Here is a 120520-nt window from a genome sequence, read left to right as displayed (position 1 = left end):
CAGTGGAACCGCTTGCCTTCAGAAATCGTGGGCGCTCCATCACTGGAGGTTTTTAAGAAGAGACTGGACAGTCACTTGTCTGGGATGGTGTAATAGGTTCTCTCACTTTGGCAGGGGGTGGGGGCTAGAAGACCTCCAAGGTCCCTTCCAGCTCTATTCTATTCTAGAATTCTTGATAGCAATGTGGAACTCCACCGATCATTTTGCAATTTTCCAGTCTAATCAACACCCTCAAAGCCCTTCATGTAGCCCAGCACTTAACCCAGGGGTCTTCAAACTTGGCCCTTTTATGACTTGTGGACTTCAACTCCCAGAATTCCTCAGCCAGTGTGCATGGCTGAGGAATTCTGGGAGTTGAAGTCCACAAGTCATAAAAGGGCCAAGTTTGAAGACCCCTGACTTAACCCATGTTTTTTAATGTTCTGTTTGTCTTTGTTTTTGAGTATTTATTGATTTTTGCCAGGAGGAGGAAGAAGAAGAAAAAATTAACGCTGGGCAAGGTGGAAAGAAAAAAGGACAATCAACAGCAAAGTGGATGGACCTAGTTATAGTGGTACAAGTAGTCCTCGACTTACAAGCATTTGAAAATAAAAAGGCACTGAAAAAGTGACTTAACACACTTATGACCACTGCAGCATCCTCGCGGTCACAGGTTCAAATTCTGGCACCTGGCAAGTATTATGACTGTTGCCGTGTCCCATGATCATGTGATTACCTTTTGCGACCTTCTGAAAGCAAAGTCAATGGGGAAGCAGATTCACTTTACAACTTAGTTACACAGTTGTAAAAGTAACAAGTGCAGTGATTCACTTAACTGTGGAAGAAATGAGGCAAAATTCACTTAACAGCTGTCTTGCTTAGCAATGGAAATTTTGGGCTCAACCCTGATCATAAGTCAACTACCTACAATGAGTGGACCATTAGAAGATCTGAAGGATCAAGTTGGGGATAGATTGTCCAGGAAGGCATTCTATATGGTCACTAAGAGTCCATCTGACGTGACACATAATATATATTACTATAGATTTTCTTCAGTGAAGTTTTTGTCTTTCCAAAATTATCAGTAGACCACTCATGGGAGTTAGTTCAAATAAATACATATGAGATCAAGCTCCTTGTATATTGATTTTCTGACTCATTGCCTTCTTGGATCTATGCCATGAAATCTATGTTCAGACCTTTAAAATTATGCAATATTGAAGTCTGGTACGTATTGCAAAAGAAACAAGTTCATTGCCTTCTAAAGAGCAAACATGACATTTCTCTGAAATTTCGTTTTACAGCCTGACAGAATAAAAGTTCTCTAAGGGTAAAAGCTACCTAAACCATTCCTTTTTACAGTATCAGAACTTTTCTGCCCAAATTGTATAATTAGATCTAAGCAGATGAAAGAAGTGGTAAAGAAATATGTTCCATGAAAAATGCCAATAATAGAATAAAGAATAATAAGGCTGATTTGTCTTGGAATCAATATTTTGCAGCCTCAAACTTAGCCCTAAGACACTTACGGTAGTTAAAAGACCATTTTAGATCAAATAAAAGCAACAGTTACATTCAAGAGAGCTGTTCCACAAGAATCAAAGGGAGAGTCAGGGCAATCTGATCACCTCACAAATCAAGTGCTTTCAACCAATTAGAATACCAAGCTTCACAGATATATTTGCTCAGATTATGTGACAACTTTGATAATTATGACAAGAGGATAAGGAACAGATATATGGGGAAAGAGGAACAAACAGCCACATGCTTCTCCCAGAAGAAGGAAGCTGAAGCCACCAGCCTGATGATGACGGATGGGATTCCATCGAAACGTTGCTCCTACACCTTTAGTTCTACGCGGGGAAAAACCCGAATGACCAAAGATCCACATACAAACATCCGCGAAAACCTCAGAAAATTATTTATATATATATATATAAATGTTAAGTATTTGTCAAGGCTTTTGAATGCACCTTCGTCCTGTGCACTCCCACAGGGAGGGCCTTCTCAGGGTGCCGCCGGTAAAAGAATGGCGGCGGATAACACCCAGGGGGAGGGCCTTCTCTGTGGGGGCGCCTGCCCTTTGGAACCAGCTACCCGTGGAGCTTAGGATTGCCCCTGACCTTCGATCATTTCGCCGAGACCTGAAGACCTGGCTCTTCGAGCTTTCCGGCCCAGGCTGAGTTTTAATTGGGGTTTTAACTGGGGTTTTATATTTTTTTCAGGGATTTTGTTTAATCTTTTTTAATTGCTCTTAATTTTTGTATTGATGTTTTATATACCCTGTAAACCGCCCTGAGTCCTACGGGAAAGGGTGGTATATAAATTCAATCAAATTCAAATTCAAACTCTTTCTTTCCTGCTTGGCCTAACCCAAGGCTATCCACAGGATATAGTCAACTTATGACAGCTCATTATTGGTGTAAATTATTCAAATTGCTAATAAAGAATTTGGGAGGCTGAGATGATCATTTCGAACTTCTTATGTTCTCATCAGTCAGTCATACCCTTTATCTGAGATTCGAACCTGGGCTGATTATATATTAGGCAGTTGTTTTAACTTCCTGAGCCACAGGTTCTTTCTCTCTTTTATTAGCTAGAACGCAAGGGAAATATGTGTTAAGTATTTGTCAAGGCTTATATAGTTGCAAAGTATCACTACTAATATCAATATTACTAATATCAACCTTAAGCATAATAAAATCCCTTCAGTGTAATCCAATGAAGCATTCTATCTAGACAGGTATCCATTGTTTGACCCACATTCTCTATCATCATTATTCCTAATTATGCATTTGTAAATATGAAATGTACCTGATAGCACAATCATAACCTCTTCACAAAACAAGACCTGGTTGGCTACTGTTGAATGCTGGGATTCTTCAACCATAATTAAACAAGATCTCTTTTATATGTTTCATTATTTCCTTGAGGCTATTTTCACTTGATGGTCAAGCTAGATCTTGCCAATGTTCATATCCAGAGACTAATTCTAAATCAGCAGTTTTGTACAATGTACAAAGAAAGGCGAGGTTGGTATTACACACAAATATCAATGTAAAAAAACAAAATATGTGTTGTTTAACCAAAAAGTAATATCTGGATCTAAACATAGGCTTTTTTTCAAGTAATCTAAGTACATGGCTGAAAATTGTAAGAGAGGCAATCACAGCAAACTGGTGACTGGGATTTTGGGAAGTCTTAAATTCATGCTGGTCAGAAATTCCAGAAGTGGAAACCCAAACACAGTTAAAGGTCAACAAGTCAAACGGAACTGAATTAGATAATTTTATATGAATTCTGAGTCCCTTGGACTGCAAGGTGATAAAACCGGTCATCCTAGAGGAGATCAACCCTGACTGCTCTTTAGAAGGCCAGATCCTGAAGTTGAAACTCAAATACTTTGGCCACCTAAAGAGAAGGAAGGACTCACTGGAGAAGAGCCTAATGCTGGGGAAAATTGAGGGCAAGAGAAGAAGGGGACGAGAGAGAATGAGGTGGCTGGATGGAGTCACTGAAGCAGTAGGTGTGAGCTTAAATGGACTCCAGAAGATGGTAGAGGACAGGAAGGCCTGGAGGAACATTGTCCATGGGGTCGCGATGGGTCGGACATGACTTCACAACTAATAACAACAACATATCAACTTATCAAATAGCATTAATTTATTACATATATTACAACAAGTATTACAACTGCAGTAATTTATTATGTATACAGTAATTACTAGTATTACAATAGAAACATACATGTAGATACAATAATATATATTTTGTTATCTACTTCTATAATGATTTATTTTAAGGCATAATACATTAAAATAGCCTAAGAGGAGTTACATGTGTATGTGTGTCTCTTCCATGGTATCTCAGTTGTTGCACAAGTGTGTTCCTCAAGTGAGAAAATTATCCTTTCCTAATTGTATCTAACTGTATATGCTCTATATAGCATCTTCTCTTCTCGGTGAGGTAATTTGGGAAGAATGCCTTCTGCCCCTATAGACCCATTTGGAGGTGCACATAAATGTATCCCACAAACGACCCTTTGAAATATGGACGAGTCAGCTTCCTAGGGCTCTAACTACAGTTTTAAGCAAGCGCTTCGGACGATCGCCGTTCCAGAAAAGCAGCGGCCGCAGCTCTCGGGGTCCCCTTCCAGAAAGAAAGGAGGTCTCGGACAGCCTTTTTGGACCCCCAGATGGAGCGACGGAGGACAAAGTCCCATCTTCGCGGGAAGACCTGCTGTTTCTCCAACCGGTTCCGGGATTGGAGGTGGTGAAAAGCGCCCTTCTTTCCTGCAAGGATTTTAAAAAACGCGTTGCTTCCCTTTGGTTTGGTGCAGGTTTTTCTTCTCCTCAGTTCGGAGTTTCTCTTCCCTCTTCCCAGAGCCTGCGAGCGCTCAGCGCGGGAGGAAGCCCGAAAGCGAGGCTTTCCACCGTCCCAGAAGAACCCAGCCCGCCCGGCCAACCCCCGCGCTGCCCTGCCCGGGAATGGCCGGTCCCAAAGAAGGAAATCGCCGCCCACTTTCACTTTCCTCGCTGACGCGACAGAGCCGAGCCCGAACTTGGCTCGGCAAGCGTCCAAGTTCGGGGAGCGAAAGCGCAACGCAGCGCCCGCCCCGTTTTTCCCGCGTCGACTCCCGCTATCTCCGCGCTTCAGCTGCCGCTCCAGCCTCTTTCCCTGCCGCAAGTGTCCGAAGTCTGGGTGGGGAACTGCCTGCTGCCGCCGCCGCCGTTACATCTGTAGTGCGAAGGGGAACCACATGGCTACCGCCACCGCCTCGCTGAGAAGAGCCGCTCGGGAGCTTTTGACCACCCTGGTGGTGACTCGAAGCAGCCAACGGGGCGCCCAGCGACTCAGGTACAGGGCGAGGGGAAGAGGGGTCGCCGGGCCGAGAGCTCTTTGGAAGCCCCAAGTTGAGGGGCAAAGAGAGGAGGCGGCGGCAGGTAGAAAGAGGGCAAAGGAGATGGAAGTGGGGTGGGGGGTGGGGAGAGAAATTTGAGGAAAGTGTTACTGGAATGTTTTGAGCGGAATATTTGGGGTGGAGGGGCAAGAAAATCAGACTGTGCAAGACGAGTAGCCTTGTTGTTGTTGTTAGTTGCGAAGTCGTGTCCGACCCATCGCGACCCTATGGACAACGTTCCTCCAGGCCTTCCTGTCCTCTACCATCTTCTGGAGTCCATTTAAGCTCACGCCTACAGCTTCAGTGACTCCATCCAGCCACCTCATTCTCTGTCGTCCCCTTCTTCTGTTGCCCTCAACCTTTCCCAGCATTAGGCTCTTCTCCAGTGAATCCTTCCTTCTCATTAGGTGAGTAGCCTAATAGGATAGAATTGCCAGAAAAGTTGGGTGAAAGAAACAGCCTTGAGGAGCAGGAAGCAAACTAGGGTGTTGAGGAGCTGTCTTTCCAGGAAAGGGAAAAATGCCTTGACCTATTTAGACAGCATTGGCAATCTCTGGCAGCTGCCAAGAAGCTATTTAATTCAGTGGCAGGTTAGGAAAGGCATGGTGTATAGAAAGAACAGTAAATAAAGTGCAGGTGTTTGAACTCAGTGCACTACCCTTTATCCACAATTACAGAAAATTGCCTTTGTCCCTTTTATAGCCTTCTATCAGTTGGTCATAGGTACGCTTCTAGTTGGACTCAGGTGCTGGTGACTTCAGTGACACATCCAGGCAGTTCTCTTGGCAGCAGTACAAAAGTATCTTATCATCTCTTCTGGGAGTTTTTTTTTGTTTGTTTCATCTTCCCAATCTAGCCTGCAATTTTGGGATGCCGTGGGGGGGGGGAGGTCTTCTTTTCAAGGACTGCAATTCTATTTAAACTTTTTGATCAGCCAACTTTAGGTAAGTGCTGCACCTAACTGGGCTGACTCATATTTATCCAAACTGGTGTTTAACATTGAGTCCCCCCAGATATATAACCCCAAGATATATAATGTCCCTGTTCATTCCTGCATAACGAAAGGTTTACCTCCATTTTATCCACATCCCACAGCTGGTAGTGATTAGAACTATCTATAACTGAATTCCTAATATATTATGGATTATAATATTGAAAGGCTAGCGGTTCTAAATTTGACAGTGAAGAGAGAACAAAAAATAGTTTAATTGGAGAAATAAGCTGAAAGGTAGAGAGAAAAGTCCATGTAAGAATTTACCTCGCCTCCCATGACTGCAAATCTCCCCCTCTCCCCATCTCTCCCCTCCACTTTTTTATACTTTTACTTATTTCATTTCTGAGTAATGGATGTGGCTTTAAAATTCCCATGTATATTAGCAACCAGACAATTCTTTTATAGCTGCAGGAGGGCAACTTGAAACAGCCAATTCTTCGTGACCTTGAATTCTGCTTTCTTGTACATGTTAAACATTTTAACAGGTTGCTGCTGATTTCTCAAAGTGCTATTTGAAATTACAGGGTCATGAAGTGACCAAATCTTATTACTGTGGAATGCAAGATAATTGCTTGTGTTGGCTTTGTGCTTCAGGCTAAGATTTACTGCTGGTAAAAAGCCACTTGACATCTGGCCCAAAGAGCCAAGGGCATTTATTTATTTATTTATTTATTTATTTATTTATTTATTTATTTATTTATTTATTTATTTATTTATTTGATTTTTATACCACCCTTCTCCCAAAGGACTCAGGGCGGTGTACAGGGCAATAAATATTAAAATACAAAGTACAAAATTTAAAAAGCAATTAAATAATTATGCCCAATATATACAATAGTTAAAACTATATTAAAACACCACCCCCAAACCCATCAGACCAGGCCGGCTTGCTCAAATAAATAGGTTTTTAGATCACGCTGGAAGGAGCGAAGGTCGGGGGCCATCCGGAGCTCAACCGGCAAGCGGTTCCACACGTCTGGCGCACCCACAGAGAACGCCCTCCCCCTGGGGGCCACCAGTCGACATTCTCTGATCGGAGGCACCCTGAGGAGGCCCTCTCTGTGGGAGCGCACTGGACGGAGGGAAGTTGACGCCGGCCGCAGGTGCTGCCATAGGTAATCCGGACCCATGCCATGTAGGGCTTTGTAGGTCATTACCAGCACCTTGAATCTCACCCGGAGGGTGAATTCAGTGCAGGATGCTTATTTAACAGATATCAAGATGTAGTCAAGATCAGCCAAGATATTATGTGTATCAGAGATTCCTAAACTTTATCAGCTCATGGTCCCCTGACTAATTTTTCCCACCACACCCTTACGTTTGCAGTTCATATGATGTCTGACAGATACCAGCCCTCACTGTGTTATCACCTGACACCCCTCTAAATTGGCTGAAGTGCTCTGGGATGTCACAGTGCATACTTTGGGAACCACAGCTTTATTATCTAATTAATATACTTAATCCACTTCCTCTTCATCTCAATTTGAATCACCACAAAAGTACAGTAACCAAATTTTAGGGGTTACACAAACAAAAAAAGTGCAACTTTAGTATTTGCCTCTGTGAAGAAAATGGTGCATAGGTATCACACTAAGTCTAATGAAATATTTGAACGATAGATCGTAAACAAAAGATGATACTTGGTTTACTCATAGAGAACCTTCAAGGGAGGGACTATAACTGTAAAGAGTTAGTGTGTGACAAGATGGATGGCCAATAACTTTTATAAATAAATAGGTAAAGGTAAAGACAGACGTTCCCCGACTCTCGGGCACGGTGCTCATCTCCGTTTCTTAGCCGAGGGAGCCAGCCTTTCTGTGGTCATGTGGCCAGCATGACTATACGTTGAGGCTGTTATCTTACCACCAAAGAGGTACCTAGTTATCTACTTGCATTTGCGTGCTTTCGAACTGCTAGGTGGGCAGGAGCTGGGGCAAGTAATGAGAACTCTCCAGTGGTGGGATTCAAATATGTGAACAACTGGTTCTCTGTGCGGACGCCACTTCCGGAAATCCATTCTGGGCCTGGGCAACAAAAAAATTAGCTACCGGTTCTGCCGAAGTGGTGTGAACCGGCTGAATCCCACCACTGGAACTCTCCCCATTGTGCAACCCTCAGATCTTGAACACTGGCTGTCAGCTTTCCAGTTGACAAGCTCAGTTTCTTTAACTGCTGAGTCATTGTGCCCCCAAATAAATAAAGGGATTATAATCCTATTATAATTCTCAATCCCAATCTGTTAAACAGAATTTGGAAGCATTAAAATTTTGCTGCTGAAGATGGACAACTCATCCAAACATAGTTTGACTAGTAGATAGCTAATGGAATTTACACTGATATATATTCTATTATGTGAGCTTAGTGGTATAATAATTTTTAACATATATAGTGGTTTGCTATTATTGTAATATATTTCTTCAAAAAAGCAGGGAAAATATTTTTGTTGTTAGTTGCGAAGTCGTGTCCGACCCATCGCGACCCCACGGACAACGTTCCTCCAGGCCTTCCTGTCATCTACCATCTTATTTTAGCGCTGTTTAAAAGCAAATAGCAATAACACTTAGACTTATATACTGCTTCATAATTCTTTACAACCCTCTCTAAGCAGTTTACAGAGTCAGCAAATTGTCCCCAACAATCTGGGGCCTCATTTTACCAACCTCAGAAAGATGGAAGGCTAAGTCAACCTTGAGCCGGTTAGGATCAAACCACTGACAGACAGCAGAGTTAGCCTGCAATACTACATTCTAATCACTGCACCACCATGGCTGGAAGTAATAAATGATAGAGAAGTAATACATGAGTAACAAAAACCCACTACAAAGTTTATGTAATGTTTTATCAAAGCCACCCTCAGGTAGTTTTGTTACAAGTTGCTGTTCCATTTCCAAAGAGTTTAATTTCCCCATATAATAAACACCCTATTGCAAATTACACATAGAGCTATTTGAATGTACGTATATACTATCTAGAAAACATCACATGCAAGTTATGGCAATTTACTCAATAAATTATTATCTGGAAGCAGCTCTATTGCAAAAGAAGGATGTTATACTGTACCTTTAGGAAACAATACCAGTCAGTCCAGCTTTTTGCATCTATTAAAAATCTTTTTTCAGCACATCTTTAAAACTGCAGCTTTTACTTTCTCTTGAAAATACCTGTTGATTTCCATGCAGTTGAGAAATTAAGAATAATAGGAGAACATTTAGTGAAATGCACATTTCTTTAGAAAGAACAGTTTCCTTTTTCATCCATGTTTTCATCATCTCCCACATGCAAATTTCCTTGGGTCTCCTCAGTTTAAAAATTCTGTCTCCGTGCCAAGTCAAAGTACTGCCAGTTCCTAGTTGCTCCTTGCAATCAAGGTCCCTTTGAAAACTGGGGAAAAAAGTAAGTATCAACTTTCCAGTATCTGCTTTGGGCCTAATATTGAAGGGATACTAAATGTCTTTTTACATATGGCAACCTTTGAAAATTGCCTAGTTGGCATCTTAATCAGGAAGAGCTGGTTCTGTGAAATGGAAAGAAACTATGCTACTGTATATGTCCCTTCAGTGGGGTAAGAGTACTCATCAATTTATTTTATGAGCTTGTTGTTTCGTGAGTCTGCCCTGAAATTAGAAAGCAGAAGAATCTACTGTATTTAACAACAAATTTCGTTATTCAGGAAGGGTCAAGAATGCCATGGGTGGACCGAACAGAACAGAATCAATATCTAATAGACCAGGAGACAAAACTATACACACTACCTAGTCTAGTGGATCAGAGAGGAAGCAATAATTGAACTGGCTTTTTGAAATTTCAGGCACAATAGACATTTCAAGATTTGTAAATGAATGTTTCCAGATTTTCTTTTTATAGGTGGTCCTTAACTTTCAAACATTCATTTGCCAAGGGTTTGAAGTTACAACAGCACTTTAAAAAGCGACTTACAACCAGTCCTTGCCCTTATCACCATCGCAGTATCCCCACGATTATCTGATAAAAATTTGGGCACTTGGCACTGACACTGATTACAATGGTTGCAGTCTTCCACGATCATGTGATTGCCTTTTGTGACCTACCTAGCTGCACAGGGGAAGCTGCATTTGTGTAACGACTGCATAATTCACTCAACAACTGCACTGATTTACTCAAAAATGTCGTAAAATGGGGCATGGCTCCCTCAGCAAGCCTCTTGCTTAGCAACAGAAATTCTGGTCCCAATTGTAGTTGTAAGCTGAGGACTATACATCTGAAAGCTAACTATATATATTTTAGACCCTGTGTCTAAAAATGTATTTTACTTTCCAGGGTGTTATTTACAAACAGATCAAAGGGACACCAATGGGTTCTCCCATTTCGAGTGTCATTGCGGAGGCGGTCCTGCAACAGTTAGAAATTGTAGTTATGACCAAGTATCGCCCAAAGCTCTGGGTTAGATACGTGAATGACACGTTTGTGGTTATTAAAAAACAGGATAGTGCCAATTTTATGGACGAGCTGAACTCACTCTATCCGGACATCCGTTTCACCGCTGAGGAGGAAGCCAATGGCTCTCTTGGCTTTTTGGATGTACTAGTCAGCCATCAATCTAATGGCACTCTCCATACGACCATTTACCGCAAACCAACCCACATGGACAGAAACCTGCATTATAGGAGCAACCATCCTGTGGCATACAAAATCAGTTGCATTCGGACATTGTTTGGACGGGTCAGCTCGCACTGGTATACGGTTAGGGCCAAAGTTGAGGAGAGGAAATATCTATACCATATATGCAGGCTTAATGGCTACCCTGCTGAGTTTGTTAGGAGATACAGCAGGACACACAAATCTCAAAGTAGCCGACCAGATAACATATCAGCAATGCTGACTACATGGACGACACTTTCGTATATTAATGGAGTGTCCGAGGCTACTGAGTGGTTGTTAGCCCCTTACAATATCAATGTCACCTATAGACCAGACCAAACCCTGCGTGCCAGGTTAATGCATATGTTTGATTTTGCCAATGCTGAGGCCATAGCTCGGGATAACACCAAGGGTGTCTGGTTGCTCAAGGAGGCCTGGCTATCCGACGAAAACTCCATTAACCGTCATATTGGCCTTTTACCTGCTTACCAGATGCTCAGGTGATGGAAGGAACAATGCTATGACTTACGACGGGCACAACGAACCTGCTCTTTGCAGGACCTGAACAACGCTGCTACAGGCAGAACAACAGCAATCCCCGGGAAGGATGAATCTTCAATGTGCCCTGTGTCAGACTTTGGGACATGCCCTGTATTAGATCCCAATTTGGAGGGCGTGGCCACAACAATGATCCCCAGGAAGGACGAATCCACAACATGCCCGGTTTTAGGTCTTGAGACGGAGGCTCAGGTTCGACTAAAGAAGAGGGGGGTGAGCTACAAAACAACTGCAGCTGGGCAATCAGCTCCCTGATGTGTATACGCTCACCAGGGGAGCGACCATGAATAAGAAAACAACTTTTGATCCTGCAAGCACGCGAAGAAATGCGGGACATTTAGAAACGCTGTGGCCGTTTGAAGTCAATAGACCGGTGAGCTGCTCAATGAGCAAGGTGCAAAAGCAGCTGGCTATATAGGCAAACTCCCAGATCTCCTATTCTTGCTCTGACGATGTCGGCAGTTTGGCCGATGAAAGCTAAGTGTTTTGCATATTAAACAGTTTGTTTATTTTTCTATCCTGGTGCTCGATTCTTCTAACATGCACACACCCAGGATTTGTATTTTTAGTCTTATTAAGGATATATATATTTTCAACAGCGCATTAGGGATACCTGATTCTTTTAATATTATAGGCACCACAAAATAGAATTTACAAATTTCATAAAATGAATCCTTAATAGAAGTTTATATCCTATGGAAGATGTTTCTGAAAGTTTTATTTAGACCAGGGGTCTGCAACCTTGACCACTTTAAGACTTGTGGACTTCAGCTCCCAGAATTCCTCAGCCAGCATAGCTTGTTGAGGAATTCTGGGAGCTGAAGTCCACAAGTCTTAAAGTGGTCAAGGTTGCAGATCCCTGATTTAGACCAAAGAATTCAGCTAAATTCCCAAGTTTATAGTGGCACTTTTTCCCAACAAGTAGATTAATTTATTATAATAATCTAAAAGTCAAGTATTCAAAATATTATTACATCTAGCAAAAAGAAATAAGTATAATATTTTTAAGCAGAATCTAGAAAGCTTCATTGTACATTTCCTCTCTTCACTGAGGTTGATCGAACCAGGCAGGTTCATTCTCTTCAGTGCAAATGCAGTAGATTGTTCTGCCACTAGGGGGAGATTTCTGATTTCATAGGGAGAGAAGAGGGGTGGGAAGTCTGACTGGCAAGATCTTCAATAAGATTAGATCATTGTATAGATGATCCCAGCAACCAATTAAAATAAACAATGCTGCTTAATATTTTATTTACCTCTTTAATTTTTGACCACAGTTAATTGATCGATAGATGGGCAATTTCTCACTAGATGAATACTTCAATTATTTAAGTAGTATTCAGCCATTTACATCTTAACCCACTAATCACTTTTTCAAAGGATGTGAGTTTCACCAAGACAGAAATTGAGAAGCCCCTTTTTTCCAAGAAGGATTATATACTGAACCTGCCAAAGTTATGCTACGATATTACATTTGTTGTTTGTGCCAAGTTTTAAGGACATAAAATCTTCCGTCATGTTGTTGAGTCTTAAGTGGAGAGTGCAGTAAAGCAGCCTTCTTCACTGCCTGAGCTGTTTTCAGTCATCGCAAACCAAAAATCTAAACCAATAGACAGGGAGGGAGCAAAATAAGCCAGGCAAAATTTTATATTACTTTCTTTGGGCTTCTGAGCCCAGGCTGGTCCAGGTCTCTGAGAAATGCTTTGCTAAAATATTTAATTCTTTTGCTGTGCTATAATCTACTGGAGGGAGTGGCATTGCCTTTCCTTGCTGCATTCTTTCCCAATTCAGTAGGGGTGTCATGTTCCATCTTAATTTCTTGTTCTATCATGTTTTGCGGGATTGCAAAACATTGTATTAGTTGTCCCATCCTGGGAGCTGTTCACAGTTTTGTATTAGATGAATAGGTATATAAATGTTTTAAATAAATAAATGGTTAACAAGCATCACACTTATATAGAGACAGGCACAAAATGCTTTTTTCCTTACGTTTCTTCTGTTTTCCAACATACAAAATTGAGGGGGGAGGGAGAGGTGGAATGTACAGACACTCCAGAAGATTATGTAACATAGTTGTAGCAGGTATACAATGTCTATTAATCCAAGGAAATATGTATGTATGTGTTTTTTAATTTCTTTTTATTTTATTTGTTAAGTACATTTTAAAAAATTATATGGTGCTGAAAAAAAGTAATTTTGAAGTGTCCATAATTTTTTGTACAATGGAATAGAATAGAATAGAATAGAATAGAATAGAATAGAATAGAATAGAATAGAATAGAATAGAATAGAATAGAATAGAAGCTGGAAGGGACCTTGGTGGCCTCCTAGTCCAGCCCCCTGCTCAAGCAGGAGAACCTATACCGTCTTAGACAGGTGAATGTCTAGTAGTCTCTTCTTGAAAATCTCCAGTGATGGAACGCCCACAATTTCTGGAGGGTAAGCTGTTCCACTGGTTGATTGTCCTCACTGTCAGGAAGTTTCTCCTTAATTCCAGGTTGCTTCTCTCTTTGATCAGTTTCCAACCATTGTTTCTCATCCTTCCCTCTGCTGCTTTGATGAACAACCTGGCCCCTCTGCCTTGTAGCAGCCCCTCAGATACTGGAATACTGCTATCATGTCTCCCCTATTTCTTCTTTTCTTTAGACTAGCCAAATCTAAATCCCATAGCCGTTCTTAGTCTCCAGGCCTTTGATCATCTTAGTTGCTCTTCTCTGATTTTTTTCCAAACTCTTAAACATCCTTTTTGTGATATGGTGACCAAAATTGGCTGCAGCATTTCAGATGTGGTCTTACTAGGGTTTTATAAAGCGGTACTAATACTTCACACGATCTTGATTCTATGCCTCTGTTTATACAGCCCAGGATTGTATTAGCTTTTTTGGTTGCTGCTGCACACTGCTGGCTCATAGTCAAGTGATCGTCCACTAGGACTCCAAGGTCCCTCTCTTTTTAAGCCAGATCTCACCCAATCTGTATTTGTACCTTTAGTTTTTCCTGCCTAAGTGTAAGACTTTGCTTTTTTCCACATTGAAACTCACTTTGTTGGATAGAGCCCATTCTTCAAGTTTGTCAAGATCTTTTTGGATCCTGAGTTTGTCTTCTAGGGTGTTGGCTACTCCTGTCAGTTTGGTGTCATCTACAAATTTGATGAGTTCCCTTTCAATTCCCTCATCTAAGTCATTTATGAAGATATTGAAGAGTACTGGGCCCAAGACAGAACCTTGTGGTACCCTGCTGCTTATTTCTCTCCATGTGGATGTAGTGCCATTGAGGAATACTCGTTGAGTATGGTTTGTTAGCCAGTTACAGATTCTGGGATATTTTATTACCCATTCCTAATACCTCTATTCTCTAATTTTGGTATTTAGTGAATATACAATGTGCATTTTGTTTAGTACTGTTATTTGATCCTTTTCTGAACTAATACTTTGTGTAGTGTCCCACACACAAAGAATGTGAGATAATTGTTGTGTCACATGAGACAGAGGCAGAGAAGAAATGTTTTTATGATATTCTACTAGCAGATTTCTATGTCACAATAGTGTATTGAACTAGTATAATTTTAGGCCCCACAGGCATGCCATAATTAAAGGCTTTCACTTACATAACTTGTAAAAACCTTACCTTCATTTGCTGTTGATGCTTACAGCAGTATCCATTCATTTTAGTTACTTCACAGATTCCCCTTTAGCACATTTAAATTGAGCATATTTCATGAGACTCAAGTAGGAGAACAATTACTGTCACCTGCTGCACCTACAGTCTGATGAGAGTTTTATTATGCAATTGTCATGTTTCACTGATGGAGTTTTCCATATTTGCTTTCCCACTGTCTTATACTTTTCTTCTTATCACAAACACCTATTAGAATGGATTTTTTCACTGGTAACTTCTAAGCAAGTGTATATCAACCTTGGAAGGTGTGTAAACTTCAACTCCCCAAATTCTTCAGCTAGCCTTTCTTGCTGAGGTATTCTGGGAATTGAAGTCATAGATTTTAGAATTCCCAAGGTTGAGAAACACTGGTTTAAGCTATCTCTTTTGAATGGTCTTGCTTGTAAACTATGTACTGTAAGAATACATAGTAGGTCAAAATCAAGAACCTTTTTTCTCTAGTATTGCTACCGTGACTTGCTGGAATTGTGGTAAGCTCTCCTGGCTGGCTAACAAATCACATTATCCCCTTTGGTGGGAGAATATTTTCAGGATCCTAAATAGCTGATGAAAATTCAGTGGCATATATTTTATATGAATCTAGAAACAACTCATCAACTTGCAATGCTTCACCAAAAGGAAAAAGGAAATGTGATAAAATTTATACCTATAGTTCTGTGTCAATTTAAACAGGAAAAACCTTGACTTGATTTTTCCTGATTGGAATAAAGCTGTTTAAATAACAAGCTAAGGATAAAGTAAGACTGGAGGAATCACAGTATTCTAGTACCAATGTTAACTGCCAGAACTTTACCAGAGTAAAACCTAGTGATGCAGTGTTCTCATTTATCAACATTGTTATATGATTCATTTTTTCCTCCAAATAATTTGGGTTGCCAGTTTGTTTAAGAATTTAGCAAGCAAACAAATAAATAAGGTATTAGATGGGAAACCATGCATGATGTTCTGTTTTTGAGAAAGATAAACTGGAAGTTTGCCCCAGGGGTAGGCAACCTTGGCTCTTTTATGACTCGTGGACTTCAACTCCCAGAATTCCTGAGCCAGCCTGGCTTAGGAATTCTGGAAGTCCACGAGTCATAAAAGAGCCAAGGTTGCCTACCCCTGCCTTATACGGTTGTCTTTAGGATAAATGTGGTTTCCTAACATTGGATTAAATTTTGCCTCCCTAGTTTTCACCTGACTATATTGTGGCTGAACTATGATTTATATTTAACATTGCAAATAAAAAGTTCTTTGAATACATCAGGTGAGAAACCATGGGGCCCATAAGTCAAATGGGGCCATGTCCCCATTTTGCCAAACTAAAGCATCTCCAATATTTGCTGCTAAAATTCAGCAGTGCAATTTCCTACCTTTTTTTTTCTTTTACAATTAGAACAATTAGCCTCACACTTTGAAAAATCTTTAGCCATCCTGCTGTCACTGTGTCCCCATAAATAGACCTTTGGCTCTCTTACAAAAGCAACAAAAACTTAACACTTACTAAGAAATGAAACGCCTTAGAATTGCTTATAACTAAATAAATTAATTCCTAAAGGAAATCAATGCAGACTATTCTTTGGAAGGTCAGTTACTGAAGTTCAAGTACTTTGGCCACCAAATGAGAAGAGAGGACTCATTGGAAAAAAATCCTGATGCTGGGAAGGATTGAAGACAAAAGGAGAAGGGGAGGGCAGAGGATGAGATGGCTAGATAGTGTCATGGACCCAGTGGGCCTGAATTTGGCAAACTCCTGGAGACAGTGGAGGACAGAAGGCCCTGGGATACCATAGTCCATGGGGTTGCCAAGAGTCAGACACCACCCAACAACTGAACAACAACAAACAATGTCAATCAGAACAAACAGCTGCTCATAGACATTTAATTGTGAGATATATCCATTTACAAATGATCTTGCTGATGGAGACAAAGATGTCAAATGGAAAATCAGATATAGGATCACAGTTAAAATTATTAATGGCATGTTATATCTTTATATAATTTTTCTTATTTTTATTGATTAGTTTGCAATAGTTCTATTGATCTCTTGCAATAATTTTTTGATATTTTCTCAGTGTGAATGATTTTGCTGCTTGTAACTTCTAGTTCTTTCTTGCTGCTTTTACAGTGCTCTACCACTTGATATGCCCCCTGCCACACCTGTAACCAAAAAAAGCTATGTGAATGGGCCTTCAGATATCCCACTTATTTCCAAAACTGTGGATCAGTGCCTAGAGGAAACCACCGACCGATATCCAGAAAGAGAAGCCTTGGTATTCTTAACTGAAGGGATCCGAAAAACTTTTTCTCAATTTAAGCAAGATGTAGGTAACTGTTACAGATTCTGTACTGCCAGTGTTGGTAATTTGTTATTCAGTAAATATTGTATGTAAATAAAATAATTAAAAAGAATAAAAGGTAAAGGTAAATGTTCCCCTGCACATGCGTGCTAGTCGTTTCCGACTCTAGGGGCCGGTGCTCATCTCTGTTTCAAAGCCGAAGAGCCAGCGCTTGTCCGAGGACGTCTCCGTGGTCATGTGGCCGGCATGACTAGATGCCATAGGTGCATGGAATGCTGTTACCATCCCACCGTAGTGGTCCCTATTTTCTACTTGCATTTTTACGTGCTTTCGAAGTGCTAGGTTGGCAGAAGCTGGGATGAGTAACAGGCGCTCACTCTATTACGTGGCGCTCGGAATTTAACCTGCCAAACTGCCGACCATCTGATCGACAAGCTCAGTGTCCTAACCCACTGAGCCACCGCATCCCTTAAAAAGGATAGAAGGGGGTAAATAAAGTTAACAGGTTGAACTGGCTACATTTTAAAGTTGAATGAAAAAATAAAAATAAAAGAATAAAACGATTAGAAAAGCTGTCCCCACTGTTAGAGAAACACATTTTAAAATGTTACAGAGGTTCTGGCCTTTCTGCCCCCCACCCCCAGTGCGATCCAGCAGAATGGACATACAGCAGGTCCCTTTAGTCAAAGAATGTCATGTGTCAGGACCGAAACACTCACCTTTTCTATTGTGGCACCTGCCCTCTGGAATAGCATCCTCCCAGAGATCTCTATGATCCCCACCTACAGCTGTAGTAGAAGATGTTAAAAACATGGCTCTGCCCCCAGCCCTGGGGTTAGAGTGGATGCTGAGCAAACTGTAGTTTTGCTGGTATGGAGCATGTTTGGTTATTTCACTCTTCCAGACATGCATGCTTTTTGATTGCTTAATTTTATTTTCCCTTGTATATACTGTAAACCACTTAGAGTCTTTGGGGAAAACAAACAGTAGCTAAAGTGAAAGATAAATAAATCCATAAATTTCTAGGTTGCTCAAGAATACCAAGGTTTAGAACTGAAAACAGAAGGTGGAAGTAAACCTTGATGAGACCTTGGTTAAAATAAAGTTCTTACTGTATCTATTAAATGCCCAAATTAATATCTCAGTTCTTAATTCTTAATTCTACCAGAAATCTAAACACTGTGGTAAAAGCCCGGGTGTGACCTCAAGTCACATCTGTCTTCCTTGGGTTGCATGTTTTCTAACCAAAGGTGGAACCGAGAACATTTTCTGGATTCAGGAATGTAAGAATGCTGGAGATTTCCATTCAGTGATATTTTCAAATTTGGAGTATGAATGCAAGATAAACTGCCAATTTCTCTTCTTTAAAGAGAATGGCTACTTCAGTGTCTTTCTTGCGTAAAACAGAGTATTCATTTCATATATTCTGTTATTCCTTACCTCGAATTTAATTTGCTGAGACTCCTGTTCTTTTGAAAATTGCAGGTGGAGCAAGCTGCCACTGGGCTTCTGGCCCTTGGATTGAAAAAGGGTGACCGGTTAGGAATGTGGGGTCCTAACAATTATGAATGGGTCCTAATGCAATTCGCTACAGCCCAGACAGGGATCATTCTGGTAAGTTCATCTCTTTTGTAAGCAGATGAGTAGGGTGGGAGGTTAAGGGAGGACTCCGCATAAGGCTGTCATACTAGAGAAGGGACCAGATGGATCTAAATAATGTTCATCATGCACCAGGTATAATTTTGCATAAAATTTAGAGATCAATGCACTTGCTACAGAGCTGAAAATAGTCTAGCTTCCTGGTGTAGAATTCTATCAGCTGAAGAGATGTTTTTTGACCAATGTACACTGCTTCCAAAAAAGGGCAATTGGCCATGATCATTTCTCAAGGGTAGGACACACAATGGAAATCTATTCACCTCCAGCCCAGCAGGAAAGCAATCCCCACCCATCTTTATTCTATGCAATAAAAGTCAGCATTTTGTGACTTTTGATAGCTTGTCGATGCCAATGCTGTCCAGGTGGCTTGATGCACCAGTTCATTCCAGGCAAATCCCTTCACTCTTGCTGCTTATTGTGCCCTTTGGCAAGGAACCCCCTTTCCTCTGGTTATTGCTTATTGCCCTCTACGGCCATGATTTATTTACTTTTGCAGCTTACTGATACAGCCATAGAATAATTTCTCCACCCCCACCTCCCCTTAAGGTTAAAATGATTTCCTACTTCTAGCTTTTCCACCGTGGCGTCATGAACAAGAAGTCAGATGCAACTGACAGTCAAAGTCCTGTTTCTGTTTTTACAGGACTTGTGTGCTTGCAACTCAAAAAGAAGAGGGAGAGTTCTAATTACATGGCCATGGATACCATCTTGAATTTTTTGACAACCTCCCCTCCCCATTCCTTGTGGATGCCCATCTCCCAACCCAAGTGATAAGAAATATAGTAAAACTGCAATGTTTTCTTCTGCTTATTTTTTAAGCCAATCCAGAAAGGATAAAACAGCAATGTACTCTACCAATTGTGGGCAATGGTAAATGAGGTCCCGGTAGAACAGCAGGCTAAAGAAAAGGAAGGAATTGAAGTCTGGAAAAAGATTCCTTAAGCTGCTTTGTTTCTAACCATTCATACCTTGGTGACTAGCAGCTGAAGGCCCCAGTGTGAAAAAATCCTAAAACAAATTTCATGTATTGTGTTTTTGAACCTCTTTCTTGCTATTAACATTGTGAAAAAAAACAAAAACAGAATTTTAATATGCTTGTGGCAGATTGCTTTACATCAGTAAATGGTCAAGCAGAAAAGTGTATAACTAATTGCATTGAAAAAAACATGATTTTGTGTTACTTGTGTACTTCAGTAACATAAGTACACAGATTTTATTTTAAAAAATGTGTTATATCTTTCACCAACCTTGGGGTAAAATTGGCAAGAATGTTTGCTTTGTAGAAGACAATTGCTTTAAGCTGAAAAGGATAGAGATTCTGAAAATAAATACGTTGGCAAGAAGACCACACATTTGAATATAGTACATTCTATTTGCACAATATTGCTGGCCACATGACAACAGATACTACAGAGGATTTACTTTAGAGGATCATAGAATGTAAGGGTTGGAAAGAACCTCAGATATCATTAAGTGCAATAATCTGCCCAGTGCGGGATCATCTCGTCCTCCTCCTCCATCTCCTGGTTGGTATATTAAGGGGACATTTCCAGTACGGAAAGCAGAAATAGAGCAATAATAATAATAATAATACACATAGATAAAAGCAAAAGATTCCCAAATGAGAAGAAAAATACTTTAAAATGCACAGAATATATGTTGCTAATTTACCTTCATGATTCTCCAAAGCCAATATTACCATAAGATGTCTGACCTTTTGCCTTTGTTAATACTGGGCTGCATAAAGACCTACACTTCGGGGAGCTCTGCTTGCTCTGGATTAGGGCAGAGGAAACCAATTTATTCTAAATTCCCCCTGCAATCTCCTCTTCTTCCTAGCGACTGTTTGGGGAACTGCCCAGGGTGGTACTGTACAAGAAATGAACTGTAGGGATAAGCTGGACTTGGGAAAGTTCTTTTCCCCATGTACAGCATTTCCTCCAGCAGAGAGCTTTTGCTGGATCCTGATCTGTTTCACATATGAACAGAAGGGGGTCCTTTCATTTGCTGAACTGGCAATTTGGATCTTACTTATAAGTCTTCACAGCAGACTGATTTTACTATTGCTGCCTTTCCAGGTATGTGTGAACCCAGCATATCAGTCCCAGGAGGTGGAGTTCGTCCTGAAGAAGGTATGAAAGATCTGTTACATCATCTCTACTTAATTTCACCCCTAGGATTTTTGATAGAATTTTCTGTTCTGGAAATAGAATGTTTGAGATAAAGATGAAGTATGGGGGAAAGGACAGGGAAATAACTAAGTATGGGAAGAAATGGAAGTATCTGAAACTTTTTAGTTAGGTGGTGGGAAAGACGTCTCTCTACCTCCTATAGCATTGGCACTCACCGTGAATGATTGTAGAGTTGGCAATAGTTAATCAGGATACTTAAATTTTATATATTTATACATCCATTTTATAACTAGAGCAGTTGTGAATGTCAGGTGCCAGGAGTACTCAACAGAGAGCAGTGCTACACTCATTTTGCTCATGAATGTCTGGCTAGCAACACCTGATTTAACACTTCTCTGCTCAGATCCAACTAAGAGGTTATTTTATTCTTAATTTTGTTGTGCCAGTTAACTATAAGCAAAGAATGATCTTCTCTTTTCCTATGCTAGTGTTCTGATGCCAGTCCACAGAGAGAGTTTAATGACTTTCCGTGGAATATCACTGTTAGTGTTGATGTAGATCAATAAGGAGCATCAAACAATAAAAGTGTAGCATGGAAATGTAAAGCAATCTCTATTGTATGAAGCGTTAATGTTTGCTGCTCAGTGTGCAATCAGCTAGTGCCTAAGGATATTTCAGGGAGCCAAAGTAAACTCTGGTGTTTAACATAGGAGTCAGGTGCTTTTCAGAATTTCCTAATAATATACTTCATAGCTGGGCAACCCATGACCCTTGATCACAAAGGAATAGCTGATGGAGCCAGGTGACATGGCACCCGCTTTCCCCATTAGTCAGCTCATCTGGACTGCTTGTTTCCTGTTTCAGTTAGACTACCACTGTGCAGGGAGGCCAGTCCAAACTATGCCATTCAACTTTCTTATCCTTAATAATGGGGGATTAAAACTGTTAAATGGTTTATAAATAAAATTAATCCTATTAGGATTAAGAGGCCTCCATATCTCACTCAATAATTCAAAATAGTGTTTTAATGCCTGGGCATCTCTGATTTCCCCCCAGTGTCCACAGTATTGTCCCTAACCCAATATGCTGGGGGGGGAGGTTTGTTGCAGAGTTGCTGTTTCAGCTTCATGATTCCATTCATTTTTTTGTTTAGAGTCTCTTCCTATTTCTAGTTCCTCTTCCTAGTTCCTATTTCTTGTGGTTTATTTGGTAGCAATTCCAGTGGCTATCTGCCAATCCCACTTTCTGAGTGTTGAAAAATAAGAAGCATAAATCATGTAAGACCTGGAATATGTATTAGATTTGACAGATTCTATGATTGTTTCTATTTCTGTGGTGCTCGAGGAAAGCAATAGAATTACCCACATATTCCAGTGGTGCTAAGCACAGTACGAAAATTGCTGTTATTTACGTAGTCCAAAAACTACTTTTATAGTCTAATCTCTTTTTCAGAGAGATAACCTGCTGACTAATTTAACTGTGGGAGGTGCCAATCCTCTGACCTTTCACTATAAGCTTACATAGCAGTTAATTTCACTGAATTCATTGGGGCATATTTCAAAGGAACCATGAGCTATTTAGGGCAAAATCTGTACATACACATTGGATAGTGAGTTCCATTCAAGACTGGCCCTGCCCCAGAGGCAAACAAGATCATTCTTGACCATGCCAAATCTCTGAGAATACTTCAGACTTACATTTAGAGTGGGGAAAGAACAACCAGCATTTGGGATGGAACAGAAATAGTATACAGGCACTGGATTCATATAATTTGCATTTAAGGCGAGTTGTTTATAACACAACCCATCCAATGCACTGGAATCGAAAATGTCCTCTTGGTAAGCTATACATACATGAGAATAATCTTATTAGTCTGAATAAGACTTACTTCTGAGTAAATTTCCATAGGGCTCCTTTCTAGAAATAAAATTTTACTGGATGATAAGAAAGAATTCAGAAAATGGAAGTTCTTCTTTTAATACATATAACATTAAGACTTTCTTCTGGCTAATGTTTTCCTTGTCTCATGAACTAAATACTTTGTACGCTGTAGTGTGTAGCATATACCATGATTGCTTTTCGTATGGATCAATCTTTTTGAATTTAGTGGTGGAGAAATTCCTCCTGCATTTCAGGGGATTTCATTCCATGAACTAAGTGATCCTTCCAGATCAAGGACCTTCTAATTAACATTATAACTAATATTTGGAGAAAGTGATCTTACCCTGTACATCAAACCTTTAGTCTATCCAAGATAGCAGTCTCCACTAACAAGCAGCTGCTGTCCGCTATTCCAGAAAATGGCACTACTGAAAGATGCCACAAACTGAACTTTACTGCTCCCTGAACAATGGCCTACAAGTGGCAAATCCAGGGAGACACTGATGAGTGTGGAATGTTAAGGTTCTGTGTGACTTTCCCACAATATATGCATGAACACTTTATTCCAGTGAATTTTGACAGGGAATTTTCTTCACTGTTTTCTATGCATTGTGACTTTGTTATATAGGCTGGTTTGCAACCTATTTTCTTTCTTCTTATGTGTATCTCTGTAGGTTGGCTGCAAAGCACTTGTGTTCCCTGCCCAATTTAAAACTCAGAAATACTATGAGATCTTGAAAAATGTATGCCCAGAATTGGAACATTCTAATCCAGGAGCACTGAAGAACAAGAAGTAAGTTTATATATTGTGCCTTTGAGTGTTGTTTCATTCCAGCATTTAGCAGTCTGAGGGAAATTAATGTTGTTGGAGCATGTTCACTAACAAGCTACAAAGAGTTCTGCCTCTGGTTTCTATCATGTACCATGTTTTCTTTCTTGTTTGTGAGGCATTAGTTCAGAACATAAAAGTTTTGATTGGATTCACACATGGTGCGAATAAACTATAATGTATACTTGTGTCATAGTAGGTTTAGCTTTAATGGCATAGTCTGTTGTGTGATCCTAGTCTATAACTTTGCATTTAACTATGGATCTCCACAGGAACAGTTTCAGTATTTATGTGAATGTACATATGTTTTTCTCTTTTCAATGTAATTATGATCTAAATTTAATTCAATTTAATTATGATTGAAAATAAATGTTAAATACTTCAAAAGGCTTAATGTGAATAATAAGCAAGATAATGTTCATTTTATCCAAAAACATTTCTTGAACACTTTGTGTTGATATGTTGTTGTTGTTAGCTGCGAAGTTGTGTCCGACTCATTGCGACCCTATGGACAACGTTCCTCCAGGCCTTCCTGTCCTCTACCATCTTTTGGAGTCTTTGTCTTGATATAATAATGGGCAAAGTTCATAAACATGCAATCCTGGTTCAGTTGGTCCCTCTCATATACATTTATAATGGATCGGTGTATTCATTAACTGGTTCAGCACTGACAGATGTTGATACAGCCACTCCTTTGACCTGGGGAATATTCTTTTTCTCCTGGAATGAGTGAAAGAGGATAAAGTCTATGATCACAGTTACTTCCCAGCCTCTTATGGGTTCATTCGACATATATTTTTATAAAGCCAAACAGACAGGTCTGATGTAGAATTTTGTATAGCCAAATATTCCTTAGATCTTCATGGTCATGTGAACCTGTATAATGCCCTCATTCCTCCAGTAGGAAATGCAAATTTCTATGTATGGACAACTGGTTAGCTCTGCCAAGGAAGGTTAAAAGAGCATTCTCTTTGTGTATTCTACATGACATTGAGCATGCACAAATATTGCAATACTAACCACATTTCTTTTAGTTCTCAGTGTTCAGATATACAGAGATAAATGAAACTGACAAAACTTTCTGGTTTATTCCAGTCTCTTTTCTGATAATCTAAACTGCTTCCCACTCCATTTTGAAGTATCTTACATTTCTTTTTAAGGAAAATGTATTTAATGAGAAAGTATTACAATAGTATATGGGTATTATTAAAAAATATTGATTTTTTTTAAAAAAATAAAGCATGATTGTCATTTTAGATTCCAACAATGGAATTTTACAAAAAAAAAAAAACAAAAACAAACCCAGATCGCTTCAGCTTTCTGAAGAACTGGCTTATGGCTATGAATTCCTAATCTTTTCTCCAAATCTATTTATTTTCTCTTAATCTATTCTTCAAAGCACCTGAAGGGAGGACAAGAAGCAATGGATGGAAATTAATCAAGAAGAGAAGCAACCTAGAACTAAGGGGGAATTTCCTGACAGTTAGAACAATTAATCTGTGGAATGACTCCAGAACGTGTGGGTGCTCCAACACTGGAAGTTTTATAAGAAGAGATTGGACAACCAGAGGGTTGGACAAGCAGAGGGTTGGACTAGAAGACCTCCAAAGTCCCTTCCAAATCTGTTATTCTGTTATTCTTTCAATTGGCATACAAATAATGGAAATCTTGTTTTCTCCATAAGGGGAAATCATAATCTTGTTATAAATCATCATAAGAAAAAAATCCAAATTGTATATAGGAAGTCCTTGACTTACAACTATTCATTTAATGACCATTCAAAGTCACAGTGGTTGTCAAACTTACAATGAGCCTGGCTGCAGCCATCTTTTTCTTTATTCTAGGTTGCCACATAGAACGGAGGGAGGGGGGCTTGGCCAAGTGCTTCACTAGTCAAAGTAATCTTCTGTCCCGTGGGAACCAAGGTCATCTACTGCTCCCACAATCAGGGACTGGGCATTGTATAAGAAAGCCCGCCAAACGAATGTGTTGGGGAATGTAGCGATGACATAGTTTTGTGGGTGGGACATTATACTTTGTAATTGGGAAATTTTTAGTGGGAATTTCAGACTTGGTTTCACTTTTGATTATGCCAATACTTTGTAACTAATAAACATGTTCTTTGAAGAATTTTCAAACCTCTGAATTCTGCTTTATTTGTCTCTGTCTATCGGAAGCATGACAATTGTACTGAGAAAAGTGACTTATGATCATTTTTCACACTTACAACCATTGCAGAATTTTCATGGTCACATGATAAAAATTTGAATGCTTGACAACTGGTTCATATTTGTGACAGCTGCAGCATCCTGAGGCAAAGTGATCAATTTTTGCAACCTTCTGACAAGCAAAGTCAATGGGGAAGCTAGACTCACTAACAACCGTGTTAGTAACTTAGCACTTAACAAATGTGGCAAAAAGGTCATAAAATGAGATAAAACTCACTTAACAAATGTCTTGCTTAGTAACATAAATTTTGGGCTCAATTGTGGTTGTAATTGAAGGACTACCTATATTTGATTTGACCTATAGTTTGAGGATTTTATTCCTTGAGCTTTTTGAGAGATTGAACTCTCCCTTTTGTCATAGAAGTGACTGGATGTTTCTTTGTATCAGATTACCAGAGCTTTCTGTTATAATCTGTGCGGATGGCAAGCTACCTGGCACATTCTCAATGCAGGAAGTGATGCAAGCTGGAGAGAGCAGCCACAAGAAGGAGCTACAGGAGATTCGGAAGATGTTGACCAACAAAGAACCTATTAATATTCAGTTTACTTCAGTAAGTACTATATCAACTTCTTTATATCTTTTCCAGTATGAAAAAAAATGCAGCCCATGGTGGTCAGAGATAGGAAACGTTTTTTTGGTCAAGTAGAATAAATTGGTACTAAGAATTTAATGCCAAGAATTATTAATAGTGATTTTGTTTTTGGCTATAGGGCTCTTTATAAAAACATAGTTGTATGTTAAGAATATGCAAACCTTCTGAAAGGGGTATTTTGGAACATGTGTATATGTACATGTACAGGTAGTCCTTGATATACGATTGAAATGGAGACTGCTTTTATGGTCACATGTCGTGGCAGTCATTAGGTGAAATGTTTCACCTAATGACCTCCATCCCTGCTCTCCCCAATGAAATTCTCCAAAGCACCTGAAGGCAGGACAAGAAGCAATGGATGGAAACTAATCAAAGAGAGAAACACCTTAGAACTAAGACGAAATTTCCTGAAAGTTAGAACAATTAATCAGTGGAATAACTTGTCTCCAGAAGTTGTGAATGCTCCAACACTGGAAGTTTTAAAGAAGAGATTGGACAACCATTTGTCTGAAATGGTATAGGGCTTCCTGCCTGAGCAGGGGGTTGGACTAGAAGACCTCCAAGGTTCCTTACAACTCTGTTATTCTATTCTATTCTATTCTATTCTATTCTATTCTATTCTATTCTATTCTATTCTATTCTATTCTATTCTATTCTATTCTATTCTATTCTATTCTATTCTATTCTATTCTATTCTTTAAACAAACAGGCCTATCATTAAGTGGAGTGTGTGGGGGCTTCCTGGGCCAGTAAGGGGGGAAGCCGTTGGAGGCCTAATACAGGACCTGGCCCACCCAAGGCCTCCCCCACCCTGAAGATGTCCCATGCTCCACTTCCTGCGCCTTGAGCCCCAACAGGTCTTTACCCACTTCCACTGGGTCCTCCGAGGCCTAATTCCCATCCTCCCAGGCCAAATACCCTTCTCCTCAATTATCTTTTGAAGAACTCCAAGGTCTTCCAGACCACTGAATGACTTGCTTCTTTGCATGGCTGGATGGCATGATTCTGAAAGGAGCTGCCATTTTATCTCACCCCGAAAATGGTGGCTGCATTTGGGTTTCTACTGTGTGTCTTGCGGACAAACCACTTCATTTTGCTGCCCTAACAAGGTCTGCACATTGCTGCAGAAATGCTTCTGAATGCTTCATTCTGCTGCCTTAGAAAGGTTTCTGCAGCACTGCGGAAGCTGTTTGTGGGAGGGACAAAATGGTGGCTGCATTCAGGTTATTGCTGTGTGGCCTGGAGAAAACTGCTTTGTTTTGCTACTTTAACAAGGTCGACCTCTCTAAGGCAGAAAAAGAAGCAGTTTGTCTGTTGGCTGCCATTTTGGCCTGCCCTCCTTCCACAACATGAGGTCCTAGAGCTTCTACAGGTAAGTGTGGTGCATGATGGGCATTTGGGAAGGAGGCCCAAATGCTGCATAGTGGGGGAGAGAGGCAGGGGGTGCTGCAGTAACCCTGTGGTGGGTTGTGCGGGTAAATGGCCGCAGAGCTGCTGCAGCCGTCATAACTTTAAAATAGGGTTGTACGTAGCTTGGGGGAGGAATCTTCAGTAACTATGAATGTTCGTTAAATGGCCTATCGTACCTCGAGGACGACCCGTATCTCATTTTTCAGACTCTGAAATATTATGACTTTTGAATTAATGGCTCTGAACATGTGGCTGTATAATATTAACTTCAAAATATTTGTCAATATGGGGAAGAAAAAGTGCTATATAAAAGTATACACAAACTTAAAATATCTTAATCCATGAATGTTTCAGTGCCTATTTGGGTTTTTTGGGGGGAGGAGGTTTATCCTTACATCTTTTTGGTCATATCTTACTTTAGATCTAGGAGCATTGGACCGCATGGTTCAGTGTTGTTAACAGAATAACAGCAGTTGTCCAGACTTGTAGGCGGTTGGGAATGGAACTTCTCTAAGCACAACATGTGCAATGTCAGCTAGGAATTTCTTTTTTGAAATTTAGACACATTTTCCCAAAGCCTCTAACCCTGAAGTCCAAAAGTAATCAGGTTAGGAATCATTCCATATATTTCACCCGCCTTATGCAACATCTTTCCCACAGACACACACATACGCACAAGTTACTTGACTCCCTCCCTTTTGATATTCCAAAACGCTCTCAGATTTGGTTAAATGATCAGGTCAGTGCCTTCCCCAGAACAGTTTCATTGTTGAGGGGGCCATTTTTAATTCTCCCTTCACCTATGCTTGTATTTGGGGTTTTTAGGACATTTACTACTTTTTACATTTGCATTTTGCTGTTTTTATATGTTTTTTGTTTTGTCTATTGCTGTGCACCACCAGAGTCATCTTCAGTGAGATGGGCAGCTATATAAATTTAATTGCTTATTTATTTATTTATTTCATAATAGTGTCCTAGTATTTGAAAAGAATGTAGGCAATTTCTGGAAACCACTAACTCCTATGTGAGAGAGGTATACTTGGTTTCACATATCCATGCCTCTTTTCTGCCTGTTTGAGGATTAAAACTGTAACCCTCTTTTCATTCTTTTTTGAAACCAGAACCAATTGTCCTCTGTTCCTTCATTTTTTTCCACTTCCAGTCCTCTTTAGATGGTCTCTTACACGTTTTCTTTGTAATACAGTAGTTGTTTGAGCTATGTGTAACTCTTCCTATCTTTCTGAAACGTGGTTGGGACATCACTATAGCATTCCATTTTAAAGCAATTGATCTCTTATAACTTTTATAGTGTGCTAGGATCATCCTAATTAGTAAATAAATTCTCTCTTTCCTTCAGGGAACAACAGGAAGTCCCAAAGGAGCAACACTTTCTCACTGTAATATTTTGAATAATGCAAATTTTATTGGTATAAGACTGGGACTACATGAGTTGGTAAGTCTTCTCTGCCTGCTGTATTCTTTATGTACAGAATGGAAACTCTTCAAATGCTGTCTCTACAGATAATATATTACAGATTTCAAGATACAATTTGAAGATTGGTAACCTTGGTGTTTTTCAAAGAACTACTGTATATAAGTAACAATCATGTGTTTTTGCCATCAGATTTTAGAAGGCTTGGTCTTACACACCACCAATGTGAATTTTTTATAGGATATTCTTGTCCTGTAAATGTTTCTGACTTTTAAATTCTAGGGAACATTTTACATGGAAATTCCTATTTAAAAATGAAACTTATATTCTATGGAAGACTAAGAACTGAAGAGGTCCAGCCTGCTCTTTCCTCCTCCAGTCACTATCCCATTTGTGTAACACCAACTCTCCCTTTGTAAATCTCCAGGAGGGATTCTTCTTATTTAGGGGATAAAAAATTATAAACATGATGAAGACTTATATTGGAAGATGACTCACTCCTATCTTGTTTGTTTTGACCATAGGAAGCTCGTTGCTGTGTCCCCGTCCCTCTCTACCACTGCCTAGGATCTGTAGGAGGCTGTATGGTGATGGCTGTTCATGGTGTCTCCCTTATCTTCCCATGTCTCAGCTTTAATTCCAAAGCCAGTCTGAAAGCTATAGAACATGAAAAGTAAGAATTTGGCTGAAGTTGTGTTCTGGAAAGAGTATTAATATTAGAATTATTTGTATTAATAACTGGTTAATACTAATTACAGTTACCCTTAATTTAGACCTTTGCTACCCTTCCTCCACCTTGTCTCCATTTTACATCCTTTTCTCTTCTTTTGAAACAGAGCTGGAATGTTTTGGTCTCTTCTTTGTGTGGACAACCATATAACATGCACAGGCAGTTATTGGATACCTTTTTCCATCTTCCCTTCCTTTCTTCCCTGAAATATGAATATTGATTTGAAATATTGATTTGATATTGGAATCCTGGTGAACAATCACTTAAATAAGAGCTAGGTTTGTGCTGCAGCCACCAAAAAAGCCAGTGCAGTCCTAGGCTGCATTGAAGAGGGATAGAATCAAGATCACTTGAAATGTTAGTACCACTTTATAAGGCCTTGGTCAGGCCACTTGGAATACTACATCCAGTTTTGGTCACCACAATATAAAAAAGTTGTTGAGACTCTGGAAAGAGTACAGAGAAGAGCAACAAAGATGATTAGGGGGGGGCAGAAACAAAACCATATGAAGAATGGTTGCAGGAACTGGGTATGGCTAGTCTAGTGAAAAGAAGAACTAGAGGCAACATGATAGCAGTGTTTCAATATTTGAGGGTCTACTACAAAGATGAGAAGGGTCTACCTATTTTCCAAAGCACCAGGAAGCAAGACAATAAACAATGGTTGGAAACTAATCAAGGAGAGAAGCAGCCTAGAACCAAGAAGGAGAAAGTGAGAACAATAAACCAGTTGAAAGGCTTGCCTTCAGAAGTTGTGGGTGCTCCATCACTGGAAACTTTTAAAAAGAGACTGGACAGCCACTTGTCTGAAATAATATAGGGTTTCCTGGTTGAGCAGGTGGTTGGACTGGAAGACTTCTAATTTTGTTATTCTGTTCTATTCTGAAAGTCATGCCAATTACACGATATCAGGTTTTTAAATTGAAATGTAGGACTTAAAATGCATGCTTTATTTGAAAACTCATTTTTTTTCTATGGGAAAACAGTTTCCTACAACTACAGAGGAAGAACACTTAGCCCTGTAGCTAAGTTTGATTGAAAAAATCAGTTGTGTTGATTTCATCAGCCTGTAATTATTTGTCTGCAGATGCACCCATCTGCTTGGCACTCCAACAATGTACATAGATATGTTAGGCCAGCCTGACTTTGCCAGCTATGATCTCTCAAGTCTTCGAGGAGGTGAGTAAAAGAACCCGGATGTTGCAAAGCAAATAATTAATCCTTTTTAATTCATTAATTTTAAATAAATATATTTGCATATTTTACCCCCTTTGTTTAAACTCCTCAGATATGAATGGCATTTTATGAACTAAACTCTTTACTAGTTAGCCTTTGCTATCACTGAAAGAAATACATTTGTAATATACTCTCCCCAAATGTGATTTGATTTAATATGCATCTTACTGACTGCATATTTCCAGCAACGTTTTCTAAACAAGCCTACTACACGTGCTTAGCTGAGCCTGACCAGAAATGAACTCTCAGGCAGAGGTGCATAAAGCATTTTCAAAGCAAAGCATTCTGGTTTCTGTTCTTGTCTGGAAGTATTCAAGCATCATAATGAGTCATTCTGAAGTAACCAGAAGCATTTTAATCTTAAAACTGATCATTCCTATTGGAAAATCAAATATCAAAACATTGCTGCTGGAATGTAGAGAGGTCAGAGTTGGAAGGTCTGACTTTGAAACTTTTGCACACTTGTATTCCAGGGGTTTTTAAAAGCCCAAATCATGCTGTTTCTTCACAAGCCCACATGCAAGATGAGACATTGGAAAAATGCAGCCAGCCAGATGAACAGATATGTGGATTGGACCCAACAGAGTAGCCCTAGGGAGCCCAGTTGGCATTTTCCTTGGAAGGTTTACCTTATTTTGTGTTTCTGTTTTACTTATTTTGCTATTTCTGTTACTGAAACACAAGGAGGGTCACATACTGGTTTAGTGAACTATATTTATTTCTGCATTCACCAGTGTGTGGCAGTAGATGCTAGGCATTGGTTGCACTTACATTCTATATCCATAGGAATTGAAATGCACGGAAGCATCTTAAAACAAATCTTTGCAAATACAAATCTTACATGGGAGTCTAACTAGTTCCCTTCAGATAAGCTGAGTCTACCTACTTTGTATTGTATATGTAATTTGGCTGTGCTAAAATTTCAACTCTAATAGGAAATATTGTATTAGGGATACTACGGAGACTATAAAGAATGTTTGTATTTTAAAATCTGCAATAATTTTAGAATATTCTTTGAAGGCGTTTCTACCTTTTTTTCCAGGGGCTATTGGGGGTTCAACTGTGCCTCCTGAAATCATGAAGAAGATTATCCAGAAAATGAATATACGAGACATAGTAGTGAGTCATTTTTTCTATTCCTGAATTGTGTAGTTTCCTTCTGTGAATATTGTAGATAAGCACGGGATGTTGGGCTTGATCTCACAAAAAGCGTTGCACTGTGGATGCTGCATGTCAAGATGAAGAGATAACATGGTTTGCTTTGACAAAGTCACATTCCCTGCCTCTAGGGATAACTGCAAAAGTCAGAAAAAGCTCCCACGTCTGTGCTCATACAGTGTATGTAGAGAACACCTTGAAGTTTTCCAAATTGAGACAGATGACTTCTTTGCTTTGTTCTTGAACGCCAGGGGGCAGCATTGCTTCATAAAGCATTTTGGGAAGAAGGGACATATTTTGCTGGTGCTTTCATTGAAGCAAACCATCCCTTTAAAAATCTCCCACCATCTTTATTATCTTTCCGTATAAATGTTTTTCATTAGCTTTTTAAACTATTAAATATAACCAGCGGTACAGCTAAATTGGAAACAGAAAGTGTAGCAGGGTTCTAGAGGAAAGAAGACATCTGTATAAATAGCTACAGGGACCTACTGTAGATCACCGGATGAGCAAGCACCACGAGAAGGGTTCCTTTGCATTAACACATGTTGAGATTGGAATGATTTGACGCTTACTTGGAGCACTGTGAGTTTGCTTCCACTTTCTCTCAACTAAGGCTAGGACTATTCATACCGTAATTTGGTAAGTGCTGATTATAACCCCAATCAACGTGCTTCCTTTGGATTTTTCATTTCTTTGTTAATGATCATAGGAGTGAAGGCTTTTTAGAATGTATGGGCTTATGGGATGGCATGGGGCTACATTAGGAAAAGTCCTCTAATGTCTGTCTGCCTCTCTTTTTGGCAAGAAAGAGTTGCTCCTACTTTCTCCAAATGGCTAGAAACTTTACTATTGTATTGAAAGTAGAGGGACCGAGCCTTGAGAAAAAATGGGAAGTGATGAGATGCTTTCTTTCTCAGGGTAATTGTCTAAGGAAGAAAGGGGACTTTGGTAGGATCTTTGGTTAAACTGGTATGTAACCAGCTAATGTATTGGCATTTATCTTTTCTTGCTTGTATATATTAACCCTTCACTCTTTGTCACTAAAGTCATGGATTGTAATATAATGTATACATATTTTTTCTCAGATGAACAATAAAGAGGATTTGTTTAAAATCCATGTTGACTCGCATTTCAGTACAATTAATAATGTGAAATTTTGATTAAGGATTAAGGTCTGGAATATGATTTGGCAATATAAATGCAAGTGAGTCTTTTTCGACTAGATAACCATTAGAGACTCTAAATTTCACTTATCTGATGACCAGATATTTTCCTCTGTCTACTAAATATGAGAGACAAATGTATATAGATTTTGCTTGATAGTATTTATACTTCTCTGCCAGAATACCTTTATAAAATTGGGAAATACTATAAATACAGAGATCAGGAATATAGTAATCTTTGTTGTCAGAATTAGCAGATAATTTATCTTGCAGAAGAAAAATACACTGCATGGAAACTTGATCACTTTGTCTTTGCAGCAAAAGCTTTATACAGAAATTGTACATAAGAAAATATATAATTTGCTTTCTACATAGGAGTAAGAGGATAAAAATCCCCTTGTGTCATTTACATTCAGTAATGAATAAATATATATTTTTATGAAACTTTAGGATTACAAATGCAATTAACTGAAATGGTAGTATTGTAAAATGCTTAATGATAAATCACAGTCATCTTGCCAACTATAACAATATTTGTGAAGGTATCATTTTTTGGCATGTCTCTGTTCTCTTCCATCCCATGTTTCAAATTTCCTACTTTAAAGGAAAAGTCTTTTCTGCATCAGCCTGTTAAAATACCCTTTATAAATGGGCTGAAAACCCTATGTGGGTGCAGAAAGGGCGCTGGCTAATCTATCAGATTTTGCATTGGCCCAGCTATCTTCTAAATCTGTAGCTAACTAAATAATACAGGAAGAGTGAGCGAAGGTCAAGTTGTCTTGAAAGACAGCCTGTTATATCATTTGTAATGGTTTTTAAATTAAAGAGACCTTATTCATCCTCATGCAGTCAGTTTTCTATATATACTGGAATTAAATTGAAATTAAATCTCATTTCACTTAATAGGCCTTTCTGATCATAAGCACCAGTAGCATTACACATCTAATTCCATTTTTAGGTTTTTGATTCTATAAGATATCCTGATTCTCTTTTATTCAGTTTGGTTCTTCTATTGTAAATCACCAACTTCCTCTTTTTTATGAACAGATCATACATCTTTTCTCTTTAAAAAATACAGGGCCATCATTTAACTTCCTCAAGTGGAGAAATATTCAATGAGCTGAACCTTAAGAATAATACAGAATATGTTACTTAAGTTTATTAGGTCAAAAACGTGTCATATATCTATTTTTATTTCTTATAACATAGAGGATGGATTTGAAATACAAATCTAATTTTGTTAGCCAATCTGTAACATATAACTATTTTGCTACATACACCACCAATCAAAACATGTAAGGCAGTACCTAGTATTGCTAATTAAAATTCATTTATTCTTACTTTCCCTATGAGTTTTTTAATAACTAGAAGAATTAAATAATTATCCCTATTATCCTAGGACTGTTCTCTTAATTTGCTTCCAGACAAATGGCTCCTAGTAGTAAGGCACTGTTGCTCCGTATATTTCTTCATTTAAAGGTTTAGGTTGCAAAAATATAGAAGACATAATGAGAAAACACAGAAGGGTTACAAATGGAAGACAAAAAAAAATAAGGATATCATCTTTTAGATTAACTAAGAATTAGATAAATAATTCATCCGGTATCCAAATACCCTAGAAATGAAGCAAGCTGTGAAATTGTTGAAGACCAGATCACTGCAAAGACCAGAGCCACTGTGCAGGTCCTCATGGTTTCAGGCAAATTCTGTTTAAAACTGATCTGTGGGAAGGAAAAAAGCTATGCTTTTAAAGCCTGAGTTTTAGCTTCTGTAATTTGCTAAGCAAATTGAGAATTCCCTAGTGTTCTTTTTTTCTCACCCTTTCACCTCAAAATACAATTTCTAGGCTTTCCTGAGCTCAGAGATGTAACTTTTGAATTATATATTCTACATAAGATGCTTCTGTAAATAATTTATACACCATTTATCTCATCTAGCACACTCTCATCGCTTTTTCCATGTTGACAATCTCCATGAATAAAGTAAAATTAACTAATGCAATTCTTTCAGTTAGAATACTAACGTGTTCTAACATGCAGAGAACCTTTTTATGCTTTCTGTTCATTTCTTGGTTGCTGGAAGGCAAATCCTGGAGATCAAATGGCTGGCTGAATGACAGCAAGAAAGATGACTGTATTATACAAGCAAGATCTCATTTTGTTTGTTGTAGCTTTGTCATGCATAGGTTTATGTTTCTAAAAGTATCATTTAAATATTTATAATATGGGGGGGGAACTGTGTGGTAGATTCCATCTGAAATCTGCCTGTAGCAGGATATAGATATGTTTCAGATTTGTTGTTTCTGATAGAAAGGAGTTGTTTAGGATGAAAGACTTGGAAGGCATCAGTATTTTTCTGGTTGGTTGGTTGAAGTGAATTGTTACCTAGACTTACTTTTCTGGATCCTGTTCATGGGAAAAAGAGATCTTCTAAGCAAGAGAAACAATAACAAACATAGTTTAGTGCCTTCAATGGTTCAAGGGAGTTCACATTCTTTATATAATCTTTAACCTTTCTAAATAATTCAGGGAAATAATTCAATAATACTGTAGATGAAGAAAAATTGAGGCCGAAGGAAGTGCCTTGCTTCATGATAGGAGCACGTTTTGCCTTCAGTCTTTCACTGATTATGGTATTCTATGCTCACAACTCCTAAGATATCAAGAATTGTGGTAAGCTAATTTTGACACCATACAATAAAGTATTGGGGTTTACTCAGAAGTATTCAGAAAGAATTCCTCTGTTTTGGAGACAAATCAGGTCAATTCACACTAACTTAAAAATTACACTGGCGTTCTAAACAGGGCGAGTTATTGTAATGGTCTGTGAGAACATTTTTGAGTGATAGGCGAAAGAGAAAGAGGAGGAGGAGGAAGAGGAGGAGACTAGGTAACAGTCAGATAAAACGCAGCTTAGCTCACAGAAGAAATGGGGCACAGTGTATGTCTCAGAAGGGACCCTCCCTAGTTTCATGGACTGTAAAGATGAGGGGGGAGAAATGTACCTTCAGTCTTGCAAGATTTGCAAGATCTTATTGTAACCTTACAATAAGATAGCGTTAGTCATGGTTGGCACTTCTTGTCTAGACCACCTGTAAGGGTTGACAGGTATTTAACTGAAAATTCTGGAAAGAAACTGAATTGCCTGCTTAATGGCGATTTCCTTTTTTGGATCTCTTAGAGGGAAGTTTGCAGCCACGGAGGGCAGAAGTGTCTCGAATCTGCTGTCCTCGAGTCTGAGGAGGTGATGCACAGACTGCATCTGGGCGAGTACGAGTAGATCCCAGCCACCTAAAGAAAAAGAAAAAATCCTCAGAATCACCCAGGAGAACATGGTTAAACAGATTTTCAGTGTGACCCTTCATGTCCTTTATTAATTCATTAACTACCACCGTTCCTTTCTCCCCTCCCCAAAATACTTTTGAGGAATTAGCAAGTTGGGTGGGATCAGTACTCTTACCTGCGCAATGGTGCTAACTGACAAGAACAATGCCAAGGGTTATTGGACAGGGAGAGCGTCTCCAGACGGGTGAATGGAAAACTCCTAGGTAGACTGGAAATTTTGTTCTGCTCTATATGAACATTCTTCAGTGTGGTTGTTCCAACAAATGCTTTATCTGAAAACTGAAACAGAGGAGCAGGTAGTAATAACAGTAAATAAGTTAAAATCATGCTTATTCCCTAACAGACAATTTTGGGTAGTGATCCAAAATTTTAGAAATTAAAGGGAGGGAAGGCAAAACCAAAGCCCAAAGTCCAGTTGCGGTAAAAATATTTCATAACATTTTAGCCGATAGGAGACAGGAGAAGAGATAGAATGGACTACTCTTTCCACTTTCTGCAACTTCACACAGCACGTTCCTTGATGCAAACCTACCTCATGGGATTTATTATAAATACATGGAAAAATTCATATATGCCAAGGAACAATGACAGGTCCTGATAGTCACCTGCCTTACATATGAAATGGTCCACATTTCCGTTTGTTTGAAGATAACCACTCTTAGGAAATAAACACCATAATATTGAGTTGTATGAGATGTTCTCCACTGTGGTAAAAAACAAACAAACATGGGTGGGAATGTGTTGAAAGGCTAATGATGGTTTGCTAAATACTTTTCTTTGTTTGTGTGCCCTTTACTGTTTTAAAGGAAAGGTGTTCTTCAACTTCTCCCATTTCTTTTTAGACATTGCTTCATCCTAAACCAGCAAAAAGGTTTTTTTGGCTTCTAGAACTGAAATCCTTTCTGGTATCCGGTTGCCATGTTATACATAGAGAAGAATATTTGTGGAGACTCAAAAGGATTGCAGACTTGGTCAGAATCCAGTGAACTCCCAATGGAAAGTTACACTTGGCATTCATGTAGAAGCAGCAAGGCAAATTTCCAGATGCTCAGATTCCTCTCCCCTGTCCCTTGGTCCTCACTGGTTATTCGTTAATGCTGAAAAATCAAAATGTTTACATCCTAAAGTCTTGGGTTCAAGAATTTAGTTCTCCTGTGGAATTAGGATGGCAAAAATAAGGGACTTAAGACAGCTATTCCTACTCTTTCTGCTAGGCCTATCTCTCAGTATTTATTTAGTTTGCTATAATTGTTATAAACATAGCACACTCTCTCTTGGAAGTCATTTATATAGATATAAACATTGATTATGACTTCCATAATACTTTTTATTCTGCCCACTTGATGTTTTTTCAGGAAAATAAAATATGCACAAAGGTTCTACCAGAATAGGGTTTTTTTGTCTTATAATGTTCTTCATATATGGAAATTTATCAAGGATTAGCAGACTATAAACCTCATAATCTTCCATGGGTGTCCCTTATGTCTTCCCACTGCTGCTTCAGTCCTTTTTTATCTTTTCACTAAAAGTCTGATCAAGGAGGAAAGAGAGAATAGTTGCACTTTCGATCAAAAATCAGCTAAATATTCCAGAAAATCCTCTAAGTTCCCATCCCATTTTTCAAATCACACATCTTTTTAACATCTGAATATCAGAGAGCTCTTCTCCCATTCCAGCGCATTAACAATAAAATATTCATCTCTTGTAATCTGATAGCATTATCAAAATCAAATTATTTAAAATACTGGTTTGCTGTAACAGCTGAATAATGAACATTAAGGAATTTCCAATTGTAACTACTTCCTGAAATTTATCTGTGAACCATCACTGAATGAATCCCAGCAGATTCTATTTTAATTGTTGGTAGCATTTTTTTTTCATGACGGAAGTGAGAGCAGATATCTAAACTTTTTGGCCAATTGAAGATTGTTTGATCCTTTAAACAGTTATATTTTAATTTGTAAATCTTCATTTTGCATTTCAGAGGCAAAAATTCTGTAATTGTGACTCCTTTGTGTAAGTAGAAAATGACTGGGTTCATAGGAGATTTCAAACCTTTGCTTCCTATTCTTACAGCCATTACCTGTCTTTTATGGGGTTGCCTCACTTGGCATCCATCCTTAACTTCAAGCTGTGGAAGAGATAGGGATCAGGCAACCTATGCTACTTTCTGGCAATTAAGAAGCTCAAATATACAAAATTTGAAATTATTTTTATAAAGCTGCTTCCTGGTGTTAGAGCACAGGTCTGCAACCCGCGGCTCCGGAGCCGCATGTGGCTCCTTCAGCCGTCTCCTGTGGCTCCCAGTCCTCTGCCATGTGCAGTCCAAAAAAAAAGTGGGACTAAAAAAGTTCAACCAATCAATATGCAAGGTAGGTGCATATCTCGCCTTGGCTCCACTCTTCAGTCAAACCTTGTTCTGTGCATGTGCACATGTACGCGCATGCACACACATTTTTTGCGGCTCCCAGTTTTTGCTTTTGTGAGGGAACCAGTTCCGAGTGGCTCTTTCACTGTTTCAGGTTGCTGACCCCTGTGTTAGAGCATAGAGGTATATCTATTCAAAGTATTCACTCTTTTCTTGGGCGATAATCCAATCACACAATAAAATCAAGATTTATTTTTAAAAGAAAAGATAAAATTAACTTGTTTTTTAATAATAAAATGCATAAACAATATTGTAGAAGATGAATTATAGAACTGCCCAAATTATGTAATAGCAGTTTGGTTAAAATAAAATAAAAAACAATAAAATATATAGAAAACAATGAAAGATGGAATTAGTTTATCACAGATCTCTCAGAAATTCCAGAAATATATTGAGAAAAAAATTCCAAATGGTTATTCCAAATTAAAAGATATAAGATTACAGTACAGCTAAAAGATAAGAGATAAATCCAATTTTCTAATTTTTGCAGACAAGAACTTGGGAGGGTGAGACCTGATTTAGTTAGCTCTACACAGAAAGCAAATTAAACCTAATGCAGATTCTTGGTAGATCATTTTTACTCTTTGCTACAGAAATAGGAACTAAGAACTAGTTTTATGTAGTAGCTAGGACATCAGGCTGGAAACCAGGAGACTGAGTTCTAGCCCCACCTTGGACACAAAGCCAGCTGGATCTTGAGCTAGTCACTCTCTCAGCTCTAGGAACGAGGCAATGGCAAACTACTTCTGAAAAACCTTGCCAAGAAAACTGCAGGGACTTGTATGTAGCAGGCTACCACTGTGTATTTATGTTGTGTATTCACTCTCCTGGAACTGAATTCCTTGTGTTATGAATCATAAATGTGGCCAAGAGACGGATTTGATTCTACTTTTCCATAGTCACAACTAGTCATTTTCACCTAATGGTTAAAATTATGATTACCATAATCTATTATTTGTTTGGGGAAAAAGCCCACTTGAAACTATGATTTAAAGTGAGAACAACCAATGTCTTTTACTTGGAATATTACTGTGTGTATTGGATAGCTTCACAAATCTCTTTTGACAATATTCTTCATCATTAGAACAAAATATACCAAAGATGCGGAATGTGATAGTAAATCCCTGCTAAGGACTTCTTGGTAGAATGGATTAATCATTTTAGATAAGAGATAAGATAACCTTTATTGTCATTTTTTTTACTGTGGGCACACTGGCACACATTAAAAATGAAATTCTGTTGCCTGCTCTCAAAAGTGTACACATACATAACACACATATAAACCGGCTATATACAACATATGTATATACCTACACCCTTACATATAAATACATATAAATATTAATAAATAGATATAAATAATTTATATTATTTTTCACAAGATCTGAACCATACTTGCTAAAATCTGTCAACAGTAATGTATTGGCAATAGAATTAATAACTAAAGAAAACTTTCTAGCTTGACTATTGTCTTGGGGCTGATTCAGGCTAATTCACTGTGCTGCAGAATTCTTTCCATGTTATGCATAAAACATATCACTTAAAGCCTTTAATAATTGTTTTAAGTGATTAAAACAATTCTTTTTCATTAGGTCTGTCATCCACTTGTAAAATGCTGTCATGTTAAAAGAAAATTCAGCTAGCTACTGACTATATGCACTGAGAAGACATACCTAGTGATCAAAAATTTGCTGTGAGAAATAGGTACTTGTGAAGTTTATCTTAGTGTTACCAGTTTGTCCTGGAAAAGTATATCTAATTTCTCAGCCAAAGCAGAATAAGCATGTCAGTTTGAAAATTAATCCTGCAGGAAAAATCTAAGAGGAAGGAGTTGTTTTTTACGTTACCACAAGAGCACAGATATCTTGCCTCTGGCTTGTTTTATTTGTTTATATCCCACTTTTATTATATTTACAAATAAGATGATGAACATACTCGACATGCCCTCCTCCTATTTTCCTGACAACAAGAACCACGTGAGGTAACTTGGGCTTAGAAAGAGTGACTGGCCCAGAATCACCCAACTGGCTTTCATAGCCAAGGCAGGATTTGAACTCATGGTCTCTTACTTTCTTAGCCACTAGACCAGGGGTGTCAAACTCGCAATGTCACATGATGTGTCACGACGTATCGTGACTTTTTCTCCATTGCCGGCAATGGGGTGGGCATGGTTTCGGCATGACACATCCAGTCTGCAGGCTGGCAGTTTGACATCCCTGCACTAGACCAAACAGACTTTTCATCCTCCTGTAGTAGCATGGAAGATATCATATCTTAGAGACTTCCAACATACTTAGTGGTTTCTAGGATAATGTGACCATATGTAGCTTGTACTAAAAAATTCCTGAAGTTTTGGGTGCTTCCTCACTGGAGGGTTTTTTCCCCTTAAATGGGATATCCATTTGTCCAGAATGATATAGTGTCTCCTGCTTGAGCAGAGGGTTGTAGTAGGACCTCCAAGGTCCCTTCCAATTTTGTTATTCTGTAACTACTGTAGAATAAGATCAGGTGGAGGAAACAATAATAAAATCCCTTTACAGGTAGAAGAATAGGATATAGCTGTCAAGCTTCAAAAATTCTTGTTTTGTTTCAGCCTTTGTTATCTTGTATCTTGCCAACAGACACAGGTGGGAGGGGGGAATCATTGGAATGTATGTGGAGTAGCTTAGTCTGGGAAGAAAGGCTATTTAAGATTGTTGCTAGGAAACAAAGGATTTTTCTCATAACAATTATCTGGTGCTTAATTGGGGAATGTGACTTGCACTGTCAGGGTGAAGGGAAGTCTTTATACTTTTAATTTATTGTTCTGGTGCCAAAATGCCAGAGCTGTTTTTCAACTCGTTAGTGCCGGTATGATGTGCCCAATAAAGTTTTACATTAGAGCTTGGAATGTCTCCAGTGTGGTTACTTTGTTGGGACCTTCAGCCAGAACCAGACAATAGCTTGTTGAAATCAACATATTGGGAAATGAAACAATAAAATACCTGTGAATTGCAACTTCATATTGCAATTCAGTGGTCATCATGTCACTAAGATAACTTTTGCTTTCCCTTGGGCTGCTTTTGTGTCTCATTCATTTAAGACAAAGCGGGAAATCATAATGATTGATACTGAAAAAGTGCTTATTATGTTGTGGACAGCACCTATGTGTGCCTTTAAAAAAAGCTGAAATCTATATGGTTGTTAAATAGCAATCTTATTGTTGGTATACAGTGAAGATCAAAATGTGATCAGTGATTCTGCATTGCAAGGTCATTCATGCAGTGCACATTTCTTCATTCTTGAATATCATTTTGTTTAGAATAATACTTTTGCTTCATTTTCTTTATTTTGTTGTGCACAATGCCTTTTTCCACAGAAGTCTTTTGGAAATGCTCTATTGTTTCATATATATCTGTTATGAGAGACCTTTCTTATGTTTGATATTCAGATTCTTATTAATTCTATTCCAAATTTCCCACAGTGTCTTCCAAAATGCACATAATTGTGAGCAAGTTTTTAAGATTTTGTAAATGAAGAAAGATCTATGCTATCATCAAAAAAATCTCTTATTTTGGCCATGAATGAATTCTTCTTCTCATTCAAGTTCCCCCTCCTCTTTCTAGCTACCAGCTTTAAAATCTTATCATCCTACTGTATGTCTGTACTTTATTTTGCTTCTTAGCATTCTAATTTACTAAGCTTTTCATTCTGCCTTCACTTTGTGTTATCCATTCATTGAGCTTCTGGGGGGGATGATTGTTTTGCTGGTTTAATGCACTTGGACAACTTCAGCATGGCACTAAAGCTGCTGGAAATAGTACTTCTTGTTCACCTGGAAGGCTTCCACCCTGCTGCTTCTCTTTAATGTGGTTTCTTGTTCCATCACGGACATGGTATAGCCAAAATGAGGTCACTCCATTTCCTATTTACAACCAGATTCTCATATATCATGGTTTTGCACGAGGGACATGATTCATTCATTGAGAAGACGGGGAATATTTTGTTGCTTACTTGAACATCCCTCTAACTTTCCAGAGAGAAAGGACTTCTTTGTGAAGTGCTGTGAGGTTTTCTTTGAGAGATGATCAATAAACAAATCCTTAATAAAGTATAAGATTGGGGAGGAGGAGAAAAAAGAGGTACATTCTTGCCTATGCTCAGTTTACCTGTCTCCCCTGTTCTCCAGGCGGTACTATCACCCACCTCTTTTTGAAAGTCACTACATTTTACCAACAAGTAATGTAGTATTTTAAGAACAGAGCTTAACTCTCTGCACAGCAGTGTGCAGCAGCAGCCAAAAAAGCTAATACAATCCTGGGTTGTATAAACAGAGGCACAGAGTGAAGATCACACAAAGTACTAGTACTGCTTTATAAAGCCCTAGTAAGATCACACCTGGAATACTGCAGCCAATTTTGGTCACCATATCACAAAAAAGATGTTGAGAGTTTTGAAAAAATTCAGAGAAGAGCAACTAAGATGATCAAAGGCCTGGAGACTAAAACATACGAAAAACGGCTGCAGGACTTGGGTCTGGCTAGTCTAAAGAAAAGAAGAAATAGGGAGACATGATAGCAGTGATCCAGTATTTGAGGGGCTGCCACAAAGAAGAGGGGGTCAAGTTATTCACCAAAGCACCAGGGGGCAGGATAAGAAACAATGGTTGGAAACTGATCAAAGAGAGAAGCAACCTGGAATTAAGGAGAAACTTCCTGACAGTGAGGACAATTAACCAGTGGAATAGCTTACCCCCAGGATTCCTGGGCGCTCCATCACTGGAGATTTTAAAAAAGAGGCTAGACAGTCACTTGTCTGAGACGGTATAGGTTCTCCTGCTTGAGCAGGGGGCTGGACTAGAAGGCCTCCAAGGTCCCTTCCAGCCTCTACTCTACTCTACTCTACTCTACTCTATTCTCACATCTTTTCCTTCCTTCCTTCCTTCCTTCCTTCCTTCCTTCCTTCCTTCCTTCCTTCCTTCCTTCTTTCCTTCCTTCCTTCCTTCTTTCCTTCCTTCCTTCCTTCCTTCCCTTCCCTCCCTTCCTCTCTCCTTCCCTCTTTTCTCTCTCAATACAAGTGTGTGTATGTATTGTAATGTAATGTAATCTCACCCTAACTGCAGCATCAGCCTAATTCTGGTGGTGTTGCCTTCATGTTTTGAAGGCAAGAACACTAGGCTTATGGTCAGTTTAAACTGGGAAAGACAGCTGGGCTTTGTCAGCTGGGCAGTGCTAGTTTTATACACACACGCACACACACACACACATTCTCTACATCTATTTTTATGCATACACATATGCATGCATGCATACACATGCACATGCTCTTATATGGAGTATAAGAGAGAAAGCAAGCAATAAATGAAACAGCATTAAGGAGAAAAAGATAAAAAAAATATCAGATTCTATTTCTAGATTCAGTACTAGATTTATCACTTACTAGTAAGATTTAAACCCATGAGGACATTGCAGGAAAGTTATTAGGTATATTTGTACACCAGTTTTAGGGATGTGAGGAAGAACCCTTAACTAATAAATCATGATTAAATTAAATTAATAAAATATTTCCTTATTAGAGTTAAGCAAATCATATGTAGCATGAAATGTAAACTCGGTCCATTTGTTTGTGTGTTTGTGTGTGTGTAATTTGTTTCAAGAAAAGAAAACTAGGGTATAATTATTTCCTTTATTTAGGTGAGCAGTATGCCAGCTACTATATAAAACAAGACTGATGGATGAATGCTCACAAACAATATTTCATAGATGAGATAAAGGCAGCAAAGAAAAGAGGAGATGAAATCAGTAGCAGGTATGGAGGAAAGTACAAAGTTGTGAAAGTGAAGGACAGCAAAAAAATTGTTTAGTTTCTCTTGAAGTGAAAGAAAAAACCTGTACGTTGATGACCGAGATAGGTGGTAATATAACTTTGATAAATACAGTAAATAAACAAACAAGCACAATGCAAGACAGAGAATGTGTGCTTGCTGTTTTTTTCGTGCCCAGATTAGTTTAATTCCTCAGAATCTAAATATGAAGAACCACTTTTATTGAATAAAAATCTACGTAGCCCAGCAGTACTTGACTCCCAATTTACTAATTATAAGCACTTTTCTCTGACAGAGACTAATGGTTTTGTGTACAGCTTATTAAATGGACAAGGAATACCTGTGTAGCTGTAGCCTTTTGCTCCAGAAAAAAAAACATTTCTTTTAGTTTCCATCGCCTTCATACTGTTCTCTGATTAATGTTTGCAGACATACTGGCTGGGGAATTGTGGGAGTTGAAGTACACAACAACTTAAAGTGGCCAAGGCTGGGAACACCAATTTAAGGTCTTCTATCCTTTTGCTTTCATCTTTCCTCTTTAAAACCAGCAGAGACTGTGTTGTTGAAAAGTGATGGTCCCTTTGTCTTTCAGCTCTGATACTACAATACCAAGGGTGAATGGAAAGGAAAGAATCAGGAATTTTCTCCTTTTCCTCAGTTCCATTCTTCTGGGTCTCCTCACCGTAATTGTGACCAGGCATAATAGTCCAATTTGGTCCCATTCTCTTTGCCCATCAGAAGATGTCTCCAGTTTCTGAGGACACGTAAAGAATTATTTCAAGGCAGACACAGACTGTGTCTGTGTGGGGGAGGAAATGGGCCATTCCTTTCTTTGCAGCTTAACTTCTGTTTTGAAGGACTCCCCTCCCCCCCCCCCCGCCTTTGATTAACAGCTATGCATTTTGCACCACTGATAGATCCATTTTTAGAACCCTGTATAGCTTAAAGGTAAAGTTCTAATTCTCCTGCCATGTTTTCCCTAATTGTAGTATTCTATTTCCTCCCCCTCCTGCCCGCCCAATCCCCAAATTGGATTATAAAGAAAAACTCAGAATAATGATAGTAGCATTCATTCCTGTTAGAGAAAATAAAAGGTTGCGCTTGAGATTTTCCCTTTGAGGTATGGACTGAATCTGCCTGTATAGAATACATCCCCTATTTCTTGGTTATGCTGACAAATGACAGGATTTGACAAATAGACAAATTGACACATTTATACAAAAGAAGCTCTGAGAAATTCTTACCTTTTCTAGCCCCATGTTGTCCAAGCTGAGAGTCTCCATGTACCTTCCAAAAGATTGGAAGGCTAAATCTGGAATGAACTTTATTGGGTTGTTTGAGAGCTTCAGGTCTTCCACCACCCTTAATTTGCTCATCGCAGCCACAGGGTAGCTGCTCAGCTGGTTCTTATCCAAGTGGAATATGGCGAGGTTTTCCACATCCTCCAAGGCCCCAGGCTGGATGGAGGAGATGGAGTTATTAGAGAGATAGAGCCAGCGAAGGTTCTTAGTACCATGGAAGGCTCCTGGTCTCAGCTCTCTGAGCCTGTTGTCACCTAGCTGCAGGATGAAAAGATTAATCAGTGGAGAGAGGAGCCCCTTGGGCAGGTCAGATATCTTGTTATGATCTAGGTAGAGGTAAGTAAGTTCTATCAGGTCATCAAAGGCTCCCATCTTTATGGTACTGATGTCATTATTTGACAAGTAAAGGTAGACCAGCTGCTTCAGGCCCCGGAAAGCGCCACTGGAGATTTCTTTGATGTGGGAATGTTGGAGGTGAAGAGATACGAGATTTTTCATCTCTCTGAAACCATTGGTTGGCAGCAGAGGGAAATTGTTCCTCTGCAGATTGAGAAGCCGGGTCTGCTCAGCCACTTTGGGAATCCTTCTCAATCCAACATTGTCACAAATGACATGGTGGAGGTCTCCTCCATGACAGTGGCAATTCTGAGGACAGGCCTGAAGAACAGGAAGAAGACATATAAGCAAGGCGGTGAATTTGAGCAAGAGGTTTGATGGGTCCATGTCCGCAGAGCTGTGGTAGACGTGCAGCAGGAGGGAGAAGCTTGAATGAAAGAGAAAGTAAGTCTGCAGCATGTTGAACACAGCCCTATTTATAATGCTATTAAAAAGAAAACCCTTCCCACTAACCGCAGCAGTAGCCAGATGCTGGCTTGGAAGTAACTGTTTTCAGGAACCTGGTGTGACTTTAACCCTTTGCATCAAGCAGAGAGAGAGAGAGGATGCCTGATTTTCTCTTTTCATGGCTTTAGTACTGGTGATGTTTTCTTTTCAAGCAAATTATCAGAAAAAATAATGTACTCTACATCACTTGCAGGAATTTCAATTTTCCTTAGCTATGTGCACAGAAATTAAGGCTGTCCCCAGGTCCTTGATTCTTTAGGTATTGTGAGATTTCTTGTTTGGTTTAAAGTGACGGGTATAAGAACCATGCCTTCTAGGCAGAAGCAATTTGAATTCCCTCGCCATGAAAAGCACATTGAGGGGAAAATCTCATAATATATTTCATCATACAAATTTATTGGCTTCTGTGAGTGCAATTCCCCATGGCTTACATAAAGATTAATGTTCTTTATCCTTTGTGTACTATATGCCCCCTTTTGGGTTTTTTTTCTGATTAGAGCAACTTTGTTAATATTTATTTCTATTCTGCCTTTATTATTTTTACAAATAACTCAAGGCAGCGAACTCAAGGCAATGGACTAATCAAAGAGAGAAGCAACCTAGAAGTAAGGAGAATTTTCTGACAGTTAGAACAATTAATCAGTGGAACAACCTGCCTCCAGAAGCTGTGAATGCTCCAACACTGGAGGTTTTTAAGAAGAAATGGTATAGGGTTTCCTGCGTGAGCAGCGGGTTGGACTAGATGACCTCCAAGATCCATTCCAAATTATTATTGTTGTTGTTGTTATATCCAACAAACCTTCCTCCTCCTATTGTCCCCAGAACAACAGTGCTTTAAGGTGAGTTGGGTTGAGAGAAATTGGCTGGCTTAATGTCATTCAGCTGGCTTTCATGGCTAAGGCCAGACTGGAATTCACAGTCTCCCACTTTCTGGCCTGTAGCCTTAGAGCCATTAGTCCAAACTGGCTCTCTATTGACCACTTAATATTGGCTACTAAAATGTATATTTTCAGTAGAATAGGTTTAACCTGAAGAATGGGAGCGATTTGCCTTTCTATTGCCCCTGTATAATTTAGCCTTTGGTCTGCAGAGTTGGAAGATTCTCCTGAACAAGTTGTAGGGAAGAGCGAAGATCACAAAACTTAGAATTTTCTTTTCCTGTGTCATAGTTTTATTAAGAATTTTCACAAGATTAAGAGATATTATAAAGTGAAATTTAAAAAAAATTAAAGAAAAGAAAAAGGAAATAAGTGAGAAGCAAAGAAAGATATATAGGGAGAAACAAGAAAAATGACTTGCAGTCTTTCTTACAGCAGATACATACAAACAAATAATCTCACCTCTCTCTTTAGGATTAAATCATAATATCCTTTTTCCTATATTCATTTTTCTTAGTTTCTCATATATTTCCTTTTCCCTTATTCTTTTTTTAACTTTTCTTTAAAAGAAAAGTTTTTTTAAGGTTAAAACAGTTTATCATCAAAATGTTTATAATAGGAAGCTGGGAGGCTATGTGATCCAGACACTTTCCCTATTTTAATCTTTTTTATAGCCTGACAGATTCCCTTATTGTTATGGGTCCATTCACCATCTCTTTTTGTTTATCCATTTCCTTTGGTTAATTTGGTTTCTTTAAATGTTCCTCCCACTTCTACTGGGGAAATTTCTTCTCCTTTGTACCATTTTGTGTAATATTGATGAAATATTCTTTGAATACTTGCATTATCTGATACCATGGTTTTTCCAATTTGTAATTTTTATATCATTTTTTCTTCACTTTTTCTTTATAAGCTAGCCATTTTCTCAGCTTATTTGCTAACTCAGAATTCTTCTGTTTGCCACTTTCATTTCCATTTCTTTTATTATTAATATACACAGTCGTTGTAATAATTTTATTTGCTGCAAAATATTTTTCTTTTCCAGAGACCTGAACTCGGAATGTTCTAATGCCTTTCAAAGTGCATAGAATCTTGAAATATCTTTAAATGGATCTATTTGGCAATGATAGCAATCTTATGGAAATATCCTTGAGCCTATGGCCACTTGATAGACAGATGGCAGGAAAACAAATTAATAATACTATAAAATATATATTGAGGATCACAGATTGCAAAGATAGAACTTTCCAGTTATATTACTAGATGATGGCAATACTTAACTTCTTTAAAAGTTAATCCATACTGTTGCCCTAATTTTGAAAGAGAAAGGTAAAATGCAGATAACATGATCTACTGCTTCACTCCAAACAAATTACACTTTAAAAAGTTAATTATTTTGATTTAAAATTTATAGAAATAAAGAAGATACTTCAGAAAACAATTGTTAAATCAGCAAGAATTATATTTAACTATGAGAAAGCAGTTGATGAAAAGTTAAGCATCAGACACAGGGTAATACAGAGAATAGGCAATTATGTGATTTTCTGAAGATACTAAATATTGTCTTTAATAAACTTTCAGAAAGCATGGCCATCAGAGAGCATGGCTCAGAACATCTAGCAATATAGTTTGTCTATCCTGCCATCATCTAATATTTAAAAGTCTGTTCTACTTGCAAAGTCAGTAATTCATACAATTCATACAAAAAGTTGACTTTGTAGAGCATTTTCAACAAGCTAAGCTCCCAACTTGGATGCTCTGTCCCTTATTGTGTAATAAAACTAGTCTACTCTTTATAGCGGGAATACAAGAATTAGTATAACTATGTTTTTGTAAAGTGCTGTGAAATGTACTGCATTGTGCTTAGTGTTCCTGGGTAACAAGTTTTTGGAAATCAGCAGATGGAAATGTAACTTCATTCTAATTTGTAAAAGAACCTAGGTTGATAAAAACACTACAGTTGTCCCTCAGTAGAACTCCTGAGCTTTGGGGGTAATTTGTAAGGATGCTTAATTCAATCATTATTTTCCCTTATTTTTGTTAGTCTTCCTTTCGCTTTTAATCTATTTTACTTCTTCTCTTGCTTTTTGATTTTAGAGTTTTTTTCTCGTTTCTTTCATATGTGTCCAGAATGGTATAGGCTCTCCTGTTGGGGAGCAGGAGCAGTTCGGGAGGAAGACCCCCCAAGGTCCCTTCCAACTCTGCTATTCTGTATTCTGCCTACTGATCAGTATTAGTAATTCTCTCCTATTGATTGACCTTAGCTTGCTCTCTGCACCAAGAGGTAAAGTATGATTTCCTTATTTACTTATCAAACTTGTACGCTGCCCATCTTGCCCAAGGTGACTTATACTTCCTTATTCCCATAGAAGTAGGATTTTCTTATTTCCCTGTATTTGATATACAGTTTCTCTAAAAGCAAAGAATGGGGCATAGTATGTTTTGGCTAATGTTTCCCCCATATTTTTTTCCATATTTTCCATATTAAAAGGCATAAAGTTACCATATTAGGCTGTTTTCAGTCTAGTGAGCAGGCATTAAAAACAGAAATACAGCAGAGAGGAAGGGATGCCAGACTCCCTAGAGAGGAGTAACGATGGCATGGACAAAATGAAGTCCTCTGGTTTTTACCTCTTTTTGGGCTTTGTAGGTGTTGGCAGGGAAAGAAAAAGAGAGGCTGAGAAACAGCAGAGGCTGGAGGCTGTAGACGGAACATTTGGGACGGGTCTCTAGCCAAAGATTGACTGCAGCAAACTGCTGGCCTCTGTTCGCATACAACTGTGAGCTTGTTGAGACTTCCCTACCAAAGCAGGCTACAAAAGCCCAGCTGATTGAGTTGTTTACAGAGGTGAGACAGGTTCAGCAAAGGGAGAAAATCTGAGGATTGGCTTGGGACACAGAGGACAGATTATATGCAAGAAGGTCTTTTTCCCCCCTGGTTTTTTCCATTGTTGAGAGATGTCACTGAGGCCACGTTGTCTACTGTTATGCAGACTGATAGCCAAGGTTGTTTTGCAGAAGTATGTTTCAAAGGACCCTTTGAACAGGAAGATATTTCATTTGGGGTATGTTTGTGAATCTGAGGGCATAATTCTGGGCTGCCTGGGAGGCAAAGGAGCTATGTAACGCTTCTAAACATCTCAGAAGTCAAGTCTCTCAACCCCCAGAGGCAGAGAGCTGAGGAGGTGAAAACCCCACAGCTTGGATGCCGTCTCTACGAATTACCTCCATGTGTAGCTAAACTATCCTGAGCTGCTTATCCTCTAGCTTGCTCTAAACCTCACTTCTGTGACATACCCTTTGTTTTTTCTTCTTCCCTTTTTTTGAAACCATTAATTCTTACGGTCTACTTATTGTTTTTCTGCCAGCTTTTGGTTTGCAATCTGTGGCGTACTTCATTTCTGTCTCCCACTGTGGAATATACTTAACTTGAACTGAGTTTCTGGCTTGCTTTTAAACTGATTATCGATGGTTCTTTGAGCTCCAACTTTCTGATATCATAGTTTCCAGGTCCTCCCTTTATACTGTGTACCTAATCCTCATAAGGTCCAATTCAGCATTCAGCTGGTTGGTTTTCTCTCAGACACCTCATACGGTTTATTGTGCTGAATTTCAGTTTATAAGCCTTTGTGCTACTTCACCTACAAGATTGCTCAGGTGAAAGCTGCAAGGTACCCAGCTATCTTGTAAAGGTTGATGTGACAGGACCAAAATACTTTTCCTCTTAGCCTGGCATTCTTTACACCTTCAGAAAGATCTGGCCAGGAGAGTCTTTACTCCTATGCGGATGCAGTTGCCTTTTGATTCAGAGTAGATAGTGTAAGAGTAGATCATATGGCCCATTTTCTTTATAGATTAAGAAATAAAGCCAAGCCCAACTATTATTCCTTATCAGGCCAAATTGATTGACCCTGCCATGGGTGAAACTGCTGGAAGTGAAGCCCAACCAGTCACTGTGCCCTCTGGTCTTTTGTCCATGTCCTTCAGAAGGGGTCTGGCAACCCAGCAGCCCAGGACAAAATAACCAGTGGGCCGAAGCCAGAGGGCATTCTGGCCAAAGATCACGGTAATCAGTCGGAGTCCTACAATGAAATTACCTCAAAATACATATAAAGTAGAACCTGACACATTAGCAAAAAGGCCACAGATAGGTGTGCATCATAAAGTTATTATTCAAACTGTAATTTATTGAGGGAATATTGGAGACCTAAGCAGTTTTCATCCAGTTATGATGGTTTGATTTTTTCCCCCCTCCAAGGTAAAGACTACAGACTTAGAAGCACAGCTTCTGCTGTGACTCTCTAGAGGTCAAATAATTAATACCTTCCATTCAGAATGTATCTATTAAGGGTTTTAAGCCAAAACAAGGTAACCATGAGAATTCAGCTGGCTGTCAATATATATGTGGCACTCAGAAAGACATTATTTTCCTGAATTCTCCTTTTATCTTGAACATGCTTTGCAGAAGGCAGGCTTCAGAGTTGGTTTTGACTTGAGGGAGAGCCTTTGAACTCTTTTATGTTTGTGCCTGAACTCTTCAGTGGCATATTGGCAGGATTTAAGTTTGCACACCACCCATTATGCAGTTCTTTACTGGTGATGAGTAAAAACTGGAAAGAGAAGAGACAGTGATTATTACAACATCGTGGTTTTTATAATTCCTGCCAGAACATTTCAGGTAGCATGGGGTCAGTAAGTGACAATGACTTCATTGTCCAGGAGCCCTCTTCTCCACAGCAACAAATCCCACACTTTCCTGGACTTCTGTTCAGTCTTTTGATTTAAATGTCCTAGGGGAGACCAAAGTATGAGGACATCTGAGGATAGGTATGATTACACCTCAAACTTCTCTCTCTTAATCAATGAACATTTTGTAAACATCTATTACACTACAAAACATGAATCAAATGGCTAATGATTTATGAAGGTTGGATTTCCATTTGCCTCTCTACGGTGATCCTCATCGAATAAACAGATGACCACATCAAAAATGTAGAAATAGAGTGTAGCGGCACTGAAGCTCAAGGCTGTTTTGGACTTACTAGTTCAGCTGTCGGTTGTCCTTATTACTCCATCTTTTTAAAATGATTTTCATTAGTGTTAGCATGAACAGTGCAGATTTTTGCCCAACAGAGGATTTATATCATCTGTATGGCTCTATAAGGACATGGTGGCTCAGTGGGTTAGGAGCTGAGCTTGTCAATCAGAAGGTCGGCAGTTTGGTGGGTCGAATCCCGAGTGCCGCGTAACAAAGTGAGCGCCTGTTACTCGTCCCAGCTTCTGCCAACCTAGCAGTTCGAAAGCACGTAAAAATGCAAGTAGAAAAATAGGGACCCCTACGGTGGGAAGGTAACAGCGTTTCGTGCGCCTTTGGCGTCTAGTCATGCCGGCCACATGACCACGGAGACGTCCTCGGACAAGTGCTGGCTCTTCGGCTTTGAAACGGAGATGAGCACCGGCCCCTAGAGTCAGAAACGACTAGCACGCACATGCGGGGGAACCTTTACCTTTACCTTATGGCTGTATAATCCAACTTTAATGACACCTTTTTCATTAGTTCACTATTGAACACTAGAAACTGAAATTATTCACATTCTAGTTCAAAAATCCCCACCTTGGTGCCTTTCAGATGTGGAACCCAATAAGGACCTGGGAAGAAGTGATCACTGATAGAATATTTGTAACTCAGTGTTGAACTATGGGTCTTAGCACTCGCTGAGCTTAGCGGTTTCCTTGCAGATGTTTCATTACCAAACTAGGTAACATCTGATATTATCTAGTTTGGTAATGAAATGTCTGCAAGAGAGCACCAAGGGCCCCAAAGAAGTGTATGACACAGAAAAGGTTTCAGGTGCAATTCTGTCTTCTGCAAGTATGGTTTATAAGTCTCCAACTTGAACATCTAGAGAGTCACTGCCAGAATGTTAAACAATAAAAGAAAAGAATGGACAACTCTGGGATGGCCATGAGTCAAAAGACATTTTTGGGGATTAAGGACCCTAATGGGCATCACAACAATGCAACAAGGGTTGTTTCTCTTGGTATAAGCCAAGAACTTCAAGGGGTGCTCATTCTGCGAGTTGTAGACTCACAAAGGCAGAAAAATCAGCTGAGAGGAAGAAGTTCTGGAACTAGAGCAACTTTACCCTAATTTACCTTATCAGGTGGTATGGTAAGGTAAGTTAGGCTAAAGTTGCTCTAGTTCCAAAACGTCTTCCTCTCAGTTGATTTTTCTGCCTTTGTGAGTTTTATTGCCCATTTGGCAAAGAAGTGTTCCTGCCCTCCCATCCCTATAACTGCCTGTCTTCCTCCCAGTTTCAGACAAGTTGATTCATTATTAGGCAAAACGTTTGGAAACCCTTGATAAAATAGCCAGTTAATGTCACATGCCTCTCTGTGGCAGCCGCCAAACAACATTTCTAAAACTCAGGCAGTACCAAAGAAAGATTGATGAACCACAGGAATGCTACTCATTCTGGAAATAAATTTATACTCCAAGCCACCAAGACAGAAAAATAGCAGGAGGTTGGCTTTCAGTGGTCTGGCCTGGCTGGATGGGGGAGATGACCCAATTTATGTGAACCTGGCTCACTCAACATCCTGAGTCTTAAATCCAAGCTAAAAAATCCCACTTGCTGTGTTCACATGCTGTACGTAAATATAAGATGACGGCTTGGTTCATATACCTGGTTAATAACTGGGTTTCCCACAAATCTTGTACCACAACCCATTTTATCCTAGGCTAATGTGTTGTCTGAACCTAGCCAGTGTTTAAGAAATGGTTCTGCAGACTCCATTGCTCCTGCCATGCCATGGAACAGCTGATCAGCACATAAGTGCTCGACTCTGTTCTCAAGCAGCTCACAAAATTCCTGAAAATTCAACGATCAAAACAAGCTAGGTCTAGCACACCACTGAACCCAGCCACCCAAAAATGATGTTTGTAGGTGAGGTTGCCTTACCTTTCCCTCTGAGAAAGGGTAAAACATTGCAGTAGACAGGAAAGCTTGGGTAGAATTTATTAAGCACCTGCATGGAACAAAGTAAGCAGGTGGAGGGGGAAATCCATTTCCTCTCTGGTGTACTACAAATTTTCAGAGGAAACAGAAAACGTTTCTTCATATAAACCTGAACTAACTCATAACATTTAACTGTCACAAGACATGGTGATAATCACTTTCAAAGATGATTTTCATAGGAGACTAAGAGAAGTTTGTGCAGGATTTTTTTTTTTAATCCCATTTATATCCCGCCCTTCTCCGAAGACTCAGGGCGGCTTACAAACTAAGCACAAATCAAATGTGCTTAGCAATTTGATGATGGAACACCATCTTCTAGTATTGGAGCTGTTGGTTTTCTTCATCAGTGTGCTTCCTAGATTCTTTCTGCAGCTCAGATCTTACAATCAGATAGAAAGACACATAGTGTAATTCTTTGCTTTTTTCTTCAGAGATGTGAAAATGCAAACTTCCGGGTACACAAAAATACTATAGTTTACTTTGATTTCAGATTTACTACATGGTATATACTCCAATATAATCAAATAAAAAACATATCTGAAAGTATAGATAATTACATATGTCTGGACTTCAGGATCCAATGATGTTTGAATGCAGACACTGAGCTTGGATTCAGTTACAGATCATATGAAGAAACAACAATAAAAATGGAAAATTCCCCTGAACTTGTGTAATAGATTTTCCCTCATTATGCAGTATCTAGCATATTTTTTCCAGTGATGCATTAGAGTGAAGGGCTTTTCTTGTGGGTTTGGGTCCTGCCACTTTTACCTTGCAGAAATTGAGTGCAGCTGAGTCTAAAAGGCGTTTACCCTTAAAATTAACTTGGACCTTCCAAATTTAGGGCAAAAGGAGACTTGGTCCTTAGGGACCTGGCACATAGTCCCAAAGAACAGACTGTAAGCCAGTTGATTTCAAGCAAATGATTTTTGGGGGAAGTAAGAGGAGATTGCCAAGAGAGGACTGGAAAGAACATTGGTGTTTCAAGTCTAGACAAATACCCAATGTTATTAGAAGGGATAATTAAATCCATCCCTAAGTGCAAAATGAGACAAGCTTTGGTAGCTGGCTCCATCATCCTTAAATACTTCCTTTGGTTTATTATTTTATTCCCCTCTGTTTTTTACATAGCCTTTGAAGTTCCAACATTATTCTTGTTTTCTGGCCAGTTCTGCTCTTTTCTCTTAAAGCTGATGTTTTTAGTTAGTTGTTTTTTAAAAAAAAAAACCTGAACTTAAACCTGGCTTTAAATATAAATATTATTTGTGTCAAAGTAGCATGCAGGCTAGTAATAAAACTTGTCTTCTTCTTTGTAGCCAATAGAGGTAGCACAACTCTTTGTAATATGAATAGAAACACTGCTGATAACTTTGCTAATCACTTGATAGAAATAGTTTCTTCCAATAATTTCTGTCAATTCCATTCTGAAGAAACTTCAGTGAAATTACCTCTTTTATCCCCTTAATTCGCATCTTGATCCAAGTCTTCACTCTGCTATTGAACAGTGATGTTCTCTGTCTCTACAGAAAAGTGGTCAGACAGGTAGTCCTTGATGTACATTCATTTAGTGACTGCTGAAAGTTACAATGTCACTGAAGAAAGTGATTTACAACCAGAACTCATACTTATGACTGTCACAGCTTTCCCCCCCGACACATGATCAAAATTGGCAACTGGCATGTATTTATGATGGTTGCAGCGTCCCAGAGTTATATGATCCCCATTTGCCACTTTTCCAGCCATCTTCCAGCAAGCAAAATGAGTGGTGGTGGGGAAATGGATTTGCCTAATGACCACATGATTCACTTAACTGCAGTGATTCGCTTAACAACTGTGGCAAAAGTAGTAAAATGGGGCATAATTCACTTAATAATCACCTTCTTTAACAATGGAAATCCTGCTCCCAGTCGTGGTTGTTAGTCGAGGACTACCTATCTACCCTTAAAATTTCTGAATGCCATTATGTTTACAGCAGGAGCTTGGGCTAAAACACTCTGCTCTTGATGGGTCTAGGAATTAGCTGACTCAGGAATTCTGGGAGTTGAAGTCCATGAGTCATAAAAGAGCCGAGGTTGCCTACCCCTGGTCTAGGACAACTTGCCGCAAGACAACTCACCATGGAGCAAGAGTTACACTAATATCATTGAAATGGTGGGACAGAAACATTAAAGAAAGGAAGCCAAAGGAGGGACAAATGAAATGTAACTGACAAAAATTAAAATATTTTTAAAATTATTTCAAATAATGTTATTGAATTATTGAATTGTCCTGCAGCGAGTTGTCCTGTGGTGAGTTGGCCATGGCAAGATTTCCCGTGGTGAGTTGACTGTGGCAGGTTGGTCCATCCAAAACAGAAAGATTCTTGCACTGAGTTCCAGAGAGTGCTTCTGATTCCCTTGGCAGCACTTTACCATCCATTCCTATTTGTATCAGGCCAAACAGACCTAAATTTCTCTCTAGTCCATAATTTTATTTCCCATCAGACACAATCTAGCATGTCTGCTGAGCTCCCAAGTAAAGAGGGGCAGCTGTAGCTCTCTTTTTATTCTCCAAGACCTTAATCCTCTGGCACCATCAACTCCTTTTTAGTCCTTGCAAAAAATTACCTATGCAGCGATCCAAACGAGGATGGCACCATGAAAAGCACAAAATAAGCTAACGTTTTAAGTTATTTATTTTTGCTTAAATTGTATTTTGATTTGTTTCAATCCTTAACAAATTTCAGATAAGTCGCAGTTTACCGAGACAATAAATGATGATACAAACTTAGACATCTTAACTAAGAAAGATTGGTGGAACCACAACAGCCAGATTTTGACCAATTTCCAGACAACAATGAAAGTGGGGACCATCCTTGCCTTAAGGAGAGGGCTGTTCCATGGGAGTGGAGCCCCTACAGAGAATGCTTACCACTGAGCATAAGAACAGATGAAAAAGCACACAAACCCTGTCCACTTATTATCTTTTAATTTTTAGTAAAGCAGCTCTATTACTTAAACAAATTCAAAGAGTTAGAGTTTGTCTGGGATGCCCAAACATATCTATGGACTGTGAACAGAAGTAATGAAGTCATTTTCCATTCTAAGTGGCTAAATGTACTCTATGCACTGGTATTGCAAACCCTGTTTTCCACAAAATTATTTTCTAATTTGACTAATTACAGTAGTCAAAAAACATGTCTAACTATCAGGACCATACGTATGTCAGGTTCTTAGATAGTTGAGGATAAACCTCCTTCATGGCATTTTTCAGACTTTTAAATAGTTAATCACCACAGTATTAAAACAAGCTTTTAAAATGTTTCTAAGTTTCAAAATAATTTCTCCTTACATATTACATCTGATGTATATGCATCATATATCATATGACAGGTAATGAGGCGAGGACGAAACACATAGCTGTGAAAAGGTTTTATGGCTCTGTTTACAGTTTGTTTCCAATTTTTTTGGGATATTTCCTCCTTGTTGGTTTTGTTTCTCAATCTCACCAGTGTTTCCTTCTTTTATGGTCTGCAGGGTGTGTATGGAACAACCGAGAATAGCCCAGTCACTTTCATGGGCTTCCCTCAAGACAACTTTGCACAGAAAACAGAGACCGTAGGATATATTTTACCACACACAGAGGTGATTGATCCCTTTGCCACAAGTTCTGGTATCACCCTTTACAGTTTCCACTTGGATCCCATCCAAGGCTATATTGTACACCAGGGGAGCATGGCTGGCTGGGGAATTCTGGGAGTTGAAGTTCACAGGTCTTAAAGTTGCCAAGATTGCATACCCCTGATATATATCTTGTTTTTCTAATCATCTTAGTTATTCTCCCTTCTCTTATCATCTCGTTATAAAACTGCTTTTCTCTGCATTGCAGGCAAAAATTGAGGATCCTAATACAGGGCAACTCGTCCCATTAAACAGCGCAGGAGAACTTCAGATTCGGGGCTACTGTGTCATGCTGGGTTATTGGGCAGACACCAACAAAACCAAGGAAGTGTTGAATGATGAGCAGTGGTACAAGACTGGGTAAGTCCACAGGAACTACTGGTTCATTGGGGAGGCCCAGTGATTCTGATAATGTGATCCATAGAGATCCATCAAATTGTTTACCATGGACTCCCCACATTCACTCGTCAAAACATTCTCACTATCTCATCCCCACTACAAATAGGAAATGAATACTTAATTTGGTGGTTAGTTATTTAGTTAAGAAAAGCCTTTTTAGGTAGAAGAAATGGGAATGCATACACAAAACTATAATCATTAGTTTATTTTGTAAGAAATGGGAGCACTCATGTTTTTTACAGACAGAGAAAAAGATTTTCAAAAATTTAAATATAGTGAACTCATTCACAAATGGAACTACTTACTAATTTTTCTTTCAGACACAAAGCTTGGCATTGTTCCTAAATTCAGCATTGCTTCTGGATGCTCAGGGGCTGGTATGGTCAGGTATCTCTTTGTCAACTTTGGCTGGTGTTCCAGCTGATGTCCCTTCTGGAAAGATAGATTGATTTCCACTGCTTTACATTCTACATTACAGCTGTCTCACTTCTTATGTGCTGGCCTTCCATTCATTTCCATGTCCAATTCAAAATGCTGCATTTACTCTAAAGTGTAAGGCTGAGAGATCATTTCTTCCCATACAAATTTATTCATATTGGCACCAAACCAGATTATGTAGAGGGCGGACCACATAAAAATGACCATATTTTTGTTTTACTACAAAAAGTGTAGCCCACAAAGCCAAGAGTAGTCCCAACTACTTTTTTCACAACCCAATCCTGGCTGGCAGGAAAGAGAACTGGTTTCTTGTTGCCATTAGTGGGAAGTAACAAGCAGGTGCTGATGACCAGACTATTGATTTTTCATTCTTAAAGGCAGCAGGAAATCAGCAACCTGCAATGGGTCCATGAGTGGAAGGAGAAAGATCACTTTGGAACTTTGCTTAGGATTACAAGGAAGGACAAGGGGTAAAATCTCAGTGTGTGGCTGCACTTAAAGCCATAGATGCATTTGAATGGATATAGTTGCAAAAACCTATCATGTGGCTCTCTTCCCACCTTATGTTATGTTAGCTCCATCCCTGCTAATGCTCCAGAGATCCCTCAAGACCTGGTTATATCACCAGGCTTGGGGATCCCAAGGAACTAATAACATCTTAAGATGGCTCCATTATTGATATATTCATTCTCTATGTGCCCTGCTGCTTTATAATATATTTCAATGTTGATAATTATTGATTTGCATTTTTATAATGATTGTATTTTGATTGTTGTTTTTATTTGATTGTTTTATGCCACCTAGAGTCACTTCCTATGACACAGATGGCAAATTTAGAATAGAATAGAATAACAGAGTTGGAAGGGACCTTGGAGGTCTTCTAGTCCAACCCCCTGCTCAGGCAGGAAACCCTATACCATTTCAGACAAATGATTGTCCAATCTCTTCTTAAATAGTTCCAGTGTTGGAGCATTCACAACTTCTGGAGACAAGTTATTCCACTGGTTAATTGTTCTAACTGTCAGGAAATGTCTTCCTAGTTCTAGATTGCTTCTCTCCTTGATTAGTTTCCATTTGAATTTTAGAATGAATGAATGAATGAATGCCTTGTAGGGTTAAAATGATTCTTCACTTATCTGAAATAGAATCCACAGAGATCTACTCACTGCCTCCCATCTGTGTGAGAATTTGTAATGTAATAAATATTTGCAGTATAACAAATTGAAAATACAAAACTTCTATGTAGGAAATCCAGAATTAGGATTGAATAACAATAATCTCATTCCAGCGACATTGCTATCCTCGATGAGTACGGCTACTGCAAGATTGTAGGTCGCTGCAAAGACATGATCATTCGAGGAGGGGAGAACATATATCCAGCAGAGCTTGAACAATTTCTACACACGCATCCTAAAATACAAGAAGTACAGGTGAGAGGGACAGTGAGAAAAGCTATCAAATTTGGCTTCTAGTTTAGATATATAATATCTAAAATTACATCCTATAATAGACACCATATACATACGTATGTATGTATGTATGTATGTATGTATGTATGTCCTTCAGAGAAACAATGGGGCCAGGTAAGCCTCAAGAAAAGAAACATAATCAATAGACCTCTGAAGCTCAATGTCTCCCTCCATCTATTCAGGTAGTTGGTATAAAAGATGAGCGATTGGGAGAAGAGATCTGTGCTTCCATCAGACTGAAAGCTGGAGAGGAATGCACGGCAGATGAAATCAAGGCATTTTGCAAAGGAAAGGTAAGGACCACCAGGTGGATGGAACTGAACTGTCTTCCTCCTCTATTCCTTCCCCTTGCAACTAAGAGAGAGAGACCACATCTTTGATGGAATCAGTAGTTAAGGTAGGAACCCTAATTCAGTGGCAAAGCAGGTGTTCTGTACCCCCAGTCTGGTCCCCAGTATCTCCTCTGAGGTTTGGAAATTGCTTGATAGAAAGCAGCTGCTAATCAACTTCAGTAATAGTACCAAGAGGGCTCGAGCAGCTCTGAAAGGCAAGGGATGACAAAAGATTCTTATGTTCTTAGAAGCATGAGAGCATAAAACTAGCCTTCTGGGATCAAATCTGGATCAAATCTGGGTCCATCTAACAGCATTTGTCACACATGATGCCTTACCAGATGCATCTGGTATATAAATAAAATTATTATCATTATTATTAATTATTATTATTATTATTATTATTATTATTATTATTATTATTATTATTATTATTATTATTATTATTATTATTATTATTATTATTATTATTATCATCTAAGAAGACCACAAATAGGATATCAAAATAGCTGTCCTCTCCTATCGTTGCTCAATCATTGACCCTGTTCCTGGAAATGTTACAATTAACTCATTGATAGACTCTCTCCTAGGAATTTATCTAGTTTCCTTTTACCCACCTAAATTAAAGCCAATCCATCACATAGCAATTTGTTCCAAAAGTTGATAACACTGTGAAAAATAAACATTCATTCTTACTAGTTTTACTAGTGGCCTCTATGGGAGAGTAGGGGGGGAACTCTTCCTGTTTGCTGTTTCCTTACTATGTTTAATTTTATAAACCTGAATTACATTTCTTCTCATAAGTTAAGTAGTTCCTAAAATTGCCTTTTATTTTTATTTTTTTTAAAGTTTTATTAATTTTTAAGAATTACAATCTATATAGCTTAGTAAACAACATGTTGTCTGGGTTCACATATTTAACATTAACTTCTTCAATATACGGTAAGTCTATTCAGTACTGCACAATCCAGTATTTTTTCCCTGATCCTCCTTTCTTCCCCATATTTTTTCCATTTTCCTCTCATTACACAATTACAATTCTTGGTATTATTGACGTATACAGAGTTAGATATAAACATCTTCATCTTATTTTACTAATATTATACAAATAACAATAATATCAATTCATTAATCAATATCCTGTTTTTGTGCTCTTGTTAAGGTTTAATTTCCCATCAACATTTAAAGTATCTTTGTCAGTTATGATTTTCTCAATGTTAAATACATTTATATAGCTAAAAATTTATCCTCCTCTTATCTTCATATTTCCCATATCAAAAGGAGAGAAAAAAAGTGCTATTTTAATTCTAAATTGTATCTTTCATTATAAAAGTCTAAATATATCTAAGAGTCATCCGTTCTTTTAACCATATTCAAACAAGTACTTAAACATGTGATGCCCCCTCTAATAGGTCAAATGTTCTATTTTTTAAATCTAACTCTCGCTTTCTTTCTTTCTTTGCCAAGTAGCTTTTCAAGCCAAGGCAATTAAATCACCCAGGAATTTTCTATTTTTATGAAAGTTGCTTGGCACGAGGAAGACAATTTAGGTAGGGTATTTTTGAGGGTGAATTCCACTCATTTATGTTCCTTAACTCCCACCTTCCTTCTCCCTCAATTTCTCCCCTCATCTTTTGTCTCCCAAATTGTAACATTTCCCCTGACAGCTCTATGTTCCATTCCCCAAAATCATCTTCCTTGTCATCAGGTGCATCTTGCAAGCTTAAAGGGTAAAGGGTCTTTTGCAATTTCATTGTTATGGGTAGATCTTGCAGTATTTTATTTGTGTATGGTTGTTTATATTTCCCTTCTTTCATCTCTTCCGTCTCTAGGTCCATTTCCTCTACTTCATCTTCCGATCTGTGGTTTATTTTTTCATACTTTGTAGTCATTGTCTTTCTAGTTGTAGATTTAATTTGGAGATTTGCTCATTTATATTATCTAAATTATTTTTAGACTCATTGCGGGGGTTTTTAGGTCCTCTGTATGCAACAATTGTTTGGTGGATTAGTTGTAGTGTACAGTATATTTCTTCTGAAAAGTATTTATTTTTTCTTGAGGCATCATTCCTGAAGATCCTCTAATATCCGAGTCTCAGTAAGAGTAAAAGAAAGTTTCTTCTAGCTTTCTGGTCTTTATATGCAGCCTTTATAACACAATAGATTTTAGAATGCAGGTCCAGTCCCAAAAGCAATATTTTATAGTGATCCTTTTTCTCAGGCATCCAAAAATTGTCAGTCAGGCAAGATTATAATCCACAATGTTCAAAGTGTTCAACCTCCCTGAAAACAGCTCAAAAGTCTCTCCCAGGCAGACCTAATCAAAGGTCAAGTTTCTCTTTCTCTTCCACTAGCTCTTGAGATTAAATATCCAAGCTCAGTGGGTGTTTAAAGTCCAACAAAGTGATAAGTATGCCAAAATATTTTCCTTTATTGCCAGCTGTTCTCCCTTAGGCTAGGAATCACGAAGCAGGCAGGAAGCTAATTATAGCGCTGTACTGAGATCCACCACTAGATGTCACTCAAACTCCATTTTCCACTCTTCAAAAAGATTGATTTCTTTATATATATATATATATATATATATATATATATATATATATATATATATATATATATATATATATATATATATATATATATATATATATATATATATATATATATATATATATATATACACATACACATACACATACACATACACATACACATACATATACATTCAATTTGATTTTCCCATTTCTTCCACAAGCAAGTCAACAAATATATTGCCATACATAAATACATACACGTAGGTTTGGGTGCTGCTCGTCCATTTCCCCTTTCACTGTATCCACCCTCCTTCTCTCTCTTCCCTCTTCTCTACTTTCTTTCTCCCTTTCTCCTTTCTTTCCTACTTCCCTCTTCGTCCTCTCCTCTCCTCTTTCCCTCACCACTCCCCTCCCGTTTCTCCCCACTTCTCCTCCTCTTTCCCTCCAACCTTCCTACTTCCTTCCCCCTCCTCTACTCTCTTCCCTCTCTCCTCTCCTTTCTTCCCTCCCATTCCTCTTCTGATACAATTCAGGGGTGATGTCCGAGCAGCTCCTCTCCTTGGATTTTCAATGTCTATATTAGGTATGATAATATCCTTATCTCCTCATTTTTCTTCAATCTAAATTATTGTTAGCTGTCTTTTAAGCATATTCTTTTTTCACCCACTCATAAAGTTTTCCCCAAATTTCATAATACTCTGACTCTGTCTTATCTTTAATTATCATTGTTAATCTGTTCATTTCCGCACATTCCATTATTTTCCTGATCACCTCTTCTTCTGGAGGAGTTTTCAGTGCCTTCCAGTTTTGTGCAAACACAATCCTAGCTGCAGTGGTTATATGAATAATCAAATAGGTGTGCTCTTTGCTATATTTCTCTGGTAAAATACCCAACAGGAATATTTCTGGTCTTAATTCTATACATTGTTGTATCATCTTTTCTATCCATGATTTGATTATCTTCCAATAGGTTTTAGCTTCTGCACACGTCCACCACATATGATAGAAAGAGCCTGGTGCTAGAGGGTGATAGAATTAATAGTTTATGGTTGTTAGCATATGGATGCTTATGATTGTTCTTTGTTTTTATACCCTGTATTTAGCTCTGGGAAGTCGGGGGGGGGGGAGGGGGGAATGGGTGGGAGGGATAGGGAGGGTTAGGTAGGGGTGGGGGGAGGGGGGATTGTTAAAGTTAAAATGTACTGTAAAACTTTTCAATAAAAAAAAAAGAAAGAGCCTGGTATTTGATGGCATTTCCAACATTTCATAGAACTGTCCTTAAACATTTTAGCTAGCTTTTCTGGAGACATATGCCATCTGTAGAACATCTTGTACATATTTTCTTTATATGCTGTCGCCATTGTCAGTTTATAGTTTCTTTCCCACAATTGCTGCCATCTATCTAATTCAATTGTACATCCAAAATTTCTTGACCATTTTATCATTGACTCCTTAACTTGCTCCTCCTCTAATTCCCTATATAATATTTATTTATTTATTTATTTGATTTTATATACCGCCCTATTCCCGAAGGACTCAGGGCGGTTTACAGGGCGAATTAAAACAATACAAATAAATACAATTAAAATAGAATTATATTAAGACTAGCCCACAATTAAAACAAATTAAAATTTAAAATTTAAAATTAAATTAAAATCCCCTCAGTCCAGGCCAGAAAGATCAAATAACCAAGTTTTCAGGTCCCGGCAAAATGAGCAAAGGTCCGGGGCAGTCCGAAGTTCTACCAGCAGTTCATTCCATAGGGCAGGCGTGCCCACTGAGAATGCCCTCCCCCTTGGAATCACCCGCCGGCATTCCCTAACTGGTGGAACCCTAAGGAGGCCCTCCCTGTGGGAGCGCACAGGACGATGGGAGGCTGATGCTGGCAGCAGGTGCTCCCTGAGATAATCTGGACCCATGCCATTTAGGGCTTTATATGTCATCACCAGCACCTTGAATATCACCTGGAGGGGAACTGGAAGCCAATGCAGCTCGCGGAGAAGAGGTGTTACATGAGAGTATTGGGAAACTCCCATTACTACTCGCGCGGCTGCATAATAAGTAGCTATACATTTTTTAAATCAATTTTTCTTCAGTTCCCGTAAGTATTTCATCTAACTCTGTTCTCCCCAAATTAAAACCATCTATTTTAGCATCTTTTTCATATCTAAATTGTATTTGCGTTCTCATGTACCAATTCCTTGTTCCTCTAATTGTTGTTTAGTTTTCAGCTTCCCCGTATCTGTTAGTAGATTGATTTCTTATGTTTCACCTCAATGGTTTTTTTTCAAAGAGAAAATCTTAACAATTATCAGTTCTCAAATTTCAAAACTGTAGCTTTATATTACTTCCACTTCAATATTGTATATTTCTGTCCCCCATAGAAATTAAAACATCGCTTCCGTTCACATTTGGAAGTTTTTAGCTTCTTGGGAGCCTTTCCCAGGAAATTCAGTTGTAAAATAGTAAAGAAAGGATCAATATTCTCACCCAGTTCCAAACATGCTGTTTACAATGTGTTAATTGGTGCTTTTCTTCTTCTGGTTGTCAGCAGCTAATGGCTGGCCTTAGGAATGTAGCCAATCTTTCCTCTGCTGGTTTGCAGGGCTTTTCTTGGATTGAACGGAAAGACTGCCATCTCTCCATGATCAACGAGGCACCCCTCCTTCTTCATTGCCTCATTGGGACAACTTTAGGCCCCTTTTAAGGCCCCCAGCAGGGCGAAATCAGGCGCAGAAGGCAGATCCCTGCCTTCCTGCGTCCGTCTCGCCATGATGCAAAACCGGAAGTCCACAATTGCCTTTTATTTTTGTAGGGTTGGTTTCCAAGCACTCTAATCATTTTGGTTGCTCTTTTTTGCACCTTTTCTAACTTCATGATATCCGTCTGGAAGTGTGATAGCTAAATAAACTAAAAACCAACTCTACACGTTTCTCCTTCGCTGAGGAGTCTTTCTGTAGAGTTTTTGAAGACGCAGTCAGAAATGGCAGTGCAAAAGATCTTCCACCTCATATTGCCCTTTATGTTGCGTGTTCTTGATTTCCAGAATAAGGTAGCACAGTCCCAACTGATCTCTCTCACACACACTGAGCAGTTGTCATTCAGTCAGTCCAAGCACAAACTCATGTTCAAGCATCAACTGCTATTTCAACATGATTTGGTTCAGGACTTATTTCAGAAATATCTGAGTAAGCAACCCCCCCCAAAAACTAGATCAGGGACCATGACAAGTTTCTCACGAGCGGCTCCCTGAGAGGAGAAATGGATGTTCAACAAACAGCAAAACTTAATTCAAGTTGTCACCAAGACTTGCTTATGGCATTGGGGCAAGCCAAAACAAATTCTGACATTCTGAGCTTTTTTTTAAACTCACAGATTGCTCATTTCAAGATTCCTCGATATGTAGTGTTTGTGAAGGATTACCCCCTCACTGTCTCAGGCAAGGTGAGTAAAAGCGCCCCTGTTTTGGTGTACAGCACTCGGCTGAGTAAGACATATCCCTATCTCAGCATATTTAATTCTAAAATATTATGCAAGGCAACAATAGAGGAAGGTGAGCGAATGTCAAGTAGTGATCCAAGGGTAAATAGGCTTAATTTCAGAGAAGATTAAAGTAAGCTACAATGTGAAGGATTTAAAATCCATGAAAATGTGGGCTTGAAGAGTGATTGAAAGAAACATAAGAGATGATGACTTGTGCATTGGAAGAGGCAGTTTGAAGCACATTGAGCCACAAGAGGGGAAAAAAGGGGGAGTAGTCTGTGATGGAGATTGAAGAACAACAAAGTCTATAGGCAAATATAAAAGGATAAAGGGAAGAAGGCCCTAAAGAGTTTTGAAGTAAAAACTGGACCAGTAGAGGTCAAGAAACCATTATAGCAGGGCTTTTCAACCTTTTCACCCATTGTACCACTTTTAGGATATGGCAACATCCAAGAACCACCAGTCGCCTAGCAAGGTGTCAAAAACTTGATGACCAAAAAAAAAAGGAAAAAAGTGATGAAGTACAGGTAGTTCTTCACATATACATACATACATACATACATACATACATACATACATACATACATATATATATATATATCCTTCAGTTAGCTTAGTGACTGTTTGAAGTTACAGTGGCACTGAAAAAAGTGCCCCCCAAGCCACAGCCAAGCAAGACACCTGCCTTCTGGGCTCAGAAGTGCCAGGATCAGTGCCAAGCTTCAGCTGGAGCCTGGTGCTGATCCTGGCGCTTCCACTGAGCCCTGACAGCCCTGCCGCTCCAGCCATCTCTTGCTCAGGCTTGTGCGGTGCTGCCACTGGTTCAGCTCATTCCCCTCCTCTGCTACCACTTTTCTAGGATGGTCGCGTACCATCTACTAGGTGCCAATGTACCACAGGTGGTACCCGTACCACTGGTTGAAAAGCCCTGCATTATAGGAATTTAAAGATAGGAGTCCTCTTACCAGAGTGACAGATACAATGTTTTCAGCGTCAGAATATTGGGTTATTGTGATGGCTACCAAGAGATCAGAAATGGGAAATATGTGGAGGCTTGGGGATGGGGGACACCTTTGTGCTCAAAGAACAAAAGAAGAGCTCTGCAGTATTTAGGTATAAAACAGGAAGAAAGACTAACTCTTTTTTGCCATCTGCTGGTGAACTCTGTAATTTAGATCTGGTAGTTCTAATGAAATCATAGCTCTGTGCAACAGTGTGGCTGATACAGTTATCAAGGCTGACGGTGTCATGAGGTTCAGAGAGACTGTCCCCTCCAGTGATGGGTTAGGAGGTATGTTGAAACAGAGCCATGTGCCTGACAGTTCCCACTCCCTTAAGACTTGAGCAGCATGTGAGGTAGCAGTAGAGATTTTTTCTCAGTCTCAATGCAGATGACAGTTTGAATCCAATGGGACAGTTAATACACTAGTAATGGAGAAGAGATAGAATGACAGCCATCTCTGGTGTTTCAAATCAGTCCAGAGCTTAGTTACCGTTTTAAAATGTTGCCACTATTTTAATCAGGTGGTACTGATAGGGGAGAATTACGAACTACAGTCCTGAAAAGGACTGTCATTGTTTGCCTACTTCAGAGAGTGTTTGATTTGGGTCAAAGTTGAAGAATAAGAGTAATTTATGAAGAGAGAAGTCTTGAGAAGAAATAGATGAATATTTGTTTTGCTATTTAAGTCTTTAATTACATGTGTTCTCTGTTATTCCATCCAAATGTAGATTCAAAAATATAAACTGAGAGAGCAGATGGAGAAGCATCTTCAACTTCAATAGGAGGAGGCAGCGTAAGAGACTCCAAACGAACACGCTGTCTGCCACCTTTTTTTAGTTCCAAACATTTAAGAAGCTGGAAAGGATCACTGGCCTGCCTTAAGAAACATTAAGTCTGCTGATTACCAAATCAAGTTTGCTTGAAATAGTATGCTTTTTCTAAAATAAAAAAAATTAGAAAAATACAAATGCAGTATTTCTTTAGTAGAGATAAATTTGGGTAATGAACTCTTTGGCAAGATCATAAGAAAGGATGGGTTCTAGATAATAGTGATCATGAGAATCTGTCCACGTGACAAAGTTCCAACAAATCACAGAGACCCCCATCCTGTTCATTCCTACACTTTGGGAGCAAGGATTATCAACCATCATGTTACAGTAAAAAAATGGGCAAGAGCTAAAATGAAAGTAGAATGAATGAATTATACATTTACAAATCTGTTCCTAATAACTTATACAAATGAAATTTAAACTATAGATCTTCCCAACTATAGATGCAGCCAAGAGTGCATCTTTCCTATGACAAGATGCCAGGCTCAGGAGGAGGCAGAACCTCAGAAATTGAAATATTTCACCCCTTACTGCTACTAATTAGAGGAAGTAGCTTTTGTTCCCGTTTTGTGTTAGAGGAATAAAATGCAAAGCAAAATGTTTTCAAACACTAGATTTCTCAATTGTTTATTTCACAATTAAAACACAGATATTACAGAAATGTCAAATTTTCTGATCATATCAGAAATAGAAGTGCACTGAATTGGTAATGTTTTTTTTTTACGAGAGGATTCAGCACCTCCCAACCATGACACACTGAACTGCAGAGACTGATAACATTTTCATTTTCTTCAGCTACAGTGCTCCACATCAGCTGAATTATTAATATCTTTGTTTATAATATTGCTACTTGACTTCCTTCTGAGTCTTGCTCCAAATGAACTTTTTTCTTCTGTTACTCAGCAGAATATTCCAAAAATGAAATAAATCTTATTTAATTTGAATTTTTAAGCTACCTTGCATATTTGTAGATCTTTATACCACAGCATACTATAGATATGCTTTATATTAAAAGAATCTTTAATATAAAAATCTTTTTATACTTAAAAACATTATATCTACATATTTATATGATATAGATATGTATATATAAATGTATTCCAAACAAATATATTATTGAAATATATATATGTATATAAAATCTGCCTTATTTATATTGAAATAAAATTGGATTCTAGACATGTGAAAGTTCTTAAGGGAACTGGGGTCCAACGTAATGGGCTTTCTCTTCCTTGCACAAAAGTATTCCTGTGTCTAATAGAATTATATTTCTTGGAACAGTCCTGATTCCATTCTTAGCTTTTCAGAGAAGAAATGTATGATGGTTCCTTATCAGAGGAAAAATGTTGACTTCAAAGTTAAGGTGGCCATTGCATTCCTTTTCGCTGAATTGTTCTTGGAAGGATATCAGACAGAAGGTATTCAGCTTTACAATAAACAGTCGAAGAAGACCAATAAAATGAAGGAATCAGAACATGCATGTCTGTGATATAATGTCCTACACTTTGGTTCTTCAGCTGGGAGTGGCCTCTACCCATGGGAGCAGAATGTTTACTAGTGTCATCCCGATGAATCGCTTTGCAACTGAAACACAAAATAGATAGTACATGAAGAAAGCACTTCATTAAATGGTCTACAATCCTTTTATGATTGTAGCATATTCAAAAAATATCACTTTTTAATAGCTGAACCAGTGCCTTTTCTGAATGTTAATACAGTATTCTATTAAACATAAAGTATTTCTGGAACTATTTAATATTTACTTACCAGAGAGGATGGTCTTCTAGTTAGTACATTCTGCAGTAATTAAAAAATGGACTTTCCTTGACAAGGATATTAGAGCAGGAAACACAATGAGGAAAAAGAGTATATTCCTATAAAAGAATCCCAGACAAATTACATTTGATTACATTATAATGAAATAAATGCACATGCACAAATATAGAGATGATATAGAGATATAGGAGATACAGATATAGATATCTACTTGGTTCAAAAAATATGGACGCCAAAAGAGTTATAAAGTTGTAAGGATAAATTGTTCTTCAGCTGATCTTCCAATCTGGTGCTTTCTAAAAGTATTGACCGTTAGCTCTCATGATTAGGATGGACAAGAATCAAAAGTTAGTTGAGTTTTGGCCAGTAATACTTGATGGCATTGCTGAATTAATCCACATTCTGGGTTTGCATAATTAATACATTTGGCCATAACCTAACTAAAAGAAGTTGGCTCTTATAATACATTAGGCCACAATAATATATTATAAAAATTTCCAGTGTTAACAATTGTGGCAGTTTCCCACCATATGGATACATACATAAGCCAAGATTTCTCAAATGTTGCAAGATTGTGACCTAACATAAAATAAATTTATGCAACTCTCCCATGGGTGAAATGAATGTTTTTCTAAGGGTTGGAGCCTGATAGTAAATAAATCTACAATACCACTTACTTTTAATCACTACATTTTAAATGTGTTTATCCCAGAGTTTCTCAAACTTTGCAGTACTCATCATGGGTTTGAACAGCAATGTGAGGAGCTAAGCTTGGAGCGAGTATAAATGGTGTTCACATTGCCTATGCAGACCTGATCTGATTTTTATAATTTGTGATCCTATTCTCTTAAGTAGCTGGCAATTCAGCACAGATCAGAAGTTGTAGTCTAAGAGCTCCCAATATAAACAATTAAAAAATATGATACTGGTGGTTTTACAGAGTATGTCATCTTTCATACAGGAATTCAAAACAGCATACCTCTTTTTTGATTTCCACAATTTTGTAAGGTAGATTGGGATGAGACATGGCTGAATTAAAATTACCCAGTTCACACTGTACCATAGCAGACTTAATATTAAATTAAATCTAACCCTCCTCGAAACTTAAACTCCCTCCTCCATCCAAGAAAGACCTCTGGTGCTGGTCCCATTACCACACAGGTCCACTTGTACACCATTGCCCTTCTCACTGCAACCTTCTCTAGTCACCTTCCCTTACAAATTGATATCGATTTTGAAACTTACCTGAAGAAACAGGATGGAAATCCTCTGCATGACCCACTTACTGTGTAAGAATAGTCTGACTCGCTGCTTCTGTGGTTCTGATTCTTCCTGTTGCAGCATCCTCTTTTATAACTCTGGTTCAGGAAAAAAGAAAAGAGAAGGAATCTCTAGGCACCCCTACATCCGCACGATTTCAATATATGTCAGCAATTAGTCATTCCCATATGTCAAATCAGAAGTCATCTTGCAAAAGTGCCCTTATTTTCAAACATATGACAAGTTTACATCCTAAAAAACTCCCCAAGATTTTTCTCAAATTATTCCATATAAGGTCATAGATACTTCCTATGCTCTGTAATCGAATGACATCTGCTCTAGATGTGGTTACTGCAACCAATGGATGACACAGAGGGCAGCATAGAATTTACATACAAGCCACATTTTCTCTTCCTCATATTAGATTTATGCAGAAGACATCCGTGAGAATGAGAATACTGTGGGCCTTTCATGAGTACTGAGAATAATAGTATGCTAATTAATCAAAGGTTATTTCTAGCTTAAAGCTGTAGATTCAGTTTTAGAATGCTGTAAAAAAATATTGGCATCTCATCTTATGGCAGTGCTTCATAAAAGGTCTCTGGAACATTAATGTAACACCTGCCTGCATTGCTTTAAAGCAGCTTCATCCTTTCTTGGGAACAGCTGTGGAATCTTAGGAAGAGACATGGTTGCTTTAAAAAGCTGCAGAATTGGAATAGAATCCAAAGCTCTGCACAGCCCTATTCTAGAGAACATGAGAGTTAGGACCCTCTGCAGGGATCTAGGAAAGAGGGTGTCAAAAAATATCAAGATGGCTATGACCTTGCAATCAAAGCCTGTATCCCAGTAGTAATGGCCCCTTTATGTGGAGAGATGGAGGAGCAGACAAGCAGTTACAAGCATCTGTAGGCAAACCTTGGGCACATGGAAGGAGAAGATTTATTTATTTATCTATTCACACTTGCCCTTTTAAGTTCAGGGACCAAATTTTAAAATCAACATATTACTTTCCTTTGAAGCTTCAGTCTGTAAATTATTAAATCAAATTATTCATGAACAACTAGAAATAAGCCTCTTATCTTTAGCACACTTTCCAAAGAATGCTACATCCACGTTCAGAAATAGCCCAGCAGTTAAGCAACACAGAAAGGTTCTGGCAAGAGAGGCATCTCAGAGACTTCAGTAAGTTCCCTCAATTCCTGCTCTTAATCAGCCAACTTCAGAGATGGCGAGACAGACATGCCATTTTAAGCATTATCTAAACTTGTCCCATCCCACTTTAAAGAGTGATCATTGACTGCTCTTCTGCCGGAGGTGAAACCAAGATAATCCTCCTTACCTTAACTTGGTCTGCCATAAATAAGTAAAAACAGAACATATTTAAGCCAGGACAGGGACCCTAAAATAATGTGTACTGAATGTTAAAAGGACACACCATAGCAGCTGTGATGTACTTAGAGAAATAAGCAATATATGCTAGGTTGTAAATCATAATCATAAATCATAAAATGATCAAAGGCCTGGAGACTAAAACATATGAAGAATAGCTGCAGGACTTGGGTTTGACTAGTCTAAAGAAAAGAAGAAACAGGCATGACATGATAGCAGTATTCCAGTATTTGAGGGGCTGCCACAAAGAAGAGGGCAGAGTACTGAGAATAATAGAATGCTAATTCATTGAAGGTTATTTCTACTTTCTCCAAAAGCACCAGAGGGCAGGATAAGAAACAATGGTTGGAAACTGATCGAGAAGCAACCTGGAACTAAGGAGAAACTTCCTAACAGTGGGGACAATTAACCAGTGGAACAGCTTGCCTTCAGAAATCATGGGCGCTCCCTCACTGGAGGTTTTTAAGAAGAGACACGGGTAGACAACCTTGGCTCTTTTATGACTCATGGACTTCAGCTCCTAGAATTCCTGAGCCGCTGTTTCTTGTCCTGCCCTCTGGTGCATTGGAGAAGCTAGAAATAACCTTTCATTAATTAGCATTCTATTATTCTCAGTACTCTGCCCTCTTCTTTGTGGCAGCTCCTCAAATACTGGCCATGCTGGCTCAGGAATTCTGGGAGTTGAAGTCCACGAGTCATAAAAGAGCCAAGGTTGCCTACCCCTGCTAGACAGTCACTTGTGTGAAATGGCATAGGTTCTCCTGCTTGAGCAGGGGGCTGGACTAGGAGACCTCCAAGGCCCCTTCCAGCTCTATTCTATTATGTGGAAAGTAAATTGCAATTCTATGTCTGGTTTACAATGAAGCATAATATCAAAGAACTAGCAGCCACACATTTGAAACATGTATCAGCCTATCCTACTGCATTTTTGCTCTCACAGCCTCTACTAGTCCACCATCAGGGTTTTTTTTTTCTTTTACCTTGCTTACCCTTGACAAAAGCTCTTACAGCAAATATTCTGATTTGGTGATAGTTCTCTCAGCCAGAAGTAATAAGGTACGTACCAGGTATCAGTCGCCATCTAGTGCCTGACTGGTGTAACTGTAAAGTTGATTCAAGAACTCACCTCTTTATACCAAAACATCAAAAGTCAGATATCACCTTTTCTGACTTGTATATTTTATGAAAAGGTGCAAGTTTTCACGAGTTATAGCTCACTTCATCAGATGCACAGATGCCTTTTAATAATTTGTTAGTGGGAAAAAGTGCTACCAGGCTTCTGATTTTTTTTTTGCCACCAAAGACTAACAAGGTTCTCTTAATATCAAATCTTAATCCAATTCAGTGCAGTGCATTACCTAAGAATCACCCAGTGGTGGGATTCAAATATGTGATGCTGCTGTGTGGATGCTCCTTCCAGAAGTCCATTCTGGGCCTGGGCAACAAAAAAATTAGCTACCGGTTCTGGTATCCCCTTATAGCAAGATGGGCAGCCAATAAATTTGATAAGGTTGTCACAAACGTACCTTATATTCCACCCAGTTTGACATATGCATCAAATAAAAATCATGGATGCAATTAATCAAGGAGCTTTTATTTTATACTGTTTTCTGCCTTCTGTTCCACGGTCACCCGAGTTCCCCGTTGAGTGAGAAGTCTCTGAGCTCAGTTTACACTTGCCTTCAAAGAGCAACTAATCGTTGTTCCCTTTAATGTGAAACACAAACGGGAACCAGTGAGTTTCGACTCCACCTCCTAAAGAAAGCTGGTCTTCAAACCACACAGCTTGCAAATATCTGGCCCGGGGGTGTTTTTTTAACCCCCACCCCCCCTTTCCCCATCTCCTGCTTCTCTAATATCGCGTCTAAGTTCTGAACATTTAAAACCTTAAACACACTTTTTCGTGTCAATAAAGAAATTAACGGATTATAAATCTAGAGGCGTTTTTTTCCCCCCAATGGACCAACACAGCACAGCAACTCTTTATTATTGGTTAAGTGGTACTACTGCCACTTTTCTAGAAGAGAAGCGATGAGGAGGAACTCGGTTTCAGAAGAAACACGCGTGGCCCCAACCGAGCCGAAGCCTCTCCCCCGAAGAGGCGGGTCTTGCTTTCTCTCCCCTCTCTGACGGTGTCAGAGCTGCAGCTGCCCCGGGTGGAGGCGGCAAGATTCTCATGGAGGCGCTGCTAGAGAAACTGCGGGCAGGGCTTTCCGCACGGCTTGGTCGAATTGCGCCGCGGGGAAAGCGCAACGCTTCCCAGCTCCACCAGCTCCCTCCGGAAGCGCAAGCCTCGCTCTACGTCCACGTGAGTTAGATTTGAGGCCAGGAAAACCCGAGCGAAACCCAGTTGCGCATGCGCTAATTGAAAAAAAACGTAGGCGCTGGAAGTTTCCTCGGACACGCGTCGCGCTGCACGGCACGTGCTCCTCTGTTAGTCGAGCTCGTGCGCTGGGTTCCAGTGGCCGCCTCCTGCCTGCCTGCCTTCTGCTGGCTTCTGCGGAGAAGGCCTGGGAGTGTTCTGCGCATGCGGTTTTGTAAACCATAAATTGTTCTACCGTGAACGGGGTAGGAAAGTTGCTCGAATTTTGGCGGGGCTGAAGGTCCTGTTTTTCTGTGCTCCGTGTTGTAGCCCAGATGCTTTAGTTGCACGCAGCAGTTTTGAGAGGAGCATTTAAACTGTAAAACGGGCGGGCGTCAGAAAGAGGCACTTTTCGGAAAGCATTCTTAAACGTCTTAATTCCCCTCCCTCCCCCCCCCCCCCGTAATTGATGGCTGTCAAAGCTTTAGTCCAGGGGTCTTCAAACTTGGCCCTTTTATGACTTGTGGACTTCAACTCCCAGAATTCCTCAGCCAGCATGCCTGGCTGAGGAATTCTGGGAGTTGAAGTCCACAAGTCATAAAAGGGCCAAGTTTGAAGACCCCTGCTTTAGTCAATGCAGGTAAACTGCCATTGTTAAAAATGGGGTCAGGAGCACAGTGGAAACTTGCCGCCCTGTAATCTCTAATTAATAGGAGCATGGTAATTTCTAGATACGTATCAAGCACACAGGAATTTCTAGATAGGTATCAAGCACAGGAAATTCTGCAACTCCCCAAAGAGAAGTTCACATCAAAAGTGGAAATAATCCTGACCCAGCTATATTTCTAATGAAAAAATACTCAAAATGTCATTGAGGAAATGCTGTAAAAGAGGAAACATAATAAGGATACTCAAATCAGAGACTTGGATGTTGGCAATGGGAGGAAACGATCCATTTTGGCAGACTTGACTTTTGAGAAAATCTGCAAAATAATAAGAGTTGGTTTATGTCAGCATCACATATAGGTGAAAATGATTGCAAGAGCAATCTACATTTTAAAGATAAATGCTCAAAGCTGTAGTGACTCCTTAGATAGAATTTCAAGCTTTTGTTAGTCAAACAAATTTGTTAATCAAATTCAAGATCCAAATGGGCTGGATTACAAAAAAAGATTGATGTAGATCAGACATGTCAAACACAAGGCCCGGGGGCCGGATCCGGCCCGCAAAGTGGTTTCATGTGTCCCTTGAAGCCATCCTGGAAACAGTGAGGGAACGGCCCCCACTGCCTTGGCCCTGGCCCAGAGACCCTCCTTCTGCCAGAGACCCTCAGATCTGTCCCACTCCTGCCCAGGCCCCCATAGGCACCCTTGATGCGAACGATGTAGAGCTGGCCACGCCCACCCAGTAGGCCATACGCACTCTAGCCACGCCCACCCAGTAGGCCACGCCCACCCTGGCCATACCCACCCGGCCCCTTGAGGGCAACCACAATGCTGATGCGGCCCTCAATGAAATTGAGTTTGACACCCCTGATGTAGATACTCTTAGGGATTCCAATGAAGAGCTTTCATTGAAATTGTGGGTGCTCGCAACAAGAAGAGATTAGACAACCATTTGTCTGAAATGGTATTAGGGTTTCCTGCCTGAACAGGAGATTGAACTAGAAGACCTCCAAGGTTCCTTCCAACTCTGTTCTCCTTCCATGAAGAAACTGTTAACATCAGTGAGGTCATCTTTGTTGAGAGTGGCCAGTAAGGAATTATGTTCCAAGTGAGACAATTTTCCCAACAGATTCCCAAATATTCTTTTCCAAAGCCATGGGAAAATCATCTTCAGCTGTCCAGATAGCTGCATCTGTTGTGTTTCTTACACTGTCATTATAATAATGGTAAATCTCTTAAAGAACAAGTTACAGCACTACACATTTATTTAGAGTTACACATCGTTAACACCAGTGGATTGAACTCAATGAGAATTAATATGTAGCTGCCCAGAGATGCTGTATCAGTGAGATGGTGGCATAAAAAAATAATATTTCATTCCATAAAACAATTTAGGGGAAGAGATGGAGACATATATATGATGAAAACAAATTCTTAGAGGAATGGAAACATGTTAGCAAAAAAGAGAAGTGTCTAGTTCAGGGCTTTTCAACCTTTTCACCCATTGTACCACTTTTAGGACATGGCAACATCCGAGTACCACCAGTTGCCTAGCAAGGTGTCAAAAACTTGACCCCCCCCCAAAAAAGGAAAAAAGTGATGAAGTACAGGTAGTCCTCGACTTACAACAGTTCGCTTAGTGACTGTTTGAAGTTACAATGGCACTGAAAAAAGCCACAGCCGAGCACCTGTCTGAGGTTTTCATTGTTGTGAGCATTTCTGTTGAGGATTGTGGGTGAGGTGGGGGGTGTTTGGTTTTTATTCCCCCCATCTGTTGGGTGGTTGCAGCAGGTTTTGGTCACTTCACATGACCCTGGGACACTGTGACCGTCATAAATATGAATCAGTTCCCAAGCATCTGAATATAAATCACAAGACTCTGGAGATGCTGCAACATTCCAGCTGATCGGCACTTCTTCTGGGCTCAGCAGACGTTCCAGGATCAGCGCTGAGCTCCAGCTGGAGACTGGCGCTGATCCTGGTGCTTCCACTGAACCCTGGCAGCCCTGAAGAAGTTCTGATCCTGGCGCTTTCGCTGAGCCCTGACAGCCCTGCAGCTCCAGCCATCTCTCGCTCAGGCTTGTGCGGTGCTGCCCCCGGTTCAGCACATTCCCCTCCCCCACTACCACTTTTCTAGGATGGTCGCGTACCACCTGCCAGGTGCTAATGTACCACAGCTGGTACCCGTACCACTGGTTGAAAAGCCCTACTTCACATGATTCAACCGGCCCAGGGCCTCGCAGTTTGACACCCCTGCTCTAGAGGGCATTTTATTTCAAGCTCTTAGGAACAAGCCTTTCAGTTTGTTGAATGTCAGCTTTTGCTTCTCTCTCACTATCAAGGTTATACCTCTGGCTTTGTTTTTTTTGTTAAGCTTCAAATTACAATGTACACCATATATAGTACAGTATTTTCTATGATTGGATTATATAATTTTCTCATTTTAAAGCAAATAATATATGAGGAAGTTCAATTTTGGCTTTGTTCCCCATGTTTAGGTAGATTTTCCAGTAGCATATGATAGTTGAATGGAAAAGTAGAATTGGTTTTCTGATAATTGTTGGAAGTTGAGGCAATCTTTTTCTGTGTGTGAATGTTCCTGAAAATAGGAATCTGATCTGAGCAATGATTAATGAAGCAGATGTTGTAACTATAACAGAAAGGAGCTGGAAATATGCTGGGAAATACACCTCGCTAAGTTATCTGAATGAGGGACACGGTGGCTCAGTGGGTTAGGTCGCTGAGCTTGTCAATCAGAAGGTCGGCAGTTTGGCGGGTCGAATCCCAAGTGCCGTGTAACAGAGTGAGCGCCTGTTACTCATCCCAGCTTCTGCCAACCTAGCAGTTCGAAAGCACGTAAAAATGCAAGTAGAAAAATAGGGACCACTACGGTGGGAAGGTAACAGCGTTCCTTGCGCCTTTGGTGTCTAGTCATGCCGGCCACATGACCACGGAGACGTCCTTGGACAAGCGCTGGCTCTTCGGCTTTGAAACGGAGATGAGCACCAGCCCCTAGAGTCGGAAACGACTAGCACACATGTGCGGGGGAACCTTTACCTTTACCTAACTTATCTGAGTGAGGAGAGTTAAAAGAACGTGTCCTCTTGTATCTATGTGGCAATGAAGAAAAGCAAAAGGGAATGATACCAGTTTAATAGACTTTCAGGCAAAGAGCATGCAGGCATTGAGGTCGTGAGTTACTGAAAAGTAAGTCCAACATTAACTGACTCTGTTTCAAAAGGCAATAAAATATGACACCTTTAAAATCTGTTTAGGACCACCTCACACTGCATGCTGCTTTCATTCTATGTCAAACATCTAGGAGCATATTGCAGATGGAAGCAACTTGACTTCTATAAAATTTAATTATTAAGCCACTATTACTTGATGCTTATGGACTTGTGGCACATATGAAGAATGCTCCATGACTGAGCCATACTCACATTAACTATGTCACTTATCTGCCCTGTATTTGGGAGATGCCTACCGTTGATGTTTTTCAGATGCTTATTAAATCTTTTCTATCGAATTGTCTCTCTACAGTGGTTCTCAACCTTTTTTTTACCATGGACCCCCTTTAAATAACCTTTTGTGGCTACGGACCATGCCTATGGACCACCAAGACTTAACTCAAGATTTAAATCATAACATTTCTTCAAGCTTTTGTGACTCTGTGATGACATCACAGCCCCCCCAGGGGTCCGCGGACCATAGGTTGAGAACCACTGTCTCTACATTTTTAATAATCTCTGTTGTGTATATTGGGTATGCAAAATATTTTAGTTTCAGCTTTGAAACATTGCACATGGCTATTTTAAATCTGCTTTTAAAGTGTACTGTAACGTTTTTGTATTTTGAATAGTTTTATTCTCCTTATTTACCGTATATACTATAAGATGTAAAGAAGGGTGAAAAAATAAAAAAGGAAACCGTAGGTATGAGGATGCAGCATGATACTATTACTATTCTTATGGGAAGCCTCTGGAAATTGCCCCTAGCTAAAGGCAGACAATCTTTATGCTTGGATGGCATTTATCAACTGAAACTAATTTATTGTGAAGTTGAGTTTTTATATAATACAGTTAGCATTTTGAACGGTTATCACAATGTTTTAAAATGCTGGGCATCAGGATGTCTTGTGGCATGAAGATACTTAAATCTTCACATATCAGGATAATTTTAAATGATTTCTTTTGTGTGTGGGTCTATATTGCTTGGTGATAACTAATGACAGCATAATACTCTTGTCTAATAATATAAAAAGGCTCCCAGGAAAAAATGTTAGAATAAACTCTCTCTTGTCATTTTGGTTCCTTAGTGGCCTTACTGTGAGAAACGCTGCAGTTACTGCAACTTTAACAAATATATTCCCCGAAATCTGGATGAGCTTAGAATGAAGAACTGCCTCATTCAAGAGGCCCAGACTTTGATCCACCTAAGCGAAGTTCAGAGGTAAATGATAGGACAAGGAGTAAGAAGAATTTGGAAATTTCCTATCTTTTAGATTTTTAATTAAATGAAGATTTTTCCCATTTGTATCATTCATCTGTTTTACAAGTCAGTACAAAATATAGTGCAATTCCCCAAAATTCTTAAATGTAGCACCAAGGAGACTTACTTATGCAGCTACACAAATTTGATAAGTAAATATCTCACAAATGTGACAATAAAACCAACAGTTAAAAGCAACTTTAAAATAACCACTAAAAACAATTCAACATAAATAAGATCAGAAAAAATGGATCAACATCCTACACATAATACATCTACCTCTTGTGCACTCCCTGTTCCCATGAGCTTCTCAAGCTAACGGGTATTTTTAAAATTAACTTTTATTGAAGAATTTTATACTGTGGTATACTGTGGTATACTGTGGCTCAGTGGGTTAGGACGCTGAGCTTGTCGATCGGAAGGTCGGCAGTTTGGCGGGTCGAATCCCGAGTGCCGCGTAACAGAGTGAGCGCCTGTTATTCGTCCCAGCTTCTGCCCACCTAGCAGTTCGAAAGCACGTAAAAATGCAAGTAGAAAAATAGGGACCCCTACGGTGGGAAGGTAACAGCGTTCCGTGCGCCTTTGGCGTCTAGTCATGCCGGCCACATGACCACGGAGACGTGCTCGGACAAACGCTGGCTCTTCGGCTTTGAAACGGAGATGAGCACCGGCCCCTAGAGTTGGAAACGACTAGCACGCATGTGCGGGGGAACCTTTACCTTTTTTAAAAGTTATACAAACTCAAGAAACAGAGAGAAGAGTAAAGATAAGTAGTAAATAGATAAAAAATAATAATATAAAGTGGTGGTTTCCGTTTTTCTTTATGGCAGTTACAAATTTATCTTCTAACCTTCCTTTTTAAAGTGATATCATAATTCTCTTTAACTTTGCCAATCATTCCTCCAGTGTAGATATTTCCAAATTTTTCATCTTTGTGCAAATAATAATAATTTTGCTGCACTTACCATATATAAAAACAATCTTCCATGGGCCTTTTCTAATTGGCTGTCCATAAATCTTAATAAAAAATATGGTTTCAGTTGAATGTTAAAACTTTTAAATATTTAAATAAATCTTTTAAATCACTGTAAGTAGTTGGGTTCTCCACACTTTGAATTAACAATATGTTAACCATTTCTGCTGATATTTATTCCTCATTCTCAATATGGCATTCTTAACATAATTTTAAAAAACTACACTAACCAGGTTTTGAAAGATTATTACAATAATTCAGCATAGATGTAAGTAAAATATGTGTCAGTCATGTTTGATCTCATCTGGAATTCAGGTAGAGTTAATATGCCTAAAACCACATGTCATCTTACAGATACAAAGCTGCATCCAGTAGCAGTCCAGATTGATTCATACTGATTATTCAGTGGGAATTCTTCTCCATTGAAGGCAATTGAAATTCTGTTCCAAAATCCATCTGTTTAGAAGCACATCTGTTATGTTTGGATTAAGTTTCAATTTATTAGTCTTCATCCAGATGATTATTGCCACCTGACACCTATTCAGGATATTGACAAGTTCCCTAAAGCAGAGGTCCCCAACCTTTTGGGCACCAAGGACCGGTTATGTGGAGAGAGAATTTTCGACGGACTGGAGGGGGCGTGGTTTTGTGTGCTGCCTGCATCCCACAGATGGGGCTTTACTTGTTTGTGTGGCCTGGTTGCTGGCATGCCGCGGCCTGGTACCAGTTCACGGACCGGGTGTTGGGGACCCCTGCTCTAAAGGTAGATGAAAAAGAAAAATCACCATATTTATTTGCTGATAACAATGGAACCCAAGTATTGTTATTCTCTCTCAACAATTTTGCATAAATGTTTAATGTGGAGGGTGATATTTATTCATGCAGCCCAGTGTTCTCTGGGCTGAATACATTTCTCCTATCTTCACTTCCTGAAAGTGACTTCAAGGAAAGGCTGGAATTATGATAAAATTGTGCCAAGGACACACATATATTACAGGTAGATTATTAGGATCTGCTATAACCAAAGAATCCAAATCACAACAAATGCAAGAATGTTATTCACAAAATGTCTTAACAGTCTTCAGTAGCAACCAAGTTGTTTTTCCTAGCTTTATTAGATCCTTGATATAATAGATGCCTTTAGGGGGTTCATTCGATCCTTGTATACTATTTCTTTGCTATTGTCAAACTGATGACATGGCCTTAATAATAACACTATCCTATGTTTATTTGGGTTTGTTTCACACAGATCAATCCAAAGAAACCCTGTATTTCTGATGTTGAAACAGTGTTTGCATTCAAAACCGTGGCTCAGTTTCAAACACTTCCAAAAGGATCAGAAGATCCCATTTTAAAATTAACATTGGTGTCTTGCAGACCATTTGCCTTTGAAATGACTCAGAGTGCTTTTGCATACACCTAAAATATACAAAGAATATTAGAGGACAGAGTGGGACTCCTCCTTTCTACCACTTCCTCTCACCAGAGGTTGAGAAAATAGGGAGAACCATCAGTTCAAATAATCCCCCCCCCCTCTCTCTCTCTTTAGAATCACTTCAGTATACTTTGGTGGGGGAACACCAAGCTTAGCCAGCCCACTCACCATTGATGCTATCCTGGACACTGTTTCCCAATGCGTGCATTTAGCAGAAGGCGCTGAAGTTACTTTGGAAGCAAACCCCGCTTCAGCAGATGCCCTCTGCCTTTCCAAGTTCCAGAAAGCTGGTGTCAACCGTCTCTCCATTGGTATTCAGGTGAGAGGACAGGAGCATTGCTTTTAGGACTGTATTAGTCATCATCCACTTACAATATTAGAATCATAAAGTTAAAAGAACATACTTAAAATAATCTGGACTAACGTTAAGCAAACTTACTTAACATGGAATTGTAGAAAGGGACTGAAATATACCAGTTTTTTCTGTTCCGCTGATCAGCTTCTTCTCTCCTCCCTCCCTCCCTCCCTCCCTCCCTCCATCCCATATTTGCTTTTGGACTACAATGTGATAAGCAGAAAGTAAGAACTGACAATTACTTCAGAGTTATACATTCCAAAAAGAGTCAAGAATATTCATGATTTTTATTTCCTTCTGTGCAGTCACTTGACAATGCGGAACTCAAGCTTCTTGGAAGGAACCACACAGCTTGTGATGCTTTGAGAACTTTAGAAGAAGCCAAGAAACTCTTTCCAGGGCGTACATCTATTGACTTAATATTTGGTCTTCCAGGACAGACTGTTGCTTCCTGGATCCAGGGTTTGGAGAAAGCACTTGCAGTATGTGATGACCATGTATCCCTTTACCAGTTGACTCTAGAAAGAGGCACATCTCTCTTCAAGGAGGTCCATCAGGGCTTTCTGCCCATAACCAATGTGGATATAGTATCAGAGATGTATGAGTGTGCACGACATGTTCTACAAAATTCAGGTTTTTACCAGTATGAAGTCTCCAATTTTTCAAAGAATGTAAGTCTTTTCCTTTAGCTAAAACTTGTGCCATACAACTCAGTAAAAGGAAGTAGGTCAAAGAAATTTGGAAGGTTCTGGTAGTGAAATAAGAATTTTTTTTCACACACTCTCTCTGTGTTAGAAAGATAATACAACTGTATTTTCTTCTGCCGAAGTGAAAGGAATATGATTTAAGGTTTTTTTCCACAATAGTGAAGATCCTAGTAGTCTTACTCTGCTTCTTATCTCAGGAGAGAATGGTGAAAAAGCTGCTACTAGAAACAAAAAAAGAGACATTTGTAAATAAAAATTCTGTATTCTGTATTCTATTCACATGTAATTCAATTTTTACACTGAATTAGAGTGAAGGCCTTTGAGAAGATTTTCCTTCCTCCTCCCTGGCCCTCCCCCTTTTTCTTCCAAGCAGGAAAAGTCTCCTAAATGACAGCTAAGCCCAATGAGGTCCCGTAGGTTTTTAAAAGCAAGATTGTTTAAGATTAAAGATTGTTACTCTAATGTAATGTAACAGTTGTGTGCAGACTTGCAGTTCCTTAGTATTGTTTGCTTGTTTGTTTGTTTACCCAGGGGGCATTTAGTACTCACAACCTCTCCTATTGGCAAGGGAGCCAATATATTGGCATCGGACCAGGTAATCCTGTTTGGGGAAATGATGGGTCAAGTGCTGCAACTGCTTCTTGAGTTGGTTCTAGTTCAGTGTATTGGAGTACCATTTCAATTATGGCTTGTGTTGCTTTTTTTTTAATAAATAAGGGGAGATTGGAAAGTAAGCGCTCCTAAGCTAAGAATGATGTTGCTGCCTAATAATTCCTTCTCCTATAAACATAGTACCATAGGTTGTTCAGAACAATCTCCTCCTTTCTCAGGAGCCCATGGGCGATTTGTACCACGGGGAGATGGTAAAATCCATCGAGAGGCAAGAATACAGACTTTGGAACCGGAGATATGGATGAAAGAAGTATTGGCCTTTGGGCATGGGACCCGGAAACAGACTCCACTCAGGGAACTGGATATGTATGTAAGAAGAAATGTGGAGAGGCTCTTCCTTATCATTTCCTTTCTTTAAATGTATGTGGTATTCCTGAAAACTCAGCCTTGAACCACCATTTTATATCCTACGTTGCATCCCTTATGTTAGCCCCAGTGGTTAAAATGTAGTATTGCAGTCTAATTCTGCCCACAGCCAGGAATTTGATCCCGATTGGCTCAAGGTTGACTCAGCCTTCATCATTCCGAGGTTGGTAAAATGAAGACCCAGATTGTTGGGGGCAATATTTTGACTCTGTAAACCGCTTAGAGAAAGCTGTAAAGCACTATGAAGCGGTATGTAAGTCTAAGTGCTATTGCTATTTTGGATCTGGAGCCTATTATATATTTAAATTCCAGTTTCCATAAATCCAAAGTACTAAATTAAATCTTAGTCTATACCTGCTTTTTGGAGCTACGTACAATTTATCTCTTTCTGGTCTACTTTTTTGCATGGCCTTTTTATTTTATAACTCTGATTATGTTAATGACATCTTTTAAAACACTGAAGAGGTGCTTTAGAAGGAACACTCATAAAAAGATGCTTTATGAAAAGTTTAATAAAAATATGATTGCTACTAGACATGCCACACCTACTTATCTCCAATTTAGAGATAATAATAAATTCTTTATAGAATTATTGTAAGGTTTATTCAAAGCAAATATATATGCATATATTACTGAAAGTAGATGATGTAGGTGAAGTCATATGAGTACAGGTGCTGCCCTGGTTAATATGTTAAAATCATCGACTAGTTCCCTTTTTCCCATTGTTGGCACAAATATCTGTTTGTCAAAATTCTAATGGCTGTGTTGCTTCAAAGTTTGAGATCTTCCATCTATCCCTTTTCTAGACTGGAGGAAGTTTTGATGCTGGGACTCCGTATGGATATAGGAATCACACACCAGGTATAGTTCTCATATTTTAATGTGATGGCTGTTCAGGTTTGAAATGTTGAAACCTTTCTTGCCATAATTCCAGAGTGCTTTTGCAGAAAGGGCTCATTTCTCATTCTTTCTTTTTATTGCGTGCGTTTTCAGTTAGTTACACATGATGTTGCGCTTTGTGACTGCATCACTAAGGAATGGAAATTTCAGCTCCAGTTGCTGTCATAACTCAAGGACTACTTGTAGTCAATGCTAGAGATAGCAGAGGAACAAATAAAACATAACTAGTTTCTAGTCCTTGTTTTAGAAACATGATGAGTGATTACTAAATGCAGAGAGACTGGAAGAGATCCTCCTGAAATTTCCAGTAAACATGACATTGGACTTTAAGACCTACATATCTCTGCTCAATTTCTTTGAACCTAGTTTATTTTTTGTAGAATAGGAATTGTCCTCTTCAATGATCTATCAAAGATGGGACCAAAAGTGATGCTTGACTTAAGGCTGTTACCAAAAAAAGTTCATTTCAAACATTTGCAGTATTTCAAGCGATGTTCTTCTAAGCCTATATTGCAAAAATTAGAGGAAGCCTTCAACTTACAAGCTATTTGTTTAGTGACTGTTCAAAGTTACAACAGCACTGGAAAAAGTGACTTATGACAGTTTTCCACACTTCATGACTACTGCGGCCTCCCCATGGTCATGTGATCAAAATTTGATTGTTTGGAAACAGGCATATATTTATGACAGTTGCAGTGTCCCAGAGTCATGTGATCACCTTTTGCGGCTTTCTGGCAAGCAAAGTCAATGGAGAAGCCAGATTCGCATAACTACTCAGCAACTGCAGTCATTCATTTAATGACTGCAGCAAGCAAGGTGGTGGGCAAAACTGAACAACTTTCTTGCTTAGCAACCAAAATTTGGGGCTCAATTCTGTTTTAAGTCGAGGACTACCCGTATAGCAAAAAAGGAAGGTTTTGGTTATACAGTAATCCAAATTGTGATGAAAATCCCAGTTAAAGTTGAGCTCTATATGTTTATTTTCTAAAGAGGTGAAGAGTCTGAGAAATTCATGTTAAGAAACATATCTCCTAGCAACTTTTGTGTTTCCCTAGATTAGCCCCCAAATTAGTTCTTCAGTTGAAAACTGTAAAAAACAACAACACAGTTTTAAGGGTAGTTTTTTTTTTGTTTATAGCACTGGTTGCAGTTTGCCCCCAGTCTCAGTCTGTGGGACGTGTTTGGTGAGGCAAAGGAAGTCAAAGAGCTGGAAGAACATGGGTTTCTTTTTCTGGACGACAGGTAAGGGGCCTGAAGGTTTGTGTGTTTTAGGAAGAAGATACTGGTATATCTGGAGGAGGATTCACTAATGTTTTTCCTCAGTGACGATTAATATTTCTTTTTTGTAGGGGACTTAGGTGCTCTTGGAAGGGTCTGGCTGTGCTTGATTCTCTCCTGCTGAGACTTCTGAAGCAGCTCCAACAGACATGGATGGAAAGGGAAAGGGGAATGTGAACTAGCTACCAGTATAACTTTCATATTGGAAGCTAAAGAGCTTTCAGAGATGGTTTATAGTCTGGAAAATTGTTGCAATGCAAAGGTCACAACCCATGAAATGATTGTGTCTTCAATGAAGCCAATGAGTTGATTGTGTTGTCATGCTACTGGATGCAGGGTTTTCTCTGAATTAAACAATTACCGCATCCCTGGCTTTTGTCTCTTTGTACTAGAATGAAAAATGATCTGTTATTCTAGTGTCATTGTGGCTTGTACTTGAAATAAATGAAGCATGAAATATCTTTATGCTGCATAAATAAATGGATTGTGCAGGAACTGGTTTTCATTAACCAGAATCTTCCACTTTTGTAAGTACTAAATAAAGGAATGTTCCTGAGGGAAGAATTGACTGTGAAGATAATAAAAGATTTGTATGCTGTAAATACAGGGCCACTTGTCATATATTCAGCTCAGTACAACTGGAATGTTTTTGGGCTGTCCCTTACACATAAAAGCTACTAATGCTTCTAGCACAATAACCTGCCATGCAACATTCCACTATATTCATAATCCCAAAATTTCATTTACATTTGACCTATTATGCTCCCTGCTGAAATTCCAAACTCTACCATAGGCACATTCTGAATTAGTTCAAGCAGCCTGCTGTGCTGCTTTTGTTTATCATTAATTCCGTGCAAACTATTCTTGATAATACATTTACTGGAATTATTGGAATACAAGTACTCCTTGGGTTACAGTGGCAATTGGGAGTGGAATTTCGGTTGCTAGATGATGACATCATAAAACAAAATGTCACGTGACCACATCATTTAGTGATGGCAATTGCTTCGGTCCCCATTATCATTAAGTGAGGATTGGGTCTTTAAGTGAGCATCTCCTTGCAACTTCCTGCCAGCTTCCAACAACCAAATTAGAGGATAAACTGGCAGAAAGTGGCATGTCCCAGGCAGTTTGCAAACAGTTAGACAGGTAAGTGGCAGCTGCTGCATAGGAGAAGGAATGAAGGGGTGTGTGGGTGGCCAAGGAGGCCTGATTTAAGTGTGGTTTGGGCTGGCTGCTACTGGGTGGAGGAGAGTGTGCAAGGGTGCACAAGTACCAGGGAGAGTGTGCAAGTGGCCAGGGAGGTGCAGCACAAGCACAATGAGGCTCAGGGAGTGCACTTGAGGGGGTATCAGCAGCATGCAAGATACATAAATATAGTTAATGAATGCCTTCTAATACTTTTGCTGAGTTAATTACTGAGTTTTCACCTGAACACTAGGCTGAACTAGCATGTAAATACACCAACTATTTTACTGTACCTTAATTGAGTTCTGTGACCTCTTTTTCCCTCTGATTTTAATAAAACTTTATAAATTGGATACTGAAATATGAATTTCTCCATGGTGGAATGTTTGGTCTCCAGAACGGGAAACAGAAGATGAACGTTGCATACTGCCATCTGTGGCAGAATTGTAGATAGCATTTAGTTTGATTATCTCATACTTTAAACTTAAAGAGTTTCTCAAACTCAGGCAGCATCAGTAATACAAACAGAAATGTTGGTTTCAAACATTGTGTTCAGTCATGGTTTGCTTAACAGACTATAGTCGAAAGCAAACAAATTATGTCATAATGTGAATTCAGCCAGAATGCAGTGTGCAGACACTTCTAAAGGGTGATGCACAGAATCTATCGCTTAGAATTAGTGGAACTCTGCATATATTCTGCCAGATAATTTTGAGAAACTCAGTTTAAGAAATCGATAATAATAGCTGTAGAACAATTTGGTAACATTTCATTCATGTAATATTGTGCACAACTTTATTTTTCCTCCTCTCCCCGCTGCCAAACAACTCATCATTCTTTATGTGGGGACCTTCAGTTCTCTTAGGGAAGCCAACACGCTCCTGTGGAATGACTGGGATTGATCACAACAGGAAGCAATATCCCCTGTGAAGCCTCAGGAACACTGTCATGCACCTAACCTTGTTTTAACTCATAGGATGCCTACTCCAATTTATCTCTGATAATAACAGTGGCATTTGCCCTATATAGAATTGTTAGGTCAAAATTGCAAAAAGAAAATATGAAACAAAATTATATCACTCACAAGAAACAATCCCAATATGGGGTCTAAAAGAGATCATCTGTCCTGCAGAATTTAGCTTTGATAAAGTAAATTAGCATTTCTTTATTTTAAAATAGAATATTTTAAATCACAAGGGCAAATATATTCCAAAGTACAGTACTTCAAGGGACATTCATAATTTAAATGCAGTATTTGTTAGCAAATGCCCACCTTAAATTATGCAATAATTAGATAGTATAGAATATTGATGCATTATGTAATTAAATCAGTGTTTTCCCTACTGTTAACCATTCAGAAAGGTGCAGAAAAGAAAAATTAGCTAAAGTTAAAAGCAAGCAAATATTAAGTACGACCTCAGTTAAAATGTCAGTGTAAAGTTAACAAACATTTTAAGAAGAAGATAATCTAACATTTCAAGTAGACAAGAAAATTTAAGTTTTAGCTACACTTATTTTTTGGAACCCAGTAAAAAAAAGGGTAAATCCATCCCTGTAAGGAGAAGAGTGAATTTTGTGTAAATTTAAAAAAACACACTGATTTTAAGAATCCATATTATCCTGTCTTGGTTGTGAAATGGAACCCACCATATTAGAAATTTTTTAATGTTCAGTTTTTAATTCTATTCCTTATATAAGAGTCCTGTTCGTGTGTAGTTTATTACTACAAATTCATTCCAGTCAGCTAGCACTCTCTTAGATTATTTACTTGTGTGTGTGTTTGTGTGTGTGTGTTGTAGCCTAGATAAAATATTGCAAAATTAAGGTTTTTCCATAGGTGCTAGTCTAAATAAATGATGTTTAAAGTTTCTTAATGCAGTTTTATTTTCACAGTGTAATGAAGTCATGATTTTGCAACAGTATTTAAATGGGGAGTAAAAAATGGAGGGAACAGAAACATGCATATTCATTTTCAGAACTGAATTGATGAACTTAGGACTGATTACAAGGGAAAGAGAACTCACAGAAAGTTATGCAGGGAATCTGCTCATTGGGTCTTTGAATTTTAAGGAAGAAAAGTATCAAAGGAAGTCATATTTTATTGGGTAGGGCAAGAACCTGGAAATTAGTAATGTTCTGACTCATGCATCATCTCAGCCTTATAGTATACATAAGTTTTTTCTTGGTTTCATTTTCTCCACCTACTGAAAGAGGGATAATGAATAGTAAGTCTGCAGACGGAAGATGAATTACGAAGCACCATCATAGCATTAGTAGTATGGAAGGGAAACTAAATGCAACAGGGTTAATTGATCTCACCTGGAACAGGACTCAACTGTCCTCAGATGGCATAACAGGATGTGTGAGTAATTGCAGGTCAACCAGATGAACAAGTTTATTACTGGATAAAAAGATATCTGTTGTTAAACACATTCTGAGAGAAAAATATATAGATCAAATTTAACCCTATAGATTTAAAGTCCTGCCCCTTTACTCTGTACTTTAGCTTCTCTACCTTTTTTTCTTGCTCCACTTAAGAGATTTCAGTGAGGGGTTCAAGTTGTTCTGGAATACAGTCCTCTCCCCTTTCCTGCTTTATAAAATCTCTTCCACATATAACTACAAATACAGGAAAAGAGATAAATTTGCTTACATCTAAAGAAGCTGATTAAAATCAGTAAACAAATAGCCAATTGCAACTATGGGGATTAAGAGTAAACTATTAGCATAGAAACAAAACAAAGTGGAGTAGTTATAGTTCCTTTAATTATAGCTTATTTACACTACTGAATTTCTACTTTTCACTTTTATACATTCTTTTTTTTTATTGAAAAGTTTTAACATACATTTTATCTTTAACAATCCCCCCTCCCCCTCCCATACCCATCCCTCCCTACCCCTCCCCCCTCCCCCCCCCCCACTTCCCAGAGCTAAGTACAGGGTATAAAAACAAGAAAAAAAACAATCATAAACATCCAAATGCTAACAACCACAAACTCTAAAATCTATCACTCTCTAGCTCATATAGGATAACTACAAACACTATTACTATTAAATATAAAAAAAAGAAAAAAGAAAAAAAGGAAGACTTATTCAAATGCTACATGAAACTTTTTAGTCCCGTATTTGTTCTGGATATACTCAATCCATTTTCTCCACTCCATAATGTAACGTTCTTGCGAGTGATCTTTCAAATAAGCCGATATCTTTGCCATCTCTGCCAGGTCTGAAACCTTTAAAGTCCATTCTTCTATAGTCAGCAGTTCCTCCTTCTTCCAATACTGACCTATTAAGAGTCTTGCTGCCGTAATTAAATTCAACATCAACTTAGTGTCCACAACAGTAGCTTCCGTAATTATACCCAACAGAAAGAATTGCGGACAAAACTTTATCTTTTGCTTGAAGATCTTCTGCATATTCCACCAAATTTTTATCCAAAAGGCCTTAACCTTTTTGCAAGTCCACCATATGTGAAAATATGTTGCATCTTCGTCACCACACCTCCAGCATTTGGGCTGATAGTTCGGATACATACTTGCAAGCTTTTTAGGATCTAAATGCCATCTATAAAACATTTTATAAAAGTTCTCTCTTAAATTTTGAGCTTGTGTAAATTTTACGTTCCTCACCCAGATCTTTCCCCACGTGTCCATTGTAATAACTTCTTGGATATTTTGGGCCCATTTTATCATGCAATCTTTAACAAGTTCTGTTTCTGAATCCATTTCTATCAATGCAAGATATATCCGTTTGATATGTGCGGGACCCTGATTTCTAATTTGCTTTATCAGATTTTCATCAGTCATTGTAAAACCAATTTTCAGATCTTCTTTCCACCTGGCCCGTAGCTGAATATATTGAAACCAAGTTTGAATAATCTTCTCATCTCGCAAGAGACTGTACGGTTTCAGACACCAAACATTTCTTTCCAGACTTAAAATCTCCTTATACGTAGTCACATCATGTTTAAAACCAACATTTATATTTTCTATTGCGTGTTTTGGAATTGCCCACAATGGTATCTTACAATCTAACTTATGTCTATACTTCTTCCAGACTCTCAACAATGCCTGTCTTAAAATATGCACTTTGAACACATTATCTACCTTCTTATCATACAACAAATATGCATGCCAGCCAAATACCAAGTCGTGGCCCTCAAGATTTAATAATCTCTCTTGTGTCAAATTAATCCAATCACTTATTCCTGCTAACGCAGCAGCTTCATAATATAATTTAAGATTGGGCATTTTAAGGCCACCTCTTTCACAAGTATCCTGCATAATCTTAAGTTTAACTCGTGGCCTTTTCCCTGCCCAGACAAATTTATTGATACCTCGCTGCCATTCCTCCAGATTAGAATCTTTCTTAAGAACCGGTATCATTTGAAATAAAAATAAAAATTTAGGCAGGACATTCATTTTCACTGCTGCGATTCGCCCCAACAAAGACAATTGCAATTTCTCCCAGCTCTCCATTTCTTTTTGAACTTTTCCCCATAATCTTTCATAATTATTTTTATATAACTTTGTATTAGAGGGTGACAAAAACACCCCCAAGTATTTGAACCTCTTGACAATCTCAAATCCAGTTAATCCTTCTAAAAGAGCCCTTTGCGATACTGTCATATTTTTGGCCAGAATTTTAGTTTTTTGTACATTAACTTTAAATCCAGAAACCTTCCCATATTGCATTATTATCTCCATCAGGTCCACAACAGAGTTCTCCGGCTGGGTCACCGTAACAACCAGATCATCTGCGAACGCTCTCAATCTATAATCCTGATCTCTAATTTGTATACCCTTAATTCTTTCCGAGTTCCGTATTTTTACCAATAATATCTCCAGTGTTAACACAAATAACAAAGGCGATAACGGACACCCTTGCCTTGTGCCCTTCTCAATATTACAAGCTTCAGTCAAGCTATTATTAACTATTATTCGGGCAGTTTGTTTTTGATATAATGCCCTAATTGGTTGCAAAAATTTATCCTCAAAATTCATTTTATCTAGAACTTTCATCAAAAATTGCCAATTCAATTGATCAAAGGCTTTTTCAGCATCTAAAAAAATTAGCGCCGCAGGGATCTGGTTGTTCCTTTCCAAAAACTCTAACACATCAACTATATGCCTCACATTATTTTTCATTTGCCTACCACTAATAAACCCAGTTTGATCTCCATGAATCACCTGTTGCAGAACCCTCATCAGTCTATTAGCCAACACCTTAGCAAATATCTTATAATCTGTATTTAAAAGTGATATCGGTCTATAGTTTTTAACTTGAGTAGCATCTTGATCTTCCTTCGGTATCAAAGAGATAAAAGCAGTTCTCCAAGACGGAGGCACCTTTCCCCCTCTCTGAATTATCTGAAACAGCTCCTTTAACGGCTTTATCAACTCCATTTGTAGATTTTTGTAGTAAACCGCAGTCAAACCATCCGTACCTGGTGCTTTATCCAACTTCAATTCCTTAATTGCTGTAAGAATTTCTTCTTCTGTTATCAATTGGTTAATCTGCTCTTTTTGTGCCTGCGTAAGAACCGGGAAGCTAGCATTCTCCAAATATACATCAATATCTTTTTCATTAATCTTCTCCTTGGCATATAATTTAGAATAAAAGTCCAGAAAGGCCTCCTTAATAAGATCCTGTTGAAACACAACCTTTCCCTTATGTTCAATTTTATCTATATTAGAAGCCCTTTGCTTTTTCCTTAGTCTATAAGCTAGCCATCTACCTGGCTTGTTAGCATTGCAAAAAGTATTATGCCTAGCAAACCGCAAATTGGTTGCCACTTGGTCAGCCATTAATTTATCAAATTGTCCTCTTAATAGCTTAATAACCTCCTTAGTCTTCACATCCAATGGGTTCAAAATCAAGGCCTTTTCTTTTTCCCTAATTTCATTCTCCAATTCTTTCCTTCTAGCTTCCAAAGTACATCTGTGTTTATTATTCATATATATCAACACCCCTCTCATATAGGCCTTGCTAGCATCCCAAACCATGTCCATAGAAGTATCCTTATTCATATTAATTTCAAAAATCCTTCATCCGCTGTTTACATTCTTCCACGTTTCTCTGATTTCTAAACAAGTTCTCATTTACGCGCCACGAGCGCCTATCTCTATTGTCCTTATTGATCTCTAACCAAACTGGACTATGGTCAGAAATAGCTCTTGCACAGATCTTTACCTTCTTAATCCTAGAAAAAAAGTCATTGGTCAACAGAATAAAATCAAATCCCTTTGCAGCTTCCAAAAGTGATAGTGGGGTCGCTTTTAAAACATTATTGTAGAAATCACGCGCCTGTGTCACAGTAACCAGACGGTATCTTTTGCCTTCATGCATCACCACCAATCCGACAGGAATCTCCCATCTAAACTTTATTTCACGTTGCTTAAGTTCTTGCACAAGAAATGCAAAATCCTTCCTTCTCCTTAGAATCTTTGGAGGAATTTCTTTTAAAACCAAAACTTCTTGGTCAGCAATCACAACTTTAGTATCATAAGCGGCTTGAATAACTTCATCTCTGGTTTCTCTCTTTATAAAATAGACCACCACATCTCTAGGTAGCTTTCTCTGTCTAGCAATCCATGAGTTTACACGAAAAACTTTATCCATGCATCCCTTTATTTCAGATGCTGGCTGATCCAATACTGCTTCCAACGCCTCAGAAATCAACTGCTTTAGGTCTTCTTTAGGATTCTCTTTTAAGCCTCTGATTCTGATAGCATGCTGCATCTGATGATACTGGACAAGACTCAATTCTCCGTCCATTCTATCCCTTAAATCTTCATTCTCCAGTACCTTTACTTCTAATATAGCATTCTTTTGACTCAGATCCTCCACTTTTTCATCCAAACTTTGCACACATTCAGCCACGCTTTGCACTGTAGACAAAATGTCTACCCTCATCGCACTAAACTTCTCTTCCATCCTCTCCTCCATTACTTTAAACTTCTCTTCTATCCTCTCCTCCAATTTCTCCAATTTCTCCTCCACCTTTGCCAACTTGTCACCCAGCATTTCTGATATTACCTGGGATTGTTTTTCCAAGGCATCTACTAGCTCTTTCGATGTCAATGCAGCAGGAGGAAGGAAAGCTTGCAACGATGTCTGTTGCACCGGGGAAGTTCCCGCACTCCGAAGAGTTTTTGAGGGAGGTTTAGCCGCCATCTTTTCACTTTCACTTGTTGCACACTTTCACTTTAGGTTTATAAAGTCCATTAAGCTAGAGAATAAGAATAAAAGTCCTCTTCACCTTGACCTCCTGTACCGCTCTGCCTGCTCCTTTTTATTCCAAGGTCTTTCCTTCTGGCAGGGGTGGTCGCAAACGCCTGGCTCTGCTCCAAAAATCCCGGAGCAGAGACGCTGAACAGCTGGGAGCAACCCAGGCTACGGGGGAGTTCAATCCTTCAGCCGCCCAAGCTTTAAGCTCAGGCGGCCCCGGAGAACTCAACCCCTACCTGGGGCCTCACCCCCTCCTCTTCTCCCAAGGAGGGGGCTTCAAATCCACCCGAACAGCTGATCGGCGCTGTTTCGGGTGAAAACAACTCAGCTGAGCAGCGGGCAGCCCGAAACAGCTGTCTCCGGCGCCGCGCCACCACCGGAAGTCTTTTATACATTCTTAAAAGTAATAAACTTGCTTTTTTCTATGAAATATACTGTCAGGTTTAATATTTATAATGCTGCCAGAGTAGACAAGGTGTTTATGTAATATCCTTCTCCATCTTAAGCCTATCTTCTGGAGTGTTGTCTATTCCTGCCAGCTTGGTGTCATCTGCAAATTTGATGAGTTCCCCATCTATCCCCTCATCCAAATAATCCCCTCATCCAAACTTTAATTATGTAAGCTGACATTCATGCACAGGTTTCACTAGTTAACTTTGACATTCAACCCAAATGTCAAAAGATAAAGAAATATCAAGATACAGTCTATCAAGATACAGAAGGATCTTGACAGACTTGAACATTGGGCGCTATCTAACAAAATGAAATTCAATGGTGAAAAAAGTAAGGTTCTACATTTAGGCAAGAAACAGAGGGATCTCGGAGTCCTAGTGGGCAATCACTTAAATATGAGCCAGCTGTGTGCTGAAGTTGCCAAAAAAGCCAACACAGTTCTAGGCTGCATTAACAGAGGGATAGAATCAAGATCACGTGAAGTTTTAATACCACTTTACAATGCCTTGGTAAGGGCATACTTAGAATACTGCATCCATAATGTAAAAAAGATGTTGAGACTCTAGAAGGAGTACAGAGAAAAGCAACAAAGATGATTAGGGGAGTGGAGGCTAAAACATATAAAGAACGGTTGCTGGAATTGGGTATGTCTACTTTAATGAAGAGAAGGACAAGGGATGACATGATAGCAGTGTTCCAATATTTCAGAGGTTGTCACAAAGAAGAGGGAGTCAAGCTATTGTCCAAAGTACCTGAAGGCAAGACAAAAAGCAATGGATGGAAACTAACCAAAGAATGAAACAACCTAGAACAAAGGAGAAATTTCCTGACAGAACAATTAACAATTAAACAACCTGCCTCCAGAATCTGTGAATGCTCCAACACTGGAGGTTTTAAGAAGAGACTGGACAGCCATTTGGCATAGGGTTTCCTGCCTGAGCAGGGGGTTGGACTAGATGACCTCCAAGGTTGCTTCCTATTATTATTATTATTATTATTATTATTATTATTATTATTATTATTATTATTATTATTATTATTATTATATCTGTATCATCAAAATGGCATTTCAGTGCCAATTCCAAATGCAAGCATATTTTTTAAGATAAACATCACTGATTCTTTGGAATGAAATTCAACAAAGGAGTCCCAACTCAGTAAACATTAGTCATAATTTAAATGTCACTGAAATGAGTGGGATTTAACATTGACAAGTTATTCGCTCCACTGACCACAGTGGAAAGTGAAAAAAAAATTACTCTTAATTATCTGAAAAGGTAAGCATGCATAAATCAGTAAACTTCAATTCGTCTAAGTCTGCATATGACTGCACTCCAATTTTCTCTAGATTAAGGATAATATTGTTAATGAAAATAATATTTGATTCCACTTAGGTTCAACAGTCTTTTTTAAATGGCATCATTAAACAGAGTACTATTGATAAAAACATACACTGGCACAAAATCTGCTCTCAATCCCTTGAAAACAATCTTTTATTATATAGGTTTGGAAAGGCTTATATAAGTCAAACAGATAGAGCAGGGTTTTATTATTAAATAAATACATAAAGATTGGTGATGAAGATGCATTTGTCCCAGCCTCACAAAATTTGGCAAAGTATGTACATCAATGTAGTAAGAACTATGAGACGGTCAATTCTTGAGGGAAAAAAGGATTAAAAAAAATAAAATATCATTTTTATAATTTGTGATTACTTCTATATAATAGGAATATGTATTTTTTTACTTTTTCTAGTTCAGAGTGCTTAAAATATATCCCTTCATGAATCTGTGGCCATTCTTTGCATAGGTATAACATTTTGAAATTTCTAGTCTGTGAAATCAGGACAAGGTGTACTTTTAACACAGACATACTGTATTTCTTGTATCTCTTCATTCAAAAGCCACATCTTTTTTCTGTGGTCTTCACACAATGGTGCCTTCTTCTCTTCCCTATCCCATGCATGAGGCAACCTTAAGTTGTGTTAATCATAACAATCGTAACAATTCTAAAATAGCACCCTTTTCTGACATCATTGAAAGGCAACTTCAAGGGCTATACGATGTATTGTGCTTTGTCTCCCCCCACACAAACCCTGTTTGGAGGGAAGTTAGGCGATTGCATTGAAAGGAAGTTATAGTAGTGGGATAGGGATTGACAATACTGTAGGGATTGCACAATTGCTACAGCTTGCTATTTTCCTGCTATCTTGGGTAGGGGCTGAGGACTTCAACTCAGTGGCATAGCGGAAGGACCTTAGTAGCACGTTTTTACCTCATCTGTAAAAAGAAGATGGCTACCTCCAAACCAAAGAAGGTTGCAGTCGACAGCAAAGGTGAGAGAAGAAAAGGCAGCATCACACACACACACACACACACACACACACACACACACACACACACACACAGGCTAAAGCTTCAGTATTTGTGGGATGTTTGTAGGAAAAGTTTAGACATCTAAGTGAAGCTTGGGTGAATCTTTTGAAAGGTTTGTATGTGAAGAATCTGCAGGCATAAGTCTCTGTGAAGTGTTATGTGTGAATTGGCATACCTGGGTGTACATGAAGGAGGCTGGATATCTGTGAAAAATGTCTCTTGAGAAGCTTGTATGTCGGTAGAAATATATGAAGTGGGACTGAATTCAGTTAGGTATCTGTAAGTGTTGACCTCTGTGTGAGAAAGTTTAGCTTTGCAAAGTTCGGCCTAGGATTATATAAAGAGATTTTGTTATTAAGTGAAGCAGTCAAACTTATTCTGCATTCAGTGCTTTACATAATAGTTCATGTTCTTTAAATGCTTGTGATCGATTTAACAGTCGGTACTGGTTGATAATATCTGTAGAGTTACTCAGTTAAAAAGAACATAGAGCCTTGTGGCACCTATATGTGTTGTCATAGCAGCTTTTGTACATCTCTCTCAAGTGCATTGTGGGCAAGCCAGATGAAGGAAAAATATTTATACACAACTGTTGTGTGTAGGGCAGAATAGTATTAAAAAAAAGAGGTAGAGTAAAATTTTCCTATGGCTAGTGACCCTCAATAAAACAGTAGCTAGATCTGACAGATGATCTTAGATTAATGTACTGGTTAATATGTGTGGTGCTTAATCTAAGTGGTACTAAATCGCCTAATTAATTTTTGTTCCATACAGTACCACTCTGTCACTTTATATTTATTTGTGTTTATTCATATTCACACACTGGCCACAGATTACAGTATACACCTCATTAGAAAAGGAACATTGCCCTGGTTACCTTTGGCAAACAAAGGAGGAAAGCTGGCATGAGATTTTCTGCATAAATTTATTTTGATGACTGTATCACTGCAGCACTGTTCTCACCAATTTGTAAAACTGCCATTCAAACTCTCTGTAAGGGAAATATATAAATATGCTGGCAGGGCCCACAAGAAGAGGCCTTGGGATCATTGTGCCCCTTGAGGCGAGATCCCCCCTTATTCTCTTGGCCTTCCAAAAAAGCCTGAAATCCTGGCTCTGCCAAATGTCCTGGGGCCCTGATGGAATACTAGGGGTGGCTAATGGACTAAAAATAAGATTCTGCCTCCACCCCATGTGTACTTTGCTCCCTTCCTCACCAACTTTCACAATTTTAAGGTTAATTTTAATGCTAATGTTTATTATTGAACTACTTTATTTTGCTCCTTTTACTTGTTGTAAGATGCCTAGGGTTGCCTCTTAGTGAGATGGGTGCCATATAAATTTCATAATATATAAATAAAATAAATATAGGGAAAATCTTTAAGGATCAGTTTGGTATAGTGGTTAAAGCGCTGTCCTAGAAAGCAGGAAACTGATTTCTTAGGCCTGCCTTAAGCATGAAAACTTGTGGGTCATTTGAGCTGATCATTCTTTTCAGCCCAACCCACTTCAGAGGGATTTTGTTGTGGGGAAAATAGGAGGCAGGAGTTATACATAAAAAGGTGCATATTACAATAATAATATTTTCCAGACATGGCTGGAAAATTTTCCAGACATGACTTTTCACTAGTTAGCTGCAAAAAATAAAGGACAAATCACATTCTATTGTTATCTCTTCTGGGTTTATTTTCTAATCTAACAAATTATTCTTGGGAAGTTAGATTATTTTTTGTTTGACTTTATTGGGTTTAGTTTGAGAAATGCCTGATTTAAAACCTTTAGTTGACCATATTGAATGGATCTGAACAGATGCATTTGTATATTGTAGGGTTTGAGTGTAAACAATGCATTCGTGATATATTCTCAATAGAAATTGGACATAATGAACATGTCTCTTTTGATGCAATGTTTATACAGACGATTCTCATTATTCACAATAGCTACATTCTGTGAAAATGCCACAAATACAGTATTGGATTAGTGAATGCTGATCAGTTGCGAAAGTGAACATTAGGTGATTCCAGTGTTCTGCTGTTCTGCATGCCTGTCAATAAATGGAACAGTGCCATGAGAACTGATTTGGAGATGACAAAAACATTTTTGCAAATAAAGGAAATTCACAAATGCCAAATGTGCAGATAACGAGGATTGCCTGCATAGCACTCATGTAGTCTTTCAGAACTATCCAGAAATTTGCTGCATAATATGATTTAGGCTTCGATTAATGGAGTAAAAGCCAATGAAGTCTTAGTGGAAATTAATGACGGTCTGTTGTCCATCAGCCTACTAATAATTATATATTTTTTAAAAGTATGCTGTTTTGTACATGCTTTAACATGGTTTATGAAATGAAATACTGTATTAGTAGGCATTCAAACTGACCAGGTGGCTGGAGCTAAGGATAGGATAGGGTGAAGCATGAAGGATTGTTCCCAATACCTCTGCTTGGTGCAATCTCTCCTTTGGATCTGTTACATGTCAGATGTTTTGGGTTGTTTTTTTAGCAAGAGGGTAAAAATGATATTATCTGAGGAGAAACAAGTGCTAAATCTGTATTCCAAATTAGCTTGGCTGACAAGAAGACATAGGAGAGAATGGGAGGACGTGATTAATAACAAACAAGTTCCACCCACAGACAGGCACCATAAAAACTACTGCAGGAAATGCCAACACCATGTGAATAAGCAATCCAGTTATGAACTTCTGGCCATCCACGTCTAAAAGTAGACAGACAATAGCCATAGAAAGTATGTGTCCTAGATTAGACTTCTGGAATTGCACAATTGTTATTGTCCTGAAGGTACCTGTAACAAGTCATTACCATAGCACCTAGTGCTGTCAAAAATATTGGCAAAATGTCACCTGATCCCCCCAAGGGGACATAACCATGGTGTATTGCACAAACAGCTGTAGAAACTGCAGCTGGATGAGACAAAATTGCTTGTCATCATGGCTGAGGAAAACTTGTACTGCACCCATTGGCAACAGTACTAGCAACGCACAACACTCTTTCCTAGTTTGATCAATCTTTATTGCAGTATTCTAATTGTCCTCTTTTGACAGCACCTATTCTGTTTTTTAAAAATAGAGATCTGGTGCTTTTTCAAAAAAGCATTAACCCTATGCACATAAGGGGTACTGTTAAGACCCAGCCAGGGCTTGGAAATCACCACCTGGGCATTATATGAACAGATGCCTCTGAGTAAGGCAGATGGCTAATCTTTCCTCCATTCTCATAGAGGGCTGCGCCAGCAACTGTAGGAGAAGGTAGCATGCCCACAACAGTCTGAAATGGTCAGCAGGAACTGGTGTTGCCTAGAAACTCAAGTATCCCGAGTTTGGAGAGAAGCTGATAACTTGACCCTGAATCTGAGAAAGACTTTTACTTTTCCAAAGGGGCTTGCTCACTCACTCAAAAATATGAATCCCCAGTAATTCAGACAAAGCAAATACAATTTGTTAAAGAGGGTCTTTTTATAGGGTACGGAAATAAATGATACATGTGTTCAGTTCAGTTCAGAAAGAAATGATCAAACAATAAAAGGCACTGATTACATGTATTATGCAATAGAAAACATTGCTTCAAGATAACATTCCACAAGTGGCAAATTTATGGATTACATTGCTCCCTTTCCCAGCTGAGTTTGTATCTTCCTTAACACTTGCAAGTGTATTCAAGGACTTTCAGAATATTGTTTAGTTGCTGAAAAGGCAAGTTCTCATGCCAAAAGAAATGGTTAAGGAGGAAAAAAAATATTTTCCTGAAGTCAAAAAAGAAGTCTAGATTGCCATGCTAAAATGCTAATATTGCTTTTAGTAAAAAGTTAATAATCAGCCTAAAATTACAGGCAACACTGGCAGAGCCCATCTTTGACTTATCAGCAACAATGCTATGGATAGAGAGCTGGATTGTATGGATTAGAAAAACTGCCTGGAGAAGTCACTTTTAAATTCAACAGGCTAAGGAAAACCCTCTGTGAAGGAGGTGGGCGGTTAAAAAGACACACACACACACTTTTAACTGCCTCAGGTACCAGCTCCGGATGACCAAAGGAACAACTGAGCCCCACAGCAGAAAAAGAAATTAAATGGCATCAAAGCTTATTTATACTGTAGTCAGTAGGAAACGAGTAATAGTCCTGGAAAATGCTGTTGTGACAATCTACCTATACTGCACTATGGAGGAAACAAGTCTTTCATATGAAGCTCGATCTCCTGTGAGCAAAAACAAAAACAAGCCGGCCTGGCCTGATGGGGGATGGGTTGGGTTTTTATGATCATTTTTAATATTTGTATTTACTGTTTTTAGTTGGGCATATGTTTAATTTTCTTTTAACTTTTGTATTTTTTTATATATCTGCCCTGTTCACCGCCCTGAGTCCTTCGGGAGAAGGGCGGTATATAAATAAAATTATTATTATTATTATTATTATTATTATTATTATTATTATTATTATTATTATTATTATTATTATTATTATTATTTATTATTATTATTATTATTATTATTATTATTATTATTATAATATACGGATCAGGAAAGAAAGTCAGCAGGAAAAATAATAATCTTGGGCCATTTTATTCAGAAAAAAATTGTATAAGCGGAGCAAATAGTATTTGCACACACTGTGTCCTCCTGCGGAATGGAGTTCAAAGGGTTTCGTTTACATCAGGGGTCTTCAAACTTGGCCCTTTTATGACTTGTGGACTTCAACTCCCAGAATTCCTCAGCCAGCACAAGTCATAAAAGGGCCAAGTTTGAAGACCCCTGGTTTACATCTTTAATGAAACAAAACACTCCAGATTCTAGAAGCTCACGGCCCGACCGAACGCGCCAGATACGCGCAATGAGGCGCGTGCACAACTGCGGGGGCCTCGACTACCCGAGCCAGCTTCCCTCCACGAACTCTCCGAAAGCGGCCCAGTCCAGCCCTGGGCCATGGGACTGGGAGCGCGAGGAAAGGCGGTAGACTTCCAGGCTTGGTTGAGGAAAGCGATTGCCATGGAAACGAGAACGCGGCGGCTTGCGCGTGCTCTAGGCTTGTGGAAGCGCAGCAGCTCGCCTAGGAGAAGTTGGGGTCTTTCCGGAGCTTGGTGATCGTCAGCACAATGAACAAGATGGGAAAGAAGGAATCGCGCAACAGTAAAACGCCCCCCGGTAGGCTACTAAAGGGAGCCCAGGGGGCTTCGTAGCGGGGAAGGGGAGGCATTCTAAAAACTGTGCAGTTTTTGCACCAGGTACAATGCATCCTTTAATCGTGTGTATGCGTGGAGGATTCCATAAGGCTTTTAGAAATGAGCATTTGGAAATGCATCTCTCTAATAAATTTCATGTAAGACACAACCTGTGGGATCATGTTCTGTATAACTTAGTATTGTTACAGTGACCAGCAGTTAGTAGTGGAGAAAACAGGGATAATGCTTTGTGTGCTGCTTATAATTGTCCTGGTACCCTCGGAGATAAAGGATTATTATTAAAAGCTTTAATTAAAATGTTTACCATATTGATGTAGACGTTTTCTCTTTAATTCCATGGGAGTAGCTGCAGCAGATTAATGAACTCCATGTGACCTCATATATACTGTACTCTCTCACCCTGTAGTGCACTCTGTAAAATTCATCGGATTTAAAACATTTAAAACTATTTAAATCAGATTATAAGGTTGAATGCTTGCTCAACTTGATAGTGTTGAGCATTATGCTGGCAAAAGAAAGTATAAGGAATGGGTTTGATTAGACACCGGACTCCTAGAAAGACAGATAGGAGCAACAAAAGGGGTATTGAGCATCCTACCAGTAGTTGGGATGCTTTAATGCAGACAGAGCACAGCAGGTGGGTGCAAAGTGAAGGGAGAAGATGGAGTGAACAACATACAGTGTGGGCAACATACAGTAGCAACAGATTCCAGGACAAACAGTGTTTAATGTAGAAGAATATGATTGTGGTCTTTAATAACTTTAAAATGTGGTTAATGAATGAATAAAGGAATAGACCATATTGTCTGCATTATAAAAACAACAAATGAACTCCTGAAGCTCAAAAAAAATCAGGCTATGTATTTCAGTTTCTGTGGTCACTTCTTGCAGCTATTAGTAATATCTAGCCACTGCTAAACCTATGGCTTGAACCTTCAAAGTTCTTTTTTTCTTCCTTTCGTCAGAGAGAAGCAGCTAACCAAAAATAGCTTATGAATAATGATCCTGCAAATGTGTTTGATAAGATAAGATAATCTTTATTGTCATTTACTGTGGGCACAATGGCGCACATCAAAAATGAAATTTAAATACTGTCCAACTTGAATATATAATGGAAGGAGGAAGCCTGAGAGTTCACAAGGGCTGTATGGAATATACACTATATAATTTATATATAATATATGTAATATACACTATATAATTTGTATGGCAGGACCCATGTTTTCAGTGATGGAGTATGACAAATGTTGTAGGTATCTGGTAGGACATTTTCCATTGTTTTGGGATGTAAGGTCTATAAGAATCTCAGACTAATATTATCAAATTTTGCGATACAAATCTGCTGGAAATGTGATTGTGATGCCTGATACCGAAGTAATAGATTCTCAAAATAGATGTATGATAAGATTGTGGAATAGCTGAATCCTGAACTTGTACTGTACAATAAGGTGAAGCTTCACCTAAATTAGCTTAGTAAATGGGATAATGTAAATTCACCAAGGGTGCTTTAACAAAAGGTAAGAGGGAGGCAGATGAACAGATATTCCAATAACGAAAAGCAGAATATAGGGTAAAGACAATATTCAGTTTCTGTTTGATCAGTATGTAGAAAGGCTTGCATTTTTTTTTATAAAAATAAGGTTCCCTATATGAAAGTACCAGAATGCAGCACAAAACATGAAATGTGCTATGAACTTCACTATGTCCAGCATAATGACAGAGATCATGACTAATATATTGGAACACGCTGCTAAAGGAAATGTTCTTGAGCCCATCAACACTCTTCTTTTAGAAAGTGGTCAAGATCACCCCCTACCATAGGCATTTTCTATTTTTTAAAAAACTGACAATTTGCATTGTACTATTTAGCTGAATTTCAAATGTATGCTACTTTAATGTTTAGCTTTAATCTGTTATTTCGGAGGTATTATTGCTTCAGGTTTTTCATACCAAGAAGCAGGATAGAAAAGAATAAAAGAGAATAGAGGAACTATTCTTACAAGGAAGCAGAAACACATCTCATTCAAGATCAGGGATGGGTGATAAAGTATTAGGAACTGCTTCAAGTTATCATAGTGCAAGTTTAAGTCATTTGGAAAACAACTGTTTGACAAGTCCTGTCTCTCCTTCTGTGTGGTCCACTTTCTTCCATTCATGAAGAGGATATTTGTGACTATATGATGTATGTGTGATCTCTGACTAACTTCCATTTAGCTACACAAGCTTCTCTTTGGACCCAAAAACATGACATCTTTGATTTAGAGCAGAGGTATGATTTTTCACCCAAAGTCTTGGCTATGGCCTTTGTAATCCCTCCAAAAGTTACCTTTTCTAACTGAATTTTTAATAATTAGCATAATATTGAATTAATTGTATGCACAACACAATTAATTAAATGTGAAAAGTTTCTGATTTGGTCATGCTAAAACCACCATATATATTGGAATTATTATATGACTGGGAAAATGCCAAATGTGAGGAATTTGTAATACACTTTTGCATAATAGAATAATAAAAAATCTAATGATGATCATGTCTACTTGCAGTTATGACTCTACCCGCCTACCAGAAAAGAGGAGTCCTTCCTGAATTATTTTTAATTGCATGTAGACAGTATGCATGTATATTCTCTCTCTCTCTGATTTCTCTGTCTTTTATGTGTGTACAGTACACACACACTCACACAGCTGCATATGCCATAGAGAAAATTAGTGCTTTTTTCAGAAAGAAAAAGAATCAAACCATTTGAGCAGCCTTCTTCACCAGTCCAAGAAGAGCCAGAACCTGTGAGCTGTGTACTGCAAGGAGATGAAATCCAGGCTCTTGCGATAAAGCCAGAAGATTTGGCAAAGGTGGGTATAAAATTTTCCCCTATTTCAGGTAATTCCTTTCGCTGATATAGCTTTCATGACCTTTATCTGTAGACAGTGTTGAGCTTCAGTGTTTAGTGATTATGGTCTAGACCAGGGGTCTTCAAACTTGGCCCTTTTATGACTTGTGGACTTCAACTCCCAGAATTCCTCAGTCAGGCACGCTGAAGTCCACAAGTCATAAAAGGGCCAAGTTTGAAGACCCCTGGTCTAGACAGAAGATTTCCTTATGTTTTGCTAGCATCTGTGGCTGGCATCTTCAGAGGCCAGGGACTGGCTGGATTCAGTTGCCTGTGGTCTCTATAGCAGATCCTTTGCCTCTGAAGATGTCAGCCACAGTTGCCAGTAAAATGTCAGGAAATCTGCAGCTAGACTATGGTCACTAAACACTGAAACTCAATACTGCCCAATTGCTTTGGTCTCATCCCTTTGTGGGGAAAACCTTCCAACACTTGAATGTGTAAAATAGTCGTCATGGATCATTGTTTCTCATTTCAGTTTTGTTAAGAGTTTATGGTCATCTCTTCCTGTGGCTCTGCCTCCAGTCAGGCTTTGCACTATAGGCAAAGTGGAACCAAAGAGACACGCTCGCAAGAATCCAAGAACTTCCAATATATTATTATTATTATTATTATTAATGTAATTTCTATACCGCCCTTCTCCCAAAGGACTCAGGGCGGTGTACAGGGCAATAAAATGCAATAAAAATACAATATACAAAAGTTAAAATGAGAATTAAATAGAATAGCCCAATTGCAGTAAAAAGTTAATTAAAATTATAATTAAAATACCCCAAACCCATCAGACCAGGCCGGCTTGTTCAAATAGGTGAGTTTTCAGGTCACAGCAGAAAGAGCGAAGGTCAGGAGCCATCCGGAGCTCAACCGGTAAATGATTCCAAAGGTCTGGCGCGCCCACAGAGAACGCCCTCCCCCTGGGGGCCGCCAGCCGACACTCTCTGACTGACGGCACCCTGAGGAGGCCCTCTCTGTGGAAGCGCACTGGACAAAGGGAAGTTGACGCCAGCAGCAGGTGCTCCCGTAAGTAATCCAGACCCATGCCATTTAGGGCTTTATAGGTCATCACCAGCACCTTGAATCTCACCCGGAGGGCAACTGGAAGCCAGTGCAGCTCGCAGCAATGACCTAATATGAGCTATATTACAGCCATCTCTCCCTTGACTGGAGAAAAAAATTAAGGCACTGTAATGGAAACATGCCAGAAAAAAGTATGTTGCCAGGGCATGTTTGTGGCTAGACACAAGTGGGAAAAGGACCGTACCAATGGAACAGTAAAGGGGAAAGGAATTTTTTAAAAAAATCTCAGTAATAGCAATATGACATTAGATGATGCCATATGTGACTGGTATGGAAATGCCCTTTCTGTATGTCATATTGTGATAATATTTCAAATTCTTTTTTACTTATATGGAAAACAGTACCGTACCTTAATTGTGAGGCAGCTACTTACCAATGGGTGACATCCTGTGAAATAATTATGTACATTTTATGTGAAATAAATACTGTTTTTCCAATTTATACTAAAAGTTTCAATGATAATAAGTTATTATGTATGCAATTTAATGTATTCATGTCAGGAAAAGGAAGGGGTACCTGTGGTGTGGTGGAAGACAGAAATGTTGTAAGAGAGATAAGGGAAACCTAGAAAGTATGTGGATACCTAAATTCTGACATGAAGAAAAAAGATTCTATCATCTTGTTCATGCAAAAGGACAGAAATGCACATCAAGCTTCATTCCATCTTTTGGATAAATTCTGTAGCTCCTATTATTGGCAGTATAATGAAAATTGTGAAAGTAGAACCATTGTAAATATTGGTTAATTGAAAATGTATTTGTTATGTAGCTCCGGGCTGAAAAACTTCCTCAAGAAAAGAAAGAGAAACCTGTTGTTATCAAGAAGTACCTTGTACGCAAATCTAGGCCACAGGAATTTGGGAAAAAAGCTAATTTCCTAGTTGCTTATCCAGCTCTCCCAGATGAATCAGAGAAAACACTGAATTATTCTGGTACAGTTGTCTCATTTTTTTTCATACTGTGGCCCTAATGTTAAAATGTGAAATAATTTAGTGTCCTTCCTCACTGGTAAAATAGCCATTTATCCATCTTTCAATAAACAGAAAACAAAATTGGCATGAAATTTGGCTTCCCTATTGCAGTCCTGACTGTGCCTCAACTGCTTCTTTTCATTGCAGTCATCTGACTTCAGATAATGGGTGACAGAGATTAAAGATTGCACGCACACTGAGAGAAAACTTTGCACATGAGAAAAAATATTACTTTAATACCCAGTACAGTTAGTCATGAACTGTGCTGTCTCACTTGTGGGCATATGATGAAAATAACACTATGGAGACAGAACAGAAAAAAAAAATACTGTCATAGTTATATGCAATCTGGGAAAGATGCTAAATATCAGAAATTCCTGAACAGATTTTTAATTTCAGGATTCCTTGGGTTTTAATTAATTCTGGATAGAATGAAGATAGAGATGTACAGATCAGTCTGTACTTATTTTGAATCACTATATTCATTTGTTGCTTTATTTCATCAGTTTTTCATTATTTTGTAATTTTTAAAAAAAAATTGCAAGAAAAACACATCTTTCTACAACGTGTGCATATTTGCATGGAGTTTTTTTTTGAGGAGGTAAATATATGAGATAGATTTTAAGGGATTTCATGAATTTATGTCATGACAAATTCCATTTTAGGACAATTAGGTATTTCACTAAAAAAGAAATCCATGATTTCAATTTATGGGTAAATAAGTAGGTTATTGCAATTGAAGAAAGTGTTGGAGTAATCAGGCAAGATTTTTATTTTCTCCAACCCAGTAACATGGTAAAAAAGGAGCTAGGTAAAAAAGTTCAGAACTGTCTGTCAGAAGGACAAATCTCTGAATACAGACTACAATAGAACCAAATTTGGTATTCTGGGAGAAGCCAGCTAAAGAAAGAATAGATTTTAAAATTAGTCAGATTTTACTGGGGACTACATGGGACAAAAATACAGGAAAAAGTGGCAATGCATCCCTATAAGGAAAGGCAATTGGGCAACACTTTGGAATAATATAAATGGCTCCATTTGTGACCTGGACTGAAACACACCCTACTTTGAGCTTCATATGCATACTTAACTATAAAAATTCACAAACGAATCAAAGTAGAAACACACAGCACATTTAAGTATTCACCTTGCTTAGAAATGCTCAGATCTACACGTACAAAAAAACAGGCAATTTATGGACACACTCTCTGATTATTCCCTGTAAAAAATTTGGGTACTTGGCAACCAGCATGCATTTATGATCATTGCAGCATCCTGGGGTCATGTGATTGCCATTTGTGACCTTCCCAGCCTGTTTCTGACAGCCAAAGTTGATAGAGGAAGCCAGATTTGCTTAATAACTCTGTGATTCATTTCACAACTGCAGTGATTTGCTTAACTACTGGGGCAAAAAAGGTCATAAAATTGGACATTACTCATTTAATAAATGTCTTGCTTAGCAGCAACAATTCTGGTCCCAATGGTAGTTATGAGTCAAGGATTACCTGTGCTACATCCTAAGCCTCCCCTCCCTATGGTCATGTGTCCCAGAGCAAAGCTCTGTACTTCCTAGTATGCATATGCAAACAATCACTGCTGCAAAACAGAAAGAATTGCAGAAGATAGCCTTTGCATGCTTTCCTTTCCTTGTTTATATGGAAGGACGGTGATTGGCGTAAAACCAATTCTCAGATTCAGAATTCTTAAATTCTAAGCGCATGTCATTGTGGCTACATTCTGATTGGTGGATTCCCAGTTGTAAGCCAGAAATAGAAGAATTTGCATCTCCAGTCTTAGAATGTGTATGCTGCATGATATATTTAACACATTTAATATTATATATTAAATATTAATATTGTTATAGGTGTAGAAGCACCCGTAGTTGATACCTTTGGATATATCACCCCATATAGCATTTTAGGAACTCTCCAGGAATTCAAGAAAGAAGCAATAAAAAAAGGTCATGCTCAGGTTAGTATTATGTTATTTGCAAATATTAGTTAAATATTTCCATTGATATGTGATTAATTAACAAGGTCTCATAATTTAGCTATAGTATTACAAAAATGCAAAAGTACTGTGAATATAGTAATCAAATCAATTTTTCTGTAGGATTTTTATTTTTTTTTTTTATTAAATTAATTTGCCACCCTTCTCGTTTTGAAGTGACTCTGGGCCTGCAGTGGTTCTTCCCTTGGTGTGTTATGTATCAAATTTTATAGGTAAAGGTAAAGGTTCCCCCGCACATGCGTGCTAGTCGTTTTCGACTCTAGGGGCCTGTGCTTATCTCCGTTTCAAAGCCTCCGTGGTCATGTGGCCGGCATGACTAGATGCCAGAGGCGCACGGAACGCTGTTACCTTCCCACCGTAGTGGTCCCTATTTTTATACTTGCATTTTTTTGTGCTTTCAAACTGCTAGGTTGGCAGAAGCTGGGACGAGTAACAGGTGCACACTCTGCTACGCGGCACTTGGGATTCGACCCGCCAAATTGCCGACCTTCTGATCGACAAGCTCAGCGTCCTAACCCACTGAGCCACCGCGTTCCTTATCAAATTTTGTACTGTAGGGCTTATGATATTTTGTCATAATTTCAGCCTTGTACTTTCAGCTACTGCTTTAGTTTTATATTATTTTTCTACTGTTCTTCCTTTCTGTGCTAAAGCGGCATTTTTGAGAACATTGTTAGCATAATAGCTACCATGTTTATCCATGTGTTGGTTAATTGACTTAGTATGAAATGAACTGTTGAAAGAACAACATCACACAACCTCATCAATATGTCTGAACGACAACTCAGCAGCAATTCAAGAGCCCTCATTCAAGAGCAGGGTCATGGACAATGCAGACAGCATAAAGAGCTAATTAGCTAGGCCACCCATCAGGACACCACTCTGCCTTTCTGAATTTTTCCTTGTCTCCTTTCAGATAGTGCGAATGATTCCTGAGGAATCACACCTTTCTTGCGCAGTCTCAGTTTTTGGAACTTACAGAAAGAAACCTGAGGAGGAAAAGAAAGTAGCTCAGGGCCCTCCGTCTCAACACCGGGCCCTTCAGAACTGGCAGCACAACATGGCACTCAGGAGGAAACAACAAAAAATGCTGTGTGGTAATATAAAACTTGAACAGATCTACTATTGTTTTCTGTGGCAGATACATCTTAGTGTTAGCAATGATCTCTAGAGGGAAATCCTGGGCAAATTTGAAAGTAAAAGAGATGGTCTTCAAGGATGAAAGCTCTAGATGAGGTTGATTCCCTGACAATTGTGATATTGAACCCACATTGTTATGATATTGTTTCATTTCTTATTTTTATTCTCAGAATGTCTTCAGAAATCTGAAAACGAGTTGCTGATGAATTTTTCAGAACACTACAGGAGAATCCAGGAACAACGAACTTTAATTGACCGCAGTATTCCAGCTATGTATTCTGGAAAGGTGATAATTCTGCAAATAATTCTCCTGGTTTTATTTAGGTCAGAGGTTCATGCTTTAGTCATTTTATGACATTGGAAAAACATGCAATATTTTGATGTCTTTGCAATGAGATCTCATGAGATTTCAGATTAGAAAGTGCATGACTGTCAGATTCCCTGGAGAAGTGATGATCTTTTGGGATTTCAGCCACTAAAAAAAAATCTGTTAATTTTTTATTGTGGAGGCCCACTGTGCCTGAATAAGCTGTTGATTATTTACTTTTCTAAATAGTTAAGATGGTGTATATACATCCATAGTGTCCTGAAAAATAGTTACCATAGGAAACTTCTAGACATTGGTCAGTTGTACTGGAAAGGAATGACCAAAGCACCTATATATTCCAATAGAAAAGAACATAGGTGGCTCAGAGTTGAATTGTGGAGTGCAGTGATGATGTTTCCTAGTTATGTAATGAAACATCTGCAAGCAAACAACCAGACTCCGGGAGCACCAAGAATTCTCTACCTATATATGATCACAAGCTGTAACACTGAGGTCAAAGTACTGTAGAAATGTGGTTGCAGATGCTCAGTGTAAAGTATTTGTTGGTTATAGGCATTAATGAGCCTGTTAAAGCCTATTAAAGAGCCATTAATGCTATTGAATTTAGCTTTCTGCTCACTGCAGGAATACAAATTAAAACATTTCACACAGGGGTATGTCTAGCCCTCATTTGAACAGATCTGGTAAGTAACTGTTGTGCTGTCAAACTCTTCTACTATGACAAATTTTTTTTTAAAAAAACCTTTTCACTTAGAATTTGCATTTCTGTAACTCAAGGTTCCATTCTGTTTATTTGTTATATTTTAGGTTCCTTAAATCCATCCACTTGCTTAGCGCTTCTTATTTTCTGAGTTTTCCAATGGAAGATAGCATGGATTTTTTCTTCTTTTTTAATAGATGTGTAGGGCAATAAATATATTCTAAGTTATCAAAACAGGATAGGGAAGACAGTAATTACAGATAGTAGGAACAAATTTGGATATAACTTTTGTCATCCTTTGGTGAGCCGTTATATAACAATTAGAATAATTTTCTTATTCCGGCACCACTCCCTAGAGTCAGACATGACTGGAAAGGGGAAATCTTTACATTTATCTTACTCTTTTCCTGTTATGGTTTTTTCATTGGTCTCTCTGTCAAATGTTATTTTATATTCTTTACTCTATCTCTCAAAACTAAGCTTATATCTGTATGACTTTGGCTTTCTTCATTATTAATAGGGCTATTCAGGGAATGAGTTCTGGAATCAGCCTGTGCACGTTGGGGATGAACTCAAGGGTCTAACCACGACATTGGGTCAGACAGATCTGGGATTTCCAGAAGAGGTTACTCATGTTGGGAAACCACGTAGCATCTGGAGAGAAATGGGTGAGGCACTATAAGCACTGGATGTTTATACTGGGTTGTGCCAATAGAGAAAAAAAACCTGAAATCACTTCCTGAATGGCAGTATACAGCTATGGAGAAACTTGGGCAATCATAGTGGATCTTGGCAGTAGATATGCATCAACTTAGTAAAGTTATTACATGTATTGTTGTGTACCTGCCTAGGTCACTGTCAGATATTCCTACAGGTACCAGTCCACCAAAATATCTCCCTTTTCATCGCCCCTGGGAAAAAAGTCTCTTCCTGCAGCATCGGAGAAATGAGTTAAAGGAGGTTTTAGAAACGCTGGATTTTTATAGCCCGGTATGACACTTTCAACACATAAACCCATTTATAGATCAGAAAATTGCCATATAACAATTCCTGTAAGATTACATTACACATGTCATTTAAACAGTCTGATTCTTCTTTTGAACGATAGAAGAAAAACAAATGAGAACACAGTGCTTTTTCTTATTCTCCCTTCTTGAGGAAGGATCTGGATGGCCTGGAAGTCATAGGGAGAAACCAACCTTTCACCAATGTGTCAGCAGACAGTTTTTCAGTTTGTGACGATGACGACAATAAAGAATCTTCTGAAGAAACAACCTCGTATGTTGCAATATTTCATTAATTCATCTTTAAGGCTTTTGCAGTAGATCAGCTTTTATTTGAAAGAGTTGTTAAAAGTGCACATGCATGAATATTCTATTTCTTTGTGTCATTAAAATAGCTGTATCTGTTTTCATGTGGCTTTAGCGGAAACCAAATTGAAAATATACCTGGATATGGGTGGGCAGTTTTAAGTGCCTCAGTTTAATCTCTAGCACAATTAATTCAACAACAATATTATTTTGCATGTATTAAGCAGTTAGCCTTTTAGGAAGAATCATTGGCTTAAATAATTGTTGGAAATATAGTGGTCTAAATACATCTCTGGTTTATACAATGTGTTCATGGACTGTGGGGCGAGGGACACAGAATTTATTTCATACATGCACTTACATTGTATGGCAAGGCATACGTACAGCACTGTGCCTAGATATATGGAATGATAGCCATTAAATTCTATCATATAAAAATAAATAAAGAAATACAGTATAAAGCAAAAGTTATACCTTGGCTTTTGTACAGTGTGCAGATGTTCACTTTCAGTTACATAGTGGTCTGAAGAATTCATCTCAAGTGTTTTACCAGTCAGGGGACTACGGTATTTAGAAATTTGTATTGCATATGTCAGACTACTGTATACACTTAATTTTCTTACTAACTAGTATGTTTGAATATTTTAAAAAAATCATCCAACTGAAAATTTGCTATAAAAAAGGGTTCTGCTGATTCTTCTTCATATCATTTTAATATACAGAGGGTTGAGTAAGTGGGATAGTGCAACCTGGAGGCCACCTTTGTCATTTTTTAACAAAAGTGGTGAAATAAGCAGATGGCAGTTTCTATTTGCATTGTCAAGTGAGTTGTTCTTTACTTTTATTGATGTAATGTGGTATATATTTCTATACTTAGTTTAATCTTACAGTATTGCATTTACATTAGAAGCTGGCTTGGATCCATCCCTCAAGGGAACTCTGATTCGGCAAGTTTTTTAAGTCATTAGCTGTCAGCAGTACATAAAAGCTGAAGTCTGAATCTGTCTTCAGATTATTTAAGATTTCTGATTTTTACTTTGCTTCACAGGGACCTATTAGATGAGTATCCAGATATATTTTCAGAACCAATATTTGGTCCCTCTCTGAAGTTCTGTGGACAACCAGCTCGTTGGATCAATACTTCTCATGCGGTAGAGTTGTAAAGAATGTTCAAAATAAAGACTTCCATGTCTTTTACTTTTGGGTGGGATGGGTAATTTGTCCAAAACATATTTTATAATATCAAACAAATTAACAAAATGTTATGGCATCATATTAAAATGTGAAGAAGAGAGTGTGTGTGTGTGGGGGGAAATCTGGAAAATTATAAACAAAACAGTTAAAAAGACAGTTAATCATGTTGCTTGAAAGTCCTCCTTGTTGGTGGAGGAAATAATTTAATTCAGATACTATCAAGAAATATATAGGCTTCAGATTAGATGTGGATTTGTTTCTGGCTTTATACACCCAAGCGTGAACAATTTATAATTCTTTCTTTATGTACTAATTTTATTAAAGATTAAAGTTACAACCATAAAAACTAGTGCAAACTAAAAACTAAAAGAATAGAAAGAAAAAATAGAAACTGCAGATAAGAAAGGAAAAAATAGAAAGAAAAATAAAAAAGAAAGAAAAATAATAATATAGTAAAGGAAAAGAAGTAAGTTATCATTTCTTAAAATACACCAAATTTAGTCCTGATGTAAGTAAAAGTCCATTGAGTATTACCAGAAATAACAAAATATATAACTGAACTTTAAATAAATCAATTTTATATTTGTGCCTTTTTCTTCTAAAAATCTTTAGTTCCTTTCAGTAATTTTCTAGAAAATTATTTCTTTTCATTTTTTTCTTTGCCCCTTCTCAAATTTTTTTCAAAGCTTTAATAAGTCTCTTTTGTAAATCCAAGATAGGAAAATAATCCAGCTCATTCTCTTGGTTTATTATTTACATATCCCTGTTAATTATTAAGACTTCAGACAGTTTCTTTTGTATGTCCAGTTTAACCTTCCCCCCCATGTCATTCTTGTATCCAATCATTTTAAATCCACTTTCAAATTAATTTTAATCTTGTCAGGTAAATCTTGTTCCTCTTCCATAATGCCTTTTAAATATAATCTATATAATCTGTCTGTCCTTTCATAGATGCCAACTGTGATTTGAGCAAGATGTCTATTCCCTTGTCTCCCAGAACTCTAAAACTGCTGGGAATCACTGTCTTGCAGTCTCCTCGCAAGGAGCAGTTGTCTGGAGGACTTGTGGGTGATCTTAAGTCTTCTTCTTGTTTGGGGAGGAATCATCAAAAAGCTGGTCCAATTTTCAGGTCTTCATTCCACCAAAGTTGTTGATTTTGCTTTTTGCAGAGCCATCTTGAGTCCATCATTTCTTCTCTTCTAGTTGTCTGAGCAGTCCATAATTCTTTATGGATTCTCAGCTCTGTGGCTCACATTGAAAGCATACCTAGAGAACTATCTTGCGGGCTTCAGTAAGGGCTGAAAGTACATCCAGTACTGACAGCATCTACCTTTGGGCCCTCTGTTCGCTCAACATGAAAAGCCAGCAGTTTTCAATGTGAGCTACACTCAGGATACACACGCCACCTCCAGGAGGTCCCCATCTCTCTACTTCCTACAGTTCCACTGCCACCCTGAATAGCTGCCAACTTCACCTCTTCTGCCTTGCCAGCCCATCCTGCTGTGCTTGCCATGATTTGCAGGTTATCAGTTTTTTCAATGAACATGAGGTATCTCTGCCCACACTACTAACCTGTGCCCTAGCAGGGTTTAGTAAGCCAGTTTTGGCAGACAAACCTCCAGCAGCCTGCTATGCTCGCTGCACACATCCCAGAGCTGTGCCCTCACCCTGTGCGAAGATCCTGGGCCAGTCATGGGAGGTAGAAGACAGCAAAGGTCAATTGGGGGAGTGGCAGCAGTGGGGAGCTGCAGGGATATCAGCAGAGTGCAGGGCAGCCAAAAGAGCAGAGGTAGAAGGAAACAGGTGGATGGGTAGACTTGAAGCAGAGACAGTTCACACGCAGCAGAAGAATGTGATTGTGGGATGCCATGACCAGTCATAGATGCAGGTTGGTTGCTAATTAAGTTTTAATCCTGGGTCCATGGAGGTACTGCAGTCGTAACTTCAAACAATTGCTGAATAAATGGACATAACCTGCAGACTACCTATATATGAGTTAATGTTCGAACAGCAAGGCAATTTTATAATTTAGCATTCTGAGATGTGTAGTGCACAAAATGAAATGTTCTCTTTTAGGTTTAAAAGAAACAAATTCTATGTTTTTAAAAGACTGGTTCTTTACAAATCTGGAAGTTACCAAAGTTAGAAACACTGTTTTGGACCATCTGCTTGATCTTCTTTAATCTGAGGCAAAATTAATGATAAATTTAAATTTACCACCTGAAAACTTTCTAGAACTCTTGATTGACTGATTGTGTGTCATCAAGTCAGTGTTGACTTTTAACAACTACATATGGTAGATGGACCTATGTATCTTTATAACAGGATGAATAAAAGAATCAGAACAGAGCCTAAACACTGGCCTCTTAAGATATCGACATTATTAAGACATAAGGTTTCTCAGCATCAAAGAAAATAATTCTATTTTGAATTAAAGTGATTTTATCCATTTAAAATCTTTGATGGTTCCTATTTATGTAGTGATATCCAAGATACTGCTACACCTTAGTCAGTAATACATGGCCAAAATAGCACTTTAAATCTTAGCATCTACATAAATCAAGAAAATAGGTAATTAGTTGGAGCATTTAATAGGATGCTTGCCCAGTTGGATTGTAATATTCACCTCATAGAAATTGAGGGTAAAAGTCTTTGGAAAAAGTAGCAGTAACTGCCATTACAAATAAGATAAAACCAATATGCTTTTGTTTGAATCAGTTTTAATAGGAAACCATGAGGGCAAATTTATAAAGGATTTCATGATGGTCACCATTTTTTTGAGGAGAAAGATATACCGGTATTGAGGTTAGAAATCTGATCTTCTAATAGCTGTGGAAGTTCCACATGTTGTAAAAGGAGTCTGTTGATGAGAAAAGGGAATAAAAATTTAAATACTGTTGATTTGTATATCTAGATTTCTGTATGTGCTGTGTACATTTTCAATATAAATCCCAAACAGAAGATACACTATTGCGGTGATGGCAAACCTATGAATACTTGTCAACTGTGATTTTTGGTGATATGACTAGAGGCTGTGTGAGAATATATTGTACTCTTGTGCAGTTTCCAGAACCTCTAGAAGTCACTCAAGAAAGTCCTGCTCTTCCACAGCCTCTGCAGCCTCTGAAAAACATGTGAGAACTTCCTGCACTTTTTTGGAAGCTCCAGAGGCCAGAGGAGAATATGGTGTATTCCAGACCAGTGTATTCCATCCAGTCACGTGCGAGGGCCCTTCTCTCATGTGATCTTTGGAGCTTCCAAAAAAAGAGTGAGAACAGTTCATGCTTATCTGGGTGTTTTTTTTTTGGAGATTGAAAGACTGTGAAGTTTTCAGGTCTCATGCAACCCATAGCTGCCTCGGATAGGTAATTTTTTTTTTGAGACAAAACAAATAAAAAAATTATAATTATGTAAGTTTTTAAATTATTATTTATTAAAAGTATATGTTGCCTATCTCACTGTCCAAAGCAATAGCAATAGCACTTAGAATTATACATCACTCCATAATGCTTTACAGCCCTCTATGAGTGGTCAACAATGTCAGCCTATTGTCCACAACAATCTGGGTCTTCATTTTATCGACCTCAGAAAGATGGAAGGCTGAGTCAACCTTGAACTGATCAGGATCAAACTCCTGCTGTGGGCAGACTTTGTCTGCAATACTGCATTCTAACCACTGTGCCACAAGAGTTCATACACTTTTTGCAACTTTTTGTTATGAATTGTCTCTTTTGTCCATGTGTCTGTGCATGGGTGCATATGTGCATGTTTGTGTGACACACCAGCAAACTCAAGTTAGGCATTTTCTGAATTTTTGACATGTCAAGCTCAAAAGGTTCACCATCCACTGGTGTTTCTTAATTTTTTATAAGTTAGTTGCTCATTAGATTTTAATCCTCTTCACAGTGTTGTCTGATATAGTAGAATGAAAGAAACCCCAATTTGGGTAGTGTAAAGGAGAAATCCATATAATAATAATTATTAAAGTAATATAATAAAAATACTTTATCGCAACTAAAATGCAACATTTACTTTTAGCTCTTTGTTAGGCAAAGCCAAGGAAAAAAGTAAATATCCTGGCAGTTTGTTTTCTTTCATTCCGACAGGGTGAAGTTGGCATTGCAGCCAGGGTCACCTTTGAAATTCTTGTAGGTGATAAAGCTGAATCTTGCCTCACAGTGAGCAACGATGGCACAACAGCCATCTGGTACAACTGGCAGAGGCTACCTCCACCTTTTACTTTTCAGGAGAAAACAAAAAGAGGGATACAGAATTTTTACTTTAATACTAGACCAGGTGGGTAATCTGTTATTTTTTTAAGTCAAGCTTTCATTCATTCATTCATTCATTCATTCATTCATTCATTCATTCATTCATTCATTCATTCATTCATTCATTTGCCATCCATCTCATTCTGCAAACAACTTTGGGCAGTTTACAATTAAAATAATAAATATTAAATACTAACAATAGTGAATAGAAAACTAAAAAATGAAAGGCACGAACGTTATGGTGGAGGCATTTTCCCTATTCATCTACCAGGCCCTCTAGCATAGAGCGTCCCCAACTGGAGCCCAAGCCAATTGACAGAGCCAGGTTTTAATGACCTTCCAGAAGTCCAAAAGGTTGCAGACTCAGGTGGGAAGAGGGTGGACCATAGCAGAAAAGG

At 38.6% G+C, this 120520-nt stretch overlaps 4 protein-coding genes and 1 long non-coding RNA gene across 11 annotated transcripts in view; 3 read left to right on the top strand and 2 right to left on the bottom strand.

Moving 5' to 3' along the window:
* The first annotated feature begins 3657 nt into the window (after nucleotides 1-3657).
* ACSF2 (acyl-CoA synthetase family member 2) lies at nucleotides 3658-69350 on the top strand. Of its 4 annotated transcripts, XM_081317313.1 has the most exons (17): nucleotides 4511-4836; nucleotides 16831-17026; nucleotides 18488-18616; nucleotides 20740-20793; nucleotides 23349-23467; nucleotides 26120-26282; nucleotides 29092-29187; nucleotides 29691-29839; nucleotides 30984-31075; nucleotides 32175-32251; nucleotides 58588-58695; nucleotides 58940-59091; nucleotides 60857-60998; nucleotides 61220-61330; nucleotides 67278-67346; nucleotides 67822-67912; nucleotides 69117-69350. In XM_081317313.1, exons 1-16 carry the CDS (start codon nucleotides 4739-4741, stop codon nucleotides 67873-67875), a joined length of 1809 nt encoding a protein of 602 aa, XP_081173439.1. In that variant the 5' UTR covers nucleotides 4511-4738; the 3' UTR covers nucleotides 67876-67912; nucleotides 69117-69350. The 4 variants fall into 4 exon arrangements, with proteins under 4 accessions (XP_081173442.1, XP_081173441.1, XP_081173440.1 ...); XM_081317315.1 differs by lacking the exon at nucleotides 67822-67912 and having other exon boundaries at nucleotides 4313-4836; XM_081317314.1 differs by lacking the exons at nucleotides 67278-67346; nucleotides 67822-67912 and having other exon boundaries at nucleotides 4506-4836.
* On the bottom strand, nucleotides 36519-47204 carry CHAD (chondroadherin). Its single transcript, XM_081317317.1, has 3 exons — nucleotides 46276-47204; nucleotides 36916-37079; nucleotides 36519-36746 (listed from the first exon to the last, which is right to left on the bottom strand). The coding sequence occupies exons 1-3, from the start codon at nucleotides 47125-47127 to the stop codon at nucleotides 36605-36607; spliced, it is 1158 nt and encodes a 385-aa protein (XP_081173443.1). The 5' UTR covers nucleotides 47128-47204; the 3' UTR covers nucleotides 36519-36604.
* Nucleotides 69351-69499: 149 nt separating the features above from the next.
* Nucleotides 69500-72327, bottom strand: LOC308661989. The gene is made up of 3 exons (XR_014025068.1): nucleotides 72240-72327; nucleotides 70986-71092; nucleotides 69500-70802 (listed from the first exon to the last, which is right to left on the bottom strand). It is a non-coding gene; the product is annotated as an uncharacterized lncRNA (long non-coding RNA).
* A 3461-nt stretch (nucleotides 72328-75788) lies between these two features.
* RSAD1 (radical S-adenosyl methionine domain containing 1) lies at nucleotides 75789-89331 on the top strand. Of its 4 annotated transcripts, none has more exons than XR_014025611.1 (9): nucleotides 75789-75954; nucleotides 80932-81065; nucleotides 83627-83831; nucleotides 84173-84538; nucleotides 85106-85169; nucleotides 85405-85556; nucleotides 86419-86473; nucleotides 87651-87754; nucleotides 87862-89331. XR_014025611.1 is itself a non-coding variant. In XM_081321149.1 (9 exons), the coding sequence occupies exons 1-9, from the start codon at nucleotides 75823-75825 to the stop codon at nucleotides 87965-87967; spliced, it is 1191 nt and encodes a 396-aa protein (XP_081177275.1). In that variant the 5' UTR covers nucleotides 75789-75822; the 3' UTR covers nucleotides 87968-89331. The 4 variants fall into 4 exon arrangements, 2 of the variants coding, with proteins under 2 accessions (XP_081177275.1, XP_081177274.1); XM_081321149.1 differs by having other exon boundaries at nucleotides 84173-84415; nucleotides 85405-85552; XM_081321148.1 differs by having other exon boundaries at nucleotides 85405-85552.
* Nucleotides 89332-108438: 19107 nt separating this feature from the next.
* Nucleotides 108439-120520, top strand: part of MYCBPAP (MYCBP associated protein) — a gene marked incomplete at both ends in the record, with an annotated part of 26143 nt that continues 14061 nt past the window's right edge. Inside the window, 9 exons of the mRNA XM_081319000.1 lie at nucleotides 108439-108486; nucleotides 108968-109130; nucleotides 111034-111140; nucleotides 112096-112276; nucleotides 112490-112605; nucleotides 113868-113981; nucleotides 114510-114625; nucleotides 115741-115808; nucleotides 120004-120147. Of these exons, the coding sequence (XP_081175126.1) occupies nucleotides 108439-108486; nucleotides 108968-109130; nucleotides 111034-111140; nucleotides 112096-112276; nucleotides 112490-112605; nucleotides 113868-113981; nucleotides 114510-114625; nucleotides 115741-115808; nucleotides 120004-120147 (1057 nt within the window). The remainder of the gene's footprint in view (nucleotides 108487-108967; nucleotides 109131-111033; nucleotides 111141-112095; nucleotides 112277-112489; nucleotides 112606-113867; nucleotides 113982-114509; nucleotides 114626-115740; nucleotides 115809-120003; nucleotides 120148-120520) is intronic.

The sequence above is a fragment of the Vipera berus genome (assembly GCF_964194415.1).
Source record: "Vipera berus genome assembly, chromosome: 2".
Taxonomy (NCBI): Eukaryota; Metazoa; Chordata; class Lepidosauria; order Squamata; family Viperidae; genus Vipera; species Vipera berus.
Note: the sequence above shows the minus strand (reverse complement) of the source record. Positions and strands in the feature narration are given on the sequence as shown.

What these genes read in the sequence shown, in the direction of transcription:
- ACSF2 (XM_081317315.1), top strand. Translation starts at nt 4,739, where the DNA reads ATGGCTACCGCCACCGCCTCGCTGAGAAGAGCCGCTCGGGAGCTTTTG. An exon ending in GACTGGGACTACATGAGTTG is followed by an intron (nt 29,188 to 29,690) that starts GTAAGTCTTCTC and finishes TTTTGACCATAG; the next exon opens with GAAGCTCGTTGCTGTGTCCC. An exon ending in TGAATATACGAGACATAGTA is followed by an intron (nt 32,252 to 58,587) that starts GTGAGTCATTTT and finishes TATGGTCTGCAG; the next exon opens with GGTGTGTATGGAACAACCGA.
- CHAD (XM_081317317.1), bottom strand. Translation starts at nt 47,127, where the DNA reads ATGCTGCAGACTTACTTTCTCTTTCATTCAAGCTTCTCCCTCCTGCTG. An exon ending in ACAACATGGGGCTAGAAAAG is followed by an intron (nt 37,080 to 46,275) that starts GTAAGAATTTCT and finishes CCTCTGTTTCAG; the next exon opens with TTTTCAGATAAAGCATTTGT. An exon ending in CAGTTAGCACCATTGCGCAG is followed by an intron (nt 36,747 to 36,915) that starts GTAAGAGTACTG and finishes CTTTTTCTTTAG; the next exon opens with GTGGCTGGGATCTACTCGTA.
- RSAD1 (XM_081321148.1), top strand. Translation starts at nt 75,823, where the DNA reads ATGGAGGCGCTGCTAGAGAAACTGCGGGCAGGGCTTTCCGCACGGCTT. An exon ending in GTCTCTCCATTGGTATTCAG is followed by an intron (nt 83,832 to 84,172) that starts GTGAGAGGACAG and finishes CCTTCTGTGCAG; the next exon opens with TCACTTGACAATGCGGAACT. An exon ending in ATATAGGAATCACACACCAG is followed by an intron (nt 86,474 to 87,650) that starts GTATAGTTCTCA and finishes TTTTGTTTATAG; the next exon opens with CACTGGTTGCAGTTTGCCCC.